This window comes from Haemaphysalis longicornis, unplaced genomic scaffold (assembly GCF_048455015.1).
Source record: "Haemaphysalis longicornis isolate Haplotype H1 unplaced genomic scaffold, Haemaphysalis longicornis Haplotype H1 scaffold_4, whole genome shotgun sequence".
Lineage (NCBI taxonomy): Eukaryota > Metazoa > Arthropoda > Arachnida > Ixodida > Ixodidae > Haemaphysalis > Haemaphysalis longicornis.
In genome coordinates, this window is record NW_027526361.1 from 90,196,239 (window position 1) to 90,340,417 (window position 144,179).

The following is a 144,179-nucleotide window of genomic DNA, read 5'->3' on the forward strand; positions in this document are numbered from 1 at the left end:
TTCGTGAAATTTCTGGAAAGGAGTTACTCGGGCCTGTCAATGTCAGCCTCCGTAAGAAATTTAATCTTCAAAACCTAATCTCCTTGGTTGACATTGGTAGTTACGAAAATGGTGTGTTCAGCCAAAGGGTAGCAAAACCGAAGATTTCGGCTGTCTACTAAATAAGAAAAAAAGCAGCCTAAGTTTCACGGACAGGTATACACGCCATGTAAAAGAAGGAATGCGTGAAAGCTATAGACAAGGCGAGACAACAGTTTTAGTCACAACAGGACCAGCTTTCCTGCTTAAAAAGGGAGGGGGGACACATGACGGCGACATGAAATTTCACGACACACACTATATTTCTACTTTTCTGAAACGTTTGCCCTTATTTCTGTCGGCCTTTTATGAGAAACTGGGTGACAATCTCCTGTACACCCAACATAAAATAGTAGTTCACAAAAGAAAATAAAAAAGCAAATTTTTGCGCATGAATGACTTGGCGATATACCGTCTGTTGTTCACGCCTATAACAAATGTCGCTGGCGAAGCGCCCAAACATTGGCAGATGCCAGAGAGTTTCCTTTCCGTGGAATACAACACACAGCTTTCCATCCTGAGCCGAAGGCGTAGGGGTCGCTATGCAGGTTCGGCGTCATGCGTGTGCGCTTAAGCGTGAAATTACCCGCACAAGGTTATACAGGCCACGTACCGCAAGCGATCGGTTCCCATCCGAAGCAAGGTTGCAGTTCAAGTGAATATATTGTCACAATGACGGGCTTTTTGGATAATAGGCGTGGCATTGTGATTGGTAAATTGGGTAAATATACGAGACTACGACAGAACCCCTCCCCTCTTCTACATTGTGCTGTCTAATAAGCGCAGCTTTGAAATTTCCGTACTGCAGTCGCGTGACTGAAAGTCTCTTCCTCGTGTCCCTTTATTTTTCTGGCATCAAGGCTAAGACAAAACATGATATTAATTGGTAACTATAGCTTTGTATCCGTGAACCTCTCGTCGAAGAAATTGCCAGGCGGCTTAAAACCGTGCTGGGAGGGCACTCACTCAGAGGCCATTTCTTTTCATGTCGTATGTTTTGGGTGAGAATCTGAAAGTCATACGTCTTATCGCAGAAGTTTGCTCGTGTGGCAGCGTAATGCGCAAATAATTGGAATTTCTTTAAGATACGGCGCCGCCAGGTCACTAACTGCCCATACCCCGCAATGTCCCGCTACGCGGATTTTTCCTCTTCGTCTGTCGTGCGCCGCATACTTATAGCATAAAGCAGTAAAATCACCCCGCTGGAAGTGTGGATAGGTTGACTTCTTCGTTGCCTACGATTAAGCGGCCCTCTCTGGCTACAGGGCATGTTTGTACGTGCCTTGTGGAGTTCGATAACTTGTGTGCTTCTCATCAAGGAACATAAATTGTAATTACTTTCTACGCATCCCGTTTCCTTGCCAAGTACATCACCACCCCGACCTGGCATGAAAGCTTTCTGTTGCAATACGTCCTCGAGGAGGGTGTCGTTGTGCAGGCATCTAGACTCCCCTGCTTTCCACCTGAGGCTCAAGCGCCATCCGCTAGAAAATAAAGTTAAATACGTCTCTCCCCGGCACGTGCCGCCGAGGAAAAAAAAATAGCGGCGTTTGTCATGGCCTAACTGCAATAACGACAGCACGGCCAAGGTGGTTGTGGGAAACTCGTTTCCAACCCCTTTACGCGCTAGTGTCGGGTACCGGGATTGGTAAACTAGCGGGGAATGCCGGGCTCCCTGGAGGAGTTTTCTAACTGCACTGACCTTTTGTAGAAAAGCGGTTTCCAGAGCTGGCACCACTCGTCCGTCGGGTCTTGAATTACGCTGTAGTTGTTGGGTTTGAGTACGAGCAGCCGCCGGGTATCCTCAGTGTATTTGGGCCACTCCACGTTCGGATGAGGAACAACCGGTTTCCTGCAAGTAATGTAGGCAGCAGTCATTCACTGTGAAACTTTGCGTGCGAGCATTACGTCGTAATTGCGCTATAAGGCCATGAAGCTAATCTTTCCTGGTGAAGTATGTAAACGCAGACGACTCGGCCGCGCCTGGCAATATGAAGCTTTCTGTAATATGAACAGTGTTACGGTAACGTAGTGTTACATGGAATGGGTAAGCAGGGGAAGGCGTGCATACGGGTGACACTACGCACAGTTAAGGAAACTAAGTCTCTGCAATAGAAAGTTCTACTAGGAACGTTCAGCCAGGCAACCAAAGTAAGTGCAGTTGTCCAGTTTTATCCAAAAATAAAAAAGAAACGATATTATGGCAGAAGCGATTACAGTTGAATTGCTCTTGATAGATTCTATTGTGCTTAAAAAGTGTTCAAATACGAATATTGAAGACATACAACAGAATGTAGCATCATTTCCGTTCCAATATTTGTTTTTAAATGCGCGCATTAAGCAAAATTTGCGTAGAAAGAACGATGGGCGCCTTGTATAGCCTGTAGGTATCCTGGAAGGTAAATTCGGTGCTCGAAATTCGATGCTAGAAATTGCGGCGGAGTTCGAATTTTTTTATAACTAAGAAAAATGTTCTGTTTACTGCAAATGTAAACATGTGCGCGCGTCTCGATTTCAGATACCACATAAAAACATTCTGTATAGTTTTATAGAGGCGTGGTCCGTTTCTTCCTTCGTCCTTGTTTTGTGGGCGCCTTCACTTCCATGGTGAAGCCTTGTGAATTTTTTAAGTATAGCGCAATATTACTACAACACGGGAGCTCGAACAACGTATCCGCCTTTTTATGTAGTTATTATGGCCACACAATGCACTGCAGAGGCGATAATATCAGAAATATACAGCATTCAAATCACTAGGCCGCGCCTGCTTGTGCCTAGGCACGTACACCTATACACAAAATGAGGTTTTTTTTGCTTGCTGTATATCACCGCCATCGATATCTAGAAGTACATTGCGTGATTTAGTCTGGATATGAGTGACAAGCAAAACTGCAAGCACCATGCACCAATAAAATAAAACGGAAGCGTGTCCTGGCGTGTTAGGGGATAATCTTACCCTGTGCGTACAAAAGAGGCCCAAGCGCTGACTACTTCTTTCATGAACCCTTCTTCTTCCGGCGTGTAGTCCAGCGTAGCGAGGAGCCTCTTGCCGAAGCTCCCGAACGGTTCGGTGTATCGACTCTTGTCCATCAGGAACGGGAGCGACCCAAGCGTGTACATAATGTCCTCCTGGTGTGCAACACCCATCCATTGGGGAAAGAAACTGTGCGAAGGCTTGTACGCGAACAGGTATCTGTACGTCTTAACTCCATTCCGAGAGATCATGTCGGCGAATAGCTTCGCCGGACAGTTAAACATAGCGTCACTCAACATCCTTGACAGGGTGTCACGGATCTCCTCGTATTCGAGCTCCTTTTCGCCATCGCCAAAGTAGGCGTTTACAATGCGACGTGCGTTCATAAGCGATGCGCCGAAGGTCTGAGAGATGACCACAGTGGCCAATGTCCGGTATTGGGTCGTCAGAAGTTCCGTATATTCTGGGAACATCATCAAGGCGACGTGGAAGAAGACGGCAGCCTCGTTCTCAGTGGTTCCGACGAGCACCTCCTTTACGTCTAACTTGTGCCACGGCTCCGGAGATGACACCGAGAACGGTATGAGCTCATCGTTGTCGACCGGGGAGAAGATTTGCTGCTGGAAGTCAAGCTTTTCGAGCTTGTGCACCATCTCCGCTGGCGTCAGCCTGCGAAGACAGCCGATCGCGTCCAGCAGCTGCTCGTCAAGAGTCATTTTCGGGTCATAACAGCCGAGTGTCCCTGCGATGTTGATTAACCTTCCCTTGCCGCCCCTGAAATATTCGCCCACCACGAGGGAAAGCGGAGCGCCACTTTGCAGGATTAGCCTCTTGAAGAGCCCCTTGCTGTGGGGCGACCCTGCGTGAATGGCTGCCGATATTGCACCGGAGCTGTGCCCGTCGACCGTGACGTCGTCTGGGTCTCCGCCGAAGGCGGCAACATTATTGCGCACCCACTTGAGAACGAGGTTTTGGTCCCAAAGTCCAGCGTTACTTGGCAGATCCGGAGTGCCAAGAGAGAGGAAGCCGTAAAGGCCTACTCTGTGGTTAAAAGTCACGAACACCACGCCCTCCAGTGCGACGAAGTTAGCCGGATCGTGGAAGAACAGCGCCGAGTCCCCCCACTGGAAACCGCCTCCGTGAATGAAGACAACAACTGGAAGTTTTCTTTCACAGTCACCGGGCGACGGGCACACAGGTTTTGGCGTCCACACATTCAGGTATAAACAGTCCTCCGACGAATCGGAGTAGTTGAGAGACAGGCTCCCGACTAAAGGCACTGAAGGCTGGCGGCATGGTTTAGGCTTTTTCGAGGCGTTGTAGATTCCTGTCCAGGGCGTCACTGGCTTGGGCTTCCTAAAACGCAAGTCACCAGTGGGAGGTTCAGCATAGGGTATTCCTAGGTAGGCGTCAAGCTCTGTGCCGCCGACACGTATCCTTTCGCCCGCGACACGTCCGGAGTCAATTTTCACGACCGGCGCCTCGCTTGCGAAGAAACTGGGGAGCAGGCAAAACAAGATTGTCAGCTGCAGGGAGCAATGCCCACCCACGTAGTACTTTCCACTGCTAACACCATAAGAAAACATCGACTTCATGCTTGCGCAGAGGCCAAGATACTACCGCTGGACCGAAGTGGCTGTGAGTGCGCGTAAGCGATTGCAATAGAGCACTAGCCGGTGTCAGCGGTCAATTTCATCGCTGCTTGAGAATGAGAGGGCGCTTCTCCTTACTCGTCAGAAAGCGCCTCCCGGTCGTTGCGTACTCCTGACGGCCCTGAGCAATCGCACAAAAACAAGCGTTTCGCTTTAACAAGGCTCAAGTGAGATCGCCGCGAGCTTTTTCCCGGTACAAGCCGGCCGTCGCGGAGACTGCCAAGAATTATTTTATGTATGCATCGACATGCGCCCGTTTGCAGATTATTTCCTCATTGTCAGGTTAACGTTGCCGTGCTCCGAAAACAGACATTTGGGAAATTTCGGCAATGTATTGTTGACGAAACCACCGAAACGCTTGAGCTGGGCAATTTCTCATAGCTCTTTTCGACTTGTTTTCGAGCAAGGATTCGTAGGGCATGGTCTACTGTTGCATTGTTATTGCAAAAACAATAAACTGCATATTGAGCGAGAAAGCCGGAGTGCGTCGATCGGCGTATGTGTCACTCGCCCTCACGTTTATGAGGACGAATGACACACAATACTTAGGGACGAAAAGGAGGACGCCCATTGGTTGCGTCGCGTTCCATAGAGCGTGTTGTTTTACAAGACAGTCGGTTAGAAGAATGGGAGGAATGAATGTAATTAGGTTATCGGTGTCACCCGCTACCTGTAAATTTATTTCTATTCAGAAGCGATATATGAAACATAGTCACTTTTGTCTAAAAGCAGTTTTTAAATATCCATTCTCCTTAATACCTCTCCTTAGCATCGGTTCTAGCAGTTCAGCATTTGCAATAAATGCAGACTTTCAAGGAACGGATACCTCACTTGATGGCATGAACAACACAGCAATGGTTTTGACCTTGTATTTAGGTCTGGGAACTGAGGTGAGGATTTCAGCACATGCTGCACCTCTCCATCCACCGTATGGTTGAGGCCTCCGCACATACCTACAACGGCTCTCTGCATAGTTTCCACGCCGAGGTGTGAAACAAGAGTTCCAGCGTAGCCAAATACTCGGAATTGCACTGCAGCCTAGTTTGTTGATAGTTCCTGTAACTTCTTATTGTCGAGAATTTGTGGAACCAGGTTACAACTGTAGTACAGCTCTAGTACGGTTTCTTGTTTATAAAAATACTAGTCGTGGAAACAAACAGCCGGAATGAAACAAACCAGCAGAAAGTTTTCCCCTTATTGCAACACATGGCGGGTTAACGCACTGAGCAGCGAACGCCACATGATAAGGGTCCGGTTTCACTGCTTTGGCGCAATATCGCTCTTGAAGAGGAATGTTAGTGCGTTCACGGACACAACAAGGAAAATAAAAGAGCCGAACATTATCGCCGCTTTTATGATCAATATGACCGCGAAAGGACGATTACCTTACGAAGGTCGTTTGTGGGAAACTTTGGATGTGGCGCTACACGAAAGGATTCAGCATACGGCTCGACTATTCGTCACGTGACACCACGTGTTAACGACCACCCCACCTCCAGTCCGCTTTGTATTTTGAAGCTCCAAAGCTACCTGCAAGGTTGCATTTCCGCGAAAGGACCACCTGAGCCCTTCGACATCACGAGTGTGTGTGTGTGTGTAATGTATGTATGTATGAATGTATGTATGTATGTATGTATGTATGTATGTATGTATGTATGTATGTATGTATGTAGGGAGTAGTAGAACTTTGAAGATGGTAGAGAACACAAGAGAAGAAAAACTTCGAACAAGGTAAAAGCACGATTGTGGCCTACGTTTCAGCAAAGAGAACTTGCTTTCCTCAGGGTAATCTCTCGCCTGGCAGGCAGGGTTTATATAGGGGTAGGACCCCAGGTGAAAGGAGAGGGAAAGATGGAAGGGAAATTGAGCAAGCTGATTGGTTTCGGAGTGAGTCGGGGGAGAGATTGAGAGGCCAAGAAGGTTGTCTAGTTTAAGCCGCGAAGTAGGTCACACGGAAGTCAGCTGGTGGTTGATATTCGTGGAATTTTTGGACAGACAGGATGAGAGGGTGGTTATTGACCCGCCGCGGGGTATAGGGAAAGGATCTCAGAACCGCCGGAAGCAGACCAAGCGGTGAGGGTGGGGTCCTTATCAGAAACTATCTGCAAGCCTCAGGTCAAAAGAAAAGATAGAGACGGGGGGAAAAACTAACTAGGTCAAGAAAAAAAGAAAAAAAAGGGGGGAAAAACAGGGGGGAGGGAAACCACATAAACCCACACACAAAAGAAAAAGCAATGACCCGGCAACTGAAATGGCACGTGTCACCCACGGCAACATTCCTGGAACAGGCCTGTCCTGAAACTCAAAAGCGAAAAGATAACGTTAGAGTGACGTACGGGGCACAAGACCACGCGGAGTAAAAAAAAAAAAAAAAAAAACAGGAGTAATAAATAAATAAAATTGAATTCCAAAAGCAAAGGTTGGAGGGATGAGGGCGAGTATTAAGCTAGACGCTAAGGAATGAAAAAAAAAAGGGAAAAGAAATTAGGTGACCAGGTACGGAGCAGAGTGAACGGTCATAGTCTTTGGATGAGGTATATGCACGAAAATGCCTAATGCTGCATTCCCGGTGAATATCGCAAGGATTCCAAGTTGCCCTTAGACGCATTAATTCCAGCAGGTTCCATGGAGTTGAATTTGTGAATTAAGTAGGATTCTCGGTATTTCCTGTCCCTAGGAGACTTAAAATTTGACTGAACTATATATAACTTAAGGTCATCAAAATTGTGGCCTGGTTGGTTGAAATGCTGCGCTACAGCTATGGAAGATTTGCTAAGAGTATCTGCCCGGTGACCATTAAGTCGTAGGCTCATAGGTTGGCTCGTTTCGCCTATATACTATTTGTGGCACATTGAGCATTCCAACATATACGCAATGTTGGATGAAGTGCACGTAAAACTTGAATTAATCTTGTGGACATAATTACTGGCTGTGCTTTTTACAACGCAGTCTGTTTGCAGGTGCCTACAAGTCTTGCATCTGGGGCGGGAGCAGCTGGCTATGACTGGCTGCTTTGAAGGCCCTGTTTTAGCATGCACTAAAATATCTTTTAGATTCCTGTTTCTCCGGTAGGTAACCCTTGGTGCTTCCGGGAAAGTCTTTTTAAGTCGCTCGTTACTGGCTAAAATGGGGTAGTACTTCCGCAGTATATTGTTTACGTTTGGGAGGGCGTTTGAAAATTTAGTTATTAGGGCAGGTGGCCTGGCGCTTTCGTTTTGCCGCTGTTTGTTGAGAACGTCATCCCTTTTGAGATTAGACACACGTTGGTACGCCTGATCGAGCGAACTTTTGGGGTGGTTCCTGTTCATAAGGGTGGCCTTGAGTTCGTCTAGGTGCTCTACGTAGTCACTGTCATCACTGCATACTCTTCTAAGTCTGGTGGCTTGTCCTACAAAGATCCCTTGTTTGCAGTGTCTGGGGTGATGGCTTTTATAATCTAGGTACTGCTGCCTGTCTGTTGGCTTTCTAAAAAGCGTGGTTTTAAGTTTACCGTTGTCTAGAATGACGGTAGTATCTAGGAAGTTCACTTCTTTTTCAGAATATTGGCAGGAGAATTTAATAGTCGGATGCGAAGAATTGAGATGGGATATAAACGTTTCTAGAGTCGCGCGACCGTGTTCCCAAATCATAAAGATGTCGTCTATGTAGCGGAGGTAAACCTGAGGTTTATGCGGAAAAGAGCTTAATAGGGTAGCTTCAAGTTGCCCCATGAAAATGTTGGCATAGGTCGGTGCGAATGGAGTACCCATGCTAGTTCCAAAAACTTGCAAAAAGTAAGAAGAGTCAAATTCAAAATAATTGAGAGTTAGAACTAGTTTTAACAAAGTTATGTACACTTCTGGTGCATGTTGATGCGGGTTCACTGATAGAGATTTTGAAATCGCTTCAATTCCTTCGGCGAACGGAATGTTTGTATACAATGCAGCAACTTCAAGAGTAACAAGGAGGGTTCCACTGGGTAGGCGCCCGCCCATATTTATCTCTTCTATTATGCGGAGGAAGTGGGGGGTGTCCTGAACGAATGAAGGAAGGAGAGCCGGAATGTCGGATAGGTGATGATTCAGAAACAGAGATAGTGCTTCGGTTGGGGTATTGTTATTCGAAACTATGGGTCTGCCAGGAATGTCGGCAGTGAACAATAATTCTACGGGGACTTTATGGACTTTCGGGAGGAGGTAAAAACGTCCTGCATGCTTATTATTCGGTTTCATGAAATTTAAGTCAGTAGTCGTTATTATCAGTCGTTAAGTCGTTAAGTCAGTAGTCGTTATTAGTCGTTGTATGTATGTATGTATGTATGTATGTATGTATGTATGTATGTATGTATGTATGTATGTATGTATGTATGTATGTATGTATGTATGTATGTATGTGTACGCGTGCGCGTGCGTGATCAGGTGCTCTGCAGACCAAAAAAAGGCAAGAAATGGCGCCAAAAATAAAAAAGTTGGAGCAAGAGATAGGGCCAATATATGAGCGTGTTTATATATAGATGCCGTAAGCATTTGACAGGACCCGGATCATGAAAAACATCGTAACCCGCAATGACTCCTGCTAAGCTCTTCCAAAAAGAACATCGTTTTATTCGGACTTCGCCTTTACACATACGTACACGCCATGAATGTACTGCGTTGGCGTATTTCCTTCCGAATTATTGGCTGTACGTACGAGCAGACTCTCCCGTGATTTGCATTAGTTTCTTAGTTGTTTCGGGCGTGGAGCTTGGGACATTTGTTTGCTGTCATGTTTCGGGAGAGTTAAGCCAAGAACTGGCAGTGTTTCTTGAAAGAATAGCACTTGTCATGTGACTGTGCTTGCCACGTTCTTTTTCCAACTGGTGCAACCATCGCATTTTCCTCCATGCGTCCTTGGTTTTATCTTACGTTGTGCGCAGCCCGGCTACTCAAGCGAATTATCATGGCGACAGCTGTGGTGATGTACAAACCCTTTTGTAGTACGTAATACATCCTCTCGTGTTTTTTTCTTCTCCTAGAGACCCTTTAGAGGCCTCAGTAGCGACGCGTCATGCGGTGACAGGATGATCGCGTTTGTGTTTTCAGAAATTTGCCTTCCCCGCGAGTACAGTATCACATAAAGGTTTAAATTTATCTGGCTCAATTTCCGCAACTCATTTAATCTTACGGAACTGAAGTTGAAAGAAATTCAGCTGCCTGCCTCGAAATTAAGCACATTCTTTACGGCAGCAGCATCTATGCAACGCAGTCAGGCGAGACGGAAATTACGGCATGTTATTCTTCCGTTTGTGAATGTACGCACAGTAGTATTACCATGGAACCCAGACGCGATTAACCTTCAAGAGTTTCGCAGGCGGACCGCGTGCCTCTTTCGTGTTTCTGACATGGCACATTTTTCCGCGTTTCGAGCCAGCCATAGGCTGGAAAGTATAGATGTCATAAGGAAACATGGTTAGGGCATGTAATTCTCTTATTAGTTTATTATCTAGAATCTCTGACGACAATGCACGCAGTGAAGAGCCGCTGCACGCTTACACGGTGGGTTTATTACCGATAGGCACACGCTGATAAAACTCGCCGATACACATGCCAAACCTCCCCTCTGGAAATTAAGAAGCTTAAGCTTTAAAGAAAAAAAATTGCATAATAACAAGAATCCAGTGAAAAGAAAACGTACATAGGATCTGAAAAAAGCTACAGCCTGTGCCCGTTTCATGTCTACATTTATGCGTAAGCTAACTCTTGCCGCACGGCAGTCCAGGGACGTGTTTAGCGAACGACTTGATCTCCTCAATTACACCCGCCAAAACTGCCTGCATTAGCTTCCACGATATCAAAACTCTTGTGTCCTACCTCTGGTTAACGGTGGTGGTACAAACGCCTGCTCGTTTCCCGATGTGGGTGGCGGATAGCGCCTTGTGAAAAGCCTGTAAAACTGAAGAACCAATTGGGCAGAGTGAGGTGTCTGCGTCCTGGGCACACCTGCCAGCTGCCGCAGATTTGGAATGTCAGGGACAGTTTGGAGAATTATCTGTTGGGTGAGATGAAAATCCTCCAACACCGCTCATGCCTGTCGACAGTCATCTCGATGAGAAATCAAAGGCCTCCCAAAATTCATAATATGGTAGCAATTCTGCCTTCCTGCTATCGAAAAATTTCCGTTCGGCACAGCAAAGTTTCTACGCAACGACATTTATCCATGGCTCGCCACAGTTTCGTGCGAAGGGAGCAAACGATCCTCTGCTACAGGCAAGTCCATGGAGAAGTGCCGTGAGTGGCAGCTATAGGCTCACGTTGTCGCTTGTACTCCGCAGGCCAGTCCGCTCTCCGGCACACGCGCCTGAAAAAAGCCCCAGAAAGCCAGCCCTTAGACGCGTTTGCGCGCACATGGAGACTGCGCCGTGCTGATTAGAAGTTTGGTAGCGGAGAGACTAAGAAATACGCAGCATGGTAAGTGATTACGGGATAAGCAGGAAAACAAATGCACGTGGGCGTGCACTATTTGACCTATTGAACGTAGGGCCGGTTTCTGCATTCGCCCCTCCAAAAACGAAGCCTCGAAGAGACACCGGTCCTGCGGCCGGGAATGAGCTTATTGCACTCGGTGTCTTCGGCGTAACCTATATTTCGTGAAAGGAGGTGATCGTATCCGCCCGTCACCGGCACGTTGTTGGTCACGAACGAGTGCATGTCTGTTGAATTATTTCGAGATTAGAAACATGTTTAGGACGACATTTTCCCCGTGTAGTGCAGCTAGTCCAAATGTAAGATAGGCGTAATCGACTAAAATTATACGGCGCGGCGGCCGCTTTTCTGGTGGAGGCGAAAAGCAAAAACGTCCGTGTTCGAGATTTCGGTGCACGTTAAAGATCCCGAGGTGGTAAAAATTAATCGGGAGCCGTCCACTACGGCGCGCCTCATCGCCTGTGTAACGTCGGTGCATTAAACCCTACAATCAATCGACCAATAAAATTATACGGGCCGTAGAACCTGTTTGCAAGCGATGTCATCGAGCTGAATTCTTTAGGGGATGCTTGCGCTTCGGAACAGCGTATGTCAGCCGCTTTCGGTGATAACCGGCGAACTTTCTAGGGATGGTGCAACACTTAATGACGCTGTCTACAACGCGTTTTCTAGTAAAAACTTCTGCTCCTTCTCCAGGCTATACGAAAATACCCAGACAACGCACTGACATCCAAAGGACATGCTAATGATATCCCATCTGGGAGGTTAGGAATGTCCCAGGGACCTCCCACTAAGTCCCAATAAAGTTCCAAAAAACATCCCAAGTGGAACAACTAAAAACGTTTTTGGGATGTCCCCAAAAGGGTGCATATGGGAGGTTTCTGGGACAAGCAAAGGACCTCATTGGGATGTCCCTTGAAGTCATTTTAGGACTTCTTTGGGATATCATATCCATTTATACCTCGACATTGCTTTGCAATGGAGCTCTTACACTGGAAACACTGCTAGAACTCCGTAGAAAAATATTTTATTTTGCAAATTTCACATCACACACTGGAAAAAAAATCAGCACCACACAGGAAAGAATATGATCCACTGATGATACAAAAAAAGTTTTCATATTTTTGCGCACAACTTATGCTACCGGCTCTGTAAGGTGTAACACTAGAGTTTCATAATTTGCTTCAAATCAATAACATAGCAATGGCAGTATGTATACAACAAAACTTGCATACTGCGACGAATAAAGCAAAAAAAAATTATTTCGTACAGTTCGACTGCGTAAGGCTCTCAACCCCTTGGAGGCTACTTTGCGGCTCGGCCCTGTGTATACACACCGTCCTCCAGCTTTCGAGTCTAACATGGCATTCCTCGCACGAACTTCTAAAACAGCACCAGCCGTTCTTTGCACTCTAGCTATTCCAGCGGCCATGTTTTCGCACTTTCAGCAGCGTCAGTGGCTGCATGTTAGTCCTTTTTTGTTACCACAATTGACACTCAGAAAAAACTATTTATTTATTTATTTATTTATTTATTTATTTATTTATTTATTTATTTATTTATTTATTTATTTATTTATTTATTTATTTATTTATTTATTTATTTATTTATTTATTTATTTATTTATTTATTTATTTATTTATTTATTTATTTATTTATTTATTTATTTATTTATTTATTTATTTATTTATTTATTTATTTATTTTTTTGATACTGCTTCGCCTTTGCATGCATTTCAGAAGGGAGATACATAACACTAAGCATGAAATCTGAGACCAAATATCAAAATAATTGTAGCGTGGTGAAAATCGTCATTACAAACAATGGATAGAAGCATACGTGGAAGATAATTACACTCTCGTATTGATATAAGATAAAATGAATCGTGCAAGGCGTCACCTTTAAAGGAAAGTAGTAATTTCCGTTAAGCTGGCGGTCCCACTTTGGTATATGTAGAATGGCGCTTGGATATACTTCTCCCTTCTATTCCAGTTTTCGAATGATAGATATTACGAAAACATTTCAACCTGAGGTTTCGTCTTTGATCTTTCCCGCCTTACGATTCAAGTTTACTTTTACCTTCCGTCATGCTAAGTTGACAGTGCGAATTATCTAATACGTATCGCACTGCCCTATTCTGTACGTTTTCGAGCGCATCAACCAGCAACTTGGTGTAGGGATCCCAGAAAACACATGCGTACTCCAACACTGAGCGCACATGAGTAAAATACGGTTGTTCTTTTAAGGTATATGCAGGTTCGCTGAAATTATATCTCAGAAAGCCTAAAACACGTGCAGCCGTAACTTTTCTGTTGTGAATGTGCCAATTGAACCTCTAACCTCTCGTTAAATAAACTCCTAGTTATTTATATTCCCCGGCCGTTCTTAAAGCAGTCTAATTTAAGGTATACGTACTAAACAGGAATGGTGTTCTTCTAAAGATGACGTTAACACACTTTTTTAAGATTTAACGACTTTTCTGGATCAGCACACCAGGATGTTAATAAATTAGAATCATGCTGCAGGTATTCGGAATCACGTTCGTTCGCTATAGTCCTGTAAACTACATAGTCATTCGCGAACATTTTGAACAAAGATTTGAGGCCAATAGTAATATAATTTATATATAACGGAAACAGTAGAACTCCCAAAACTGAAGCTTGGGGAATTCCTGAGGTCACGCGAACATATCCGGAAGAACAACCATTGAGAGCGACCGACTGCTGTCTTAGAGAGAGATACTGGGATAACCATGCAATAACCCATTGATTCAGTTTTGTAGGGACGCAGCCCCTACGTGCGCCCGCGGAGGGTGATTACACTGCAGTGAGTGCCGGTCGGACACCGACAGTGGCGTCAGTGCGTCATGTGCCCGTGCGCGCGTGTGCGATGAACAGTGAGCCGCAACGAACACGTGTAGTGCAACAGAACCCCGAGCATGCGCACAACCAACAGAGTGGCTTAAAAGCGGCGCTCACAGGAGCAGTTGGGGAGTGCGCACCGGAGGACACGCGAGAGCAGCTGCGGCCGCGGGCGGCCGCGAGCCACGACCATGACGCCCGGACAGCGAGAAGCAACCAGCGTCCGCGGCGGACGCTCTTCATCCTACGTCGGCACAAGGGACTGAGGACGTCGTCGTGAGTGTACAGCACGATGCTGTAACTTTCTGGACAAGCAGTGCTTCAACCGCCGCAAGGTTTTCTTTACGCGCTTTCCGTGCTTGCTTACTGTACTCTTTTTACATTGCCTCCTAACATACTTTGTTTGTTTTTTCCTGCCTTGGTTTTCCAGGAATAAACCGGCGATTCGTTCTCATGCGGAGCGGTGTTACTACGTCGGGCGGGTTCGGGCTCGCGAACCCTTTACGCTCGAAGGGGGATCCTTCAGTTTATAGCCCACAATGTACTAACAAGGCGATATGGAACACCATCTAATGCTTTTTTTTTTCAGTCAAAGAAAATGCAGTTAACTACTTTAGGGTTATCTATTGCTACATCCAAATCATGCGTTAGCTCAACAACCTGCGTTGAGCAAGAAAAACATGACGAAATCCGTGTTTTCTATGATGCTGGCCATTACGTTCAACCAAATAAGTCATATCCCAAGTGTACCGAAGCTGACCTTCAAGCACCCCAACTAAATTAACATCCAGGCTTCGTCATTGACAAGACTTTGTTGTTATCGCAAATTTAAAATAACACGTGTTTCTAAATAAGCAGTCATAAAATTCGATGAAGTAATATAGTGCAGGGCACGAAGTTGAGCCTACAAATGCACGAGCTTATCCTCTTCTAGGTTTATCACGAACAAAATAGTGCAACATTGTTTTTCGCAGTAATATTGTCAGAAGAGCCGAAAACTTGCGCTTTTGCGCGCCCTGGCCTTTTTTTGGAGGGGAGTCCTTGACATGGCGCCGGTTGAGCTCCTGCGTGGTGGCCGCTTGCTCGACGGCATTTAAGGGCACTTATTTTCAGTGAACCACCGCCATCTCGGGTCGGACACCTCTGCCTGGTCGATGTCTCCAATGCTCTCCATTTCTCGAGGGGGCGACTAGCCTCGAGTTGATGCGTCAATTAACGAAGCCGGCGGTCCAGGCGTGGTAGCGGCTATGACTGGCGAGGCTTAGCTCACCCGTCGGCGCCTCACAGTTTTCTTGTGGCAATAAATGGCATCCAGACGCCCTAAAAGGCTACCTAGTAATCTAAAGTGAGCATTTGCGCCTTGGCCGTTCACCTAGAAACACTCATTATTGTTTGCCAAACGAAGTTCGTTCATTTAAAACGTAGAATACCGAGCAGTTGAAAAACGCGTCAGCTTCGTTCGGCTCCCTATTGCCTTTTTCTTCACCCAGGGAAAAACCAGTCGTATACCGCCCGGTCTCCTTCCAACTAATAGCGCATGGGCTCCGGCACCCACACGCATGCCGTTATTCGGCTATACGCCGCTTAACCAAAGATTGACGTATAGCCTGAGACCTTACGTCGGCTGGTCTCCTCCTGAACACCGCTTGCCAAATATTCAGTGGCCGTTCGCTTGCCGTAATTTGGCCAAAGCCCACTAGCGGAATGATGAACGTACATTCTGGGGGCGTACGTCAGCCGGTCTTTTTTATAACCCAAGTTGCCCGAAGAAAACGAATATTCTGCCGCAGGACACGCGGTTCACCTCTGAAAGTGCGAATGCGCGGCAGCCGCGCTCCGGCCGGTCTCCTTTCGAACACCAACGGCCATAAGAATACTAATATTGAGTGGCCGGTTGCTTTCCGTGCTTATGCTGAACCACGCTTCTCGAAGGAAAAACGGATGCCCTAAGGCCGTACTTCGGCCGTTCTTTTTCTGAACATCGGCAGCCGAAACTAAACTGAATATCTGGCAGCCGGGTACCTGCCATTGTGTGTCTGAACATGGGCGGCCGGAGAAATACCGAAACACTGGTTGCCGAATGTTGGATGTTCAAGGTATGACCAGTTGCTGCCAGAACCTGAATGCTGGCAGGATATGCCAGAAATCGGCCATAAACGGGCCGGTCTTGGAACACGCTTTCTGTGTCGCTTGGGTTTGTGTGTGTGTGTGTGTGTGTGTGTGTGTGTGTGTCTGCGTGTGTGTGTGTACGTGTGTGGGAGAGAGAGAGAGAGAGAGAGTAAACTTTATTCTTGAGCATCAGTTCTGATGGCTGGGCCCTCGACCGGTGGATGGAATTCCTAGTCCGAATACCTAGACTGCGACTTGCCGTCCCTGACATTTTTGCTGAGGTTTAGTGGGATCCAGGGTCCGCGTCGGGCATTCGAGGAGGCAGCGGCTGCGCCTGCCATCACCACAGCGCCGGAAACCCGAGAACACATCACAGTGCTCACAGACTGGCAAGCAGCTAGCTCGATGTACCAAAAAGGACGAATTTCTAATGCGGCGCTTCGAATATTATTCAAGATATTCCAAGCACACCTAGACCCCCTATACATCTGCATTGTGTGGACACAGGGGCACGAATACCTACAGGGTAACGTAACGGTGACGCCGTAGCCCGAGACGTCTCACTCTGTGCTGTTGCGTTGTCAGGGACACACCTCTTCCCCGGGATGTCACATAGCCATCCCTTATCAAACGAAGTAGAGACATCTTAGAACACCAAAGGCTTAAAAAAAGGAAGTACCCGCCTCCACAACCAAAGCACACCAAAGAAGAAACAATACTACTACGAAGGCTTCAGACAAATTCATTCCCACATGTCACACAATTGCATTTGATGTACCCCACGTTATACAGCTACGAATGCAAGTTCTGAAGCAGAACGCCCAACAACCTATACCTTATAGTGTGGGAGTGTAATGGTGTTAAGGAACTCCCGGAGACCCTGGCACCATCACCGAAGCAGGGGGAGACTGTGCTGACCAGTTGCATTCCTAAAAACCCAGCGTGGCCTGGTGACCCGGGCCGTTCGTGCTGCGGCCGAGGACGCCAACTAGGGGCGCGAACTACCCAGGATGATCACCGCAAGACCATCGCACAAGATCATCCCCCCACTCCTTTCCCCATCTGTGGCACGTTTGTACTACTACCGAGCATTATGTCCCGCAACAAGATGGAAAGTTGGGCAAGTTGATACGTATTCATGATGGAAAGTAACAGCGCAATAAACGACGAGGGACGCAAAAGAAATTCGCAAGACGGGCGCTGACTCGCAACTAGTATTTTGTTCGAAATGAAGACCAATTTATAGCCGACACGTACAATCTGATGCGGTGAAAACGAACAAATATTGAAACTTCTGATAAAATCGCGTAAAGCCTTGATAACAGCTCAAAGGATTAGGTGACATCTTAAAAAGCTTTTTCCTCCTCGTACAGCGTCAGAGAAGGCTGGCTTACTCACCCTGTTCGCCTCTTGTTGATATGATACGCTTGAAAAACTTCTCGTGTCAGCTGGTCTTTATGTGTAAACAAAATTCGCATTCATCGAAACATGGCTTGCAACCAGTTGCGAGTCGGCGCCCGTCTTGTGAATTTCTTCTGTGTCCCTCGTCGTTTATTGCGCTGTTACTTTCCATCATGATTAGGTCCTGGTTGGTCCCTTATTTCAGGAATAAATGCACCGTCTTGGCTCGACCGGCCCGCTATTGACCAGTAGAAGTTAATCTTGAGGTAGGCAGCTGGAGAGCAATATCTCCCTCAGCTCAGGAGATGGAGAAAGGGGTGGAAAGGCTGGGTTATTGTCGCACTCCCAAATAGTGTGTTTGAGAGTTCCTGGCTAGTTGCAGAGTTTACATTGGGCGTCGAATTACGTTGGGAATAACAGGCGCACACTGATTGGACATGTAAATGTGTTAGTCTGTATTAATCTAAGTGTAGTTGCCTGACTCTTCATGAGTGTTGTATGTGGTGCGGGGAGCGTTGTTCTATCCAGCCTGTAGTGTTGTGGAATTTCTTGGACGGTCGTGAGCGGTGCGGGTTCCGGCATTTCCTCCGCGCCTTGGTGAGCGAGATCTCGGGCCGTGAGATGGGCGTGCTCGTTGCTTCTCATGGAGGAGTGGCCCGGGTTCCAAACATTGACACCTTCCTGTCCGGCGTCTTGCTTTTTAAGGTGCGTAAGTTCCCGGGTGCCACCCAGCCCAGCGTGCAGCTACGGCATGCCCCTTGTGAATCCGTGACTATGGTGGTACTTTTTGTTTGCGTCAGGCAGAGAGCGATGGCTCCCGTTTCTTTAGCTGTCGCTCGTGGAAGAGGCCCACTGGTCAGGTGTTCCCGTCCGTGCGTCACCACGGCCACAAGAACTGCCCTGGTTGGTTTAAGCCGCATCTGCTACCATGACCGGAGTGCGTTGCGCGTATTTGACGCACCGTATACGGTGACTATTTCCCCAAACGCATCCGGTGGCTATTTCCCCAAAATATTTTCCTTTCCAGATAGCAGTTTTCTTGTTATCAGGGATGAAGCTGGGGTCGTCTTTTTGGTGCTACGTTTGGCGGAAGCTCAGAAAATAGCTCGGAACGCTCGTCGAAACAAGCGCATTCGCTATTCAGCTGGATACAAGTTCATCTTTCCTGCCGGTACAGTGGTTGGGCTTACCTTGACACCAGTGGCGCAGCTAGAAATACTCTTCTGGCGGTGTTATACCTTTCCGGTAGAAAGAAACCTAAAAAAAATATAGACAGCTCGCAAACATAATTTTAGTTTCATTTTCTGACCTAACTTCTTATTTTTATTTTACAGGTTAACATACCTATGCGGAGTGGGTACAGCCTAAACGAAAATAAGGCCGAATGCGGAGGGGACGGAAGAAAAAATGCACCGCTCAAAAAATTTCGAAGGGTGTTCAGACCCCCAACCTCCCGCATCCCCCCCCCCCCTCCCTGGCTACGCCCCTGCTTGAGTCGATATTCAAATTTTTCATGCAGCACGAACTCTCGATTGCATTAGCGCAACACCGAGCACCTAGCTTTATTTGGTGTAAGCGTTTCTTGGCGGCTTTAGCTTCGAAACTTCTGCGGGTGCATTATTGGTTGCGTAATGCTTCCCTTGATTTCAGTTTCATTTGACATTTGGACGTTGTGAAATAAACGCTCATATTTACCTTACAAACATTTCTACTAATCGAGTCAAGCAGCGTTGACACAAGGGGTCAAGTTCATCTTGTTGTGTACCTATATGAGGTTGCCTCAGGGTTTCGCCCCTTTTGAAAATGGCCGTGTGCAAGCCCCTGAGGTGACGAAAGCTCCGCCCTTCTCCGACAAATACAGACTAATACATTACCCACTGAACATCTCACACATCGCTATCGAAATTTACCCGGCACCCCTACTTGCTCGTTGTGCGGAGGTTACCCAAGCATATTCCACAAAATATGGGCCTGTGATGGACATCCAAAGTTGACCCGCATCCCGAATCCAACTCTGGCATCCTAGAATCAAGTCTGACTGACCCCAGCGCTAGCTCATACTGACATCCATAGCGGAGGAAGCCATGGTCACAGCTTCCCAAGACTGGACTAAGAGTCTTAGAAAAATAAAGTTTGTTTCCTTCCTTTCGTCCCTTCCTCTTTCATTTCAATTCACTTTATTGATTAAGGCTTATGGGCCCGCGGGCATTACATACGTTTATAGGCTATGAGCATTTGATTTCTATGTTTATAGGCTGATAGCCCTTCAGTAACACCACCGATGAAACTACGTTATGACGAAGGTTCGTGTACTCTCGACGCTGCAGGTTGCTAGCGGTAAAACTGATGAGCTGCCAAAAAAAGCAGCTGAGTCAAGAAGCTGACTAAAATTGGTAGAGCAAGAAGAAACACAGCGCTTTGTCGTCAACTATTGGTGGACGTGCACAGCTTTAATGGACTTTCTTGCGCTGGCGCCGGCTGGCCTTGCACGTTTCCTGTCTGTAGAGAGCTGAAGCCTGTTCTGTTCCTTCACTGGGAAGGCTGTGAGGCCTCATGGTCGCAAGAGCGGCGCCTCTGGCGGTTCCTTCGTCCTACCCGGAAGTCTCGTTTTTTCCTTGTTTTCTGCGCTAGCTAGCGCTTACGTTACAGGATAGCCAGTATAGCACGTGTCACGGCTTTATTAGTTTATATTTATTTAGATATAACTTATTTTCCTACATCGTTTATATGCGATATATTCTTAGACGAGGACGACAGGTCCTCGACGGCTATTCTGCGGTTATGCGGCTTAACGACCGGCGCATATTTCGTTAACGCTAACGGGTTCATTCCGACATGCCCTTGGCTTTCATTTAGAAACATAGAAAACGTCCGCCTGCGACCTTACAAGTTTACGCAAAACCGCCGACAAGACACGCCATAAAAAACTATCATACACCAGGGCTTTCCTGTTGCATGTATACATGCAAGAGGAAAGCCCTGCCAGCAGAAGGCAATCACCCTTGTGCTGCTAAAATTTATTGCTGTAGCCACCCCGTCTCGCGCACCTTGGTGTGAACCGATGCGTTCAGTTAGAGTCTTAATGACACTGTCCGTTTCCTATTATTTCAAGCAAGAAAATGACCTCATTCCTTGATGCCTTCCCCGTTGGAGTAGTTTCTATACAGCGACGTTCCGCTCGGCCGGAAATCCTGCCCCTCTATTCTCGAAGGAGAGGCCGGCTTTCTGATGCAGGTGGAGTGAGAAAACGTCCCCTGATGGAGGTGAAAAGCAAAAACGCACGTGTCGTCTAGATTTTCGCCCACGTTAAAGATCCCCAGGTGGTCAAAATTAATCGAAGACCTCCACTACGGCGCGCCTCATACCCAGTGCAGTTTCGGCGCGTAAACCTCCATAATGTATCGAAAAAAAGGTCCATGTTTCGGGTTTTCTCCACTTGATAAAGACTTTAAACGAACCTAGACTGACCGGGGCTTTAGATGTGCATCTATGACTCATTAAAACATAAAATGTAGCAGTTATGGTTGATTTTTGTCAGTGTACATACAGCACATGAATAGTACATTCAGCTTCTGGCTGCGCAATGTTCGCCTTTGGTTTTATGCAATGTTCTGTGGTGGTAATACCACTTCTGCGCACTTGAGCTCGGTTTTTACGTCCAAGGGAGTTTTTACAATTTTGCACGTTCTTATTATGCCAGCTGTTATGCAATCGCTTGGGGGGGGGGGGGGTGGACAGAGGAATTTGTTGTGACTGAGCACCGCGGAATAAAGCCGAATCGCGGCCGTGTCCCGACCGTGATCCCTTGAAATATCGCCTACTATTTCAAGTTATCGGCTTAAGAAGTTGCGACACATAACAACAACTTTAGTTCTAGCAAAGGTGGCATGATCTTCACCTGTAAAGACGTGATGTAAATTGTTTGAGAATTGTCACCCTTACACAGTTCCCCGCACTGTACCCCACTGCTAGGATTGAAATGGGCCTCAGCTGGAATGAACCACTAGAACCAACTCAATAACAGCTACACGTTTAAGACCGAACAGTATTGTTGAAATCAAGCGTGAAGGTGGCGCCCCCTGGTAACTTGAAATGTTTTTGAAGGCTCACTCAATAGCAGTGTCGAGAAGCTCAGCTCCATGTTCAATGTAACTGCTCTTGGGATCTCCACAAAATGTAGGTTTACTCTCCAAAGCTTAACTCAAATCAAAGCTTCTGCTCTTCAACTTATGAAAAAGAAAATGACAACTTCGATTTGCGTGAACGTTTAGCGGAGAGCTGGCAGGGATATTTTACCTTTCCTCGTTGCCCAAGCTGAAGCACAGCGGTACAAAGCCTTAAAAAACAGAACCCTAAGTGTGATAAATTCTAGAGTTATTGACCCCCGGGGGAACAAAAACGCACTAGATAGCGGATTGGATCGGCGCAAGACGGCGCAAGAGTTCCGCGAACGCGAACAAATTACGGTGAACAAAAACTGAGTTGTCAGGTACCCAATGCGCTAAACAAATTCCCCTTTCCTGATGAGTTTTTTCTATCTGGAAACATGTTCAAAAAAAAAGACCAAACAGCATCTGATTGAAGGTGAAATTCTAATGTGAAAATGCAGCTTACCGTCTTTGATATATATGCGTATGTGTATGTATGTGTGTACATGGATGTAAGTGTATATATCTATTGTTCTATCTTTTTCACACAAGTACTTAAGTCGAATGATTTACTTTATTTCATCCGTATGTACGAAATTGAACTCGTACAAGTATCAATTTGTATTTGCCCATGATTGTGCACATGTTTTGTATTCTAGTAAGTGTTACTGCTTATATATTACTTTTGTATTTTGATTGCTGCCCATTCTATGTATTAAGTGTTTTTGCGTTTGCATCTGTACTACTTACAGGCTTAGGGTACCGAGGCCTCGTCAGGCTTAACCGCCTTTTGCCTCGGTCCCCTCTTTTCTATGAAAAGGAAAATAAACTTCACTTCACTTCACGAATGAAGCACATGACGAGTTCTGATCGTCATCAGTGATCGTGGTACAACTGAAAATGACGGAACCGACTCTAACGTGATAGGTAAAAACATTAGGACCGACAATAACCAAATTGTCGGGTTCAATTAAAAGGAGGGATAATACACATTGCGCGTCATTAAGCTGCTCTATGTTTATTTATTTATTTACCCTCAAGGTCAATAGACATTTCAGAGGGGAGTGGGTAGGGAGAAACAGTGAAAATAGCAACGCAACGAAAGAACAAAAAGAGAACAATAGTTATGCAGTCAGCACGTTTCTGATCATACAATGTTATCTATTGCGTTCTTGAAAATGTTGAAGTCTCGAATGGTTGCTGTCGGGTTTGGAAGGCCATTCCATTCCTTCGATGTACGTGGCATGAAAGACTGCGAAAAGAAGTTAGTTCTGCAGGAAGGAATGCCGACTTTGATGGCGTGATCCAAACGTTGTGAAATGTGATGTGGACGGATTATGAATTCATTATGTAAGAAAGCATGGTGGTAGAGCTTGTGAAAAAGACATAAGCGGGAAACTTTACGGCGTGATGCAAGGGATGGTAGACTAAGGTCTGCTTTCATGGATGATATGCTTGCGGTGCGATTGTAATTACATGTAATGAAACCAGCCGAGTTATTCTGAACCGTTTCTAGTGACTGTATTAAATTTACGTGAAAGGGATCCCATATTGCTGCTGCGTATTGTAGTTTTGTAACTCAATTGAGGAGAAACCCAAGACTTTGTTTCGACACGTCGCTGAACAGTGAAGGGCATTTTTGCTAATAACCCTGACGATTGTCTTAGCGGAGATACCGCATTCTAAGAGCTTTTATATTTTGATAAACTATCATAGCTGCTATATATAAAGCAATTGAGGATAAAATATAACTTCAGAAACTGATGATGATGATGGTTGGTGTTTAATGGCGCAAGGCCAACGAGGGCAAAGAGCGCCAGAGAAGTTATTTAATGAAAACAAGTGATTACCACAAAAGGTAGGTATAAAATGTCCAAACTGGACATAGTAAGATCAATAAAGATAATGGTGATGGCTGGTGTATAGGGCCAGATGTGATTACGCATGATAGGAAATGAGGTTTAAAAACTTAACATCTGACAAATATTTAAAAACGCGTTTCACAGAAACCATGGCATCGTCACCTAGAAACAGAGATGGGTGTAGGGGAATATGTTGTCTGTAGAGTTCTCTGAAGTGTTTGTGTCGTGTTGTGTCAAGTGCCTTGCATTGTATGAGTATGTGGACTACGGATAGGCCCTCCCCACACCTGCTACACAGGGGTCTTGGAGATCCCGTGAGCAGGTGGGAGTGCGTTACATGCGTATGGCCTATCCGTAACCTAGCTAGGGTAACTTCAATGTGCCTGTTGTGTGAGTCAGTAGTGTATTGTCCCAGGTGTGGTTTTATTACATGTAGTTTGTTGTCTGTCTGTTCGCTCCAGTCTGCTTGCCAAGTTTTACGGAGTTGTTGTCTAATGTGTGGCTTGAGGTCTGTGTAAGGTAGTGTTGACATGTCGACTGTGTTTCGGAGTGCAGCATTGGCGGCCATTTCATCCGCCACTTCATTACCGCCAATGCCAGAGTGGCCTGGCACCCAACACACAGTCACCCCAAGGTTTGAAGAATAAGCTACCATAATCGTTCTGAAGACAAGATTAATGAGATGGTTTTTTGATGACTTTCCGGATGATAATGCACGGACGACGCTCAACGAATCTGTATAAATGATGGATGTAGGAATATGATGTTCAACTATGTGACTTACAACTAGAAATATGCCATATGCCTCTGCCGTAAAAATACTTGTATTAACATTCATTGTTCTACATGCTTCAAAATTGGGCCCATGCGCAGCACAAGACACCGCAGTGGACGTTTTAGATGCATCGCTGAAAAACTCTGCAGCCCTGTATTTATTCTGCAGATGCATGAAATGCTGCAAAATCCCACTTCTTGGTGTCCTGTTCTTATTGTATTGTACGAAAGACAAGTCACATGCTACAGGACGAAGATGCCATGGTGCTACAAGATCAGTGTGAGATGATTTGAATGTGTCTAAGAGGGAGACCTCATGAATAGTCACCTCGTCCCTCACTCTCTGCGAGAAGGGAACGGAAATTGATGGGCGGTTTAAAAAGAGTTTAGTTGTGGATATATCATTAAAAACCGGTTTAAAGGGATGGTTATTCATTGATGAGATTTTGGAGGCATATAGGAGGTCAACATAAGTTCGCTGGTACGCCAAGCACCATTTGTCACACTCTGCATAAAGACTGTGGACAGGACTGGTACGGAATGCCCCACAAGACAGGCGAAGCCCCAAGTGAAGCACTGGGTCGAGCATTTTAAGTGCTGTTTTTGTGGCTGACCCATACACAACGCTTCCGTAGTCCAACCGTGACCCCACCAACGCGGCATAAAGTCGAAGCAGGAGTTGTTTGTCTGCACCGTACGATTGGTGAGACAGGACTTTTAGAATATTCATTGTTTTTAGGCATTTTTGTTTGAGTCGTTTTATGTGGGGTATGAAAGAGAGTTTCTCGTCAAACACCACACCCAAAAACTTGTGCTCTCTTTTTACTGGAATCGAGTCACCAAAGAGTTTTAAGTCGGGATCGGGCAGGATGCCCCGCCTTTTTGAGAATACAACGCAGGTACTTTTAGAAGGATTAAGTTTAAACCCATTTTCATCTGCCCAGCGAGAAAGTTTATTTACCCCAAGCTGGACCTGACGTTCACAAATGGATATGTTACATGATTTGAAAGATATTTGAACGTCATCTACATACATCAAGCAGGATATGGTTGGCGGCAGTGCCTTTCGGAGAGAGTTCATCTTAACTATAAACAAGGTGCAGCTCAATATGCCAGCTTGAGGCACGCCATTCTCCTGCACGTGAACGTTTGAAAGTGCCGAACCGACCCTGACACGAAATGTTCATTCGGACAGGTAACTTGAAAGAGTATTAAGCATGTTACCTGTCACACCATAGGATTTTAGGTCTGCAAGAATGCCATAACGCCATGCCGTATCATAAGCTTTCTCGATATCAAAAAATACGGTCATGCAGTACTGTCTGTGTATAAAGGCATCCTTTATGTAAGATTCCAGTGCAACTAATTGATCATTTGTGGATCGCCCTGCCCGGAAGCCTGCCTGGCAGCTCTCGAGAAGACCGTTGTACTCAAGGAAGTACACGAGCCTACGGTTTATCATCTTCTCGAGGAGCTTGCACAGGCAACTTGTCAAAGCAATGGGCCGGTAACTAGAAGGAGAGGAAGAGTCCTTCCCTTCTTTTAGGAAAGCCACTACTATGGCCTCCCTCCAAGAGCGAGGAATGTGCCCCGAAAGCCAAATCTTGTTATATAGGTGGAGGAGTGTTAGAAGAGTGTCTGAGTGTAGGTGCTGTATGATTGTATATGTGATGTCGTCTTGGCCTGGAGCTGAGGGTTTACAAGTGCTCAGAGCGGTCCTCAGCTCATGAAGTGAAAACTCCGAGTTATAAGAGGAGGTTGACTTATCATTATCACGTAAAGACTTCTTTTCGGCGAATTGTTTGTGTTTCATGAAAGTGCTAGTGTAGTGTGCTGAACTGGACACGTGTTGGAAGTGTTGTGCGAGTGTGTTAGCCTGGTCTTCCAGTTTGTCCCCTGTTGTACTGACCAGGGGCAGGCTGTGTGTCTGTTGTCCTTTTAGTTTGCGTATTCGTGTCCAGACTTTGCGAGAGTCAGTGTAAGAGTTTATGGATGTTACGAATGAGCGCCAACTCTCTCGTTTTGCCTCACGGCGCACACGTTTTCCCATCGCCTTAGCCCTTTTGAACAATAAAAGGTTTCCCGACGTGGGGTACCTGCGCAGGATACCCCACGCCTTGTTCTGGGCCTCTCGCGCCCGCCTACAGTCCTCATTCCACCACGGCCTCCGCTGGTTGCGCGGGGCACCAGAGGCGTGGGGAATGGACTTTTCGGCGGCGTCGAGGATGTGCGCCGTGAGGAGTTGGGTAGCTTCGTCGACGTGTAGGTGTTCTATGGATGTGTGGTGTAGTTTGGATGTCTCTGTAAATGTATTCCAGTTAGCTCGTGCTTCATTGAACCTATTATGGGAAGATAGACTGCATGGGCCTTTACCTATGTATGTGAGTGAGGTGGGGAAGTGGTCACTGCCATATGGGTCAGTGCCCACACCCCACTCGAGAAGAGGAAAGAGAACTGCGGAGCCAATCGCCAAGTCAAGACATGAGTATGTGTTGTGTCCTATGTTATGGTATGTAGGCTGTTTATTGTTGAAAAGGCATGCTCCTGAAGATGTAAGGAATTTCTCTATAAGGTGACCTCGGGCATCCGTGCGAGAAGAGCCCCAAAGAGTGTTGTGAGCATTAAGGTCGCCTGTAAGGATGTATGGTTCGGGCAGCTGGTCAACCAGCGCCTCGAAGTCGGAGCTCGTAAGTGCAACATCAGAAGGAATGTATATGGAGCATACCGTTATCAACCTATTAAATATTATTAAGCGTATTGCTACAGCCTCAAGGACGGTGTTCAAGGTGACAGGGTGGCATGCTAAGGATTTGCGGGTGATTATGGCAACACCGCCAGAAGAGTGTGTGCAGCCATCCCTGTCTTTCCTGTATACCATGTAACTATTCAAGAAATTTGTGTGTTTGGAATTCAGATGTGTTTCCTGGACACACATTATACTTGGCTGATTGGCATGCAGAATCTCATAAACGTCGTCAAGATTATTCAGAAGGCCTCTGCAGTTCCATTGAACAATATTTTCTCTTCCCATTATTATGTGTTCAGAGCTACTGGAGTGTGACTATTTATGTAGGGTCTTTCGGGGCTTGGACTCTTGGAAGGGGTTTTCTGGCCTTCTCTACTGACCTGGACGTCGCAGCCCGTTCCTTCCGCTGCGATGAAAGCCGGAAGGGCTCGACGTCCATGTCGTCATCTGAAGGCAAGGGGGTGCCCAGCGGACTGGGCCCCCTTGACGTGGTACCCTTTCGGGTGTTCTTTGCCTGTGCTGCCAGTGCCGAAGGCGTGGGGAGCACCACAGATGGCACAGGCAGTGAGGCGGGGGAGGGGGTCGCTGCGACTGCCTCCGTCTCCATCTCGTCCGGGCCCTCGCGTGTGCTTCGGGCCGGTAGAGAGGGGGAAACGGTGGGTGCAGCAGCATCCCCACCGGACGTGGATGCCACCACAGCCGCTGCTGGCTCAGCGAGCGGTGCGGAGGCGGGTTGGGCTGCCAGAGGCAACCCAGGGGGGGGCGAGGGCGGGACCAAGTCCGACTCGCGGTACTGGGTCCCCGCCGAAACCAGACGCCGCTCCGCCCCCCGGCGAGCTGCGTCGGCGTACCTCCCCAGAGGGAAAGAGGCGAACCTCTTCCGCGCCTCTGGGAAAGTGATGTTTTCAGTGACCTTGATGTTAATGATTTTCTTTTCTAATTGAAACTTTTCGCATTTTCTGGAGTAGGCCGCATGTGGACCCTGGCAGTTTACACAAAGAAGTTGTTGCACGTTGCAGTTTTCGGCCGGGTGATCGTGCTGGGCGCATTTTGCGCAGGTAAGTCGGCCGCGACAGGTGTTTGTGCCGTGCCCGAACCGTTGGCACTTGAAGCAGCGCCGTGGGTTCGGGATGTAAGGCCGGACTGAACAACGAATGTAACCTGCGTTGATAAATTCAGGAAGGGTCGCCTTGTCGAAGGTTAGGATGAGGTGCTTTGTCGGTATTTGTTTATCGTCTCTGCGGATGGTTATGCGCCTGACCGCTGTTACGCCCTGACTACGAAGGCCCTCCAGCAGGTCAGCTTCAGATTCATTGATTAGGTCATATTCGGAAATCACGCCCTGGGAGCTGTTTAGGCTGCGGTGGGGCGTGACTCGGATGGCCAGATCGGCGATGCGGGTTTGTGCAAGTAGTTTATCAGCCTGATCCTGGCTACTGACTTCAACAAGGATTTCACCGGTTCTTTGTTTTTTGGCTTTATATGATTCGCCGATGACACCTTCAAGAAATTTGGAGACGAGAAATACTGACTTTGAAGCAAGAGGGTTCAACTGGTCAACTGATTCTATTACTAAGAAGCGAGGGTAGTTGTTCGGTTTCGAAATACTCAAGTTGGGAAGTGGTGGGAACGAAGCTTCGGTGCGGCCCCTTTTCGGGGGCCGATCACGTTTGGGGGGGGGGGGTTTGGAAAATGCCATATGATACATTGGAAAGCAGGGAGACGGGGGTACTTTCTTCTTTGACCTTACCCTGGTAGCCAAAGAGGTCCCGGAGCTCCCTGCCAGGTGAACAGACAGGGAGCCCATCCGCCGGAGCTTGACCTGGGCTCCGACGGCCACCGTTCGTGGTTTCTAACCCTCCACCTATAAACACATCGCCACGGTTGGATCCAGCTTATGTTTGGGGGCTCGGGGTCCGCGGTATCGCCAGTACCGTCACCAAGATTGCTCAAGGTGCCCCGTGCGGGGTTTATCGTCAAGGGAAGGTGGAACAAAAACAAGGCGGTGAAAATACTGCTTCAATTTTTTTTTTATTTTAAACTCAGAAACCATCATTTTCAAACAAATAAAAATGGAAATAACTCTAAATCGTCCGATTTTCCAGTTAAGCTCAGATCTCACATTGCCCTATTTGAATCTTTAAGCAGGGACGACAAGCCCTGCTGCCGTCAGTCTTTATTAGAGTTCGCTGAAGTGTCCCGCAATTTTCTTAAGCAATTTTCTGAATTTCCTTCTCCCTAAAGTGCGTACCAATTATGGAAAACTAACTCTTAAATTTACAGGTGTATCCGTCTGGAATAACATACCACTTGAAATAAAGTTATGTCCCACGTTCTATTCATTTCGCAAACTTCAGAAACTGTCATAGCGGCTATATATAAAACGAGTGAGTGTAAAGTATGACAAATAAGCTAAATTTTATTGTGATTGAGCGAGATTCACCCAAGTACACGTTCAATGATTTTCCTGCATTTCCTGTATTCACAAAACTCCAAATTCAACAAAATGCAATAAATGAGTCGGCCCGCATGGACAGGTTAATCCAAGTTGCTGGGACGTAGATGTGCCGAGGTGGAAGGCACGTCGAATGGCGGCACGATTTCTTCCAGGGCCACCTCAGGGTTTACAAAGATTGGTGTAAAGTAGAGAAGTCAACTCACCTATTCTATGGAAATGTTCCATACATGACTAGCTTCGCCGGAGGAAAAATTACTCTTTTGGTAGCTGTAAAACCAAAGTTTATATATTAAGATAAAATAAATGTAGAGGTCGCTTTCTTCCAGATATTTTGTACGGGCGTAAGCATCCGTTGTCGCATGCTTCACCACCCAACGCTCCATGCCATACAGCGTCATTCCATTGTATACGGGACGCTTTCGCGCCGAAGTCCTCGTGCAAGCACTCTGTCTCAAAATTGAACGCTCAGAACTGAACACTAGTAGTAAAAGTGACTGCAAATGGAATGGAGTATTTTCGAATAGAAATATTTTTGCTATAGGGCGTTTAAACCTATAAAAAAATAGGGCGTATAAAAAATAACAGAGACAGTAGGACTTAAGACACCCGAGTTGTTTTAGCGCTTGGTGAGACAATCCTATAAAAAGCAAGACAAGATGACAAAGCAGTGAAAGAAAAAGTCACATGACGATTACTATACTTCCCAATGCGAAATTCGTGCGCAGCGAAAACTGCAGTCTTCTGGGACACGACGCATATATGCTGCGCCTCAGGAAGTGATCGCGTGATCAGCGAACGCACGCCGACGCGCGCTACTCTGCCGCTATCTCGCAGCGCTTCACTGTCGCCGAGCATGTTGTTGAAAATACTGTTTGAATCTCCCGCGCGAATATCACGTGGTTTGAATGAGCCATAACCGGAGGACGAGTGCGGGCTAAAGTAGGGCGCTGCTCAGCAGCGAGGCATACGGAGTCGCGGTGACGCGCTCCTAGATGACGCCTTGCAGCGCGTGCTACCTAAGGAGGTTAAAAAAAATTGCAATTTTTTTTTAACCTCCTTGGTGCTACCTTCCGCCTAACCAGACGCTGTTCCTTCGTGTTCTTTCTGCCTGGGTGCCTCTGTCGCTCGCTCGGTTGCGCGGAAACCACCGCCGCCGCGAACTGTACCGGGTGACAAAGAGCTGCACACTATAACTTGGCATGCACTCGCATGAAGAAATGCGGATTGCTCAACAAGCTTCGAATGCAGATATAGGTGACTGCAATGTAAAGAGGCTAGGAATTCCAGTGTCTCGTACGACCTTACTGCAAGGCAACCGGTAACAACTATTGATTATTCACGTATGCCACTATGCTGACAGGGCATTTAGGTTCGGCTAATAAATTTTACACGAGATGCGTTCCACTTCAATGCACAGAGCAGTCACCAGGCGCTTGTTCAGCCCGAAGCCTACACGGGCTGAGCTTTTAAGTGCGAATGCACTTCTTAAGCGAGCCTGAATCGTCCGCCGCCGTAGTCCGCATAGCAACAGCTGCGGGTGCGCGCGCTCCTCGTCTTCCTTAGCAACGGGGAGAGATGGGCGCGCGCTGCCTGGCCGCTGACATCCCACATACCAACGTGGGGGATCGGCCAGGAATCGGGCGTGAGAAGGGCTAATGCACCCGCTTAAAGGAGTACTGACACGAAATTTCAAAGATGGGCGCGCGCTGCCTGGCCGCTGACATGGCACATACCCACGTGGGGGATTGGCCAGGAATCGGGCGTGAGAAGGGCTAATGCACCCGCTTAAAGGAGTACTGACACGAAATTTCAAAGCTGAGATCCGCTCTAGCAATCAAGTACAACGACAACACAAATAGGTGTCTGTGAATAAATGCATCTTTCTTTCTTTGTAGTTGTGTGTGTGTGTGATCTCTCTTTCGCGAACGATACCGAACCGCGCAAATTCAACTCGTGCATTCGCACTTTCACATTCTTCCCCTCGGAGAAATGCGGGGAATTTTTTTGCAGAGCTTTTCCGTTGTGCAAAAAAGCCAGAACAAGAAGGTCGCTGTGCGGTGAAGCTTTAAGTTGATTCGTGGTGTGGCGAAGCCAACATTTACTGCTCTACTATTCGTGAATATAAAATATTCGCAAACCTCAAATACTTCGAACGATACAAGTGCTCTGCGAACCGAGTGGAATCGCAGAAATTATTTATGAAGTATTTCGAAGTTCCGGATATTCCCACCACTTAATGAAAAGCTCACCGTGCACTTCATGAAGTTGCTGTCGTCCTTAGCCTGACATTGTGTCGCTGCAGCAGGAGATAACACGAATATCGTCCTCGTGAATGGAGGCCATAATCTGCGTGCAACAGTCTACTGTCTAACACCATCTAAATAGAAGTGGTGAAGCCCTCCTTTGGGAAGGCAACAGATGTACTTAGACCTACGTTGATGCTTAACCCGTTATAACAAGTCGACAGACACGCTTTTTTATCAGGGAAGCCACTTCGGGGCTCGTGCTGTCGGCGTCTCATGTCGTCGTCGTCTTATGTCGTCGTAGTATCATGTAGTCATGGTACTAAAACACCGGGACACCCATTTTCCAACACCTCGCGCTAGAACGTAGCGCCTACTAAAAGAACACACCGGTACACTCGTTTTCCAACGCCTCGCGCTAGAGGGCTTCGTGGTTCAAAGACACAAGACTTACAGCGAAGCTATATACCTCTACCCCCCAATGGTTTATCTCCGTAAGCAAAAACGTCAAAGCGCGAATAATACAGCTATACCCGGCATTATTCACTCCTCCGCAGGTTTTACGTAAGTGGAGATGGCCCGGGATTTTTTCTTGCACTCTCGCCAGAAGCCAGCTCGAGCGCCGAGGAGTCGAACTCAGGACCTCGTGCCGTGTAGCACAGCGCCTCAGGAACTGAGCCGCCGCGGTATCCGGTGGTTCCCAAGGCATGAACAGACTCGAGACAACGAAAAAAAGACCCTTCAGAATCGCCCTGGAGCAGCCCAGATTTTTAAAAATGACAAGCAATAAATGCAATATGCCGCATTCATACACTAATTGAAAACCACAAAAATAAGGTGTCCGAATATTGTCTGTGTATACTGTCACATAAAATAAAATAAAAATATTGCCTATAATTTCGATCGCTGGCATTCACAAAACACAACCACTCTGCGATGAGTTTATCCGAGTTGAGTCAATGCACTTCAGTTTGGCTGGACTGCTTGTTTTTAGCGTGCATCGTATTAATTTTTGAAAGGGATGATTGAATTCGCATGTGCCTTTATGCGGTTCTGGCTATCGAAGCATTTCTCATCTATTTCTATAAATTGCGAAACATTGAAGTTTCGTGTGCCGGACAATGAGGACAGTAATGCAGCGATATGGCAGCACTGCTGGCAGGGGTAGTCATCAGACATTTGCGACTTCATGGACTTGAGCCGTAGTCCAACTTACAAAATACAGTATCAGCCGGGGCGCTGCCATCTTGCGTACACAGTGCCGTTTGGTGGTTGTGCGATTTGTTGGTTTGGATGTATGTTTGCTGCGCGATTTACGGGTGCAAGCTGGGACTCACTGTAATTTTACGCTGGTGTGTTCTACTTTCTGTTCAGTCAGGTACTTTTAGCGAGCAAGTTGTAGCATGTGTCACACTGAAGTGATGCACCTCAAAATTGACGAGTTTTCTACAGCGCAGGAGATTAGGTTCGTCTATCTAAAACCTGGAACAACTGACACTAACCTCTAGGCAGTATTGCGGGAAGTGTCGTAGCCAGACATATTATCGGGGGTTTTTATACGCTACGGGTAAAAAAATGAAAAACAAAGACAACCGGCACCTCAAGAATATCTTGGTCCTTTTTGGGCTTTATAAGGCCAAAGGGTTAATTGTTTCGTTCACTGCTGTACAACTGTTTCGTTACAACTGTTTCGTCACAATCGCTCCTTCAAGTGGCACTGCAAGACAGTCGATATTAAAAGATATTACACGGAGCACCTAAGCACTCCTCACGATGCAGTGATTGCGAAAGCGTGAGAGAGCTATTGCAGAACATTCCTCATTATTATCACCACTTATTATCGTCATTATTATAGTTTTGCTCGCCTGATTGCTATAGCTATGTAATTAGCATGCTCCAATTACGAGCGTAAGCCGCAGCACATGCCTATAACACACATTTATACAGTTAGAGCCACCATGCGTTCACTAGGTCCACCTTTATACTTTTCCCTCCGTTACAACGCTTCGCCGAATACCCGTGGTGGGGTTGCCAAGAAAAGCGGACGTTAAGTTGGAACGTACTTTACGACTCGCGAAATTGCGACTTCTGTAATTAGCATGATCACATTACTCACGTAGGCCTCTACACACGTCTCCAATACACGTTTCAAATAAAATCCCACAGCACATTCACTATGCCCATCTTTATTCAGTTAGATTCCCCGCGTTGTGGTGGTCCCTGGGGATGCAGGTCCGTTTTTAATTCTGTGCGCCGTCTGTGTGTCAGAGCAGTCGGATTTCCGGTCTACGAAAGCATCTAATTTTTTCTCGTTGAAAATCAGGGACCCTGAGAGCCTCGGCGTCTAAACCAGAATCAAGAAAGAGTCTGCGTGAGGACAACGGACTTGGACGCCTGTCCTTAGGGAGTGATATACGGGGTGGAGTACTCTGAGTAGGTATTTGACGAACCAAAAAGTTCTAATGAAAAGCTAATATAGGTACGACACTTTACAATCATTTTAAAGGATAAATAAATGAACAAGTTTTTATTGAACAAAAAAGGCTTCATGATTTAAGGGTCAGGCAGTGTTCGCAGTTTTCATGGGCAGATGCTTTCAGGGCCGCGTCGTGGCTCGGGAGGAGGTATAAAACTTGATTTATAAACAAGACTTTTACTCACCGGTCTTGGATGATACTTTTGCAGTGCAGTTGCTGTTTAACACATCTTCGTGTTTTGTAACCGCGGAGCAGTTTAACCCTGCCGAAAAATGTCTAACACCCACAAAAAACCTCTAATTGGAAAGACAAACACACGTCCCTTGGTGGTAATTGAACTTCGGTCCCTCGTGTTACGAAACCGGGGCCTATCTGATTCGGCTATCAAAGCACTACGGGCGCACAGCATTATTCCCTTTTGGTTATTCGTAGCATTTGCTTTGGACTTCACGTGAGCGTTCGTTCGTTCGTTCGTTCGCTCGCTCGATATCTCACGCATAGGCTTCACTGCCTCTACTGAGCTGCTTTGAGCCACTCTTAACAACACAGGCGGTTAAACTTCAGCTTGGTCCGGTGGCGTGGCGTCGTCCAGGCTTGCGCATCAGCTTGCTCCACGTGAGGAGCTCGCAAAAAAAACCCAAGAAATCAGTTCACGTGGGACCGCGCCTGAAGTGGGGAGCACAGGACAGCTCGGGCTACGGACGCCGAGTTCGGGAAGCCGGTTGCCGCAGGTTCTTGCGCGTTCTAATGCGGTCCGCTTCGGTATCGATGTGAAAGGCACATCCCATGGTGTCTCAGGGGATATGGCGCTGTGCAGCTGATCCCACGGGCGCGGGTTCGATGCCCGGCCGCGGCGGCCGCTTTTGTAGCATGAGCTACACAGGCCGAGGTGGAGCAGTTTCACGTGGACCTTGAAGGGCCGTGTTGAGCAAGCGCGAGGAGCATTGGATTGGATTGGATTAAATTGGATTGTATTAGATTGGAAATCCACTCCAATTGGAGTACGGGTGTGTAGACGGACTGCAATTGGAGTACGGGTGTGTGTAGGGTCTGCACATGCGCCGGTCTGCTCATTCCAGAGGAGTGACGTCATAGCCGCGGCAGACGCACTGGCGTCGGCGCGTTCCCAGCTGTACGCCTCCGTTGCACAGTAGCCAAGTCCGACGGTGCGCTGGAGCCGCTTGATAGCCGTTTCGGGCGGCTCCTGGACAGCCGTGCTGCGCATGCGTGAGGAGCAATGACCGGACTGGACTAGACCGGACTGGATTGGATTACAAATCGTTTTAGCAGCAGTAAGCATAATATGCTAATCCTAAACAACCAGGAAAGCCAAGAATAACCAGCTGAACCTTAGCTCACGCTACGTATATCCTGGGATAGCCGAGCTAAGCCACTGCTAATTTTTTTTTTCTGGTCGAGGTGAAAAGTGAAAGCGCCCGTGTGTTCGAGATTTCGGCGCACGTTAAAGATCCCCTGGTGGTCAAAATTAATCCGGAGCCTTCCATTATGGCGCGCCTCATCGCCTTTGGAGTGTCGGTCCGTTAAACCTCATAATCAATCAATCATGTGAAAGGTTGCGGGTAAAACGATCCGGGCCTACCAGTCATGGAGAACTTTAAGCGGCAAGCTCGTAAATCCACGTGAGGTGCAACAGCCGGGTCTCCGATAAAGGGAGAAGGGCCGCCAGCTCTGCTGTTCCTCCAGCCTTGCACCAATAGTGCAAGCTGCGGCAATTTTTGTTCAGAGGGGCAAACTAGTATATATTTTATATTTGGCTGCAAAGCACTCGTTGAATCGAATTTTATTTGCGCGTGGCTGAGACAGATGATCATAATTTGATGACGCTGCAGGACCAACTATTCGCGGTATAAGAAACTGCAACCAAGGCAGGCCGCAGCCCGGGTTGTGCTTGGAGAGTCGGCTTTCTCTAAACTACCGCTATAACGTAGCGTGATGAAAGCCGCGATAAAAATATACTAGGGAACAACTTTCTGTGGCAATGTCGACAAAGCTACGAAGGAAAGGGGGGGGGGGGAGCCAACGACTTTGTGTTACTGCGCCAAAATAGTCCCCGATCAACTGGTTTCGGTTGCAGTTTAGAGCGGAGCAAATAGACATTTGCTACAGTTCATTTCTTAGCATGACTTCCATGGTTGAGTGCGCTGAACTGGCTGAATCACGATGCCGCAAGCATGCAGGCATATTGGCACCTCTTTCCTTGCAGTTCATCTTTTTCTCAACACAAGCCAGCGCTTTGACTGGAGGACTCGGACCAACTTAATAAATGACAGTAGCCAACCGTTTTTTAGCACTCCAAAAATGCGAACTTGCTGGACTTTCGTGAGGAACTGCTGGTTGTGCCATAGGAGTAATGACTGGCGGATTTTTCGGACTTCTCTTTTATTCGGACTATTTTTCGTTCTCCTTCAGTTCCGAAAAATCGGTCGGCTACTGTATAACGTGGACGATACTGTCCAACTCTGTATCGCCTAGAAATGACGTGAATTTTTCAAGCGCTGCAGTTTTGAGGGCATCCACTGATATGTAAACTCTTCTGGCTGCTGGACACTGGGCAGCACCACGGACGTGCGTACGTGCTAACATAGCGCGGGTGCGGTATACCGAAAGAGCGGCCCGCAGACACTGCTGCGCGAAGTCAAATCTTCTCTGGATCACGTAGAGTTCGTTCAGGGGTGAAACTATCGTACCACTGCACTCTTGTCTTTCCGTAAATTCATGTAGTCTTCCAAACGCCCAATGACACCATCTAACGCTTCGGGGATTTCAGGGTACATCTCAGAACCTCAGCCTTCAGCCGTGCGACGGTACGCTCGCTTACGCCGGCAAGCTGGCTAACCGACCGAAATGCGGAAACGATGGAGAGTCCCAGTTGCGTCAGTCTCCCTTGGGAGTACATTCTACAAATCCCTTGCTTCGTTTGTTTTAACGTGTTTTGGTTCTCACGCTTCTCTAGCATCCTATGCGTTGAATGAAGGGCTTAGCTTTCCGAGGGAAAGGAAGCTGGCGTGAACGAGGACGCCGTCTTTTTTGACATGTTTATTCCCGGATTACCTTTTATTATACCTTTTCTGAACATTATGAACCAACTAGCCCAGCAATTCACTCTCTTGAACTATTATTCCCGGATACACGAAAATTTCCCTGACGTCATATGCGTCACGGAAGTGACGCAAGTTCAAAGAAGCAGCCTCTAAAGGGTGCACCTCTGCACACAGGTCTTCTTGCGGGAAAGCAACCTCTACTACTAAAGAGTACGTTATGCTTATTGTTGTTCGTTTTCGGGTTTTAAATTTTAACACGAATGTGTTTTATGCCGCGATACTCCAAGATTTCACTGACGTCATATCCATCAAGGAAATGATGCCAGTACACCTTTGCCGAAGCTACCCTCCAGCAGGACGTCGCTCGCCAAGCACAGCCACACGACAGCCGTCGACCCGGAATTCATGCTGAGCTGCAGATTTCGCTGCAAATTTCACTTTTGTGTTTTACTGATTGCTATGACAGAGGAATCAACCACAGTTTTTTTTCTGCAGAGAACCCATGCGACGCCAGTGGCAAACACCGCAACTAAAATAACCGGGAAATTAAAAAAAAATGTTCTCTGTTTTACATATTCTGGCTAGTAATTTAGTGGCATGATCAATCCAAAGCTAAAAAATAAGAACTGCATATTTTTCAATTGGCTAGGTTACATCCCGCAAATTATTTTTGAACTATTTCCAGCTGCGCAGTGACACGGCGTGGTTTGGCTCTATAGCCTGGACTACATTGCCACAGAATGTTTTCGCCGAGTATAGTACCACCTGTCACACAAAAAGAGCCAATTCAAATGTCAGTGTAGGTTTAAGGACAGAGAAAGCTCCCTTTTTTTCGTTTCTCTTTTCGTTTCTCTTCAACTCCAAAGTCAGGTCGATAAAAAGAAACAGCATTACGCAAGTTGCCATAAGCAGAAAGCGAAGGTACTAACAAAATTATAAATTGACGACACGACAGTCTATCTGCGCCATTCACTCGGAAAATGATTTCGTTTTCTGGCAGTTTGTCTTAATTCGATTGATTGTAGCGTTTAACGCGCCGATGCAACGCATGCGATGAGGCGCGCCATAGCTGTTTCATTTTTTTACTTCTTGTTACTTCTGTCTGCAACTTTTTTTGTAGTGATTACTAGCCGGATGTCGAACATGCGCTCTACATTGCTTCATTTATATCCAAACAATCTCATCCAGACCTTTTTGCTAACGTATACGGCAATTTTAGAGCCTTAATTACTGCTAGACTTCCTGCCTAGAGCGCATCCAAAGGCTTCCAATGCTACTACTAAAGAACTCGCGTTACCGACATTAGTTCTTTATCGGATCTTCGTTTAACACCCGGGTCATCATCAGCACACAACCAAAAATCAAGCTGCTGAAATGAGCACACAGCTTCATCGAAATAAAACGTTCATTCATTCACTCATTCGGGATGGCTTCGCCATGCATACATGCCCACCGGTGGGGAACAATTCGCCGGACATTCGTGTCAGAAACAGTAGCGCCAACAGACAAGGCTGATTGAAAAAACTATCCCAGATTTAGTCATTTTTCTTTGGAAATCAGCGCTGTCTTGTCACTATTGAGTAGTTCATAATTAGACAGAAGATCGAAACGAAAACACTCCCTATCCGAAGCACATTGAATAAGTGAATCGTCGGGGATGATGAAGCCGCAGCAGCGTGGTCAAAGACTGAATTCGACCCGCTTGCACCAGGCTTTGTCGCTTTCTTGGTCATCCGAGAACGGGCTTTCACGTCGTTGTTCCCGTCACTGCATGAAGTAAAAAGTAATGGGAGGGTCACATTAGCACATTATATAATTTATAGGATGAGTACCACGCCAAAGCTGCGTAATATGGACACGCTCACTGAAACACGTTTTCTAACTTTTTTTCAAAATCTTAACGCTTACAGAACGCAGTCAACCAACACACGCAGTGCTTAAATTAAGGGGTCGCAAAATACCTCAGTGAAGAATTACTGCTCTATGCCCATCACATAATTTAGAAACTTGCTCAAACGATTCTTCTCTTCTTACCGGCCTTGGCGTTCTTCGAGCGCTGGGATTACGTCTTTGCAGCTGTGTAGCGGCTATTGGCCGGTTTTCTTTCAATTGCAGCAATGAACGCATTCGACAGCCACTTTAAAAGAAAAGCCACAAATGCAAAGCAGAAACAGAAGGCGTAAGACCTTCTCTGACGAACAAATTACGCAGTGCCGCTGTGTGCTCCAGATAACTATAGCTTTCGCAGTGCTTGCAGACGCCACGGAAAGAATTAAAGCATTTATCGAAAGTGTTGCAGAGTCCCCTGAACCGACGCCGCCTGTGTAACAATGCCTATCGCGTCAGCTGATAATTGCGAAACAACCACTTCCCTGTTGCTCTCTCCAGCTCATCCTCGCTTTCTAGCCCTCCCGCGCACTACCGGCCTGAGTACTGTCTTCCGGGAAGCGCCGCTTGAAGAAAACTACACGAAACGATCAACACGGTTTGTACAGACTTCATGAGGTAGCGATCCTACTGCATGGTTTAGGACTCGAAGACGCCTATTTTCTCTGCTTATCCGTGGTGTGGCGCCCGCCAGCGGACATGCACCAGGCGTCCCTACTCCTCCCGTTGGAAAGCGGCTGACGCGACAGGCAATGTCACACAGGCGGCGTTGCTTTAACACAACAGAGTTCAAGTTGGTATCATTTGGTCGCGCGATAAATAATACGTTTGTACAACTTAGCGTACGTGTTGTGCGGGCTACGCATGTGTGAGCATGTGCTGCCATTCTCTAGTACTCGGCTGCAGGCTGAACCACGTACACTGTTTTTCGTCGAGCTCCAACACGATGCGTTCCTCCGCCTTTTCACAGTAGGTTCAAGGCTTAATAAATTTGATTTATTTCGCAGCGAAATATTTATAAGGAACACTCTAACCGCGAAAGCAGCAAAGCTAGTTGCGTGCACCCCATTCGACGTTTGTTCAAGGAAAGAAGCAGCAAATATGTAGAATCCAATAAATCCGAACCCATTGAGTAATCCGTATAAGAGTCGAACCCATTGTGATCTAACAGAATAAGTTCGATTGCTTCTAAAGCGGGCACTATTTATAACGACCTTTCCGCAATTTCTTCAAGGTAATTTAATTATGTACCACTGCAGGGTTTGTGTACACGTTTTATGGCTGTTTTAAGTTCAAGAGGCGGAAGAAGGATGCACTTTATGTATGTTTCTTCTTACGGACATAAAGAGAAACCTTGCTCAGGTGCATAGTAAATATCTTCTGTTATATGCATTTCCGAGCTCCATATACCTCTGCACATGACATGTGCACATGCGGGGAATTTTTCAAAAACAAATTGGCCCCGGGGTTGCTCAATGCAAGGTAGATGGAGAGTGTTTTCTGATTTCGGAAGGAAAGCTGCCCCTAGACGATACCCATGTGCCCACATATGGTACACACATCCGAGGCGGACGATACAAAAATGGATAGGAGCAGATCGCTGAGCCGTAAGAGTGCCGGATGTTTATCCCAATAAACGTTCTCCGAGCGTTTTAAAATTAATTGGGGGCTCACCGTCAAACTTGGTGTGATTTGCAGAACTGAATACTCAGCTGCAATGACGTCTCGCGAGTTTCGAGAACAGCGGTAGGCGAAGACACGTCCCACTGAAATGTATACTTCCCACCCAGTCCTTGTTTTAAAGGGTCCGACTACTTCTTGTTTTAGTTTTGCTTTTTTGACAATGCAATGCATAAATTACTTGCTTGCAGGATGAGCAGCGGTATTGGTGTGCACTGGAATTTACTCTGAACGCTTGTTACTAAAAACACCCCGCAAGAGGACCGAAATATGGGACTATACATTAGCTCAATGGCGAGAGGCTTCAAGAAAGGCGACTTTGCAGTGCTCTTGCAACAGATGGTACCTTGGCTTAAATAATAAAGATAGACGCCAAATAAAAAACGCATTGCGATTTCAATTAATATTAATTTGGCATCCTCAATCTGTCAGTTCCTTCGGGCATGTGCTAGTTTTAGCATTCCCAGAAGCACCGCACCATGCCTAGGAGAGAACACGCTTCACCTGCAGTCCACTTTTCTAGAAAAAACCTTGCTGCCCGTTTTCACTGCTATTCATGCAGTGCTACAGTCAATTGGCTGTTCTTCGTCTAATGTAATTAACTAGTCAGCGGCATAGTCGACTGCACACGACAGCGGTAGGATGTATAGGCTGCGTACTTCCGAATGCTAACTTACCAGTGTGACGTCATATGTAGCTTCATTACCTAAACTGTACAAAAAAGAAGGTCCCACGAAAGCGGGTGTTCCTGATTCAATGCCTTCGTGACGGAAATCAACTGGGATTAACTTGCATCAAAAGCAAAGACTTTTAGCCTTTGCAAGGAGTAATACAATACACCCAACTATACGTTTCGTCCCATTTACGTCCCGCACTCACTTCCTGTAGTACACCGGCTTCCAGAGCTCGCAGCGCTGCTTTTTCATGTCTTGCACGACGCTGTAGTTGTTCGGCTTGAGCATAAGCACCTGGGGATTCTCTGGAGTGTATTCAGGCCACTTCACACCCGGGCGGGGAATCACCGGCTTCCTGTAGTATCAAAATAAACCAGGAAAAACGGAACGTTGGTGAGCGGCGCCTATTTACGGTCCGCAAGCGATAGTATGCTGCTTAGGTAGTTCGTGTTGCTAGTTTTTTTTGTTTTGTTTGTTTGGTAGACAACACAAGGTCGCGTACAGACGTCCCATTAGTGAGGGAAGTTCCAAGGTTAAGAACTCACCTGGGTTTCAGTTTCAGTTTTAGTTTTTTTGTTTCAGTTGAAATGACACCGCGCATAAATAACTCCAGGAGGCCCCATAGTCATAGACTGGGGAGGGATTTCCTACCAATAAGTACAAACGAGAAGTAACGACGAGAACTACGAGAAGTACCAGCTGAAACAAAAGAACTCAGTTAGGAGGATTACGAAGCATTGAAAACCATGATTGCAGCTATAGCTAGGAGCTACAAAAAGCCCAGGGGGCCAGAGCCCTGAAACAGTGCGGACTCGCGGCCTCCTCGACGTCTAAACAGAGCCTCTTACGTTCACTTTATGCTCAATAAATGCTCATTGCTACTACTACGAGTATTGTTATAACAGAATGGTTAAGTAGGGTGAGGGACAGTGGGAAAATTGGGCGAACCACATTTACAAAATAGTTTGAAATAGAAGACAAATCACGGCCGCAAATACCTCTTATAGTCACAATATAACCTTTGAAAAAACGGATTAGCATCAGCAATTTTACAATAACTTTACCAAAATGAGTTTGTGGCCAAGTGTTTGCGAAGAAAATGATATCCCAAGTAAATTCTGGGAGTAATACTGCGCGCATTTAAGTGCTTGCTCTCTGGTTTTCCGGAACGAAAGTGTTTTTTGTTGGTGCATTTTCCTCTGACAGCGAAAAGTTGACCCCCGGAGCAAATGATATGGTTATTTGCATATCGACAGAAGTAAGAAGAGGACACTAACTTTTGTTCAACTTCTCACAAGTCAACTTCAAACTTAGCTCACTTGGATAACCTTGCCTCCTTTCTTTAATTTCTGGTGGGCTTTGCGATTGCTTAGCTTTAGTTTCCGTGCAAAGTAAAATACCTGGTGGTTTCCCCCCTTCCACCCATTACTCAACTTTTGGATCAATGTTCGTCAAAAACGAAGGTACCTTGTGTACCGTTTTCCTGACAAACTCCAAATAAGTAACATCGGTTAATTTCTGAGGCGCTGTGAAGATCAGTGCAGTGTTCTATTAATGCTGCTTTGATCACGGACCGAGCCACACGGTGCCCATCAGAATCGCTAGTGGACGTAGACATTCCACTGAATTTTAGGGGCGAAGCCCCTTAGGCGCTCGGGCTGTCGTCGTCTCTAGTCGTCGTTGTCTCATGTAGTCGTAGTATCATGTAGTCACGGAACTGAAACACCGGTACACTTGTTTTCCAACGCCTCGAGCTAAAACGTAATGCGTACTAACACAACACACTGGGACACTCGTTTGCCAATGCCTCGCGTTGGAACACTTCGTGATTAAAAGACACGCGACTTACAGCAAAGCTGTATACCTTTACTACCCAACGGTTTCATCTCCGTGGACAAGAACGCCAAGGCGCCAAGAAAACACATATACACTGCGTGCTTCGCCACTCCCCAGGTTTTACGTTAGTGGAGATGGCCCGAGATTTTTTTCTATGCATTGCAGAAACCTTGAATAATGTGAAAAAAAAATCTACCATGAGTAGTTTTTTATGATGGTGTAATGGAAAAAAATGTTGCTGCACACTACAACTCACACTTTGGGTAGTTACTTCCCGTATATTTGACAGGGAGCATGTTCCCTGTCACCATGTGAAAAGTACACCATGTGAAAAGTGCGAAAAGACACCATGTGAAAAGTACGAAACCCTAAGAAGGAAAACTGCCGTTTCGATGGCCATGATGATTAAACAGCGAACGCGCAGATGCTAAACTATTACACGAAACACTTTTATTCACTCTTCCTACAGGGTTTCGCTAGAAAATGCTTGAAAGCAACATTTTTCTGATTGACGAAACGCCACTCAGCACTGTCACGCGAGAAGAGTGCAGAATTTCCTGTTTCTTTCGTTTCCAAAAGCATTTTCCCCGACTTCTCTACGGCGACCTGCCACGCATTTCCTGACCTTGATGCCAAGGCTTTCTTCGCACCAAGCAGTTCTTGGCACGAAGGAGCTCCTTCCGAAGCACTGAGGTGTTTCCGCGAAATGCGTGCAAAGGGGGGGGGGGGGGGCGGATACTACATGTAACCACGGGTGGTTCTGAGTATGGCCGTGACATTTTTGGGAGCGGATAAGTGGTTCCGACTAGATCCGACGTTCCACCGAAATGTTTCGCAGCCACGAAGAAGGAACATTAAGTCAGAGGACTACACGTAAGCTTCTCCGACGAGGCAAATATTCTGATCTTTTAATCACCGACGTGGTACAAAAAATTCGCGATGAGGACCCTAACGGTTGGGTCCCCACTGGCCAGTGTCTGATTCATCCAGGGAACTCAGTCCAACGCTTCAATTTGATTGATTTTAGTGTTTAACGCGCCGACGCAACGCAGGCGATGAGGAGCGCCGTAGTGGAGGGCTCCGGATTTATTTTGACCGCCTGGGGTTCTTTGACGTGCGCCAAAATCACCCACACACGGGCGGTTTTGCTTTTCGCCTCCGTCAGAAAAGCGGCCGCCGCGGCCAACGCTTCGAGTTAGTGGTTTAAGCATCGTGTAATGCAATGTTCAGACTACCGACGCAACAGCCATATCGTGAGCTACGGACATAAAAACCCGTATTTCACGCAGTTTGGTTGGCTGAAACGTGCAATGACGTCCTTTAAACATTTCACGACAGCTGCGACAACCGTCTGAACCTGTCCTGATGCTGACCTTGCTTCTGCCCAACTACGACTCAGAAATACAGCGGATCAGGCGTCGTAAAATGTCAGGGTGTTCTGAGTTTATACGCATCTCCAACGAGAAGAATGTGGCTTCGGCGCTAATTCACATGCGGACAGGATTTAAATGTATTCACTACGGGTTGGACGGCCGCACTTGCCGGAGCTATACTCTTCAGCACCCTCACAGTCAAATACATTTTCAAGTGGCTGGCAAAAAATTATGGCCTTTTCATTCTCTATGCACGTGCGCCTTCTTATAAGCCGTAAGTCATGTCTTTCTTGATCCATTCACTTCGCCCTGACCTTTTTTTACAGTTATTTGTATACCGTTCTCTGCGGGCACCTGGAACGGGCACAGACGGGAATAAAGGTAAACATCAAACAGTAAATCTACAATATACGCGGAACGTATTTCCAAGTCGGTTTCTCGGGTTTGAACCTTTTTTCTTATGCATGCAGTGCGCAAAGAAGGTGATGTGCAGCACGCGAGCCTGAACATTCAGCTGGTACGCTGTTTGTTCGTTCACGCTCTGCTGCTCGTCCTTGGGCGCAGCCAGCACGCATGGAGACGTTCTTCTATTTTTCTCTCTTTTGCGTTGTTTATGTTCCAGACGCTTTCTGTGGGCAATTCAAACGCAGCATTTTCCGTCGCCTAGAGAGAGAACACGAAGTTGCACCGTCTTTCGAAAACAAGCCTCCGTGGGAGCCCTTTCAGACACGCGAGTAAGGTATGTACTGACAGGTTACCAGCTACCTACGGAGACAGGGAAAGTGAAGCACAGGTAGGCAGGGCGAAGATTTTAATATTGCGCGCTGTACAGAGAGATGAGGAAGGGGTGAGAAAAAGAAAGATAATTATTTAATAGGCTCGTTACGCCAGACAAGGATAAATATCGTCTTGAACCACAGCGCACGCAATCAAGACAAGGACCAAAATGCAAGGTGGAACGAGTCGTTGACTTGTAACTCATACGAAACATTATAACGAATTTTCTCACCTGTGCACACATGCTCACTCACATTCGTTAAGAAACATGGGGAGGGAGGAGGCACCGAGTATTCAGAGTATCCTGAAGAAAACATTACATCTTTTGTTGGTCGAGCTGCAATCTACGAAGAGGGGAATGCCAGTCGTCGGCGGACACATATTTTTGCTCGGCTTTTTAAAGCTGCCGCGAAGACACTTGGTTCTCGCGACTGGCGCAAATCGGGCACAGACAGGGAGCTTGCTTAGAAGGACACTAAAGGGAGTTGTAATGGTTAGCTATTCATCCTAGCGGAATAGAGTCTAGAGAGTGTTTGTTTTTGCAGCCCATTGACGCACACTTTTTAAGGACAAAATGACATTCTAAAGCGTCGGTATGCGCTCAAACCGTTCCCCGGCGCATTTGATGACGTTTTGTATGCTGACATACAGCCAAGTCCGCCTGATCAAATCTAGCGCACTGCAAGCATGTTTGACATGTACAACCGGCTTTTAAACAAACGAAGAGTCTATAAAAATCCCGTTATGGTTAAACACAGTACTTTTGAAGGGTGGGATAGCAAGAAAACACATTTAAAATCAACGTGGTGTCATTACTGTAGGTGGTGCCGCGGCCGTAAACGGCGCTTGGGGTTTTTCTCTTTTGTCGCTTGTTACAGACCCATTGAGGCTCTCGACTAGCGCTAAATAGTTAAATAATGTATTACAATGTAAATTGCAAAATTCCGCAAGAAATAAGGCCTTTATTATTGCACTTCAATGCCCCTTTAAATGCCCCTTGCACAACTTTTAAATGCTTTATAGGGACCACGAATATAGCATGGAACCTTACTTTATTCGAAAGGTGTGACTCTTCATACCTCACGGAAACGTTGGCTAGCGGGAAGCATTGATTCCGTTACGGAATAATTTGCGTTTAAAATGACAGATTTCCGTTACTCATAAGCGTCCTAACCCCTATTACAACAACATTCGCCCATGACGTACTACGTGGAGACAGCGTCTTGATTACATGCCGATTAAAGCGTGCAGACTGGCGGGAACTGAACGTATAGCGAAATATAGTGGAGCGTTGTGCATCTATGATGGCATTGCCGCGGGTACCGTTATTGCTTCAGGCGATGATCCTTAGGCTGGTGCTAATGTTGTACAACATCCAAAAAACTAAAGCGGCCAACTGAACCCTCGAAAGCGACGAGCCTAACGATTACGTTTACGTTGGACTAGAATAGTACAACTAGAGTCTCACCGAATTCTGAATGTTCGAATGAGGCAAGGGCCGACTCCAGGTACTGATACGCTTTCGATTTTTGCAGCGCACGACCACTGTAATGTGAACGACACTTTGGTGTGGCCACACGCCAGCTCCCACAGAAATGGCGCCGGGTCTCTCGACTTTTGTTTACAACGTCTGCCAACCCGTACCGCCGACGGGAAGGCAACGTCACGTGGTGACATCGTTCAATGAATGCGAGAAACACCTCTGGGCGTGTCATTCATGCCTGTCTTGTTCCTAGTTTTCTCTTACGCGCGCGTTTTGCGTTAAATAAATTGAAGCGAAATCTAAAACTGGCGTAGCGCAGCGACGTCATTGTCGATGCTGCATACCGCCTGGCTATGAAACCAAGTTTAGCCATGACTGGCCCCAGAGGTTTCATACTATTATGTGCTATCGATTACGTCTTGCAACCAGAACGTTCTGGCACATCGCCATGGTGGCCGGAGGCAGCTTCATTCCAGGGTATATGCCGTCGACTTCTAAGGAAGCAAGTGATGTTTTGACGGTCTCTCTAAGCTCCATAAGCATGCAAGGTCAAAGTACGACATCTGTGAAAGAAAACACCTTGCTTAGAACTTCAGCACATTAATTTCTGCCAGATCTGATCACCCGGAGGGTATCTTCTGTATGCACAAGGCATTTATATTTACATTGATTCATTAGTACAATTCTGATCATCAAAGCGCGGCCTATAAGCCAGAACAACCATTATGAGGCGCTGGCAAAAAGAAAACCCCGCGTCGTTGCTTGCTCCGCCGGAAACCATGTGCGTAATTTGAGCTGTGACACGTGTGGCGTGTTTTTCATTTCGTCGTACGGACAAACACTCACAATCATTCGGAAAACGGTATCCCGACGCTCTTCGGCATGTCCAAGCCGCGTCGCTTCAGTCCCTTTCTTCCATAAAGCTTGCTGCCTTATATCCTCCGTACTCGCTTGAGATATCCATGTCGTGTGAAGGCAAGGCGGTATCGCTCTCTCTTGCGCGTGCAATATTTGAATGTCAGAAACCTGTGCCAGGACGCGCATGACCGACAAGGATTGTTCTGCTCGCATTTACGAAGAAAAGTCGGCAAATACTAGTAAGTTTTTAGATGCGACGCTCAGAGCATCTCTTGTCGGCGGCCCTGTCCTTCCTGCGTGCGTCCGTTGTCCGCAGCCACTCTCCCGCTCTCCTCTCCGATAGCGAACACTCTCTCGCGAGGGGCATTGGATTGGATTCGATTGGATTCGATCGGATTGGATTGGATTCGATTGGATTCGATTGGATTGGCTTGGCTTGGCTTGGCTTGGCTTGGCTTGGCTTGGATTTGGATTTGGATTGGATTGGATTGGATTAAAGTGGATTATGTTGGATTGTGTTGCGTCATAGCCGCGGCAGACGCACTGGCGCCGGCGCGTGCCCAGGTGAGAGCGTGTGCGGCCCAGCGCTCTCTCACTCCGCCGGTGGGCGGCGCTGCGCGCGGTGCTGCGCATGTGCAGTACTCTCTCTCTCCGCGGTTTCCTCTCCTTCGGGCGCGCTGCGCATATATAGTGCCTAGAATATAACCGGTGTGCCGCTCTCCGGCGGCCTTTCGGTCGACGGTTGCTCTCCGCTTGCGCTTGAACCCCCTCAGCGTCGCATCATACTAGGGCTCCCGCGAGGGGAGGTAGGCTTAATTTTTTTTTTCAAGTAGCGGTCGTGGTAAAGTCAAGGATAGCTGCGCATCCGCATCCCGGTGACTGTCTGGTAGAAGGTGGGGCTGGATGCATGGTGGCAGCAAGAACAAGGAAGGATTCTGCCTTGAATTGCCATGACGACTAGTTACTTTGCTCTGCTGGTACGCTAGAAAATGCACAACTGGCTAAAATCATCAGTCCGGGATCGCTCGACAGTGCTGGCTGCCCAGCGTCCACGAGCATGGCGAAAAGCTGGAGCTTTCGTCAGCCCCCCCCCCCCCCCCCCCCCAAAAAAAAAAAAAAAAAAAAAATAGACAGTGGAAACACGCGCCTCTGGTTGAGGGATAGCTACACTTCGCATGGCGGTGGCGCGAAGACAAGCATTCATGCTCACATAAACCAACATGAAGGACTATATGCAACGAATCGCGTGGTCACTGCGATTGCAAAGGCGAGTGGTGTTACACGAGGCATCCGGCACACATGAATCAGCAGAAGTCCTGATCGTGCAAGGGTTAGCGATGTAGATGTCGTGGTCACGGAACACATTTGCGGCTGCTCTTGCAACTTCCATGGCCTTTTCCGCTAGGGATGCTTGTGAAGCGAGGCCCATGGAAGACTCGGTCACGGTGGCCATATGAACATGTGCTGTTCATATTGCTGTTGCAGGGGCTCTACAGTGCTACATGCTTCATTATAGCTGCATTTGGCTTTCCATTAATTTTATTTTTTTCCTCCTGAGTTCTTAAATAATTTTTCGTTCCTTTATTCACCCTCTAAAATATTAGCATCTTTTGACTCCGGGTGTTTTGCCATGATAGATTTACACTCAGTCCTTTTCCTGTTAAAATGAAATAACATGCGTGTCTCTATGCCTATGTCAGTGGTGCTGCTATTAAAAATACATTAATGCACCCCTCACAGCGCTAAAATTTAAGCCGAGGTCTGTGGCGTCATGGTAACAAATATTTATGATTATTTACGTTTTTCTCCGGTTACCTGCCAAAAGAACAACCTCGTCTGCGTGTATCATTCCCGTATGCTCGTTGTACTAGGACTTTGCCTTGCCGGTTATGCATTAAAGTCTAACCGACTTTTTCTCCATGTCTTTCCCAACGACGCCATGTAAAGCATAACATCACTAGTAAGAAAGTTGCCTTTGTCGCGAAGCGCTGGCTGTTGACAGAGATGAAACATTCCTCGCGGCCGGGGCGTATACATTTCTGTGGGTGGGGTGATGAGATTGCCGGCATTAAGTAGCCTGCCGGTGAATAATTTCCTCGGCCTCAGGCTATTCTCACCGTTATAAGGCTTGTTTCGCGCATGACGGCAATAGACGCTTTGTGGCTTTACCCAGAGACATCACGGAAGATCTCTGAGGACGGTAGACATGTGTCGCTATTTTTATGTCTCAACCGGTATGCGGCGCGTCTAAAGCACGTGCTGAAGAACGCATGTCCTCGATTAGTAAAGTGCGGGTGCGTTATACAGCAAAAGGAAAGTCTGGAAAAAGCAATGCCAAACATTGAGATGCCGTGCTGGCTAGCAGTTGTTGCTCGCAGATGTAGGAATATATCGTCAAATGATCACCGCTGCCTCTTTTTTCTATAGCAGCGCAAACACTACTGACGGCTCTGTGTTTTGTAGGAGCTCAGGCCGGCATAGCGAACCGCCCGGTGTTGCACAACCCTGCACGAGGTTCCACATTTTTCTGTACCGGTGCCTTGAGACGAAAACAAGTTACGAAGCCATCCAGGTTCAGAGCACACGCGCCTTAAGTGTCAACTGCGAATAGCCTCGTCCACAGGGCTGCTTCGCATTCTGCGTGTTGAGGAAAGAGGACGAGGAAGGACATACGATTATCACCATCATCGGTTAGAGAGGAAGAAGTGGAATAAAGGCGTTCTGAGCGGTGCCATGGCCCGGGGCCCAGTTCCTCAACATCTGGTGCCGAAACCCGGGAGACAACCAACGAGCAGACCTGACCTGATGCGGCGCAGTCTTCGAGGACGCTAGGCTGGGGTCTCCTGGCAGCTGCCCAATTCGGCGAGCCTCGTCATCGAAACCTGTCTGCCGCTCGTGCTCGTGCCTAGGACACCCGATCGGCTGCGTTCGCGCCGTCTGCCATGGAGGAGCTTCGCCGCCACCGTGACACTGTGAGGGAAGCCGTCACAAAGGGCGTAGCTACCATTCAATTGCTACTGCAGGATCCCCTCTCGTCGACCTGCCAGATCCGTTCGCACCTGCACGCTGTCAACAGCAGCTACGAGGAGTTGAAGTCCCTAGATAAGCGCATATATGAGGAGACCATTGATTTGGACGACCTTGAGGCCGATTTATTCAATAGCTACGAGTACGACGAAAAGGTCGTCACGATCCGTACACTGGTGTGCTTCGCCAGACCCTCTGCTGTTCCTTCGCCACTTGCTGCCCGGAGCACCGGAGCGCCCAGCGATTACTCCGCCGTGATCCGGCACGGCAACACCGCGGCGCCCTCCGGTGACAGCGGGATGACCGCGGAGTCTCACAAGATGGCGAACGTTCCCGTGGCGTGTGAGCCGTGCGTTCCTGACCGTCGGAACGTCCTCACAGCTGCCGATGAGTCTGGCCCGCCAGAGAGACCAGCGGAGAGCACGACCGGCTTCACTGAGGCAAAACTGGGTGTACCCAGCCGCCCGCCCAGCGGTGACTGCGCCGTGGTCCAGGATGGCCACGGAACTGACCTCTCCAAGGACCCCATGACCACGATGAGCGGTGATGCGGACCCGTCCAGCGTGATTTTCTCCGACGCTTCGGACATCGCTGCCGCTCGAGGGGGTTCCTTGCTGAGAGAGCACGTGGTCGTTAGGTGCCACAAGCGGGCGCCGTTCCCACTTGTACGACGATGGCCGTGTTGCTCCCGGCGCTGGCTTCTCCGTTGGCATCTCCACTGGCGTCAGCGCTTCCTGGTATCCCCGACTCTGACCGGCGCACCTGCCTTCCGATTTGGGCCGCGCGAACCATCACGTGACCCTGGTTGCGGAGAGCTCGTGACCGGCAACCGGGCCGCTTCAACTGCCGCGCTTGGCGGCCCCATGGGAAGCTCCTGGAAGCCGCACCATCCGCTGCCACGATCATCGTTCCTGAGGCATGGGGGAGCAGTTCGCAATCACGATCTGTGCACACGACGACTGGTCAACCGTAAGCAGCTACCAGCCGTGCCACCCGGCAAAGGCTACGCAAGTGCCTGCCACGGGCACGAGACTGAGCTCGTCAGTCTGAGGCAACAGCCCGAGCAGGGCGAATTCCCTTATGACCCTGGTGGCTACGACGGGCCAAGAGGAGACCAGGCAGGAGGCACCGGACATCGCTCTTGTTGTCTACGGTTGGTGAGCGAGTTCGTGGTTCCGGGCTACTGCGTGGTCACCTTGGCGTTTCTACTGCCGTACGAGTTCCCCTACGATCCTGGCGGCAACGGCGGACCGGAAGGCGACAAGGACGGTGAACGAAACACCTGGAGCCAGCGCGCTGCCAGTCATGACCAGGAGGTGGGAGCGGCTCATGAGCATCACAAAAGAAACGCTTCGAAGGGCTCTTGGTCATAGTCGACTGTCCCCGGAAGAGATCGAGATGGTCCTCTGCGAAGTAGAGGTGGCCGTCAACAGCCGCCCGTTGACGCCGTTAGCAGGAGATGCTGAAGAGCACTCTCCTCTGACGCCGGCTCACTTCCTAATTGGCAGGCGCACAACCTCTGTGCCACAAAGCTGGGACTGCACGAGCTGACTTCCGCCAGCGGAGATCTACAACGTCGAGCACGACATCGACGGGCAATCATGTCGCACCTGTGGCGCCGTTGGCGCCGAGAATACCTGCTTCTCTTGCGCTCTGCACACGAAGCTGCAGCGCCATCCGGACCCGAGGTGCAGATTGGCGACGTTGTGGTCATCCAGAACGACACCTCATCCCCAGTGCTGTGGCAACTAGGCCGAGTGTTGGAAACTTTTCCAGGCCGCGATGGGGTCGTACGGTCGCGTCGTCTGCGCGTCTCATCCGGACAAGAAATCAGACGTCCAGTTCAGCGCCTTTATATTCTTGAGGCTAACCCGCCAATGTCATCAGAATCGGCGGCGGGGGAGGGTGTTGAGGAATGAGGATGATAGCAATAAAGAGGCCGCTGCACGGGAATGGGGGCACGGGCCCAGCTCGCGCCTCCCGCTCGGGCAGTTCTGTGTGACGAGCCCATCGAACGGGCGACCGGCTGTCGGGCTCCTTTCTTACGTCGCGATCCGCGACACTGCGCGCGACGTTGTGCACACGAGCGTGGAACCCGCCTTGATTTCGATTCGAAGCGAAAATAGCAACTTCCTATCACTTGCACAGTGTTGTATTCATATAACACAAAAGCGCACACTACTAAAGCGTCACAAACGAAACCAAAAACAAAATTCCTGAAGTCCTTCCAGCCATAGAGTTTCATACAATAACATTGTATGAAACTCTATGCTTCCAACATCACTTCGGGCTTCTATTACGGCAAACTCTCCCTCCTCCCCCCCCCCCCCCCAAAAAAAAAAGGAAAAAGAAATTCCAGGGAAGGAATCTCACAAGCAGCAACTCAGCGTGGCGCGACTTTCATCGCCCACTGTTCCGCGTTCGCTCAAGGATTTCTCAATACTTTTCCGTGCGGTCTTGAGACACGTGTATTCGGCGTCAGAGGCGCAGCCTCACCAATTCAAGTGGCAGGAGGACGAAATCTGCGGCAGCCATCTGCATCAGTAAGATGTTTTCGTTTTTTTTTTTTTTTTGCGTCGGGGCGGGAAGGTTTTGTTTGTTTCTTACTTGGCTAATCAACAAGGCTGTACTTGTAAAAATCAGCTTCTCTCCCTTTCGATTTGATTTGATGATAACGATATTTTAACGCACGTACGCTACACAGGCAATGAGGCGGGACGTAGTGGTCGGCTCCGGATTAATTTTGACCACCTGGGGATCTTTAACTTGCACCGAAATCTCGAACACATGGGCGTTTTCTCTTTTCGCCTGCATCAAAAAAGCGGCCGCCACGGCTGGGAATCGAACCCGCATCCTTGGGCCCCTCTCATTCGAATACCCTGCCACATTTCATTGACCGACCATCAAAAACCGCGAGTAAAAACCGCAAGCTATATGATTTCGTGAGAGCAATGAAAAATTCATAGCTACATAACCACGACTGAAAAATTTGTAACGTAGTCATGGAGAACGTGGCACGCCGTTTGCAGAAAACGTAGTATGCAACGGCAGGGTGACAGGAACGAATCTTTAAGAAAAAGAAACGACAGGTACTTTTGATGGCATTATCATTCACATACATGTTTCTCTGATGAAGGTATGGAAATAAGAAGACCTTAGAAAGGCGCAGACAGAGAAAAGGCACGTCGCAGCCCTGTGCTGTAAGCAATCAGGTTACTCTCCGCACGAAATAAGAACAGAGGGTGTATCCGCCACCCCCGCCAGGTAACAACATCCCCAGGCGGAATGGGGGTGGGCAGAAGCGTATGTTAGCCTTAATGTGTATGAAAAGTGTACATTTCGTTGTTTGAACTGTCACCCCAGTTTTCGAGTTTCAGTTTTGTTGAAAGCGGGGGGGGGGGGGGGGGGAGGGTATTCTAGGGGTGCAGTGGGGAAAAGTTTAAACTCTGTAGGTTAATTCAGGCCACTTGGAGGAGGTAAAAAAAAACGAAAAAGATAATGCTGCAGTTTGTGTTGTGATCATGCAAACGTCGCACACGCTTGCTGTAATTTTACCCCCTCAGAAGCTTTCAGGAGTGCACATAAACTCACAACATCCAGGTAGGGGTCAAGAAAAAAACACGAGCTCACCCGGTCTTCGCAAACGAGTAGACAGCGCCGACAATATGCTCCATGAGCCCTTGCTCCTGCGCTGTGTAATTGTTCGATAGCTGTTTCGTCGACACGTCTCTTAGGACACCGATATGACGGCTAGTGTCGTTCATGAAGGGCAGCGATCCGAGAACGTACATAATATCGTCCGCGTGGGCAACTCCCATCCATTCCGGCCAGAAACTGTGCGAGGGTCTGTGCGCGAACAAGTACCGATATGTCGGGATTCTCTGCGCCGATGTCAACTCGCTCAAAATGTGGTTTGGGCAATCAAACACTGCGTCCCCAAGAAGCTGGCTGACCAACTGGGTCACCTGCTCCGGCGTGTGCTCAACGTCGTAATCTCCCAAGTATGCCTCGACAATACGCCGCGCCAGCGAGACGCCAATGCCGAACATAGGCTGTATGACCGTCGTTATAGCGAGCCTGTAGTCCGCTGCCAGAATCTGCTCAACCACTGGAGTCGCGTACTTGATGTTGTCTAACGCAAGGGTTCCTTCGTTCAGCACGTTTCCTAGCACGATTTCTTTGACATCGAGGTTCTTCGAAGTGCCTTCGGACAGAGGGTTCTCTGGAAGGAACTCGTCTCCCCACACTGGCGGAAACACTTGCTGCATCGCGCTCTGGCCTTCGATTGTCCTGTAGATAACACTCGCCTCGAGTTTTTTCAGACAAGATATGGCGTCTCCAAGCTGATCGTCCAGTTTTCTCGTCGCGTCATAGCAGCCCAGGGAACTCGCTAAACCTATGAACTTGCCCGGGCCCCTGTGCGACATCACCAGAATCAAGGATAGCGGAGAGCCACTCATCATAACGGCCCGCTTGAACAATCCCTGGCTTTGTGGAGATGCGGCATGGAGCGCCACGGAGGTACCGCCGGCGCTTTGGCCAATCAGGGTCACCTCGTTCGGGTCGCCACCGAAACGGGCGGCGTTTGCATGGACCCATTTGAGCGCCAAGTTCTGATCCCAGAGGCCAATGTTCCCCGGGAGCTCGGGCCGCTCTAGGGACAGGAATCCCAGTGCACTTAGCCGGTAGTTGAAGGTGACAAACACGACGTCGTGCAGAGCGACGAAATTTGCCGGGTCGTAGAGGAACAGCGCCGAATCGCCCCATAGGAACGCCCCTCCGTGGATGTAGACGAGCACAGGCCGCTTCTCTTGGTTGACACATTCTGCCGAGCAGTTCGACGGCCGCCTCCAGACGTTCAGGTAAAGGCAATCCTCGGACGCTATTGGGGAGTAATCGAGCGGCACTCCTTCGATGAACCGCAGCGTCGTCTGCCAACACGGGGCTGGCATTTCCTTGGCGCTGTAGGTTCCATTCCACGGTGTCGGCGGCCGCGGTCTTTCGAAACGCAGGTCTCCGACGGGAGGCGCAGCGTAGGGTATACCGAGAAATGCATCCACTTCTTTGTCCCCGACGGTGATGCGCCGTCCTGCTATCAGCCCCGACTCACTAGTGACCACAGGATCCGAAGTGGAGGCAAATGCCGGGCGGCCGAAGGAGGCGAAAGTGGCGAGTAATACTGTTGTCACTGCAATCCACAGTCGCCCAGCGTCGCGCGTGGTTTCCACGAGCGTCATTGCTACTTGCTTCGCTTCTCGCCGGCGTCAGGGCGAATATTAGCTGACGTTTCAGGCGTGACAACCTTTATGCTCACTGAAGCGTTTCCTCGTTTGCCCATTCGAGGTAGGCATGGGGATTCTTGTGCTTATAAGTGTTTGCACGTGTGCCGCCGAAGGGGCGCTTTTGCAGGGCTATTTGAGTAGAGTGTGAGCGTCGTTGAGAGAGGCGGCGAGCGGAGTAGCGGCCGCATTGGTCGTTTCCAGCCGCGGTGCTTGCCCTCCCGGTAGTGCCTTTCAAGGTCTACATGGGGGAAATGGCGCGATGTACTGACGCACTTTCTTGCTACGCGATATATAACGATTGCGCAATGTTGAAAATCGGGGGAAAATATTTAAAAGAAAATACGCTATAGGGCTGATACCCGTGCTGTGATTTGCAATGCTGAGAATGTTGCTTCTTGAATATTTCAAATGCAGAATTGGACTCCGTAGGAAAGCTTCGTTTTAATACGTATTATTCTCTGCCGAGTACCCCCACAGCGAGACCCGTGTAACACCCTTCATTTCCACAATTATGGATATTTCGTGAAAGTTCCAACTCTATCACAACAATAGCGTAAATAGAGATAATTGATGAAACAGAATTTTACAAACCAAACAATAAGAAAAAAATATTAAAAATAGCAAAAATGGCGAACCGTGTAGCGACCTGCATTTTCACAAAACTGCAAATTTCGCGCCTGTTCCACTTTGAATCGTTATAATAGCATAAATGGATATACTTGGTCGAACATAATTTTGAAAAGCCCCCCCAAAAAATGCGCCTGTAAACCACACACGATAGACAAGCGGCATAAAATGCTCGGCATTAGTTGACAATTCTCTGAATTTCTGCAAATTTTTTTTTTGCAAGGACAACTTCGTTGAAGGTATTGTATCGGTCTTTTACCCCGCGGTGTCTTGCTACTTTTATAGTGCATTTGAATGTCTACAGCAGCGAGGTAGCCTGGTAGCCTCGCGGCGCTTCAATACCAGCACTATGCAGGGTCCACTTCATCGGTGTCATTACTTAATTCCCTCTCTCTTTCTCTTTCTCTCATTGTACTTTGCAATTTATGTCATTTACGCAGTATCGAGAATGTCGGAGAGAAAAGGGAAGGCAAACGCGCTTTAGGGGGTTTTCGTTGCAGCACCCCCAACATAAACAAGCTAGAAAAAACGACGTGCTACTTGATTTGCAATGCTGACAATGCCGCTCCTTGCCCATTATGAAAGCATAGTTGATCTCCGCAGAAAATATTTTTGCTTGTACAAGGATAATATCAGTAGTAACAAGGCACATACCTATGTGGTTATGAGATTAACGATGCAGCTTAACATGTAATGTGCAGATTTGAAATTTAATATTCGCGTGTCATTCATGCGCCCCCTTTACGTACGTAAGTCCTGGTTTCACTCTATTTCTGACCAATTTTGGCGCCGAAACTGTCCAAGATGAAATTGAAGGGTGTTTCTAATACTTGGTAATCACCATATGCCAGGAAAGCTTGTAGGATACAGTAATATTTTTCTGCGTTCTATTTTTTTTTTCATATACCGTCAATATAGTCGTTTCTTCCTCACTGCCATCTCTTCTAAGCGCACGGGGCAGACATATTTATTACTTTCACCCCAAGTTGGGTCTACAACCACACGAGCTTTGGGAAAAGTACAAGAACAAAACGTCGATTAACATTATATAAAACTCGACACCGGAAACATTCGATTGCAGACGGTTAAATGGGCAAGATTCGGAACAATAGTTGTCGAACGAGCGATTCGGGCCTGTCGGTTCATGATTGTAGTTTATGTTTCTGCACTCTGTGATGGCTCCTTACGCTGATTTGTTTATTCAAACAATTTAGAACAAACTTATAGCAATCGTATGAGTTACAACTGTTTATCTTTCTTAGAGTGCGAACTTTTAATACACCTTCGCAGTTCATACGCCTTCGCGTTCGGCGCACCGGGCATGGTGACCGTCTCCAAACTACAAAGCGCGCACAAGCACGGAGCGGTGAACAAATAACGATGGGGCAGGCGCAGGTCTTTGTCGCCGCCCTGTCCCTGTGCGTAGTTTTTCGCATAGATATGCTACACCAACTATTTCAACAAAATGGTGTAATGGAAATTATCGTCACAATCACTCTCTTTGTCCATACTACCGGTACCGGCCAAGAAACTAAACGAGTCCAGTACTGACGAGGATCCTAACACGCACTCTCTTCGTATCACAGCTCCATCTTGAGTAATACTGCAGGGAAGAATTCTGCGGTGCTGAAATTCGCTAAGAGAAGACACCGAAGGCACGCAAGATTGCGTAACAAAATAATACGTCCAGCGGGGAGTGCGTAGGACGTGACGAACTTCAGCCTGCGTAACAACGTGACGTCAAAGCTACTGGTCCTCTGAGGGACACAGAATCCAAATGAATTCGTGATGGCTTAGTTAATCATTTCGAGCCAGTTGTGTGTACGAAAACATGTTACGAGCTGGCCGAAATCACATGTTGCGAGCTGGGCGATATCCACCTCGTGGATATATAAAAAAAAGAGTATTTTCCTTCACGAGGCCTTCAATGGCTCTTTCTGTTATTTTTTCATGAAGCCTAAAGCGGCCAGATTCATGCCTGCACGAATGACTCGCTCTTCAGTTCTGCCAGTGCGGTAATCCTACCAGCCAGGTGAATTAACAATAATTTTAAAATGAGCAACGTAAAGACTTCAACAGGTTCTATAGTCACAACTATTGGCGAGGCTCTTCTATTATAAAAAAAGAGACTTCCCCGGGGTCCTTCAGACTTCCTACGTGCTTTGAAAGCACGTGGGCAGGTAAGCAGACACGTAAACACGTAAGAAAGCACGCAAAAGCACGTGCTTTGAAGGCCGGGGGCTACTTGAAACAACTTGTTCACTGATTCGCCATATTTGCATCTCTGTCTTCGTTTTCGTCACTTGCATTATGCTTTGAATTGCTTTGAATTGCTTTGACCGACTTCTTTAACATCGCACCGTGGAGATGCCTATTGCTGTATCTGTTATTTTGAGTGTGTGTCTTCGTTTTCTTTACTTCGTCATACGGCGCGAATTACGCGTCAACAAGTAGACTGGCACATGCCCACAGATTCCCTGCAATCATGGTTCTGCGGCGCTCGTGAGCACCCATTCTACTCACGTACCATTACACTCAGGTGTTACGCGGCACGCGCTATTGTACAATTTCTGCATTTCCGATTCAGCGTTGTGAATTTTGTGAAACAGTCACATTGCCCCTCAAAGCTGCCTATTCCTGCCAGCCTCCGAAGGGTGTATGTGCCACTAAGAAAGGAATAACAACAACGGCAACAACGTTTATTTTACGCTGTCAACGTGCGGAGATAGCGCAGTGTTTTTAAAGATAGCGGAGATCGTAGAGTACTAGGCTGCTGGTGTGCAGACCCGAGTTCAAATTCGATCCAATCACGGGTGTTTTATGTGCTCTCTACAGCGGTGGCCATCTTCTTGACTCGACAGCCAAAAAAACAACGGCGCTTTTGAGCAGAATGGGGTATATCGCCTTAAAAGGGTCCTGAAATACCTTCCGCCGATGCATCGATGTACATGTAACCAAATAAAACAATGTATTAGCAATCTCCTCCTGTAAGAATTTTGTTAAAGCGATGAGTATTAGCTGAGAAATCGTAAATAAAAAACCGCTCATTATCGTCGCGCCGTATTTCCTCCTCCTTTCAACTTTTTCTTCGCTGTTGACGGCGCGGAAGCCTTCCCTCCCATCATGCTGCGCTCCTCAGCGGTGACGTACTTCCGCTATTGCGCTCCTCAGACTGCCGTCTGCTACGGGCAAGCTCTTTTGGCTTTTTCATTGTTGACGCCATGGATCCCGCACTCCGCTCAAGTCTGGAAAAGCGAACAAAAACCTGGCCGCATGTGTGCGGCCTGGCCTCGCCCTTTCGTGGTGTACGTTGCTGCAGTTGCTATCGGCGGCATGTGACTTTTCATCGGCGGCGAACTCGGAGCCACACGGGGAGGATCGCGCGCTCGTTCCCTTTGATGCACCCCGCACTGTTTATCCAAAAAGCGCTGTCTCAGATGTGGCACCGCTGGTGCCGGGTCTTATTTGCGGCGGTAGTAATTCCTACCAGCGGTCTCGTACACCGATCCAGAACCCGCGCCCAGAACAGAAACCGATACAGATCCTGTGCACAAAAGGAGCCGGACCGGATGGCTTTATCAGTGGCGATGAACAGGAAGGCACTGAGCAAACTAGCGCCGCACTCGAGCAGCGTGCACCCGTGTTCTGACAAGCTTCACCCATATGTTGTAAACGGTAGTAATAGAAAGTTTTAAAATAACGTATGCAGCCATACGCAAACAGTTAGCGAGCGCTATTTTTTGCATAGTTCACACTGCGCATGCGCGTACGTGAAGGCGCTTCTGCGTTTAGCGGACGGAAGAGTAGCGGACCCTATTTCAGCAAAATAGCGTGCGTACGTGAGGCTGCTTGCGTTTCCAACATGGCGGGAAGTAGCGGGAAGGAAGTAACGGGACAACCATCCAGGGTTGCGCTCTTCTGTGGACAGTAATTTGCTTCCGATGAACCAAGTTCTTCGCCCCTGTGTTTTTAAATACGTCGAATAGTTAGCACGTCGCCCTCACGCAGCTCTGTATCGTCGTCCTCACGCAGCTCTGTATCGTCGTAACATCACTGACTGTCCGAGCGAAGCCTGCAGCCAAGCCAATCCAGCGACCTAAGCTATGTGTGTGTGTGCGTGTGCATCACCTGTTGTATTTTTATAATGCCAAACGCGTCAGCCTGGACCGGCCAACCAAGACCTCTCCTTCGACTCTGGCCACTCTCCCCCAATCGGTAGCCTTCCCAGCGCTTCAATGATGTGACCAGTTCAGCTTGGGGCGACGCGTGGTGGAGAGCGGCAACGTTGCAAAACATGCTCCGCCGCGGCTCTGAGTTTCCTAGCGCTCGCGCCAGCGCCATTTCTTTGACAATCTGAAACATCGGTTGCCTTGGCAACAAGGCACAAACCGCTCTTGAAGTCAGTTACGGTTGCGTGATCCCTGTTCAGCTCGGGGCCCCACCTCGCGACATGTGGGCACTGCAGGCGTACCACTCACTCCCATTGGGAAGTGCGCGATGCGTTTGGCATTGAAAAAATACAGGAGGTGATGGTGTGTGTGTTGTGGACGCGTTTTTGTCGCGATGAAATGCGACGTTGTGCTTATGCAGGTGGATAGTGCTTCCCATGGTCTGGATTATCTTTGTCGAGCGACGTACGACTCAACCTCGCATGGGGTATGTGCAGTGTGCGTGGCTAAAAGCTTTGTCGGCTTCCGCGCCAGAGTTAAGTGACTTGCTGTTCGTCCCCGCAAACCACGTGCGAGGTGAGTCCCGAATTTACGACGGGCAGGAGGAGGCAACCGATCGTCTGTCATTCGCGGTTCAGACTTGCAGCGCATGTTGTGACGTTGTGTTCGTTCGAAACGCATCTCTGGATTGAATAAAAGTTGAAGTTGAATAAAATGTATGCGTGAAACCCGGACATTCGGCTGAGGGCGTTCTCTGCGATTGCACGAAAGAAGTGCCACGGGGCTTCAGCGCTTTCTTTATGGAACGTACTCGGGTAAGAGAATATCCATGTCGTAATATGGCCGTGTTGCATTCAATACAAATGGTTAAGAGTTTGTTTACACTTGTTTGGATAGTGGTAAAATGTCCAAGCACTCCGGAACTCGGCTGGCAGATCAGCCGTCGAGCCGACGCTGATCAGACCACACATCTCTTTGCCGGAAATGCGTAGAAAAGCCGCCCAATAGCACGATGCCTGCTTAAAAAAAACTGTCGCCCGTGGCAATGAATTGCCTTAACAAATGCTAACTCCGTCACTATGGCCTGACTATAATAGCCCTTCTTCTGACGTGTGTCCCAATGAAGAGACAATTAACACGCCTTGTGCAACTGTGCCCGGTTCACAGAGAGTGAGACAGCGCCTTTCAAGTTCTCAATCACGTTACGCCAACTCAACAACCACCCACGGAGAGCAGAGACTTTCTTCGGTCAAAGGCAGGGCCCGTAGCAGTCCCACAAGGCTTAAGGGCCCCTATATTGCTTTGTGAAAGCCACAGCCTTGAGTGAATGGTGGTAGGGACATTACGAGCATGTGTTGTCCTTAGCTTTGCATTTGGTCAGTTTACCTACTTTGTTGTATGCCCTCTTTTTGTACGCCATTTTGTCTTTGCACTTGCCTCTTCCTTTCGTTTTTTTCGGTGGTTACTTTGCTCTCCCTTTTATAGATCATTTTTACTGCGAAGCTTTCTTTGGCTCTTCAGCTGGGTTCGGAAGGGGCTGCTGCTGCTATTGCTGTTGCTTCTGCTGCTGCTGCCACTCCATGACATTATGGGGTGCTAGGTTTTACACCGCACAACGCTCAATAGCCTCTGCTCATTGTGCCCGCGAAGTCCCATAAGCGATTCGCAGTGGGGAGAATGGGAAGTTACACGAGATAACGCTCGCTTCCTGGGACCGCTCCCGAAGATTCAGCTGGGACAGCGACTTGGGGGTAGGGGGCGCGCCTGGGGAAACCCCAGTTCATGTGTGCATGAAGTTATCAGCGCTGAAAGCTGATAACGTCTTCACCAAGAGACTGAAACTTTAAGAATTTCTCCTTGCGTGTCGTATTTATCGACGCCCTCGCCATGGTTCACCGTACAGAACAATCTGCTACACCAAGCACAATGACACTGAAAATATGTCGCATACTAGTTGACTTCAGCCCAAGTACGGCACGATAAAATCGCTTTTCGTCGTTTCCTACCTCTGCGTGGGATCCGCCAATGCTTTATTTCCTACGCCGTTCCCCTCCCCATGTGTAGGAAAGCCGACCGGACACTTCTGTCGTTAATTTTTATTTCCTTCCTGTCATCCTTCCTTCCTTCTTTCCTTCCCTACCAGTTCATTCACGTAAGCCGCCGAAAAATTCCGTTTCTACCAGGGGCGTCAGAACAAAGGGAGCAGGGGGGGCCATGGCTCCCCCTAATGTGAAAATGGGGGAGCACGGCTCCCCCAGTCAACGTGCACCTGTAGAATTACGATGAGCCCCAGACGGCCCGGGGGGAGTTGATTTATTCACCATTTATTCTTTCATTTCTTCGTGATTTATTATTAGACGAAATTCACTTCTAATCGCGGCCATCGCGCCTTCCACCCCTATCCTTACCACCTTCGATACACGCGGCCGCCGTGCCTTAGCCACACAACATTTGGGAGATGGTCCCCCAAGTGCTGCATATTATAGTATCGTACAATAATAATCATTATTTATGTATGAAGCTCCATGGGCTACGTCACGCCACAGAGAGCGAATCACGTAACGGCGGCAAACTATGGTCACCATAGTAACGCTATGTCCGGCGACGGGAGACGCGCTGAGATCTAGCTCAAGCTGAAGTAAACTTCGGTCAAACTGGCAAAACCGAGCGACACCCTTTCTAGAAGGAATCGTGACTGATGCGGTCAAGGGGAAGCCCCCCTCTCCCGCATTCTTGCAAGAGGATCTGGTGCTCTAATCCTCCGATTTTGATATCGCCCGGCTTGCTGCACTATTGCTAATGCTGCCCTCACTTGTGAGCAGCGAATGCGACTCCATCCAAGGCGTTCATGTATTACTGTAGAATCAAGCTCACAACGTGAAGCTAATTTTTTATGAGGTTTTCAAACTTATGGTTCTTATTCTCACGGTCCCCGGGCCGCCTGCGTCATCCGAATGATCCTTCAGTGCACTGCGACGTGTGAAAACTTGATTTCGGAGCACATTGTCACAGGAAAGGTTGACTCATCTACTCCTACTGCATGTGCACGGGTCTCTGACGGCCAATTTGAGCTTAGACTCTTTAATCCAGACGTTTGTTGCACGAACCGCGGAAACAAAATCAGCGTTTGGCGCACCATGACAATATTGACCACTTGAAACGTCACTGAGTGGCATGCGTGCTCGAACTGCAGAATAAGTGTAATTGTTAAGCTCCAAGACGTTTGGTAAGTAAACAGAGTATCGTTAAAAAACTGCGCGCTAAATGTCCATATTTGCCACTCCGTTTTAATTATTTGTCGCACTTGGCAAGCCATCTTGTAGTGTGTTAATATTACGATATATTAAGGAGTAAGTCTCATATTCACCGCTTGACAGGAAAGATTTCTGTAGTTGAACTGATGATGAGAACTAATTCTTATGTGATTGGAACATATGAGTCGTCTTGCATACTTGGTACTCGAACTGATATGAAAACCGCGCTTCAGTCTCCAAATCCTGAAACAAACCGGAGAACACTACAAATTCATCTCACATGTACAGTTTACACAGCATAACTTTATTTCAACTCATCTTTGTATTTCGCTCGTTTTCGTTCTAAGTATTTGTTGTGTAAGCTTTCTTTTGCTGTCATCAATGTGCAGATGTTGTATGTTCGCGGTTAGAAGGCATGTGGAAAGATGATCTGGTAGTTTGTGCTAACCCTGTCAGTTTCCTGTTAATGTTTTCAAATATTTGTAAAGTGTGCAGTGCTTTTTTGTACATTAATAAATAAAATGTACAGAATTGTGCCTGCGACTGTTGTCTTGAAGATGGTGCACAGTTGCCATCAAGACACTTAGGCGAGGTTCAGACTGTTGTCGCAACTGTCGTAACTTCTTTAAATAATGGTGTCATTTGACGCCTCAGCCAACCGAACTGCGTGAAATGACGTTTTTAAGGTCCATAGCTCACCATATTGCTGTTACGTCAGAAGTCTCGACACATTATAAGTGGCTTTTTGAGTGCTCTCCAGCATCTGTCATGTTGGATAAACATTTGATTGTGTTTTATTTGGTTTCATATTGGTAATTGTGCTTATTTATTTCACTTGGTCATCTGCAATACCGGGCATGCATGAGTCCTTAAGAAAAATAAATGATGAGGGTGATGTCATGGTGAGAGTTTTTTGGCTCCCCCAGCAAAAAAATAGTTCCGACGCCACTGGTTTCTACCACGTTGGCCGCCAAATGTGCTCAAAGTGCACCTGGCTGGGCAAGTTGGTACAGTTTAAAGATTGAAAAAAAAAAACAGCGAAAAAAGACGGAAAAACGAAGTAAAGAAGAGACCACACAAAGCAGCGTTGGTGTGTGTTGTTTGCTTTTTCTACTTCGTGTTTGCGTCTTTTTTCGCTGGGTTTCCCCACCTTCAAAGTGTTCGGAACACATTGAATGTGTTTTTTAGCACCTGGCAGCAGAATAATACTGAGACAAGCAAAACAATGGCGTTGAAACTTTACAGACAGTCATCAGCGCTGCGCCAATGATATAATAATAATCGGTGCCCGTCATCACGCGTGAGAAGCCCTAAGGTGAGCTGCTTCGTCTTCTTTTCCTGGTCACATTGTATACAAGGCCATCGCCGTATCACCGGGACATCGCGGCCCTTGGTCTCTCCTCTTATATAACGTTTTGGTGATAAAAAGCGCGGTATGAAGGTCCTCCTGCTATCCGGAATCTTCCGAACTTCGGCCTTTTCGAACTTCTACCCCTGCGATGCCGACGATGGTTCCACGGTGGTGCTACCCAAAGACCACCGACAACGATGGGCAGACGAGACGGCGATGACTCCTCACCTGCGACGATTTTCCTCTGTGGAGCTAAGCAGCGATTTTCGAAACGTTGAGATGAACGCCGCACCTCATCGCGCAATGGAAGGTGCAGTGCCTATGCAGCACGAACAGTGTTTCTCAGTTTACGATGCGCCTTCATGAACTGAAGATGAAAATACAAAAAGGAGTTGTTAATCGATCGAAGGCTATGCATAGACGCTAAAGCAGCCTTAGAAAGAGTTTTCTACGTAAGCTGCAGAAAACTGAACTTGTATTAAGGTTTTTCAACAAGAAAATTGAGCCGTTTGTCGATATCGAAGACTTAGACCAAGAATTTGCTGCCAACATCAAGCACGAAGACGAAATTTTTCGCGTTATGTGCCGTTTTTACTATCGACTAAAAAACCCAGAATGTGACGCCATTAAAACAGTGTCTGATCACAGAAACATTTATACCATATACAAAATTCAGGGAGTTCATAACATTAACACAACAATTATATCACCTACATGATTTGGAAAACTTCGAAGAAGAAACTTCTATGACAAACTTCGCATGCATCTCAGTTCCTACCGCAGGCAGAATGTGAGAACGCGACACCTTCTTTGGCTGCGCTTTATCTTCAAAGTGAAGATGTCTAACTCGCCGGTAGATTTGAAGAGTTTTCCAAAGTGACCACGGGAAAGGCAGGTCGCACATCGAGTCCCATACCGTCGATACAATACACGCGTCGTGAATGTCTCGGGCATGTGATCACGAATGTACCACCTGGAGATCTGAAAGTTCAAGATGAGGCACAAGTATTCGCAACTAAAAGACAAGCGATGGATGGACGACACTGAACAGCGTGAGCGGAACTTTTTTGAGATACGTCCCAAGATATTTCCCAAAACGACACACAAACACGAAGAAAAGAGATGCTAGTTCATTTACGATACCGATAATACTGCTTCTCCTCCATCATGAAAGTCGCATTGGTTTCCACGGAAAAGAGTTCTTTTTGTACAAGTAAACCGGTATGGTGCAGCTGTCAATACACTTTCTCTCAGGAACAGTGGTAGGCTGCCATTCATTACCTGAGAATCCCTGCCAAATGCATTCGGCAGGCATTAAAAAATATACAATTTCCTGAACTGGTACTCATAGCCATGAAGGGCAAACAGCCAGTATTTTTAGCTGTTGGTGAAAAGAATGAAATAATACCGCTAGTGTTGCAACGGAACGAGTAGATGGCGCTATGTGCTTGGAGAAACAGCCAATGCTGTGCTTTCAGGAAACGGAATGTGGTACGCAGTGGTTTAAATGCCAGCCGCTTTACCTGGTTGTGCAGAGGGCCATCGTGTGCCATGTCCCCCGCACTGACCGCTCAGCGACTCAGAAAGGATGAGTGAAAGCTACCATGTCGGCTGCAAAACAAGTAACCTAAGGAGATGCAAAGTGTCTGCTCCCAACACTGACAGAACGAAAGAAGAAGACAGGGGGTTTCCTAGGAAGCCAGATGGTGGCTCTACAAGAAAATTCTGGTGGACAACAGAATAAGTGACGGACAAGCAATGCCGATGTAGAAATGAGCAAACGAGCCCATTCAGATGATTCGAACGCGAAGCACAGTTGGCTCCGTGGCCGAGCGGAGTGCGAGAACCGCTGCGTTGAAGGCTTCTGGAACCAGAGCACGAAGTTCGCATTGGGTTGAGCCAAGTATTCGCGTTGGAGAGTGATTAGGTGCTGACAGATCCACCGAAACCCATTCCATTTATTTTTTCTCTAAGGCACAATTTGAGTACGCGTGGGGATTCCTTGACATCTGAACGTATGCTCACGTTGTGATAGAGCGGCGCTTTTGTGAGGTAATTGCGTAGATCACGAGTGCGTTTGGCAGAGGCTAAAAACATAGTAATACAGGCCGTATTGATTATTTCCGCCTGGGGAGCTTCCCATTCTGATAGTGACTCTCAAGGTGTGCTGGCACGAAGTGGCGTGATGCTCTGGCGATGCTCTGTGCTTTGCAATCCCTGCTGGTTGCGTAAGACTGAATATGAGGAAAAAACGTAAACGAGAACTGGATGTAAGGCGGTCTTCAGTGTAACACACACAAACAGAAAGAAAAGACATGCTAGTTCATTTGCAATTTCGATAATGCCGCTTCTCTTCCATCATGAAAGATGCATTGGTCTCTACGGAAAATACTTCTTTTTGTAGAATTAGGGCATCGACAGGCCCACACCACGGTTATATATTTATATAACCCTGAAGATTATATATTTCTTTTTTCAGCCGGATATTTGATGTATCAATACAACCTTTCCAAGTCCAAATGAATACATGTTACAGCATGTATCACTCTGTATCCCTAACAATGTGAATGTTTCCAAGAATTCTGACTATTAAATTATCTAAACCTACGCTCAAGTTTATTTTAAATTCTTCGAGTAAAGAGAAAGATACCTACGATGGTGTCGTTTCGCGCTCGTCATCGTATTTTTTAAGCCCACGGATATAAATTTTAAGCTGTGTTTTACCTGCCGCTGGATGAGCGTGATGAAAAGCACCAGATTCAAATGCCGGTGAACTTGATACAATGCCATAGGCACCTGAAATTATCCAGTTTTAGTCTGTTCAATAAACCAAATTCGGAACAAACTGATTACAGTTGTGTTGCAAAATTTTTGTCTTTAACGTAGAAGCCTTCACAAAGTGAGCGTATAAATGCAGTACTCCTTCTCATCCTGCGCCGCTGGCATGATAATCATCATGGCCACCATCACATTTGTCGATGGGGGCGGGGCTTAGAAAACTAAAAATGTCCAATCTGGACGAAAAGCCCTAGGCGTGCTCTTTTCTTATCACAGCGCCATCTTTGAGTGAGGATTCAGGAGAGTACTCTGGGGAGCTGTGAGTCGTAAACGGAAAACGCTACGGGCACACGACTTTGCGCAATGACATCTGCCTACAAACGTGATATGAAGCGCTTGTTAACGACACGGTTCGGGCCAGCCGAAGGACACAGAATACAAATGAATACGTGATCCCTTAGTCACTCATATGCTACCAGTGGCATGTTAGGGATGTATGGATCAGGCAGAAACCGCCTGAGCCTCGCTTAGAACTGGTCAATGGCTCATCACACAGCGATACCGCATGATGAGGCTTAGCTTGCGCCGCGTTCCCGAATAAGACGGTGAGAATGCGTGCAGCTACGCTCTCTGTGGGCCGTATTTGAAAGATGGTGAATGTCGTTTTCGCCTAATGCTCGCGAAGTTCTTCCTGTGGAGGGATATTAACAGTGCAAATAGCATAAATATATTGAGTTTTCTTTCATCTTCTCGACAACAGTAGTAGAATAATAGCCTCTATTCCAAGGCCGTAACGGCGAAGTCATAGTCACCAGAATATAACGTAAATCATTTCAACCGAAATTTAAAACTAAATCTATGTCAACGCCGGTCCCACCACAGTTTGCTTGAGTGGTCGTCCTCAAACGGTTCTATCTTCAATTGTACGTGTACAAATTTAGAGAGAGGCAAATTTAAAATTTGCCTCTCTCGATTTTCTATGCAGTTTCGCTTGTATTTGGATGTGAAAGACTGGATTAAAAGTTGTACAGGAATTTTCTAAAATTTTCGCTTTTGCGATTGCCTTGGCAATCGTTCGTTACTTAGGCTGCGTTGACTATCTGGGGCCCCTTGATACACGCATATTTTTTGTGAGAACAAAATAAAAATAACACAAGCCACATCACTGTGTCTTTCTGCAAATTTTAATTTGTCTCTTTCATAAAAGCGCGGTAGTAATTAGTCACACACTTATAATTTGCTTAAGCTGGCAAATTGACTTCATTCGGATTAAGCCTCCACCATCTGTAGCGCTAATTGCACTGCAAATTTGTGGCAAGCGTATCTGAAAAGGCGTATATTTTTTCTGTTCCTAAGTGTTCCTTTCTGGAGACTAAAAATAAAACCCGGAGCATGACCAATATACCAATTACATGAGGATAACAGCTTAGTACCGAGGGAGATTTTGGAGATTCTGCAAGCATTTTCTCCTCTCACCCGCATAAACTAACAGCCTCTCAGCTACTCCTTGGGCATCAAGTCGCAGTAAATTTTGGAATACCGCAGAGTTCTGAACTTAAGTAAGTGATTTAAAATTTAGAGGGCGAAGAACACAGTCACGAAATGAGTCAGGACAAGAGCTAATTTTAATAACAATATGCGCTCGCTTGGTCAGCAATTTGCTTTACCTCAGTGTATTCATCCGTACCCCACCTAGACAATGGTTGTCACGCCAGGGAGAAAAAAGCAAAAGGTTGATCACGTTATGACCCGAGGAGAAGCACTTGCTTTGTCCGAAGCCCTCCCCTAGAATACCAGGAGGTCTCTGCCCAAATAATCCACCAAGTCAAATTCCGAGCGTTGACAAATAGGAATACTGCCAGTGGGGGGAACCTTAGAAACCCCAGATAGAACCAACCACGACATGGCATTAAAATGGCAGTTCGCATTGCAGCGAGTAACATTTATTGTGACTCTTCGCATCTCAAGGCACACGGACAGTCATGTCATTGCCAGAAACGGGTACGGATCCGGTTCACACTCAGGGGATACGCAACAGCAGGTTCGAAAGCAGGGAGAGCTACCCTAATTCAAGAAAAGCAAGCACCTGTATCACATTGTCTTCCAAATTTATTTGTTACGCACTCGTTCAAATCATCCCGACCAAGAGGAAACAAGCAAACCTCTTATTTCCAGACGCCTGCTGTACTCCAAATTGAAGCGCTCGGAGAGATCGACCGCCTCCTCTAGGCAGTTGCTCAACGAGCGAAGTCTTCCTCTGGCAACACTCAGGTACTTCAAAGGATAAGAATGGGGTGGAGTGCATTCAGCAGGCATTCTCAGATAACGAATGGCCGCCTACCATTGTCTCTGAAGAGGGAAATGTTTAACAGCTACATCTTACCGGTAGTCACCTACGGGCAGAAACTTGGAGGCTCGCTAAAAGGTTTCAACTCAAATTGTGGACGACTCAGCGAGCAATGGAACGGAAGATGGTAGGTGTAACATTGATGCACAAAAAGAGAGTGGAGTGGGTCAGGGAACAAGTGCGTGTTAAGGACCTATTAATAGAAATTAAGAAGACGAAATGGGCGTGGGCAGGCCATGTAATGCGAAAGCAAGATAAAAATTGGTCATTAAGGGTAACAGAGTGGATCCCTAGAGACGACAATTGTGGCAAGGGCGGCAGAATGTTAGATGAGCAGATGGGATCAAAGAGTTTGCGGGGATGAATTGGTCGCAGTTAGCACAGGACTTGAATAATTGCAGATCTATGAGAGATGCTTTTGCGCTGCAGTGGGCGTAGACAGGGTGATGATGATGATGATGATGATGATGACTTCAATGTACTGAGTACAACATAAGGATATCAAAAAGCAGACAATAAGGGTAGAATCTATATGAGGCTTCCAAAACAATAACCTAATTTGTGCAATACCCGAAGAGGAAATAGAGCCTACTGAGACTGCAGCAGACCAGACATAGACATTCGAGGTGAAGAAACCCGTCTGTGAAGGCCTAGGAAACGCTCGATAGCGACCGTTATGTTATAGAGCTGCTGCCGCCACATAACAAAGGTCAACCGCCAAGAGTAGTTGCAGCCCTGTTACCAAACGGTGGAAACTCCGAGAGGTGACACCAACAAGACCCATCGAAGAAATTGACGAATGGACTCAACATAAGCTGGAATTAGCAAAACGAAAAAGCACACTAGAGTGCCACGAGCATACGACTGCCCGGACATGGATGCCCATTTTGTACACATTGGGAAAGTACGATGATGGCTCACCAAACTGTGAAAAAAACGAACAACAAATTCGGGAGCTCCGAATTAGCATCGTGTACCTAACGCAGAAAGCCACCAGTTATGCAGTACAGCTTTAGCGCCGTTCTGCATGACGCGAATTTCCCTTACAAATTCGTAGCTGCTTGCGTTCGTGCTTGCGGCAAAACGATCTATTCTCGCTGCAGTCGAACTTGTCCTGTGAACGATGCTCGGAATTTGGCAATTCGTTGCGTCAGTAAAAATGCGAAAATATATCGTTTTGCTGCACGAGCTCGCCGTAGCTGCAAATTTTCAAAAGAAATGCGATTTATTTATTTATTTATTTATTTATTTATTTATTTATTTATTTATTTATTTATTTATTTATTTATTTATTTATTTATTCATTCATTTATTTATTTATTTATTTATTTATTTTTATTTATTTATTCATTGATTGTAGGGTATAACACGCTGATGCTACGCAGACGATGGGGTGCGCTGTAGTGGAGGTCTCCGGATTAATTTTGACCACCTGGAGATCTTTCTCGAGCGCCGAAATCTCGTACACACGGACGTTTTTGCTTTTCGCCTCCATCAGAAAAATGGCCGCTGCGGCCCGGAATCGAACCCGCGACCTCGTGCACAGCAGCAGTACGCCTTAGCCATTGAGTCGCCGCGGCGGGTGCAAAAGAAATTCGCGAAAGTTCCAGAACACCTAACAACTTATTATGGGTTGTGAATGAAGAAGTGCAATTGAGCGCCTGAGACGTTTTGCTTCCGTTTCACGTTGTCGAAGGGATTCGTAACCTCACCACTTGAGACACTTTACTACGCGATCCGCCTCAACGCGGTGCTACGCTGCTTGTTCCTGCCACCGTGTAATGGCAGAGTTGATGATGACGATGGTGAATTTCGTTCCTGCCTGTTCGCGCGCTTAGATAGTTCTACTACTCCCTGACTTCATCTGTGTTGTGGCGTTGTAGTAAACTCCTTTCTCTACTGACATCGCGCTATGGAAGGCCTCACTCTGCGGGACGCTTTCCAAGGAGCTGTTTCACGGCTTACAACGTCGACACTGCTTTTTGGCTCTATGGGTTATTTATTGCTTTCCGCTTGAAACATTGGTCCTAATATTTGCCCAAACTTCAGGGCACCTTTGGAACCCCTCGGATTGAGCATATCCTTCTCTCCCTTACAGCTAGCGATGAATCCAGGTCAGCCACATCGCATCCTCTAAATACCTTATGCGCAACTAGGCACAGAAGAAAACCTTCTAGACGATTTTAAAAAAGCATGGCAAGAAACAAGGGGTGAGACCCCGCTGCCCCTTCAAGCATAGACGGGTGCCCCAATCCGGAAGTGTATGCTCCATTCACGATAGCCGAAATTGAAACAGCGATGCGAAACATATTCCGGTGTACAATACTGGATAATACGAGACCCCTGACAGGCTACTACGAAATCCAGAGACCTATGCATTGAGGATTCGACGACAAAATAACAACATACATTAGATCAATGTAGAAGCCTTATCAAACTAAAACAGCGGACATTGCTGTGATCCTAAAAGCCACCGAGTTACTAGCACTAGCGAATCTGCAACAAAACAATATGTACCTTGACGACAGCACGGCTCGCCGTATCGCAGAAGCTAAGACCATGAACGCCAAGTATGAAAATGAACTAACAACCAGATACAAAAACGCAGCCTTACGCCACAATCAACACGTACACGACGTCTGCAATGTTAACAAGGAAGGGGAAGTAATGAGTGAACTGACAGCGCCTAGAACCTCAACATAATCGGCTAAAGAGGTCGTCATCGCCTTGGCCTCCCCAACTAGTCAGGACGTCATCATAATGGTGATCAACCAGTACGCCAAATTATCAACGAGGACGCACCACTGCATCAACACTGAACATCGTTCAAGCTGTTTGAAGAAGAAGCATATCATCTCGAACCTATTACGTACGAACTGCTGTCTCCGTTGTCTTTCCCCGGCAAGAACGCAAGAGAGAAATGAAGTGGCGCCGCTATTCGCCATCTTTCTACAATTAAGGAGCCCGCAAAATCGCAGACCTAATGCAAGCTTTTGCACTAACTGGAGAAAAGGGCACAACTGCCTAATGTGTGCTAAAACCTTGGCCCACAGACCTAAGATGATCACACTCTCCAGTAGCTGTAACAGGGCGGGGACCTGGGCACCGAACAGGTAAACCATATATCGAAATTAAGGTGCTGATTAAAAAATTACTACGAGCCATTTTGTTCTGCGAAAGTTTGTGACACGCGTAAATGTACAAAGAGTTTCTCAAACATGATTACAGAATGAACTTGTATTTTTTTGTGAGGATTATGACGTTCGTGTAAAGCTAAGCTAATTTATATTCTAAATTTTGCAGAGCAGTTTTTAACGCCAATTCTGTGGAGGGGGTAATTCAGGGATAATGTATAAGTATCCTACTGCAGGTTTGTCGGTAAGTTCGAGCCGCTTGGAAGATCGGAAGACTTTGGTCGCAGCAAGAACTCCACGGCAATTTTTAATCCTTGTTTATTTTTGTTTTGTGTATTTATTGATACTGTGAGGCTCTGTAAGGCCCATACATGGGTAGGCATTAGAAGAAAATGCAAGAGTAGCGTACAAAGATCGCAATAGCGTATACAGAAACGCTGTTGAGCAACTAAACGCAAAAAAAGAAGAAAAACACGCCGAATGCCGAGTTTATACATGACTAACATGAAGCCAACCTACAATGCAGACACAAAAAGAAACAAAAAAAGAGACATGGTGCATATTTATGTATCGCTGTGCAACCAAAGTTTCTTAACTTTGTCAGAAAAACCGTAGACACAATTCATACTTATAACCTCACGCGGTAACCCATTCCACATTTCGATAGCCCTTGGAAAGAATGTTTAAAAGTGTCACAGTTGCTAATGAATGGCCTCACACGTTTACTGTGGTTTGTAGGACTAGAATGATAATAAGGCGGTTTGAGGTTCTCCTCTTTGTAATTTGAAATCGCTGCGATAAAGCAGGAAAATAAACCTTAAATCGGCAACCCCACGCCTGCATTCCAAAGCTGCAATGCGTGCTTGCATGCTCAAATCACTTACACTTTCGTGCCTCGATTATTTGGAATAAATAAACCGGAGAGTCATGTTCTGGATTTCTTCAAGTTTGTAAGAGACGTTTGCCTGAGAAAGGCTCCAGGCAATGCTGCAGTACTCGATTATCGGACGTACGAGTCTCTTCTATGCAGTGAGTTTCACATTGAGTGGTGCTCTGGAAAGTTTCCGGCGTAAAAAAAATCCAGTTGTCTATATGCCTTTGAGCAGACGTTATCAATATGGTCGGTACATCTTAAGTCAGATGTCAGCGTAACGCCAAGATATCTCGCGTTATTAGTTCGACTTAAATTATTTCCCCTAAACTGTAAGTAAAATACCGAGGTGTCTTTTTTCGAGTTATTGTAATGAATGCCGTTTTATTTGCGTTGACTTTCATCCCCCACTTGTCGAAGCAGGCAACGATGTTCGACAGAGAAGAATTTAATCGGAATTGGTCATCTGTTTCATGCACAGTGGTATAAATTACACAATGTCGGCAAAAAGCCGAAAAGTAACTCCACTTTCTTTACATGAATAGATGTCATTTATATAAATAAGAAAAAATGTCACCCCAAGGACTGATCTCTGCGGCACCCCTGAATATACGGTTAAGGGATTCGACGTAGAAGTATTTGTTGCCACAAATTGGGTGCGATGCGAACGATAAGCTTGTACCCATGATAACATTTTGGTATTTATGTTAATAATTCGCTGTGTTGTGTTATGTTAATAATTATGTTAACAATTCGCTGTGTGGAACCCGCTCGAGGGCTTCAAGCTTCAAACGTGAACGCAATACGATGATGTATGTACCAAGAAACGAATGCGAACTCACCCAGTCTTGGCGAACGAGTGGACAGCACCGACAATGTCCTCCATGAGCCCTCGTTCCCCTGCTGTGTAGTTATTCTTCAATTGCTTTGCTGACACGCCTCTTAGAACCCCGGTGTGACGGCTACTGTCGTTCATGAACGGCAGCGATCCGAGAACGTACATAATGTCATCGGCATGGGCAACTCCCATCGGCTCCGGCCAGAAGCTGTGCGAGGGTCTGTGGGCGAACAGGTACCGGTACGTCGGGATTCCCTTCCCGGACGCCAACTCGCTCATAAGTTGGACTGGGCAATCAAACACTGCGTCCCCAAGAATCTGGCTGACCAACTGGGTCACCTGCTCGGGCGAGTGCTCAACATCGTGATTTCCCAAGTATGCCTCCACTATTCGCCGCGCCAGCGAGACGCCAATACCGAACATAGGCTGTATGACCGTCGTTATTGCGAGCCTGTAGTCTACGGCCAGAATTTGTTTCAGCACTGGAGTCGTGTATTTCATGTTGTCCAACAGAAGGGTCCCTTCATTGAGTACGCTTCCTAGCACAATTTCCTTCGCGTCGATATTCTTCAAAGTGTCTTCGGACATGGGGTTCTCGGGAAGGAACTCGTCTCCCCACACTGGCGGAAACACTTGCTGCAAAGCGCTCTGGCCTTCGATTGTCCTGTAGATAACACTCGCCTCGAGTTTTTTCAGACAAGTTAGGGCGTCTCCAAGCTGATCGTCCAGTTTTCTCTTGGCGTCGTAGCAGCCCAGGGAGCCTGCCAAACCAACGAACTTGCCCTGGCCCCTGTGCGAGGTGCCCAGAATCAAAGACAGCGGAGAGCCACTCATCATAACGGCGCGCTTGAACAAGCCCCGGCTGTGTGGAGATGCCGCGTGGAGCCCAACGGAAGTAGCGCCAGCACTTTGGCCGATCAAGGTCACCTGGTCAGGGTCACCACCGAGACGGGCGGCGTTTGCTCGGATCCATTTCAGTGCCAAGTTTTGGTCCCAGAGGCCAATGTTTCCCGGGAGCTCGGGCCTATCCAGAGAAAGGAAGCCTAGGGCACTTAGACGGTAATTGAAGGTGATGAACACGACGTCGCGCAGAGCGACGAAATTTGCCGGGTCGTAGAGGAACAGCGCCGAATCGCCCCATAGGAACGCACCTCCGTGGATGTAGACGAGCACAGGCCGCTTCTCTTGGTTGACACATTCTGCCGAGCAGGTGGACGGCCGCCTCCAGACGTTCAGGTAAAGGCAATCCTCGGACGCTATTGGGGAGTAATCGAGCGGCACTCCTTCGATGAACCGCAGCGTCGTCTGCCAACACGGGGGTGGCATTTCCTTGGCGCTGTAGGTTCCATTCCACGGTGTCGGCGGCCGCGGTCTTTCGAAACGCAGGTCTCCGACGGGAGGCGCAGCATAGGGTATGCCGAGAAATGCATCCACTTCTTTGTCCCCGACGGTGATACGCCGTCCTGCTATCAGCCCCGACTCACTATTGACCACAGGATCAGACGTGGAGGCAAATGCCGGGCGGCCGAAGGAGGCGAAAGTGAGCAGTACTGTCAATGCCATCCAGAGGCGCCGAGCGCTGCGCGTGCCTTCCTCGAGCGTCATTTGTCCCTGCTTCACTTCGCGCCTTTTTCTGCGTGAATATTCAGAGGCGGAGCAGGCATGCCAGTTTCCTTGACCGGCTTTGATTTTGCCTTACTGCTTGTTTGATAGGGTTCCTTCGTTTATAACTGTCTGCATGCGTGCCGCCAGAGGGACGCTTTAGCAGGGTAATTTGGGAGAGGCCGAAAACAGGGTACCGGCCGTATTTGCCCTTTCCCTCTGCAGTGCTTGCCATTTTGATAGCGGCTATCAAGGTCTACTGGTCAGAAGTAACGTGGTGCTCTTGCGACGTACCGTGCTTTTCAATCACTGCCAATTATGCAGTATTGAAAACAGGGGGAGCAGGAGCTACAGGAAAACGCGCCATATAGGAGTCTGCGTTGCGACACACCTTCACACGCAGAAATACAAAGAAAAAATAAGTACTACTTGCTTTGCTATGCTAAGAATGCTGCCCCTTGCGGTCTCATGGTTCGCTGTGCGGTGCCGTCGTTCGTAAACAGACGACGCCAAGGGCACATACCTTTTGCATAACGCTACTCTCAAAGCTGAAAGCATGACCAACGGGAAGCGAGTAGTCTGCCTGATAACATGGCGAGAAATCCTCGTAACCTTGGCCAGCTGAGGAATACAGTACGTAAAGCATTACGTGATCGCTTAGTCAATCATATCGTTCCAGATATCTGTGGGAGCGCCGGTTGCGCGAAGGGCATGCCGCAATCGCTCTCAACTGCGTCTTGCGGAGGACAGATGAATAGGAGCGCGTTAGCGCGAATGCGTGGTATAATGGTCATCTCGCTCCACGTTTCCGAATCAGCAAACGGCTCCAGGAAAAAATTCCGCATAATATCACGAAAGAAAGCTAGGATGGCCGCAGCAATATGTTTCCCCATGGGATGTATTTCAAATGTAGCTGTGAATGCTTTCGTCTACAGGTCACAGTGTGTTCCCCCGCTGGAGTTAATCAAGATTGTGCACTAGTGTTTCTTTGAATCCGCCTCGTAGCAATAGTAACAGAATAGTACCTATTGTAAAACAGCAATGGGGAGGTGATAGTAAAAGTGGTAATCAGATAAATAAGTTCATCGAATAACTTTAATAAATGATTCAACTCGGGCTGACGCACAAATTCCTAGCACGCCTTTGGGTTCGTCTTTATTGGCTTTGCCTTCACTTTAGTGAACTCCAACGTCTACGTTAGCAAACCGGGATAGTGCTAAAGGTTCATCTATCTTAATTTACTACGCCGTTTGCAACCTTTATAATGGTCAGACAGGCTTCGAATTTGTTCGGCCGAAATCTAAATTTGCGTTTTCACAATATTGCCTTGGTCACGTCAGCGTTGAAACTCTGTAATACATATTTCGTGAGGAAGATGTATTTTAGCTTAATGAAGTCAATCACATGGGGAAGGGAACCAACGGTGGCTGAAGTTTACATGTGCGAAAGACTAGGTGCCATATTGCTAGTTAATGCTGTAAACTAATGGGTTGGGAAACTTATCGTTTTAGGAAGTGAATCACATGGTGAAAGGAGCCAATGGTAGCTGAAGTTCATATGTGGCAAAGACTTCCTACGGTGTTCCCATTTAATTGTGTTAACTACTCGGTCCACAAAATTATTGTTTTCGATTGCAATGAGCTACTTTGTTTCGTAGTCACCGCGAATGACAAAAGAGAATTGATCTGAAGCAAGTACCTGCAATTTATATATTTACACTACTGAGCAACTAGACACGATTTCAGTGGTGAACAACGTCCAGCTTGTGTCTAACGGGAACAAGCCAGCGACCAAGCGGTAGACGAAAGTCTGCGCTCGCAGACAAATGATAAATTTTTACAGCTGCTGAGGCAAGGGAAAAAAATTATTGTCATAGCAAGGCAGCTTTCGTGATATTCCTGAAAAATCTTATCATGTCTCTGTTCAGTGCTCGCTTCACCACAAAAATTCGCCACGCTGCCCAGAACTGCGTGTGATGAAAACAATACCCCTTCTTAAGCGAAGCTCTACTGTTCTCCCTTTTGGCGGCTGTCACGCAAATACGCCCCGCAGTAAAGCAAACTTTCTCTGACAACGATAATGATTGTGGGTGAAGTGTAGCAAAATTAAAACGCATTCCTGCGAAGCATGGCGACAGCTCCGTTATGCGCCCTCCCTTAAAGCTCGGTGTGCAGGGAGGGAGTGACGCAGGCATGCGACAGCTCGACGTAAATAGGCCTAACGTCATGTTTTGAGGTGAATATCGACAGCCGTTACCCGCAGGCGGGCGTAAGATGAGAATGGCGTTGCTCTGCGTTAGGCCAAACGTTAGGCCTAACGCCCCCCGCTGGGCTATAGTCACTTCCATCCAGAGATCTTCTCGGATAAGTGCAAGCACTGCGGCCACAGCGCAGACCTCACGCACATTATGTGGAAATGCCAAAGAAAACCACGGAGGAAGACCCCTCTACCCCCATAGATATCAACCACCTAGAGCACTGGGAAACCCTGCTGCGCAGCTGTGATCCTCTAACGCAGCTACTCCTTGTCCAAATGGCCGAAGAAGCCGCCAGGGACCAAGATCTTTTGGCTGACTAACGCGGCAAAGAGAGTCCAAGCTCTCTACTTCTGGGCAAATAAAGTTCTTTCTCTCTCTCTCACCTGAACTCCAAGCAGCAGGTACAGATTCGCGCCGTACACCCAAAACCGAAACGTTAAGCCTATGGAGTGCACACCCGAGAGTGGCTGTGGGTATTGTAAAAAAGTGGTGCGTACCTCCAGGGTAGCACATACTCGCAGTGGGGGATATCCCAACCAAAGAATCCATCACGAGAAAGCTTCGCGTTTAACCGCGACGCGTCGTTGTTAGACGGAGGGGCACATGATTTGTTTAAATTGCGTTTTCTGCTGACAAAATTGCACAACCCAAATATGCCGCAAATATGCCGTCTCGGGGTCCCGTGAATAAGGGCCAAGCTGGTTTAATTGTGGTATGAGCCTAAATAGCGCATCCACAGACCACTCGCCGCAACAGGGCTATTAACCTAGAGGCCCCTTAATTTGCATATATGCACCGAAGTTTCTGGAATAAGATGGAGAATGTCTGCAAGTAAGTGTCAGCATTCTTGGCAGCCTTACTTATATCTGTTTAATAATTTTAGCAACTGTCTTTCATGCCATCCATGTAGTAATAAGCCAAATGCCTGCAAATTCATATACAGTTAAGATTACAGGGCCTTCCGTTTTTCGGATGAAGGCCGCTTTTCGGATGAAGGCGAAAAGCAAAAACGCCTGTGTGTTTGGGATTTCGGCAAACGTTAAACATCCACAGGTGGTCGAAATTAATCCGGAACCCTCCACCACGGCGCGCCATATCGCAGGTGTAGCGTCGGCACGTTAAACCTCATTAATGAATCAAGTTTACAAACCATATATGGCTGGTATTCATGTATGGACCTCACCCTTATATACCCATGCCAGGAATGGGGCATATAAGGCTACGCACGGCAAATATTTATATAAGGAGATTATTATATGGCCCATGGTCGAATGGCCCAACACTAGATGTGGCATATATGGTAATTATAATTTAAGTCCATATATGCATTCGCGTAAGAGTGGCAGGACAATGGGTGAATTCCCGGACAAGGTTGCGCTCGCCGTTTTTTCTTCTTCCCTCTCCCCGCTAAAATAAAAGAAAGGGAAAGGCACCAGCGCGGTTCTACAATGCTATACACAGTGATACAGCAACGTAGTGGTACCCAAAGCTACGCCTTCCGTCAGAGATTTGTTAGCCAACATATATTTGAAGAAACAAAAAAAGAAAACTTCCGCGCAGCGGTCATTAAAAAGTGATAATCCGAGAATCTAGTGTCAGCCACAGATAACTTAAGCCACAACAAAATATTCGTGTATACGCACTGGGCGTTTAGTTCACAGATGCCTGTCCTCTACACCAGGGGTCGGCAACCTTTTTAGGCGGACGGCCGAGTTGCATCAAGCCAGCTGGGCGGGGGTCCAGACGGCAAATCGGGAGGGGTGCATGGAGGAGGCTTTGTAAGAAAAGAAATCAAATTAGACGATCTAGCACTAATGTACAAAACTAGAATATAAATCATGTCTATTGTAAGCATGAATGCACAATGATACAATTTACGAACATAGATTACAAGCGAAGAAAGGTTACGAGGTCGCAGAAACAAAAACAAGGGGATTGACAGCATCCAATAACACTGTAGCGTAGATACCAGGACAGTCCCCCTTCGGAGAAATGTATAAGAATACTGCGCCCGTGCATCGTGCTAGAGTGAGCCCACCATCTTCGCTGAGACCCGCCGTCCGAACGCCCTTATTGCCTGGCCTTTAATAGTTGAGCGCCACGCCTAATAAATAGGTGCATCGCCACCGTATCTACACGTCTACGCTGCCTACACCTGCGTCTACTAGGACGCAACAGTACTGCCCCGCGGGCCGCATGCGGCCCGCTTGCCGCAGGTTGCCGACCCCTGCTCTACACAAATGCTTTGTACTACAAAGCAGTAATGTGCATTGTGCCATCTGGGCATCGTACGACGGAACACCAATTCTGCAGTACTTGCTGTGCTTCGTGCCGCCGTTGCAGTTGCCTGAACAAAGCTTACACATTTAAGACGTTGCATTTCGCTTCGCTGTAGTCAATATTTTTCCTCGCAAATACTGTTAAATTCTTGCAATGCCGGTTTTAGAACGAGCGGGCAAGATGAGCGGCAAGTGGTTGAACATTTCCGAAACCTTGTTACCGGAGAGCTGGACCGTCAATGTCTTCATGTGCACTCAGAATGTCTTGCGTAAGAGGGAGATTAGCCGTGTATAGCAGAACCTGACCCCTAGCCTCACGCGCGAACTTTTCAGCCAGGTTTTCGCGTGCCACTTTACTCACTAGCGGTGCACTCTTCTAAAAGACGATAGTCTTTCTTGGGCCACTTGAACGGGAAAATTTTGGTCTGTCTGTCTGTCACTCCATTCAGCCAGCACGCCAAAGTAAACCAGATGCTGCACAATAGTCTTATATACTCACAGCCAAGTCTAAACGTTCAAATCCGGTTTAAAAGTTCATACTTGTCAACATTGTTGAACAAGAACATGACATTACACAAGCATAAGTAGAACATCAATACATAAGTTATATTTGCAGTGTTCCTTTATTAAAAAATTTATGGATGCTTGGTTTTTGTGATAGCAAATGAAATACTACAACGGCAGAAAACCGTCGCCTGCTGTTGCCCGCGCTACCTACTGGCGGCATTTAAGAAATCAAACGCTAACAGTAACGAAAGTTCCACTACATAGGTTCCACGTTCCTCTGGGAACGCTCGTGCAGTAGGGCAACGTGGTTCTATGAACGTTGTAGTCGGGTGCCTCGATTCACGCGCGTCTCCGCCGTACGGCAGCGCTGGCATCAAGGCACCCGACTTGGAGCAGTGGAACGCGGTAAATTTAAATTGACCTCTGGCGTGTTCTCTTGGAAGGAATGAGACGGGAGAGGAACAGCATGAAAGGTGAGCGTGAAAGAGCAAGGGTGCATTTACTTGCCAGGGGCGAAAGTCGACTATCGTCTTGCGTTGACATTTGCAACGAAAGCAGCAGATACGCGGCCAATTTGTTCTAGCAGCACACGTCGCCTTCAACGCGGGAATGCAAATTCTCGTGCAGAAAAGTCATATTTACCTTGAATGCTGGCTCGCCCAATCAATTCTGCATTGAGGCTCCGCGAAGACCAGTGGCGATACTCCCTCAGCGTCATGTTGTGAGGGTTAATTTTTTTTTTGGATGCAAGGGGATCAGCTGAGCGTCAGGTTATTCTATGCCTGCGGCCTGACGAACGAAACCTGGCTTTATTACGCAGCCGGCGTTTGGAAGACACTAGTGGTATTTCGCCTCTGGGTTGATAAGCCTGGAGCAGTCGAATGTTGCGGCGACGAAGGGCGAACGCGGCGGTTGTTGCACTGGTTGCGCATGCTGTGTTTCCACATAAAACAAAATTAAGCGCACATTACTGTAAGCGGATTCTAGCACGCATGCAAGCTGGTGAAATATGAGCGGTGAATAAACTGTCCTTAACCCTTCGAGGCCTGCTGTTTTTCAAATCACGTATATATCTTTTGTGTGCTACAATTTATGGATCCCATAGGACCCACAAACGCGAAATAGAGTTGACAGTGCGAGTATTTGGTGATTTAATAATGAGGCAATCAATTAGGACATCTGACAGTTAAAAACACTATGCTCAGCAGAATAAAATTTTGTGCTGGTTTTCCTAAATTTAAGGACCACAAAAGGCTTCAAACAATAAATAGACTATAAATAAACAATAAATGAGCTTTGTAGTTCACATATATGCAGATATACAGGCGTGGCAATGAAACTAGGACCGGCGTTTTTTTCAGCCTCGACGACAAAATTTCATATTCACCCTAGCTTCTTTTTATTTGTACCGTCCAGCTCCGCTAAAACGCAACAATGGCGGTGTTTATCGTAACAGTCATCTATGAAAGACAATTCCCCAAGAAATTAGCAGTTTTGATTGTGTTTCCTATGCGCTGGGGGGGACTTTTATGTGGTGGCGTCGATTTACAACACCAGGGCCGCAAGGGTTCATGCAGCGTTTAGGGACCACATCATTTAGTAAGACAAGGGCTAGTTCATGGCCCTTGACAAGTGCATATTTTTATGAGGACAAAAAAGAAAAAGACACACAAACCACATCACTGTGGCCTAAGCGCTGTTTTCATTTTGCTCTCGTCAAGGATATGCGCTGTGCCCCCTTAGCCACCTCATTAAGCTTCGATCTGCTTACGCTGGCAAGTTTGATGCGTCCAGAAAGAGTATTTTTCTGTTTTCTATCTACGCCGTACGGGTTTGTGTCGGCCTAAACAGCTCTTCCGTTAAAAATTAATGAACTCTCGGTCAGAACGATAACGATAGGGAAACGCGAAGCTTTCCAAAATCAAGTCCAACACCGAGCGAACCAACCCAGAAGCGATTGTTCCCTCTCGTGCTATACCGATACTAGAATTCATGGCATTCCATTTGTGTTGAATTATATCGCGCCGCTGTTAAAACACGGCAATTCCGCTTTCGTGCCACTGGTTATAACTGACATGCACGAGATGACTGCTCAGAGCTCCACTGCCCCCAAGGAATTAGATTGCTCTGATTTGCCCCCCATACAGCAAGAGGTAGGTGGCTCGCTATTGGGCATGCAGTCGCTCTTGATGTGCTCTTGCTGCAGGAGCGTCTGCCCGGAGCGATAACAGTGACGTCGGGAGCGCTCTCCGATTATGTTTTCACAAGTAGACGGAAGCACAAGCCACCGCCTTTCCACAGGTCAAAAAGCAAAAAAAAAAAAAAAGCTGTGCCTTAGCTCGGCAATGCCAGGATATACGTAATGTGAGCTAAGGTTCAGCTGGTTATTCTTAGGTTTCCTGGTTGTCTAGGATTAGCTGATTATCATGCTTTCTGCTGCTAAAACGATTTCCAATCTAATCCAATCTAGTCCAATCGCGGCGGCGGCGGAGGCGGCGGCGGCTCCGGCGCGCCAACTGTTCGCCCTGTGACGTCACTGCTCCTCGCGCATGCGCAGCACGGCTTTACAGAAGCCACGCGAAACTGCTCAACGTCGGCCAGTGTAGCTCACGCTACGAAAATCAGCAGAAATTCGGAAAATTCTGAATTAAGAGAATTCAAAGAAATGCGTAGCATTGTTATGCCGCTTGTCCAGAGTGCGAGTTCTTTACAGCCAAATTTCTTGGCTTCGCAAAATTCTGTCCGACCAGTTAGCTCCATATGCGCTATTATAATGATTAAAGGTGTTACCTCGACCAAATCTGCATTTTGTGTGGAAATGAATGGCGTTACACGGTCCTGACTGTGGTGGTACTGGGCGAAGAAATGGGAAGAATCATATGCAATAATATCGCATGGTTCATTGCAACCTTTGCTCTAACTGAAAAACAGAGAACAGCTGCTCAATGTGTGCTGAAATCTTGGTACACTGGCCTAATGAGATAATCCCGGACTCAGCAGTAGTTAGCCGTAGCTTAATGTGAGCAAGTCGGCTAGACATATCTCACTGATGGGGAACTTCAGCCTTCCTATGCGTGCAGTTGATGTGCTAGAACGAGTGACGCCATAGCACAGTAGACATGCTTTTTGCAATTAAAGCCCACCGATGGCTTTCATTCATGCTTTCAAGGAGGCGCGATAGACACAGCCTTCTCCGTCGTGGTTGTATCTTCTGCCGCTCAGATTTCTTTCCATCTTAATTTTTCTCAGCAGTAGCTGTAGGAGGGTACCTGGGTACCAAACTGGTAAATTATATACGAAAATGAAGGAGATGATTGGAAAAGCAGGAATATGAAAGAACCGAACATTTAGAGTTTAAAAATTAACAGAACCAGAGCAGTGACATTCATGCCTACAACATGGGAGGATTGAAGAAACATCCACCAGATGCGGGAGATTAAGGGAAACGAAGAAGAAGCTGGCCATTGGAAGACATAGAATGCATGCACTATGAGACGGAACTGGTAATGTAATAAACAACATGGACAGGACCATGAAAGCAGCGGAAAAGTTATATGCAGATTTGTGATACCACGACGTTATACGAGGAAACGCTACTGAACGCGCTAGCTAGGCTCGCGGGGCTCCATTAGTAAGAAGAGACGCGGTGGGACAGGCGCTCAAGGAATAAAGAGAGGAAACGCTGCATTATACGAAGGAATAACCTGGGCCGTCTGAGAGGTTGTGGTGATATATTAGGAAATGTACATAAAAATATCGCAGATTGACTTAAGTTCGCGAAGGCCGATGCTAACATCGAAGCTGCCTGGCGTTGTCTAATCGCAAGGCAAGGCATAGAAGTTCTCAAATCCAGCGGATCGACTCCTGTTTGCGCCAATACATTTTTGCCGTGTTCTACTGCTTGCGCCATCTACTGGAACCTTTTGTTACTTTTGAACTTGGAACACCGCCACGTGGGGGCGCCGCGAGCGCTTTTTAACACGCAAGTGTTTTATGCCCGGGTTCACAAAGATCTCACTCACCTCATATCCGTCACGGAAGTGACGTCGCCAGAAAAAGTGCAATTGACGCTGCGACGCCGGGATTCGAGCCCATGCCCTCTCGAGCCCTCTCACCGCAACGGGAGGTACGTGGGACTCTACCGACTGCGCTATGAGCAGAGACGTGAGCATGTCTACAAACGCGCCCTATGACTCATTCAGATGGTGCTGCCGTCTAGGAGAGGCAAAACGAAGTAGCGCATCATGACGCTAAGGAGCGCCGATAGTTGGCGTCTCGATGCAAGCGCCTTCATGTACGGGGGACGCGCGTGAATTGAGGCACCCTCCGCTGTGGCGTTGTTCGCATGACCGTTGTGGTTCAAGCTGGTGTTTCTGTGCATGTCATTTTTGGTTTTGTTGTCCCGAGATAAACCTGTTATTTTTTTTTTGTTTCTTGCGTGTGGGCGTCACTTCGTCTGGTGGGGTCAGGCTCGCGAACACTTCGCACATGAAAGGAGGTTCCTTTAACATTCAACTGCTCATGTGGAAGGACCTTACACTTTCGTGTTTTGCCGAATCCTATGAAAGAGGGATCAACCACAATTTTATGTATTTTTTGTCTTTATCACGGCATATTTTTTTGTCTGCTTTCGCAACTATCACTTATGTATTGGTGCCTTACTTTCAATATGTTTATTATTTTCTTTTTGCTCAGCAATGTTTATTTAGTAGTAGTATAGAGAAGCTTTGTCTATATAATCGTCTCGTTCGAGCATTTTTTAACTTGCAGCATGTGTGCTGGGTGCTTGCTCTCCATGCTAGGCTGTGCCCTCTACACATCACTGCGACAGCGTTGTCCCACAAAAGCCTCGACCAAGAAGAGCTTCGCCGTAAAAATTATTCTCAGTCGGGCTCGGGACATTAAGGGCACCACAGGAAAGCAATGCCAGGACGTTTCTCATTCATTCTAAGGGTGATGCCAGAGAGCTTACGAAATGCTGCCCTATCAGCCTACTCTCTGTTGCATTCAAGGCGCTTACCAAGAGTTTAGTGAAACGCAAATGTTACACCTTATATTTCGAGCAACCAGTGAACCGGCGGGATTTGAAAAATGCTACTCAAAGATGAATCGCATTCTTTCATCAACATGGATATGGAGGAATCAGAGGAGCCCAATCTTTGAAATAGCACCGATTAAATTGCGTTTTCATGCTGCATTTCCTCTTATTTTTCGAACAAAGCCCGGAAAATGAGCTTTATATATACTGTACGAACTTGTTTCCCCACAATTACACCAGGTACACCGACTGCAAATTAAGAGGGCGTGGCCGACATCTTAAGAGATAGTCAGGCATGTCATCTCAAGCCACAATATATACCCGCTGGTCAGATATCCTGCCAACATAAAACTCAAGCTAAACATTGTATGTGGCGCGTTTACTCCCTAGCGATACCAGCAATACTTTCGTAAGGAGTACAACAACCAACTTTTAAAGCTGCCACCTTCGATCTCGTTTGTATAGCTTCGCCGTCACACCTTAAGAGATGTCGTAACCGGCTACATATATGTTGGACGGTTACATCTCCGGTTACCATGGTTACGACATGATCGTTATGACATAACGGTTCGAGCCAGAGTGAAAGAGATAGATAGCTGATACCCGTACATGGTGGCTGAAGTTTTCTTGGTCTATCTTTTTTGGCATCCAGCGCTGCAGTGAAAGGCGATAAGTTGCGTGCAAATTTATCAGTGCGAGATAAGCAGAGCTCAGCTGACGTTGAAGGCAGGATGTTGCTACTTTAGAGGAAACCTCGACTACGTTTGGGCCGCTCGAAGCGTTATAAGGGAATGAATCCTTTTAGTTTGGTCTAACGCAAGAAATTGCGCCTGTGTCTACATGAGCAAATGGCTCTTCTTTGCTTACCAACATATGAGGCGTTTTTTTTTTTTAATGAGCCAGATCCACGTAACGCGAATTTGAGAAACAAGCGGAAGTTTGATACCGCACCTAAATTCAACGCCGTCAGAACTATTATATGATATATTTTACTTGTCAGCAAGGAAAGGTTTATAGCCACAAGTAATTAAAAATTATGCCATGAATTTGAGCACTATTGGGGTGATAAGTTTGGATTTGGCTCATATTGAATTGAAACATTCGACTTGATGAGGCATTCTTTGAAAATTTCATTTAAATTAACTTTTAAGCATGGTGCGTTTGAGTTGTTGCGAAAAATGCATTAACATATGCAGCAGGACTTCAAGAATAGTAGAATTATACATAGAGAGCAGGTGAGTCCTCTTGGCACCATTAGCAACTGTTTTTTAATTCTTCCCTAGGATAATTTTCTTAGGCACGCCTAAAGGCACTCGCGAAGTAAGCATGCTCTTCATTGCTTCGCCATGAATTTCCAAAACGCTTAAGAAGGCCGCGCATATCTTCTTCTTCGTCACCTTAATGAAGTGGTTCGTATTCTCAAAGGGGGGGGTGGGGAGATTTCCCAGGGCTTGTAATGTAAGCGGCGGCTGTTGAGTTAAGTACTAAAATGGTAAAAATGGGAGTCAGAAAATTACAATTTCGTGAGGACGGGTGAGCATTAATGAAAGCATTCTTTCTCATCTCTCAGTTTTATTTCGTTCACGTCTTCCGTTAACTTTGTCGTCGATGTGTGGGGGACGGATATTTCGCTGATATAATAATTTCCGTCTGAATTCATGATGAGCCAGCTTCCAAAAGCACAAAAAAGAACTTCTGGAAACTCGCACAAAACAGTCCGAACAGTCAAGACTAACGCAAACTCCCATTGGTCAAATGGATTTGGCTCATTTTGATCCGTGAAACAGCAGGATCTGGCTCATTAGATACGAACTACGATCTGCGTACACGTTTTGAGGGCGTTATGTCAACTATTTTCTTGCCACCCCCGTTTTTAGGGGAAAGTTGCCGAGTTTTTCTTGCTACTGCAGTTTTATCCGACCTAGTTTCGGTTTCTGGATCTGGCTCGTTTCGAAAAAAAAGTGCCTCATATGTGGACACTCAAAATTGTCATCCAGAATATCATTCTTATTTAAACAACTGAATACATAAAAGAGAAAGCATTATCTATTCATTAAGTAACAATGAAGTCCCGATTGTCGATGCCGCCATACAAAATAGTTTAAGGTACAACACTAGAACACAAGACCACACTAAAAAGTCTCGAAGCAAAGACGCGCTAGTTTTGCATCTAAAAGTCACAGTTACTTCTCACTGAAGCAATGCGGAATCGCTGTCACAAAGCTTTTTTCGCCATACTGAATTTTTCGCTGCTATAATGAGTCCATTAAGGGCAAACCAGGAAGCACATTGCGGAGCGCAAGATGACTTTGCGGATGAAACTACACTTCTGTAGGCACTCAAGAACCAGCAAATCGACAACATGACGTGGTTTTCGAAGGCCTTATATTGAGTTAAACACGCTTATATTTAAAATCTCTGAGCACACAAATCCCTCAAGAAACATAACGCAGGCAGGATGAGGAGTTCTTTCCTTCGAGCTGCTACTCATAAATTACCTGCTTTCCGCCAAAAAGTTGCACTGAGGGCAGGCTTGTAGCTTTTCTAGCCCGGTTAACCTAGAATAAACTATAGGCAGCTTATATTAATTTCTTGCTTTATTATTTAAGAACATTTCCAGTTTCATCACAGATTTTATTTGAAAGGACATGTTACATAAAATATTAAAGGGGGAATGCAGAGACAATTCGCATTACATGATATTTAAGAAAAAAATTCCTAATACAAACACAGCCATTTTAAATTTACCGTATATTATGTCCCAGCGTCGTTCTTGTTTCGTTGTCCTTTTTTCCTCCCCTGTTACGAACTTGCACACCAAAACCAAACAGCGACCTATGATCAAAGAAAGCACAGACTCACCCGTTCGTCGCAAACAAGTAGAAAGCACCCATAATTTCCTTCATGAAGCCTTCTTCCTCGGCTGTGTAGTTATTCTTCAAAATGTTCGGCAACTGGCCTTTTAGGACTCCGGTATAGCGGCTGCTGTCGTTCAAGAACCGCAGCGATCCGAGAACATACATAATATCATCCCCGTGGGCAACTCCCACCCGCTCCTTCCAGTAAGTGTGCGACGGTCGGTGGACGAACACGTACCGGTACGTCGGGATACTCTGAGCCGACGTCACCTGGCTCATCAGGTGTACTGGGCAGTCGAACACTGCGTCTCCAATGAGCTGGCTGATCAATTGGGTCACCTGCTCCGGCGTGTGCTCTACGTCATAACTTCCCAAATACGCCTCCACTATACGCCGCGCCGGCGAAATGCCCATGCCAAACATAGGCTGCATGACCGTCGTGATTGCGAGCCTATAATCTCCGCCCAGCATCTGCTTGAGCACTGGAGTCATGTATTTGATGTAGTCCAGCAAAAGGGTTCCTTCATTCAGCACGTTTCCGAGCACGATTTCTTTCACATCAAGACTCTTCAAAGCGTCTTCCGAAAAGTGGTTCTTAGGGCTGAACTCGTCTCCCCACACAGGTGGAAACGCTTGCTGCGCAGGGCTCTGACTTTCGATTGTTTTGTAGATAAAACTCGCCTCCAGGTTTTTCAAACAGGATAGGACGTCTCCAATCTGATCGTCCAGGTTCCTCTTGGCGTCGTAGCAGCCCAGGGAACTCGCCACGAACGTGCCCTGGCTTCTGTGCGACGTGCCCATAATCAGCGAGAGTGGAGAGCCACTCATCAGGACGACGCGCTGGAACAAGCCCCGGCTTTGTGGAGACGCCATGTGAAGACACGCGGAGATAGCGCCGGCGCTCTGGCCAATCAGGGTCACCTCGCTGGAGTCGCCCCCGAAACGCGCGACGTTTGCTCGGACCCACTTAAGCGCCAAGTTTTGGTCCCACAGGCCCATGTTTCCCGGGAGCTCTGGCCGCTCCAGAGACATGAAGCCCAGCAGGCTCACCCGGTAGTTAAAGGTGACATACACGACGTCGTGCAGAGCGACGAAATTCGCCGGGTCGTAGAAAAACACTGATGAATCGCCCCAGATGAACGCCCCTCCGTGGATGAAGACAATGACGGGCCGCCTTTTTTGGTCATTGCATCCTGCTGCACAGTTCGGCGGGCGCCTCCAGACGTTCAAGTAAAGGCAGTCTTCGGATGCTACCGTGGAGTAATTAAGCGGAAGTCCTGCGATGAAGCGCGCCGTAGTCTGCCAACAAGGGGCTCGTATTTCCTTGGCGTTGTAGGTTCCGTTCCAAGGTGTCACCGGGCGAGGTCTTTCAAAACGCAGGTCTCCGATCGGGGGTGCGGCGTAGGGTATGCCAAGGAACGCATCCACTTCTTTGTTCCCAACATTGATTCGTTTCCCTTCAATAACCCCGGAGTCACTAGCAATTACAGGATCCGTATTTCGGGAGCATGCCGAACGGCAGAAGATGGCCGCTAATGTTACCAGTATTGTGAAGAAAACCGATAGCCGTCGCCCTGCACTAGCTTCTTCCAAAATTCTTCCTGCGACTGTCATCACCGCTATGTACTCGTCACGCACGCGTCTGTGTGAACGTCCTCAGTCGACGGTGTCGTAGCTACCTTCCCTCCTAGCTGGGCACTTCCTTGAGTGCTCGTCTTAAATCTCCGTGTCTTCGCTTATCCTTGGGGATAAAAGCGTAGCGTTCGAAGAGGGTCTTTCCGTAACGCCATTTACATACAGCCACACCACTTTTGGTTAAAGCCGAAAGCCGGGTATCGAGTGTTGTTAAGGCGGTGATCAGGTGCATATTTTTTTTGTGTGTTCCCTCACACGTTGAGCAGGCCTTTGAAGGCCTAGGTCAAAAGCGGAATGCGCCATGCCCTCCCCCCCCCCCCTCCTTCCCTTGGTCCACGGTTCCATCAATAGGGGATTGCGTAAAAGTTTAAGAGGAAATTACGAAAGAGAAATAAAGACACGCTGATAACAGTTTTTCACTGTGCCTGGCAAGAAACTGAAGTAAGATTACTCAGTGACCACACTAAGCCTTATAACGTAACAAATACGAATGAATTGCTGTCTAATTTCCGAGCGTATTCACTAATTATCCCCATAATGATTTACCTTTTGCGCTTTTTGCTATCTTCCCATGTACACCACACTCTCCCTCTTTTTATGCTTCCACTTGGGCCATAACCAATCCGTTGTTTAGTGAAGTTTATTCAATTCAATTTTCCCTTGTTGGCACTGTTCGCGAGCCATTTCTTGGTGGAACGGGCCCTTTTCTTTTTCTTTTTTTTTACGTTGTGCTTAGAGTAGCTTGATCCGGCATGACTTGCTGTACTGTTTGCTTTCAGGCCAGCTCTCTTCAACGCCGTTTTTAACGTGTCGTTTGTTTTCCATTTGCAATCTTCAAACCCAAATCCAGCGGTATTAATTACAAAACGCCGGTACTCGCAGTTATATACCTATGTTTTGTCTAAAATATTCGCAAGGTTTTATTTGTGCTTAACAATTTCCCCATGTGTAAGCCGTAGCTATAGCTTTGCAGTTTTGCCTATGTATACTTGGTCTTCAAGCATTCTTTCACCTGTTTTACTCTTTGAGCCGTAGGCCATTTTGAGTGCCGTCTTTCGGCCATTTAATGTACCGTCTCCCGTCTGTCAGTCATTTTGTGGGCCATCTCGAGGTGATGACGCCTTAATTTCTACTTACTGTCGCCACTGGCCTTCCCAGCGCAGTCACCGGTGTAGCGTCGCTGCCTTGCTCCGTCCACTATCGGCGCGGCGCAGAGCAGAGCGATGAAGTTCTCGAGCCGACGAAAAGTTGAAGCAGCATTTATATACAGTATGTACAAGGGTAACAACAGCGTTACATGGCTCGCACAAAGGCGCCAGTGCCTCTCCACTCGGTGCCGCCGAAGAATGCCGACGGTAAGTGCCTCCGGGTGGGTTTTTATACCCCCGTAAGTCCGTTGTGGCCCCGAGAAGTTCGAATCGCTCCAATCAGGACCCTCGCTGGCCGAAGTTTGAAATCGACGAATGGAGGCGAAGGGGTTGCGTCAGCCGAGCCGCCACGATGTGGAAAGGGAGGGCGACACACACGCCGTCTCCACGACGCCGCCTCCAGGCGGGTGGCGGCCTGTCGAATTCTGGTCGCTCAACCGATGCAAAGTTCGTCCGAGCCGCCGCGGCGCAAAAAGAGAGGCGACTCTGCGGTGCTCCAAGTCTAGGCCCGTCAGCTGCGGGTGGTTTGGTCCGGTTTGGACGAGGCGTGAATCGGCCCCACTGTTGGCGCGTTGCCCCGTGCAACGAATTTGGGGCCGGGCGCTTTGGCGCAACAATACCCGATTACCTGCTCTTTTCGCGTTAATATTGTGTTTATTGAGGGTAAAAACTGCTGCTTCTTGTTCAAAAGATGGCGCTCGAGGCACGTACAAAATGAATACGAAAGAAGAAAACGTGCACTTGCGGTAAAGACTGCGCGCTCACAACTGTATTATAAATGAGGTGCCAACAGTAAACGCAAGGAAAACGAAATTCTGATAGGAGGTGATGTATATGTAGCCGCTGATACGTCTGATACATTTGAAAGGCCATGCCGGCTGCAGGTGTCCAATTCGCAACACTTCTTCTAAAGCCGCATCTCCTATCTGGGTAGCGCGATAGAAGGGGAGCTAGCACACTCTCCTTCGCGCCCCAACAACATGACAAATGCTTCAAATATCTCCGAAGTAACTTTATCTTTTTACCGTTAAAAATAGTTTTTTTTTTTCAAAAGCGGCTTTATATTTGCTTCTTGTACATTGCGCAGCAAGATTCCCTTCTCATTATTACTCATCTCATTTTTGGTGAAAACAACGACTTTTGTGGCAAGCAACGAATTGAGCTGGCTCAACAAAAACTTAGTTCATAAAAAAAAAGCATAGCTCTATTTTGTATAATTGTTTCTGTAAACTTGGCTCCAATTCCATTTGCTGTATAAGTTTTATAATTAGTGCGCAAGCTAATTTTCTTAAATTCTCGGTCGCCGGCATTTGGAGAACAAGATTTGGACGTTGGTTAGAAGTCAGCGCCCCACACAATATTTATTTTCCGCTCGACGTGCGACGAATTACATACATTACGTTTAAATGGCTTGCGTGGTTCCGTGAAAACTGTTATTTTACACATAAATGTCTTCCCCGTGGAACGTTAGGTGGAACCGAGGCACGGCTGTATGGTAAGCAGGTCGCCTGTGTCAATTAAGTAAATGTCGTAATGCGAAAAATGAAGGGTGACTCAATTTTATAATGCGCGTGCGTCGAAGGTTACCAATCGTATTCTTTTAATAGGGGTTATTTATTTATTAGAACTAAAGCTTTTCTGTCAAATCTTCTTACTACGAATCGCACAATAATGAATTTCTCAAATTTTCGAATATTTTAAAAATCCCCGCCAGATTGCGTAGATTTTCAATGTGAAAATATTTCAGAACAACGAATTTCAATATAGCGCCTATTTTACAATGACGCGCGTAATTTCTTTTCCACACGCAGTCAGATTGGGCTTCAATAAATGTTTATTCCTCCTCCTCCTTTATTATCAGAAAATCAATATTACGAATTCGGCTGCAAGTATGACTACGCCGCAACTTTCGCGTGGCACAGAAACTGACGTTTTTGTGCGTATTCACCGAGTGCAGTAGCTATCATCATAACCATGTCCAGTGTCAGTTCTAGCACCATCACGGGTTTAACGTGTTGTAGCCTAGTTGCCTTTAACTCCTTTCTCCCTCGTTGTGATGGGTGTCAGAGGCTTGCCGGTCGTTCGTCGTGCTATTCACGAGTGTGGGCAGGTATTTCTTTGTTGTATGTGATCTTGCTGCGACGTTTGTGCGAGATCCAATGATGAATCCCGCTAGCGATGGAGCCATGACTCGGAAGCAGTCGTAGTAACGAGGACGACGCCAAGGAAGACGACACAGAACACAGAAGATGTCTAATACTGGTGTTTTAGTGCACATGTACAGCCATGATGAAAAGTTTACGGACCAGGAAAATGGCAATTTTAGGTTGTTTTTCTTCCGGTAGCAGCCCGACAAATTGCCGTGTGCATGTGAGAGGTCGTATAGTTATTGAAGTGATGACAAATACGGCACATAATACCCCGGGCTGCCGCGCGGCAGAGAAATAGCCCAAAATTGCTGCTTTCGTGGTCCGTAAACTTTTGATCGTGGGTGTACAAAGTCCTCACTTTTATTGCTCGGTGCCGTGACGTACTCGTTAGGCACTGCAAAAAGTTGAAGATGTAGAATCATTCCTAATTTTTCGTATTTGCTGCACGCGCCTGCTGAAAATCACCGATTTTTTCAAGTAAAGCAGCTTTGAAGTGAGCGCAAAATTTTTATTTGAGAGTTCGTGTGTCTGCACAGGCCAAGCTACGTCATTTTCATATCTACGTTTGAGCACTGGCTTAGAAACGCAAATTTGTCAGTAACAACGATATTTCAATATAAGGAACAATTGTCGGCATCCCGGGGGATTCTTTATATCGAGATTTGACTGCATTACGCTACATCTTTCAAGTTCATTCATCACGTCGCGAGTGACCGTCAGCTACCGGCGGGCAAGCCGGCGCGCGAGCTGCGTTTTTCTTAAAGGTTCGCTCACTCGGAGCCATGCCGATGCGTTACCACGTGACTAGACGATGGTGAAACGGCTGCTTCGCCTCCGCTTGGTCCCTCCCTCTCACCATCGATGACGAACCGGCTGGGCTGTCTAGCTGTGTGGGCCCTTCGGCGTAAGCGAGGCTGAATCCAGTCATCCAGTAGATGTAGCGAGACAGTAGGCCCCAAAATCTCAACCAAAGGCTAACGTTCACGAAACTCGCGAAGAAATTTTTAGAAATAATACAAGTCAGCCAATGAAAACAAAAATCTCTGCCTTATACACTGCCCTCAGAAAACGGAAACAAAAGTAAAGAATCCCCAACAAAAGAAATCTATGCTAAGACAACAAAATTGCGGAAAAGCACTAACCGATAACACTTTCCGTCTGCGCGCAAACCCACAATTAGAAAAGTTAATAGATTTTGTAGTTGCAATAGTTAAATAAACTTTTCAATAACAAAACATTTATGCACCTTGCACTAGTGGTGCAAATCTGGAGAAACCGTAGAACTAGCGACCCCTCTACCTTCTTCGGGGATCCGGCTCTTGCGCCTGACATGGATTTTCGAACTCTGCTGAAAGTTCGAATTTTTATTTCTAATATTTTTATTATTTTTTTTTATTGTTTATTTCTTTATTTTTTATTATTATTAATAGTTTTATTGTTTAATTTTTATTCAAAAGAAAGAGAAAAAAAGAGGGAGGAAAGAAGGTTACTATCCCGATTCCGGCATTCCACTGGCCTCCAACGCCGCTATGGCTCTCTCTACCAGCCATCGCTGGCAGGCAGAGTCATCGCTGCGCAGGGTGGCCTCCCACTGCGCCCTTGACGTGTTTGGGAGTGGGTGTACTGTTGGTGTGTACTGGTATACCCACACTGGGTGGTACGTGTCCGCCCTCTCCCGGCAGTGCGGGCAAAAAGGAGAATATAGCGTGGGGCCCCAGCAGTGTAGTCTAGCCAGTGTGGGTAGTGTGTCTCTCTGAAATCTCCTGAGAGTGTGCTCTTCTTCTTTCGTAAGGATTTTGTCCGGTGGTGGAAATGTTCTTTTGTTGAGTCTCAGTATGCTTAAATATTCGGTGAAGGTTACCCTCACCATGTTCACAAGGGGGCCGGGATAAGAAGACCTCGAGCTGTGGCATCGGCGGCCTCGTTCACCGCGTGAACTCGGCGTCTGTGCTCCCCGCTTCGAGCGCCAACGCACGTGAACTGGCGAGGAGAACAGCATGCGATAGGTCACGCCAAGAAACGCTGGGCAGAGTGTTCTCGAAGGTCGAGCTGGCAGACGCCCGGCCCGCCTCGCCAGGCGCACGCTCAAGTGCGCTCGGTATTTTTAAAGCAAAGCTTCACTGACCTCATCGAGCGGTCTCTCCGTCGCGGTAAATTTGGCCTTCATTTGACCGCAGTCAACGCATCACGTGACTCCCCGGGCCGAGCTCATCCGACAACCGCGTTGGCTATCCGCTGCCGCCGCCGCTGCCGGCTTGGCGCATGCCCTCTCCGCAGTAGGTTCGGGCCTGATTACGTAACTCTCTGCGTGCATTCGAACTTGGACATGGATGAGAGCGAGCCCGGACCGTCTTCTCTGAGCGTTGCGTGGGAGCTGGAGGCTTTGAGCCTCTGTCGCCAAGAAGAGTCTGACCACACCGCAGATGTCATCCGGCGAGCTGTTCGGCTTAGAAAACGTCCGAAGTGACACTACAAGTGCAGACAAAGGCACGGAGCAAGAATTATTGAAGAGGCGCAACAGGGCTTGCTCCGGCGGTGCGATAAAGTCACGGCGCCGGGCACGGCACCGACGCGCCCTCTGTCGCGAGGCGACAAAGGGAAAACGCGCACGGCTTTATTTCCGAACAGGCTTGCCGGTTCAAGGTCAGTCAGTGCATAGCCGGCTGCCGGCCATGCCGGCTTTCTCCTTTTGTGAAGAGAAGTAGCTAGGACAACTCAAAAATATTGACGGCACGGCGTCTGGTAAAAGGACAGGCCGTTTAGGTTTGTCTGGAAGGACTTCGCCACTAAGCTTGCCGTAATACCACCGCCTACGTAATTCTTCGAGAAGGGATTTACGCAAATATAGTCACGAGACGTCAGCTCCCGATCTTTCAAACCGTACCGGGTCACTGGGTACATTAAAGGTAAGCAATGCTAAAATGGGGGCAAGTTGGTTCGGCATCTTCTTGAAGCGCGCTAATTTCTTGAACTGCGCTAGCACACAGGACGAGACGAAGCGCTTCGTCTCGTCCTGTGTGCTCTTTCCTTGTCCTGCTTTAAATCAGCGCGGTTCAAGAAGACAAAGGTAATTACCTCTTCTTTGCAGGATGCGTACCCACTGTTGCAGTCGGCACGACACATTTCCGCCCAATCCTCAAGAAGCAAATATGGAAAACACTTGCGTTTGTGCAACATGAAAAGCAAGCGCAAATCTGAGAAGCCGGCGAGAAACGAGAACGGTGAGCGAACCGCTCGTGGCGAGAAGGCGGCGTCGGTAGACGCCGTCTGGTCGAGGATTCCTTTTAGTACTTTGTTTAAAGCACGGTATGGCATGTAACTAGGGCAGTATTTATTAATAACTGCTGCTAGAATGTCCAGCACTTCTGTTTATTTATTTTACGGGAAGAAGTCTGGCAATTGTTACAATATATTCTACGATATTACGAATTTTATGCGTCGCGTCCTCAGAAGAACATGTAAACTATAGATATGGCAACGCGCTCGACGCGTCATCTGCTGTGCTGCTCCGCAAGCTGCATTTCCTCCTCGCCAGACAGTGACATCTACGTGCCGCCTACCCGCGCTGTCCCTGCCCAGCAGATTCCCCTCCTCAAATACTTCTTTCTCTGTGGACAAAGGTGTGATTTGAACAAATGGTATAATAATTATAGCTAAATCAAAGGTTAACCAAGTGAAACCAAAACTTGACCACGATAAGTCAAGCTTTCGCTTTGCCTGTCCATGGTTAGCTGAGCTAAGCTGCAGTCATTTTTTGGGGTATTTTTTTGTAATACTGGACGACGGAACTAAACGCTTAGTCAGCTTTGCTGTTAAAAAGTGAAAATTAAAAAGAAGACGCTAACAAACGAAATCACTATTGCTATCTCGGAAAACTCCCTCCCATGACGAGGACAAAATAAAAAAAGTACGTAAAGAATAAACTCAAACACGAACAAAGGCTCGTGAAAAAGCGCCAAACATGTAACGCTCTGTATATGCACATAAAGGCATAAGTGGCGAAGTTAAAAAAATTAATCGCTACAATGGTGTAAATGTATATTATTTGTTGAGATAAAAATTGGCTGACGATTACGATACTCCCTAATGCGATATTTGGGCGCAGCAGCACTGCGCTGAGGCAGCACTCCCTCGTGGATTCTCTCGACGGCAGCGATGATGAGCATCTGCGTCGGTTGCGCGAAGTGCGTCTCAGGAAGGCACCACGAACTGCGTCTTAAGCGAACGCACATCATAGTCACGTGCATGCCCCCCTCAGGTTTTCGCCAATCTTCGCGCCGTCGAGCGCCTCCTTCGGACACAACTTACTGCCCCCTCCGCTTCTCCCAGCACACTTTTTGAGAGCGCTGGCTCGCGCCGCAACGGCGAACCACCCTCCCTTCTCAATTTTGCGACACTCTCCTCCTTCTGTGCTTTCTTTCATCGTTCGCTTTTTCTCTCACTCGTCACTCTTGCAATCGTTCACTCGGTTACGCCGACAACGCGGCTCAGCCCAGAGACGGCCGCCAAAGGGCTGAGCCCTAAAACAACTCCACATAAATAGATGTTGAATGGCATGCTTCTGAATTGGCCTAGAAATCTTAAAATTTCTATTTCTTTCCTACACAGAGGGCCTCGATGGGCAAATAGCTCCATAGTTATGAAGCTACTTATTTGAAATGATATTTAATGTATAGTGATACTGCCCCTAAAGTGCAAATAAAAAGCATGTTTTGTCAGTGCGCGGGCCCTCTCAAATGTCGTAAATCTATATGGCAATTAATGCCCTAACAAATTTGAGTAGAAAACGAACTACGGAGACCATGAAGAAGGTTTGGAATGCATTCTCATGCAAGCTAAGCTTACTACATGCGGGTATTTCTTTCTGCACATTATTTTCAGCGAGAAAGATGCCTTCCATAGCTTCGTTATTTTGAAACGCAATCTCTTGTAGGCGTATGGGGCAACGCGTGTATACATTTAGAATTTACACCGAGTTGTACTGATTTGCCCCATCATATGCCCTGTGAAGCGCACATAATGTAATGGCGGTAAACATAGTAGAAAAATAAAACCTGACATTTTTAGGTGTATGGGCGCTCCAATGCACCATGCTTGCAACCAACTGATAACTATCCATGCGTTATAAGAGTTGTGTCTTGACAGTGAAAGTGTTTACAACTTCAGCTGCATGTACGAAGAAACTTGTTATGCTTTCGCATCCTTTGTTGACACGGGATTCCAATCTTGGGAAAATGCCAAAGGCACTTTTTTTTTTGCAGTGCTGTTGTTGAGTGAGATTTCTTGTGTTTTAACGAGGGGTGGTCCAAGTGTTATTGGGTTGCATATGCACTTACAATGAAGCTGGCGTTTCTCATTCTGCACAAAAGCCTGGTGAGCATGACCATATTGGCCAGCTATAGGAGATAGTATGCAAATCATTACCTGCATGATCCCAATTGAAATATATCGCGCCATTTGCATGTCGGGCATACCGGGAACGTCGCCAACGGCGTCTTGCTGAGGTGAGGTCTGACCAAAAGAAGCGCCTAAGCGGTATCGCGTGATAATGGTCCACTCATACCACGTGCTCGAGTAGGATCCAAATTTATGCATACCAGCAGGATACCACCTACTCAAAAAGATAAGGGCCAAGTTGTGCTAAAACGGATAATCAGATTATTCATTTGTGAGAGAGAAAGAGGGCACCGACCAAGTAACGAAAAAGAAAAACTTAAAAGACGTTTCGGCTCCCGCACGGGAGCCTTGTTCACAAATAGCTCCCGTGCGGGAGCCGAAACGTCTTTAAGTTTTTCTTTTTCGTTACTTGGTCGGTGCCCTCTTTCTCTCTCTCAAATGTACCCTCCCGACCAGACGGTTGTCCGTCGAACCCTTGACTTCAGATTATTCATTTCAAATAATATAAATCAACAAAGACACCCGCTAACGCATAAACTGGCGCGCAAGTTTGTGTGGTCGTCCCCAAGTGATTTCGTATTTAGTTTGGTGACTCGAGACTGTGCTAAAAATTGATCTCTATCAATTCACTTTGCTAATTTCTACGCTTACGAGTAGTAAGCTGGTTAAAAATATGTTCAGAGGTTTTCTGAGTTATCTCGTTAATGTTACGCTATTTTTCTTAAAAATATGTTCAGAGGGTTTCTGCGTTATCTCGTTTAATGTGACATTATTTTATATATACCCCGGAAAACAGGAGCTTTAAGAGCAGGAGGAATAAACGACGCTATGGAGCAGTTAGACTAGGGGAAGAGACCTTATTCTAGAACCCCTTTTCCCACCCCACCCCACCCCACCCGACATTCTGGACACCCTCCTACATTCGTCACAATGCCGCTTCTGCGAGGATCTGGGCACCCTCTACATATTATGTGGAGTTTTAAGAGCTTGATCACTACCCATCACTGATATTCTCTATACGCGATTTACTCAGCCACAGGCGAGCACTGCGAGGACGCTGACATAACACTGATCCCACAACCCGGAAAGCCACTTAACCCCAAGAACCTCCGACCTATTTCCCTCACATCTTGCGTAGGAAAACTCTTCGAACATATGGTCCACAATCGCCTCTCACCCCACATCGAAGACAACAATTACTTTCCTCGCACAATGTTCGGTTTTTGGCCGCACCTCTCCGCTCAAGATATTTTACTCCAGCTGAAAGAAGACATACTGAGCAAGTTGTCAAATCAGCACAAATATTACATTCTTGCATTAGACATCAAAGGTGTTTTTGACAACGTAACACATCAGGCCATCCTGCGAGGACTCAACTGAATCAATTGTGGACAACGTCTTTACAACTATGTCACCGCATTCTTCACCAACCGTACCGCCACAGTGGGCATTGGGCACCTCCGCTCGGACACCTTCACAACCATACCGCAGGAGACCCCGCAAGGCTCCGTTATTTCACCACTACTCTTCAACATCGAAATGAAGGACCTCCCACCACTTCTGGAAGCGGTCCCCAACCTCCGACATGGAATTTATGCAGATGATCTGACACTATGGACCCCTACAGGATCCATCGGTGCCCAAGCAGAGTCCCTCCAAACTGCAATACATGTGACACAACAATACCTCCAAGCCCGTGGTCTTGAATCTGCTCCGAAAAAATCGGCCCTTTTAACACTCAGCAAAAGAACAACCAGGAAAAATTCTCAATTCTACAACACGCTAAACCACTCCCAGCACTGTAAATAATTTGTACTCCAGGTCTAGAATCCCTCGGGGGTAACGAAGCGGCACACACCGCTGCCCGCGTTCATTCACACCGGGCCGTTTCCCACAAGGGCCACAAACCCCCATCTGAAGCAACAGTTAAGCCCACCCCACTGCAAACATACGCCGAAATACTCGCCCACTACAGGAACGAGCGTCGCAAATACCCATTCCCCCACTCGAACCTCTCTCGTGATGAAGCTACTACCTCCCGGCGACTACGCACTAACTCTTACCCGCATAACACCCTCCTACATGCCATGTATCGCACCCTATACCCTGCCACAAGCAAATCCTGCCCCCAACCAGGCACCCTGTACCACTGTATGGGAGTGCCAGCAATCCCCTTCCCTCTCCCCTAAACCCAACCCTACCTATGAGCAGTGGGTGGAACTGCTGCCAGCTCCGACCTCCCACACCAGCGCCGATTGCTGGAGAGGTCATGGATGGCCAGCATAGCCCAAGGCATCCCGAACTAAGGAAGCCTCCCACCGGGCGGGTGCCCTAATATCAGCACCTGGTCTCAAATAAAGTTTATTCATCATCATCATCACGGCGGTTTGGGAGGAAAAGAGGGGGCAGTGGGTGAGGAGAGATCGGGATGAGGATGAGGCGGGGTGGGGGTGGAGAGATCGGAATGGAGCAGCCTCTTGCAGAGTTGGGTGAAATGCATTCAACTTAAAGTATCCGGATTGTTCACATGAATGTCAAAAAAAATTGCGCCCACCTCCCCGCGAGGGGAACCCTGTGTAGATGCGACGCATCGTGGGGTTCACTTGGTGTTTCCGTTGGATTGATTCTGAAATCGCGTGAAACGTGTCGGGAACGCGTATGATTATTATGTTTTATGATTATTATTGTTTAATTGGCCAATCTTGGTCAATCTCTCTAAGTGGTATGCTTGGGGCTTCGCTGTCGCAACGACCTTTACTCCATCATTATTGCTGTAAGTGGGAGCTTCTTTTCTTTTATTGCAAGTGTTAATCATTGCCCCATCATGCGTTGTATCAGTAGCTTCTTGACGTAGTTTGAATGAGTCAAGGATATACGGCGCGTTCGTAGCATTTGTTTCTGTCTCGGTTTTGTGGCGCAGTGCGAAGAGCACCATGTACCTCGCGTCCCGCCCACAGGGTCGTGGGATTGAAACCGGGTGCCGCTAACTATTATTTCTTTTTATAGTGTGGGGGAGGGGTGTGGACGGACAACAACGCCGTATGGAGGGACAAGGCGAGTGAATGAGATGCAGTCGCATCTAATAAAGCAAAAGGTTGAACGGAAGTAAGTTAACAACGTTAATGTATTGCCGAAGTTGGGTTTTACGCGCTGATGCTCCGCACCAGTTTAGCGTTCGTTTCCGCGCATGGCTGCGCAAACAGAACTCTCGAACGTAAAATCATATCAGCTGACAATATCACAATATTACAATATCAAAGCTGAAATGTTCTTAAAAGGATGCCTGCGACATCCCGTACACCGAAATGCCCGCACCGAGATGTCCTGAATCCGAAAGTCCACGCACCAAAACGTCCGTACACCGAAAAATCCGTACACCGAAATGTCCGTGCACCGGAATGTCTGCGCCAAAACCTCCTGCACCGAGATGTCCTACACCGAAATGTCTGGATCCCGGCAGTAACAAATATTGACACCAACGAAAAATAATCACGTACACTGTGCGACAATACCCTAGTTCAGCTTCACCGATATGCACTCGATTTATCAATCGCCACATGGAACAATAAAACCAGCCAATGATGATATCGACTATATGATTTGAATCCAAAATTTGGTCTGAGCTGTTGCATCATGCAATGTAAACATGACGTTTTTCTTTGTGCAATTCCCGAGTGCCTATCACATTTTTGAGCCATAAAGCTATGCGTCTTGCTGTCATTCTCAGAAGTTACTTTGGCCACTACAGCGCATTGTGGTAAAGCTGGAAAATGGGATTGCCGGCGACTGCATGTACCAGGACAAAAACACGGACTCACCCTGTCTTGGCGAACGAGTAGAAAGCCCCAACAAGTTCTTCCATGTGCCGTTCTTCTTGCGCTGTGTAGGTATGATTTAAAAGGTCCGACGACACGCCTCTCAGGACTCCGCCATGGCGGTTGGTGTCGTTTATGAACGGAAGCGATCCGAGGACGTACATAATTTCATCCGCGTGTGCAACTCCCATCCACTCAGGCCAGTAACTGTGCGAAGGTCGGTGTGCGAACACATACCGATACGTCGGAACTCTCTTCCGGGACGTCAACTCGCTCATGAGTTGGACTGGACAATCGAACACTGCGTCTCCCAGAAGTTCACTTATCACTTGCGTCACCTGATCCGGCGTGTGCTCAACGTCGTGATTTCCCAAGTATGCCTCGACAATGCGTCGCGCCAGCGATACCCCAATGCCGAACATAGGCTGTATGACCGTCGTTATTGCGAGCCTGTAGTCTACTGCCAGAATATGTTGCAGCACTGGAGTCGCGTACTTTATGTTGTCTAACGTAAGTGTTCCTTCATTCAGGACGTTTCCGAGCACGATTTCTTTCAGATCGAGGTTCCTCAAAGTATCTTCCGAAAGGGGGTCCTCGGGGATCAATTCGTCTCCCCACACAGGTAGAAACACTTGCTGCATAGGGCCCTGACTTTCGATTGTTTTGTAGATAAAGCTCGCCTCAAGTTTTTTCAGACAAGAAATGACATCTCCAAGCTGATCGTCCAGTTTTCTCTTGGCGTCGTAGCAGCCCAGGGAGCCCGCCAGGCCTATAAACTTTCCCTGACCCTTGTGAGACGTGCCCAGAATCAATGACAGTGGAGAGCCGCTCATCATAACGCCCCGCTTGAACAAGCCCCGGCTTAGTGGAGATGCCGCGTGGAGCCCGACGGAGATACCTCCGGCGCTGTGGCCAATCAGGGTCACCTCGTTGGGGTCACCACCGATACGGGCGGCGTTTGCATGGACCCACTTGAGCGCCAAATTCTGGTCCCAGAGGCCCATGTTCCCGGGGAGCTCGGGCCGATCCAGAGACAGGAATCCCAGTGCACTGAGGCGGTAGTTAAAGGTGACAAACACGACGTCGTGCAGAGCGACGAAATTCGCCGGGTCGTAGAGGAACAGAGCCGCATCGCCCCACAGGAATGCACCTCCGTGGATGTAGACTACCACAGGCCGCTTCTTTTTGTTGTCGCATCCTGCCTCACAGTTCGACGGACGCCTCCAGACGTTCAAGTAAAGGCAATCCTCGGACGCTATAGAGGAATAATCGAGCGGTGCTCCTTCGATGAAGCGCAGCGTCGTCTGCCAGCATGGAGCTCGTATTCCCTTGGCGGTGAAGGTTCCGTTCCATGGTGCCACCGGCCGCGGTCTTTCAAAACGCAGGTCCCCGACTGGGGGCACAGCGAAAGGTATGCCGAGGAACGCATCCACTTCTTTGTTTCCGACTTTGATTCGTTTCCCTGCTATCATCCCGGAGCCAATAGTGATTACAGGATCCGACGCTGAAGTGCATGATGGAAGGAAGCAGGTAGCCAATAACACCACCAGTGTTGTGAAAAAAAACGACGGTCGATCCGCTCCGTGTGCGCTTCTCGGGGCTCCACCGACGAGCTTCATGGCCTGTTTGCTTCGCTTCACGAACGCCGTGAGCGAATGACCGCCGACGGAGGAGTTGTGGCAAGTGGCAACCTCTCTCCCTCCGAGGGCACTTCCTCGCGGGCTCGTTTTAGACTCGCATGAGTCTCTCTTCAGTTATCATTGGCTCGACACGAGGCACCCGATGTGTACTTTCGCGGAATTATTTACCACCAGCAGTACCACTTTTGGGAGAGGCCGAAGGCCGAGTATGGGCTGTTGTAAGACGGCGGTCGGGTGGGTAGCTATTCATATTTGAGTCCTTGGCATTTTGCACGGACCTGTCAAGGTCTGGTTCAGAAAGGGCATGCGGCACATGGTCATACTTTGTGATCTACAACTTCATTAGAATCTGGTTAAATAAAAATTAAAGAAGGCATCACAAAAGAAAATGATAAACGAGCTACAAAGGGCTTTTCGTTACGGTGAAAACAAACTGACCATTTATGTTTATAAGGCAAGTGAGCTTTGCTTCCTTTAGGTTTTAAAGACACACGTGCTTTCACAGAGAGCATACCCTTTTCTGGCGTACAACGGGAATAATATACACGTATAGCGTATTGGGAATCACGTACAGTATAACGTAAACGGTTTCCTTCTTTTTGAAGGCCAGATACGCCATTCGAGACCAAGCAGCAACCTATTATTCCTGAGCGTTGACACTAATTGACAGAGAGTCATTAGATGAAGAAACGAAGGGGGATATTCTCGCAGGAAACTACATGCGGCGCAAAATCAAACGTAAAAACGCAATACAAGGAAGCTTAAGGTTGCGTGTGATACCTGATGGCTAGCGGTCTGCTTGAATTCTTCTTAAAGGGGATTCTTCGCATATCGAGTAACCTTATTTACACATCGCTTGATTTTTTTTAGATATCGCTTGATAATTGCAGTGGTAGCTGCTTTTCTGATGGAGGCGAAAAGAGAAAACGGCCGCGTGTCGAGATTTTTGCGCCCGTTAAAGATGCCCCGCTGGTAAAAATTAAAACGGAGCCCTCTATGACGGCGCACCACATGGCCCAGGTGTTGCTTAGGTGCGTTAAACCCCGCACCCACAAAAAATTACCGCTTGATAACGTCGTCTTAAAGATTTTATCGAAAGCTTGTGAAGGATTTTATAAGCAAGGCTACATTTATCTAATGTCTATAAGCAGAAAATGTCTCCAAAAGTTTTGTTACCACAGAGGTGACGCACTTGTGAAATATTTCGGGCGCCTAATATTCCGGGAGGAAAGGATCGGTTGGCGAAAGGCGCGAAAATTACGTGCTCCCACTAATGGAATCGCTTTACTGCCGCTAAGTCGTGAAATATGCAAATAACGACAGTTAACTTGCACCACACAGCCACAGACCAACTACAAATGCAACTGAGCCTCGGTTACAATAAAGTGAATCCCTAATCTTTTGTGTCTTATTTGAGTATTCTTGCCTTTTCCGCCTTAAATAAAGTTGTCTTTTATCCCCATACAATAGCCAGAAATCTGCCTAATTTGAAACGCCGTGTTGTCTTTGCCTTTATTTCAATCTAGGTGTACCGTGCCGTCTATGGGGACCCTTGAGTGATGATTGCGATCTGTTTCACCGGTGACCGCGGTGTTGCTAGGTAAGAGGAGCGGGAGCGGCCGGTGTGCGAAGTTCTGTGCGTGCTGAAATGTGCACTGCAAAGACGTTGCCTTCAACCCAGGCGGAGTGTCTTTTCCTTGTGTTTTATGGGGAATGCGACTTGTTGGTAGTTGGAACTTGTCGGCCATATTTTTTGGACGGCAGCTTCTCGCTCAAGGACCTACGCTAAGCTTCACCATTTATAAATGCTTTGGGAAGTTTCACACACTGTTCGTTTGAATAGCCCGGGACACGCGCGTTAGTCTTTACAGGATGGGAAGTGCTTACGAGCGTAAATTTGTGAATTTAAAAACAATGCATGTCTGAAATTCTGTACCACCTTTTTACGTGAGCTTTGTAAAATCTAGGCATATCCGCAGCTAACCCACCGCGGTGGCTCAGTGGCTAAGGCGTTGTGCTGCTGTGCGCGAGGTCGCTGGTTCGGTTCCCGGTCGCGGCGGCCGCTTTTCTGATGGAGGCGAAAAGCAAAAAGGCCCGTGTGCACGAGATATCGGCGTACGTTGAAATCCCAAGGTGGTCAAAAGTAATCCTTTCATTAAATTTTGTTAAAGGTGTGCAATACTCGCCCGTTGAACTGTGTTAGTTTTTGTCTCTCTTGGCATAAATTGTTTACAGATTTCGCTTAAATGCGCTGTTTCGTCTATTCGTTTTTCCTGCACATTCTAAGTTTTTGTTTTGCTTAAAATTGTGACTTGACATATAAAATACAGTATAGTGTAGTCTGTCCATTTTTTCGATTTTTATTTTTTTTTCATTCCTTCCCTCTTTCTTTTCTTCTTATTCCTTTCTTTTAATTGAGTCTGCCTAGTAATGTTACGACATGAGTTCTTGTTTTTTATTGCTCTGTTGTTACTTTATCTCTATAAGTGTAATTCTGAAACTTGTGACTAGTTAAATTGACTTTAGCTGCTTTCACTGTATTTTTTTCTACTGAATTATATATCGAGAGTCCCTGTGCAGTATCAACTATGCGACCCTCGTCTGGATATATCTTCACATGTAACCTTCCTATTTTACAAAAGTCAATAAACTTCTTCTTCTTCTTCTTCTTCTTCTTCTTCTTCTTCTTCTTCTTCTTCTTCTTCTTCTTCACTACGGCGCGCCTCATCGCCTGCATTGCGTCGGCGCCTTAAGCCCTACAATCAAATCAAAATCAGTTCCACAGCTAACGGTTAAAACAGGCTACGATTGCAAACGTTGTTTGTTTGTATGCTTAGTGTTGAAGGTCTTTGTGCTGTGTTTAGTGAACTTCAACATTCACGAGCTAAAACCACAACGGCGAAATTACTATAACTCCTGACGTGCGACAAAGTTCATTCAAATTGCGGTTTAATAAAGATTCTGATTTTACGCTCAAACGTCTTCCCCGTGGCATGTTAGTTGTAGCCGCGTTAAAGTTTTCCGGTTAGGAATTCGTCTGTCTCAAAGAAAGAAGAAAGAAGTGTTGCAGAGTGAAAAAGGGACTCGTGCCTCCAATTTATAGTTATCGTCGATGACTTCTAGCCATTTTATTCTTTCATATTATTTCGTTAATTAATTTATCTAGTCTTTTATTTATTCTGAAGCGACCTCTCGCCAGGTGGTACAAAAAGGAAAAAAATAAAAACAATTTTACAAGAAAACTACTCATTAAGCAGGTTAGCGAAATGAGCAAGGAAAAGCTAAACAATTTTTCAGGCGAACGGAAAATACTTAGTGCATTTTCTTAGGCCGTGCTTTTATGTGAAGATTTAAAAGAACGTGTCAGGGCGTTTATACCTCATCCTTGTATTTTATGGCACAAGAACGTTTTGACAATTTCGTACTGTTCAACTAACCAAGCACACCCACTTTGGAGCAGTAGCGTTAAATGTCTAATTATCAGAACGACGTTTAATAGGAAGAGCAGCCGTCATTTACTGTCGCAGTAATCCGGAAAACGACACACATTCAAGCCTAGATGTTTGGCTTCGAATGCTCGCCTTCTGATGATGAAACCCATTAACATCGGCAGGCAACACGTACTAAAAAAAAGAGGTTTTCATTAAAACTCGATGAATTTCATTATTTGAGGGGATCAAGTTTTGCGACAAAATAAATATCCGCTTTGATGTCAGTTTGAAGATCTTCGGATGAAAAAATAATTGGCGTACTTAAGTCTGCTTACCTGCTTTGAAGTCCTAAGCCTGGCAATACTTAGAACAAATGTCTTTACTGCAGTATGGTGTTTCCGTCTTTTTCTGTACTTTCGTTTATTCGTCTTTCGGTGCGAATTATTTGAACAGGAAGACCGGTACTCAATTCACGGCCCAGATTCTTGAAAATCAGAGTTCGCGGCTGCGGTGCACCTTTCCTACTCACGCGCCGTCGCGTTTACCTGTCACACCGCACGCAATAGGTTAATTTTTGTTCCTCCACTGGCAACGAGCGGAGCTACCATGATAGTAACTCACTGGCCGGACTGGAAATATGGCGAACTGAGTTTAATTCCCATGAGAAAAAATCGTCACTTCGACTTACTCTTCAGAGTGGTGGTCATTTTCGGTGCCGCACAACAGCAACAACAACAAGAAAACAAAACGTTTTTTTTTTGTACAGTGGGCACTTACGACTGCCTTAAAAATGACTGGATTAATATACTGCATGTACGAATAGGCTTTATAAATCAGGATCACGTCGAAGGATCGTGGATATTCTCAAAATGTGTGAATTACAAATAAATTTTGGTAATTTTGTTTCAGTGTTTAGAATGTTACTGATATTTGCTGTGAATGTGCTTGTGCCCTATCCGAAGGCAGCGTATCCCAATAATCCCAACCTGTAATCCCAATAATCCCAGCATATCCCAACATGTTTATTAAGTGAGTAGTTTGACTTTATGTTTCGACCTTAGCAACTTTCTTCCCGAACGGCCAACTTTGCTGTCTTTTTTTCTTGGGTTCCGTGCAATGAACTCATAGCAGTTCGCATCTTATTTTTGACCTGTCACGTAGATCACCATATTTCCATTATATGCAGGAGGGGGTGGCTCCAGTTTACAGACGCTAGAGAGAACGTGTGAGGGAACTCGTGAACTCATGAACTGAGGAATTTGGCAAGTGGGACGAAGCTGGGAACCTCATGACGGCTACGCTTTTAAGATGAACGACCAAGCAGATTTTGCGTGCATATATCTCGTAAAGTAGGAAGTTGTTTAACGCTAAAATGCCTGCGAGCGTGACGTGGGTATTGATGTGATATGTTAAGTTGGCCTCCCTTGAACGCTGGCTTCCACGTGGACAGAGAACATCAGCATGCACTGGGTCGACGGCAAGCTATCGATATAACCCGCTTTTCCGCATTTTCTGAAACACCCCTTTTTTTTTTGCACCACCGTATATACCAACCCACGTGCGACAGCTGGGGTCATGACCTCGTGCTGTCAATATATAGTGTCCCTTAACGTTTTAAGGGGGTCATTAAGACGAAATGTTGATCGGTTCATTAAAAGGACGGTTTTGTCCCGATAGCAATGATACCAATTTCATCTCAAACTCCAAACAAGCAATCGAGATATTTAGGTAAACGTACGAAGCAGCGGCATCTCCCAGGCCATTTTCCGGAGGTTTCTCTGTGAAGTCACAGAAACCTGTTCGTGCGATGGGCGGCCACCGACCTGGAGCCACCGCAAAAAAAAAAAAAAAAAAAAAAAAAAAAAAACATGACGAGACAATTTAAGTGGGGCCTCTAGTTCTCTTTTAAGCTACTCAGAAGGGTCAGTGCGTCCGGCAATTTGAGGGCGATGGCTGGTTCAACCTTGCCTTTTTTACAGCGACAGCCACCCATAATCTACTGCGTGCATCTCAGAAAAAAAAAATGTTTCTTTTGTGCCCTTCAGAACATCTGGGGACCGAACCCGCGCCGCACTACTACTTTTGGTACAATCGTGGCCATTCCCTCTCAAGACTCCGCTTACAACAAGGCATACTTGTTTGTCGGGTACCCAGGTATTGTGGTCTTATTTATTGAGACCTCTAGGCGAAGCAAATGCTCATCGAGTTTGGTAGATTTGTCCGAAATTTATAACGGCAGCGCCAGAAATGCATGTATTTGTTACTGCCGACCTATGAACACTCACACATCACCCTTACCGGCAAAACACTCACTCGGGGGAGCGTGGAGGGGCGTTGAACTCCACATGCACGTTACTAGATACCCATTTAGGGTTATCAACAACCAGGCACGTATCCAGATATGCATACGGTGTGTATGTCCTTGACCTGGAGTTTTTCTCGTCTTAAAGCGACGATCTGAGGGCATGTAGTGCAGAATTTCGTCCTTGGCGAATCATTTTAACGACACATCCGCACGCATTGAGGTCATCTTCACGTCGGATCTTGTGGGAGTGATCGAGCCTGGGGGCCTCTTTTGTTAGCTTTTAGCTGCGCACATTTCTTTCATTAGTGGAGCTTTGTTACTGCATGCTGCAGCTACCCAGTTTATTAGATGAGAATATGCGGTTGATGCGGATGATAGCGCCAGCATTCAACTATATTTTAAGAGGAACACTCAACGTTCAAGAGTGCCGGCTTTGAGGCTTATGGTTAAAACCGGCCGCAGATAAACGGATACGGATACAGAAGCGTAGAAAAATGCACATAAACAAATTAACGTAGCTAGTTCGGGGCTTCTAGTACGTGCAAGGCATGATGTCGCCGAATGACCCTGAATATTTTTAGTCCCCGGTTGACCCAAAAGGCGTGGTCTGACATACGACATGCAACTTACTCGTCCGTCACCGCTGCGAAAGGCCGTCGGCCAGCTCTCATCGCAGCGACGCTGACCTTCGGAGACGTTTCAAGGTCGTAAAATATGCAGGCTGGCGGTGCCCGCGAACTGTCAGTCGACTCACCTTCAGACAAGGGCTGCCATTTCTCCTCCTTCTCCCCACCGACAGGCCATGTACCCTTTCCGGCCCATAACTTGTCTGCACGGCGCACTTTGCTTGCATTTGTTTCAGTGACTACTCCTCTAATGTTTGTTTGTGAAGCATCGCAGTATATATCACTTGCACTGACGCCAGCGTAGCTGCCATCTTTGTGACCCTGATGCAGGTTGCCCATTTAACCAGTGGTCATATTATGGGGAGTTCTGGGAGACCTGTAAGTTGTTTACAAGAAAGGGCTTTGGTGACGTCGCGTGCAAACTGTCTTTGGGCAGTTGCTTTTTTTATTCAGAGTAAATGGTCAATTATGTGTTAAAAGTAACTTATGTCGAGCGATACATTCAATATTAGTGGCGACGCTGACAGCGTGGAGAAAATGGCGGAATGAAGCAATGCTTTTAGCAAATTAGCGACCGCACTTGTCGCAGTTAACGGGCAACGGCCAATTGAGCGTAGTGCCTCGGCGTTTACGTAAAAAAAGTGAATGCGAACCATTTGAATCGCAGTAGCGATAAGTTTTAAACTTCATTAAATCAGAAAATTGGGACCAGTCCTTCAGTGTCTACGGTGGATAATTCAGGGTTTCTATGCGTAAACACTAAAAGCGAAATTTTCAACACAGCCGCCAGATATGCTCCGAAACCTACATTGAATTTTACGGAAATGTTTCGCATCCTGACGCAATTTACCGGTGGAGGTTGCTTTTCAGGGGAGTTTAAACCGGTTATAAATGTTCTCATCTAAATTATACGCATGCGCACAGTTTACATGCATGCCTACATTCATATGAAAACATGACGCTAATGCCAAAATCCATCATGATAATGAATCAGCCAAGAATGATATTCCATTTGTATCCTTATTTGCGAATTGGCACAAAAAGCTAATTATCTTGCTTTTTGTTTAGAGCAATTAGTCGTTGGCCCAATTATGGCGCATGTAGCGAAGAGAGTGACCCTGATTTTGTGTGGCAGAACAGTGCCGCCTAATTTTTCGTGAACTCGAACTTTCGCAGGTGATAGCTCAAGCTATGACAAGTACACCCAGAAAAAAAATTGAGAATAAATGGTTAGAAATACTCTGAGCACAAAGAGGGCAGTTTGAATGACATAACAAACTTCGAGTTTGCCAAACGTCACTTGAATATTATCTGCAGTATTAGGGTTAGAATGAGGGCAAGTTTGAGGAGAGTGTAAGGAATAAGTACAGTCGTGGGAAGGTCAAGTTTTCAGATGATGTTAAAGGCTATCTTTGTAAGTAGAAGTCACCCTTAGTAGTGAGGTTCACCTTAATTAGAGGAAGCGAGTTTGGGCTTCTTTCGACATTACAGATAGTGAGGCCGTATTGAATTCCTTAATTCAGCAATTCAGCAGAATTACGTTCTATTCCCGAGCAAAATAATGCTGCTAAGAAAGGCTTAGCAGTAAGAGTAAAAATTATTCTTACAGACGATTTTAGGGAGGCTTAACAAAGCAACAAGCAACATTAATTCAAAATTGTTCCGGCGTAAAATGACGTTAGCATTGTTTAAAAAACCTAATGGAAAGGCGTAGCAAGCAAAGGATACCGCACTGGGGGTGAGGTAAGGGGTGGGCTCGAGTTCCCCCTCCCTGTAGTTAAAAAGAAGAGGCTGAGCCCCTCTCGTCTTGGCAATACGATATGAGACATGGTTCCCCAAAAATATTGGTTGCAGTGGTCCACACACGAGAACATAGGTCCTGTGTGCAAATCCGATACTTATTTGATTCCGCATTCCCCTTGTTTCTTTTTTTATACCTTGTTACTGACGTATTGTTGCTGACGTATGTAAATGACCGAGGAATAAATAATTCTCTTCTCATAATTGTATCGCGGATCTCGATTGTACCATGCGTTAAGGCTCTCCGGAGTGAATTTCGAGTTGCGCGCAGACGTATGATAGCTCTTCCCTAATTAAAATAACAACAGCCTTAATAATGAAAATGTGTAGGATATGGGAAATGTTGTCTGCATTAGTCGCAGATACTTAAAAAATATTTTTTGCTGGGCCATGTGGCTGAGGTAAAAATTTTTAGCTGTCAATGCACAAATATTCTAAGGTGAAATATTTATAGGAAGAAGTCTGAATAACGACAGCACTGAATGAGAAAAAATCATTTCTAGATCCACTGTTCACAGTACAGCTGCTGCACGTACTTTTGGAAGCAACACAGTTTTGTTGTGATAAATTATGATGACCTGAACTTTTGAAAAACGTGGGTTCTTGGTGCGGTGTACTGGAAGTGTTATGCGTGCGTGAGCTATACCTTACTCAATTTAGAGATATGGGATCACGTTAAAGATTACCAAAAAATTGAATTTAATCCGGAGCCCTTCACTACGATGCCCCTCGTAGCCCAAGTGTAGCTTGTGTTCCTAAAGCCCCATTTTTTTTAAATTTACACATTACTCAGGGATGTTTATCTTCATTTCAGTTCTTCAAAACATACCTGCATTTGGTTAGCCCTACACAGTCAAACCTCGTTAATACGCACCCGCTTAATGTATAACAGCGGTTGTAGTTGCGAAGATTCCCATGACCATGGTGTATTTATTCTCATACAGTTGTTGTCGATTGCAGCGCACAGAAGCATGCCCTTAGAGATTAGCTTCCTCAGACGCGAAGAAGCTGCCAGTTTGGGTTGGAATTTGCTGTCGCCATCGAATCCAATCCAACCCAGTTCAAGTAGTAACGGCGCCGAAGCGCGGTTACTCCTTGCCATTCCTCCAGTGTGTTTTCCAGTGTGTTACTTTTCATCATTCCCCCAGCCTCATTGCGGTCGTGGTATGGTGTAGCGTTCAATGGTCTGGTGGTAGTGTAGCGTTCAATAAACTGGCTCGAGGCATTACCGACTTCGAAGATGCCGTCATCGCGGCAAGGCCACCATGGCGGCAAAAGAAGATGACAGATTTTGGCTGCCTACCCGCAAATAAAGCCTGTCTGAGTGTGTGTGTTTAGAGAGCAATGTGTCGCAGTTCTTTTCCGGCCGGTAGATAGCGGCAAAAGTGGCATTGGCGGTTAATGCGTACATAGTTTAGTGCGTACCTAAACGTCGTTCTCGGCCTACTACGTATTAACGGGGTTTGACCGTGACTTGTTCATTCAAAGGCGCCAGCGATTTGGAGATTACTTGTGACTTCGCAGTTTTCGAAACACCGCGTACTTCGCATTATTTCCCGCATACAAAACACTGAAAAAACCCTCTCACGTGCCACTTGTTGAGCGTCCAGTTGTGACAAATAATGTTTACGTATGACAAAGTGCGACAAATCAACATGTTTACGTCTGTCCTTCGGAATACTTAATTGTTTGCGTTTAATGCCTCCAGCAGTTCTTCCGCCGTCGTTTCGAAGTGCGGGCGAGAGTTAAGATAACACACGAGAATTCTCGTGAAAACGAGTCTTCCTTCTTCTTTATCATTCCACTTCACGGCGACCCCGTAGCTCGTGAGCCAACACTTCCTCCTTTGAATCTGCTCAATGGAAAGCACGCTGTTTAGTTGGCGCTTTTTTTTTTTTTGTCAATGGCAACTGTGTGACTTTCCTAGGAAAAAAGTCGAGCAGGTATCTCATGGTCCCTACAGCTTTGCATGGAAAGTTTCCTTTATGGTTTTTGATCTAAAATAAGCTCAACCCGCCGCGGTGGCTCAGTGGCTAAGGCGTTGCGCTGCTGAGCACGAGGTTGCGGGTTCGATTCCCGGCCGCGGCGGCCGCTTTTCTGATGGAGGCGAAAAGCAAAAACGCCCGTGTGTACGAGATTTCGGCGCACGATAAAGATCCCCAGGTGGTCAAAATTAATCCGGAGCCCTCCACTACGGCGCGCCTCATCGCCTGCGTTGCGTCGGCGCGTTAAACCCCACAATCAATCAATCAAAATAAGCTCAATCGCTACTGTTTGGTACCCAAGCACACAAGCGTAGCTGAGATGCCAAACTGTTTACGCCTAGGTCAAAGGAAATTACACCTCGTTTGCCCGCTGTAATGAATATGTGGACGGTTCCATCGGGTAAGAAGAAACCTATCCTGGCCATGAATGGTGGTGCAGAGTGCTTGCGGCCTTTCCTCTCCTCGTGTGCGTGTGAGGGAACAGTGCGCGGGTGCGGCCTTGCCTTCACTGAAGACGAGTTTGCAATATTCTGTTCGTTTCCTTAGCACCTCCCCAATAAAAATATTGCTAATAAATGAATCAGTTTGGGATTTTCTCCCTTGCACGTGCATTTTGGAGCATAACAAGTTTTGTCAGTTTCGTCCCGCTGAACTCTCATCGCGCTCATGATCTGCTCATGATCTGCTCCAAACAAGCTTTTGAAGCTGTGCAGAATGAACGACCCAGAGGTCATCCGGAAAGAAAGCTGCGGCACGAAGCACAGGACGGCCTACGTTGATTGCGTAGAAGGGGTTGCCTATAAAATTCCACTTCGTTGCAAAAAGTTTGAGTTTGGCAGACCGGAAGATGTTTAAATGATAGGTTAAGGGAACATGCCAACAAAGTTAATAACACACTCGAAAGAAACGTGAGCGACGAGTTTCCCAGCACTGCTCTCCGTGCGGATGTGTGCCTTTCTTCGACAAAACAGTTGTGGCGAAATAGTAAAAAAAAGGATCTGACCGTATCGCACGAGAGATCATAGAAGCTGAACTTATTAACAGGTTTGGACTGGCATGTGTCAGCTCACCGTCCGTAGCACTGTCAAAGAAGGAATTAAACTTCCTACGCATGCACCGCTGATAAACAAGCACTATAGTGTGGTGACTGCGCATAAATATGTGTGCGTATTTCTGTCAATAAAGTGTTGGTCCCACCGCTCGTGTGTGTCTAGTTCTGCTCCCTTCTGTCCGTGTGGAAGCTGCGCTGTAGTCCCCTAATCATGTTCAACCAACAAATAGCCACTTTAGTGCACTTCATCTCCTTGTCCACCTGCTTTGGAGTAGTACGAAAGAATGTATTCCATAAAGACAACAGAATGTAGTTGGGCGCGTGCTTCGCAGAGCAGCAGTCCCTAACTGCAAGTTGGCATCGCATTGCAGGCGAAGAGAGAATAAAAATTTAACCCATAGATGCCTGCGGTGTCATGGTTGAGTGCGACTTTTGCTGTAACGGACCTGGATTTCGTCACCATGCTTCAAGCTTCGGAGCAAGCTCTCTTCTCGCAGGTTGCATGCCTCATCAGTGAGATTTCGAAAACTGGCGTATAAAGTCAACATTTTAAAATTTGTTTTCAGATATTCTTCTCCACTTGGTAACACCGCTCCTGAGCTCGTCGCGGTTGGCATCTGCCGTACGGTCGATGACTTGTCCCGTGTCGCTGGGGTATAGTCTCATAGAAACCATTTCTGCGCTGCAGGAAACCGGCCTGTGACATCCTCCACCCAATGTACTACTTTTGCTGACCACAGCAATTTTCACGGTGATTTGATTGATTGTGGGGTTTAACGCGCCGACGCAACGCAGACGATGAGGCGCGCCGTAGGGGAGGGCTCCGGATTAATTTCGACCACCTGGGGATCTTTGACGTGCGCCGAAATCTCGTACCCACGGGCGTTTTTGCTTTCTGCCTCCATCAGAAAACCGTCCGCCGCAGCTGGGAATCGAACCCGCGACCTCGTGCTCAGCAGCGCAACGTCTTGGCCACTGAGCCACCGCGGCGGGTGATTTTCATGGTGTTTACCACGTCGGTAGATTATATTTGCTTCCGCGGAGACTTGGGCCAGTCCCCAAAGGTTTCCGGACTGAAACGTTCAAAATAAGACGCAAAGTGACAGCGACCAATTGACTTCCAGCCAAACCCGACTTATTTGTTTTTTCAGTTGAAATTTCCGCATTATTTTTACGCAAATGTTTTCTTGTTTTTATTTCTCTGCTTTGTATAGTCTCTTGTATTCCTGGAATATTCTTGTTCTTCATAAATTGCCTTTCTTTATCTCATTCAGCTGCGGTTGTGCCTCGAACTGCACATTTTGTAGTATGTACTAAACGTGGTCACAGGTGATGTTTGTGTACTCTCTGCTTGGGCCTTTTGTGTACAGTACTTATCAAGTAAATACAAATTGTTTCATCCCTATACAAAAGCGAGGCATGAAGTGTTTTGTTTGCTGCTGCACTGTTAAATATCGCAATACGGTGCAGCTTGGACGATTGCTAAGTCTTGTATATGCACTGCGATGGCCTGCCGTGGGGGTGAGCGCGCCTATATGAGGGTGTTATCAAACCACACAGTGCGCCTTACCCATGTGCACACTGAGCTTTCTGACACCTCAATCCTCCAAAACAGGTGTAAAATGTTTGGGGTGAGTTTTCCTAGGAGATAACATTTTCTTCTAGTGCCAACATACATTTACACCCCCCTTCGATGGAGAAAAGGTGGCAACACACTTCATACCTCAAATATTTTGTAGAGTGTTGGAATGGTGTGAAATAGGTGGCTCGTGGCTTGTATTTAGGACTTATCAAATTCACAAAATAAAGCAATTTTAAAACTTCGCGCGTCAGGAAGGTTGTTGTAAGCACAAATGCTGTTCATGTATGCGGAAAGTTTTGTTTATTGTATCGAAATTAGCAATAAATGCAGTTTTTTTCGACGAGTTTTTCCACCGTAACAACACATTCCTTTCGACTCGCTTTAAAGAAAAGGATAGCAGAGACATGTGGAAGGTCTCTTACAAATATTCTCGCTCCTCCGAAATCATATATTAATTTCCTTCTCACCAGCTCATATGTGCATAAGTTGTGACTGTTTTGTGTGTGTTGAATGTGTATGTGAACAGGTGTACGAATGTACATGTGCTCTCGAGAAAGATGAATAAACGGTTAATTTACTGCAAAGACTAGTTAGGACTGGGTCCTTGCCATTCAGAGGTGGTAGGTCTCTTCAGTCCACGAAACCTCCGGTGGTGGCTGCCAAATTCCCCCGGTTCATCAGCGCCCCCCCCCCCTAATTAATGGCTCGTGCAACACCGTAAATTGTTTCCTTGAACACCCTTGAACACCCTTTTCTGAACAAACACCTTTAAAATGTGCTCTATTTAGTACACAACATTTAGACACTTACTGGTCAATGAGCTTGTTAGCAAGTTGAGTGCGTACCTGCACAGTTTATCGGTAAAAACACGCATTACACTCTGCGTTAATTCATAGTCCACGGTGTGTTACACTCACTTGCTCATCTTTTTGGCTCCTATGTGTTCTGAGGCTTTCACTCTCGCTAATGTTTTTCCAGAAGTTTTCGTTGTTGCTGTAAAACTTAACTGCACAATAGAACTTCTCGACCCTATCTCGCTGCGTGGTGGCTGTAGTGGTGCGCTAGCGACATTCCATTCCCATGTAGCTACAAGACTGCCGGCGCGAGGCCTGAAGCAGGGTCAAAGGCCTTTGACAGAATCGTCCCATCTGAGTAATTCGAAGCAGTTTTGGGTTGCCAGAACTAAAGTCAATGAAGCAGCCCCATATGTGGTGCTTAATTTATATCGAATGACTGACGACCGCCAGAGAATGTTGAATAGTTTTTCTGGCAACCCATTCGGTATCCTCCTTTTTTTAGGCGTCCGTAGCTGGTACCTCCAGCTGGTACCGTAGCTGGTACCTCTGGTACCTCCAGGTACCAGAAATGATGTAAAAAAGCACAATGGCAGCTGGTTTGTATTCGAAAGTAAGATATCAAGAAGAATGAGAACAGGAGAGAGAGAGAGAGAGAGAGAGAGAGAGAGAGAGAGAGAGAGAGAGAGAGAGAGAGAGACAGAGAAAGTAAGAGTGGGAAAATGTTTAGATTTGGTTTAGATTCGGCTACTGGCAGTTCCCAACGTTCAGGGCCCCAGTCCATTCCACTCCGCTCCAGGCTCAAAGAACCAAGTACCTCCGAACCCCGGGGTCGAAGCGGGTCAGAGCTGCCTCCCATAGCTAAATATTGTTTGTGGTTTTGAGCGCTGAGGGCGAAATGACGGGCAGTCTCAGGTTGCGTGGAATAAGTTGGGTGGTTCTGAACAAAGAAAAGGTTTGTGGGTGCGGGATTTCAGTGTGTTCAGTATAACTGCCAGGTTGAAGCGATAACTTTACAGAAACCTATAGCGGCAGCTATTACCGGGGGCCGGCCTTTGCGGAAACAAAGGGGGTGTCGAACAAATGTGTCTTATGTGTACGCAGCCACTGCCCAAGTATTTTGAATATCTTTGTGCTTCAAGCCGTGTATAGCAAAGTTTAGAAGCATACAGTCACCGTCAAAGCTGAGAGTCAAAGCCACCACCTATAAAACCAAATTGGGAACATCTGTCTGCACGCAAAGCATAATAATAGTGTAAGGCCCTTGAGTAACGGGTGAACCGGGACGTTTATTCGGCGTTCCAGTGGGTTCCAAACACCGTACCGAAAGCGACGATTATGATGCAGGAGGGAAGAAGATTGGGTAATGTTAATTGTATTGATAATGTTACGGCGAGGAGGGAATGCGGGAGATTGCCAAGAGTATATGAACAAGTCCCTGGAAGTGTCGTAGATGTCCAGGCCATGGTGACGCGACATACGCGCTCACAATAATTTCGCCTCCGAGTGAAGGCGGACGCCTGACCGCCAATGTTCATGAAGTACGGCGCACAAAAGGCTTCAGCCGTGACACGTGCACGATTTCTGTGCCATGGTAGCGACGGTCCAACGGAGCTTGAATAGGCGTGACATGATAGTTGACAGGGGATGTTTCCTCAAGGAATGTGTACGGGCCTGTGAAATTTTTCACATACTCCTGGTCTTCGACTGGGCGTCCAAAGTAAGACCTCGTCACCAGGGCAGAACCGAACAGTACGGTGGCTGGCGTCGTAGCGGTCCTTGCGGTCGTGCTGGCTAGCTCCAGTCTGCACACGAGCCACTCGACGGCAATAGTTGACACGGGAGAGGAAATGTTCTAAGAAGGGGCTTGAGGTCGACACGGGAGCCGATAAAAATGTGGTGTCCAGTATGAACGATGGGTCGCGCCCACATACGAGGAAATATGGAGAGTAGCCGGCAGTCCGTTGAACTGCAGTATTATAACCAAACGTGACAAACGAAAGAATTGTGTCCCAGTTGGTGTGATCAGGTCGAATGCACAAAGAAAGCATATACGAAAGTGTCCGGTGCAATCTTTCAGTGAGGCCGTTCGTTTGCTGGTGGTAGGAGGAAGTGGTTTTGTGGACTGTGTTCGAAGCACGAAGAACATCTTCAACAATATTGGACAGAAAAACTGTGCCGCGATCACTCAAAAGAACTCCAGGGGCCCCATGGCGCAAGAGTATCGCGCGCAGAAGTCTGCGACCTCTGCTGCGCAGCCAGAGCGAATTGGCGCTGTTTATGCATAACGTGGTAGGTAGTCAACTGCTGTCACAATCCACCGATATCCTGCAGCCGTGCAAGGAAGAGGCCCGTAGAGTCCACCTCCACCACCTCTACCACTTGTAAGGCCCTTGAGCAACGGGCGAACCGGGACGTTTATTCGGCGTTCCAGTGGATTCCGAACACCGTACCGAGAGTGATGATGATGATGCACGAGGGAAGAGGATTGGGTAACGTTAATGAGAATGATAATGTTACGGCGAGGAGGGAATGCTGGAGATTGCCCAGAGCGTAGGAACAAGTCCCTGGAAGTGTCGTAGAGTCCAGGCCGTGGTGACGCGACATACGCGCTCACAATAGTCATACAGAAAAGCTGGATGACTTTGCAAGCCGCGCAAATGAAAAAGAGAGCAGAGCAACATCCTGTCGTAGGACGCACAGGCATGGTGGCTATATATCCAAGTCTACTGAATTGACCCGCCGCGGTGGCTCAGTGGCTAAGGCGTTGCGCTGCTGAGCATGAGGTCGCGGGTTCGATTCCCGGCCGCGGCGACCGCTTTTCTGATGGAGGCGAAAAGCAAAAACGCCCGTGTGTGCGAGATTTCGGCGCACGTTAAAGATCCCCAGGTGGTCAAAATTAATCCGGAGCCCTCCACTACGGCGCGCCTCATCGCCTGCGTTGCGTCGGCGCGTTAAACCCCACAATCAATCAATCAATCAAGTCTACTGAATTTACGTCTAGAAAATTGGCAAAGGGAGCCAGCCTCGTGCATACTCTATTCACCGCGCTGCTTTTGATGCGCTGAAGCCAAAGCATTTTCTCTCTACACAACATTCTTCACATACTTCCTTTATGTGAATTGAGAAAATAATTTTTATCTCTGTACTTGTTATTGTTTTGTGGACATTGCTTTCCTACTGGTCAGTGAAATCTGCACGGGCCGGGCGACCATGTACTAGTATGCGTGTTTAATCTAAGTGCTAAGTGTTTATACTAGCTACTTCCATATTGCAAGTAGTAAAGAATGTGCAGTTGCAATGTGCAAATAGAGAGAGAGAGATAGAGAGAGAGAGATACGACTTTACTTAATACCCAAGATGGGTTTTGAAGGTAAGGCGATTTGAACGACCTTCCTCATTATCCGTCAGCCAAGACTCCTTGTATCCTTGCGGCGTCGTCGGACATCCGGATTGCCGTGAGTCGGGGCTCCTTTGTGGGGATAAGAAGAACAGTCTCCTATTGTTCTGCAAACTTAAAATTGTATCTTTTAGGTGTATTGATATCTGCATTGCAAATATTGCCGATAGTATGTTTTGCAGCTCCTGGCAGGACCATTTTGCGGGCACGGCGGTACCGCCACGATGAAGACGTCCATCCCATTTCACTTCTTCATTTTCAGACCCTGCTTGGATCGCTGTTCATATCAAGAGAATCACCGGCGCTACATGCGCAATGCTAGCTGGCTGCGGCCCCATTCCACACAGCAACGGATCCTGAAGGAATTTCAGCAAGGACTATGCTCACGGATCATTGCTGCTCCCCTCTGGCGGAGCTACCCTGTCACGGGTCAGTGGTTCAACGCATGGGCAGTACCACTGTGGGATTCCAGTTTAAAAGAACATCTCCAGCGACCACATGGAACTGGGCACGGCGGCAACGCCAAGATGAAGTCGTCCAACCTATTTTTATACTTCATTTAGGTGAGGAAGAGTCACGGAAAGTGTTTCAGAAGTAGCAACCTTTTTCTTGTTATGCTGCCGTGCCCACGGTCACTGTATTAAATACTTCATTGTGTGATTTCTTCCTTGAGGTTTCTTTTACTATTAGGAGGCGATGTGGAAACAAACCCTGGAACTGACTTGGAGACACTCGCCGAGCAACTTAGAGATATCACTGCTGGTATTCTATATATCGGTAAATAAAAGGAAAAGCACCAAACATCCAAAGGCTGAGCGCGATAGAGAGGAAAATGGAAAAAAATTAGCGGTTTTGAAAAACAGGTTTCAGACTGCGTGAAAAAGATAGCTGTTCTAGAAGACAACCTTCAAGCCGTCGCAGAAAAACTTTACGAACTGGAACACAGGAGCGGTAGGTCTAACTTCATCATTTAAGGCGTACGGGAGCAGCACAACGAGCCTCCCGAAACATTGCTAAGTGTAGTATTGAAGGATATCTTTGAGGGTATACTAAAGGGAAGACCTGGGATACATTCAGAAGAGATTCACCGCTTACGGAAACAATCCACTGAAGATGCTAATAAGGTGAGGCCCATTGGTTGTAATGATCGAATTACCCGGACCAAACAACAATTTTTAAAAACTGATCTAAACTAGAAGGTTCCCGGCACTCAATTAGTGACGACTTCTCCCGTACCATACGAGACGTTAGGAGAAACAATTGATTGAACCAAAAAATTCAGACAAAGGTGAAAACGTGATGCTAGTTCATGATAGGGTGAGCGTTAATGGGAAAATCAGCGGCTGAGGCAACAATCGCTGTGATCTTGTTGCTTTATCAAAAAACGAGAACCGTAAGTCTACGGAAGGTTGAGTCACCAAAAGCTGACGTCAGTAACGTCACATTATGTCGATGCGCGAAGTTGTGTGAACAAAGCTGTCCAGTTTGAGGCCATTCTGGTCACCTATCAACCGGACATCGTCACTGTCACCGAACCGTGGTTACACGAAAAAATATTTGACTGCGAAATTGTTCCGTCGAACTACGTCATTCTTCGTAAAGATAGAAAGCGCAGAGATGGCGGCGTTGCAATTGTCCTACGTCAATGCTTAAGCTCTACATGCATGCCAGATGTCCCTGCTGTCGTAGCGGTCTGGTGTAATATTTGCCTAAATTGTATCATTATCCATCGGTATGGTTTATAGACCCCTTCATGCGGAAATAACCCAGGATATCTGGGATCTTTATATGACTACATCCATAATCATGTTACCAATGGAGCAGTAATCCTGACTGGGGAGTTCAATCTACACGACGTAAACTGGGAATGTCTGAGTACATGAACAGCTATGACAGAACTTTCAAGCAATTACCTATTGTCCTTTAACCTCACACAAGTAATTCCCACGCCAACCCGTGAACCACGGGCATCTAGTTAGTTACCAGATCTTATTTTTGTTAGTGATCATTTTTCAGTAAACAGAATTACTACAGGCACCCTGGAAGGGCTATCTGATCAAAAACTGGTGTCATGCTGCCTGCCAGTAGCGAACTCCCCTCCCATGCGAGGCCCGCTTAATTAAGCATGTCCCAGCGTTTCACAGGGCGGTTGGAGCTACAGTTTTGACGTATTTAGAGCATGAATACCCCGATGGTTCATTCTCGATAGGCGAGATTTGGGCTAAATTTAAAGGTATTATTGCTAATTGCATGACCAATTTTGTTTTCAGGTTGAAAAAGTAACAAAACAACACAACCCTTGTATCACACGCGACATTATTCATATCAAAGAGAAAATAAAAAGGCCAAGAAATCTAACAAATCAAGTCTAGTCCACGCGTACCATGAAAACACAAATTACTCGTCAAGCTTATTGAACGTAAAGCTCTGTAGTGTTAAAAAAGTTTGTCAGAGAGCCTCCCCATAGGTTCTGGTAATATCTTGGTTCAAGAAACATACCCGCCGCGGTTGCTCAGTGGCTAATGCGTTGTGCTGCTGAGCACGAGGACGCGGGTTTGATTCCCGGCCGCGGCGACCGCTTTTCTGATGGTGGCATAAAGAAAAAAGGCCGTGTGTATAATATTTCGGAACACGTTAAATATCCCCAGGTGGTCAAAATTAATCCGTAGCCCTCCACTATGGCGCGCCTCATCGCCTTCGTTTCGTCGGCGCGTTAACCTCTACAATTGATCAATCAAATCAATAATTTAAGAAACAGCCCCTCTTCTGCCGCTCCACCTGAGGAGGAATTAATGAAAGCGTACTTATTTTCCACTTATTCCCAGTCTGTCTTCACTATTGTCATTGGTGTAAAAATACCCTTTACGTTCCAGAATGACGGTGTAGGTACTTTAGGCACGCCTAAATTGTCTGCGTCGAGTTTGCTTTCACATTTATTGAACATCGATGAAAAAAATGCAGCGGACACAATAGAATTCATGAATTAGTAACTCCTTTCTAAAACGTTACGCTGAACCAGTTTGTAAATATCTTTTCTGTATATTTTCCAAAATGCTTAAAGATTGCCAGGTTTCGCAGGAATGGAAAATTTCCATAATCCTTCCCATGCGCAAAAGTGGTGACTCGTCTCGTCCATCAAATTGCAGACCAATTTCCATTACGTGTACTTCCTGTAAAATTATCGAGCGCATTTTTCTGAAGTTCCTTACCGAATTCGTGGAAGAAAATGCAATTCTCCGTTCTAAGCAATATGGTTTTCGTCGCAGCCTATAACTGTTTGAAACCTTGCGTCAACTTGCCAATGGCATTAACGATCAATTTTAGGTCACCGTCAACGTATCAGGTCACCGTCAACGTATCACCATGATGACGACGGCCCGACATCGCACCTCGCTACGAATCTGGCACTGGAACGCGAACGGCTTTCGGTGCCGGAAAGCGGTCCTACAACAGCACCTCCGCACCCTGGCGCCGACGGAGCAACCCGACGTCATCATGGTGCAGGAAACTCACGCGGAAGACGCCGGCGCAGTGTCCCTGCCGGGCTACAGGACGCACGCCAGCCCGCCGAGCGCTCGCACCTGCGGGCGCGGACCGGCGCAGGGCGTGTGCACCTTCGTCCGAAAGGGCATCGCGTTCGTCAAGCACGACGCACTCATGGGAAGCCGCGGCAGCGCGATCGAGCTATGCGCGACCGAGCTGACGGTGGCCACCGGCAGACGCAAAGGGAAGACGAGCACGACCGTGATGGCGGTCAACGTGTACAGCAACCCGCAGCACCGGCAGCAAAAGTTCAAGTCACTACTGCCCAAAGCACGCGGAGCGGTCTCCGCATGCGACGGCGCCGTCGTCGTCGCGTGCGGGGACTTCAACGCACGACACAAAGAGCTCGGCCACGCCGATACTTCGGTCAAGGGCCGGGACCTGCTGGAGGACGCCGCGGAAGCGGACTACGTTCTCCTCACGGACCCATCGCACCCCACGCGCATCGGCACGTCCACAGTCAGAGACACTACCCCGGACCTGGCGTTCCTGCACTTGCCCGACGACCGGACGGCGAGCTGGAGAAACACGGGAGTGAACCTGGGGAGCGATCATTACATAATCGAAGTCGTCGTCCCGCTCCGACCCAACGGCAGAGGCGGTGACGACACCGGAGACGGGAGCATCAAGCACCGACTCACAAACTGGCACGACTTTCGTACCGAGGATTTGGGCGAGATCAAAGACATCGAAGAGTGGTCGAGAAGCATAGTCGCGGCCGCGGAGAAGGCGACGACCGTCACGGAAACGTCCGAGGAGACCGCGCGCATGGACCCCCGGCTCGCGCACATGCTGGAGGCGCGACGCTCGCTACAACAACGATGGAAGCGGCAGCGGCACAACAGTGCCCTTCGCAAGAGAATCGCAACGCTCGGCCGAGAAATCGAAAAGTACAGTCGCCAGCTATGCGCGCAGCAGTGGTTCGAGCTGTGCAGCGAGGCCGACGGCCAGCTCCACCGGGGCGGCACGTGGAAACTCCTCCGCCACCTGATGGACGAAAGCCAGAGTAAAGAGTACCAACGACACCGGCTCGCGCAGATCATGTACGCGGCGACGAAGGAGCTCGGGGAGCGGGAGGTTCACAAGCGTCTCAACGAGCGCTACCTTCCCGAGACCGCGAGAGAACGGCACGGAGAATATGCCGGCCCGCCCAACCCCTCGCTTGACAGAGACATCGAGGTGTGGGAAGTCCGGCGCGCGACCCAGGCCCTGAACTGCCGGTCGGCGGCGGGCCCGGACCGAGTCACGAACAAGGCGCTGCGCAACCTGAGCGACGCGGCCGTAACCTCACTCACGAAGTACTTTAACGAGCGCTGGCGAGCCGGCAGCCTCCCGCGACAGTGGAAGACGGCCAAGACGATACTCATTCCCAAGCCCAACAAGCCGCCGGGTATAGAGAGCTTGCGCCCCATCTCCCTCACGTCGTGCGTGGGGAAGGTGCTGGAGCACGTTCTCAACGACCGGTGGCAGCGGTACCTGGAGACGAACGACCTGTACCCCGACTCGATGCTGGGATTCCGCTCGCGTCTGGGGACGCAGGACGCGATGCTACTGCTGCAGCGCGAGGTGCTGGCCCCGCCAACGAGGCCGACCTCGGACAACCGCGCCATCCTGGGCCTGGACCTGAAGAGCGCCTTCGACAAGGTGAAGCACTCGGCGATCCTGGCCCAAGTGTCCCGGCTCGGCCTGGGACAGCGTTCCTACAACTACATCCGGACTTTCCTAACCGGCCGCACGGCCCGACTGGAGGTGGGCCGAACGCAACTAGAAGAGCGAGAGCTCGCGTCGGCACGCCGCAGGGCTCGGTGATCTCGCCGCTGTTGTTCAACTTGGTCATGATCGGCGTGGCCCGTCGCCTGGATGAGCTCCCCGACGTAAAGTATACGATCTACGCCGACGACATCACGCTGTGGGTTTCGGGCGGCAGCGACGGCCACATCGAGTCGGCGCTGCAAGAGGCGGTGGACGGCATCGAGGAGAGTCTGCGCGGCACGGGTCTCCGGTGCGCCCCGCAAAAGTCGCAGCTGCTGATCGTGCCCCCGTCGGGCCGGTATCACAAGAAGGCTTCGGCCGAAGCGGAGCGCAGCATCGTGGTGCGAGCGAGCGACGGCACGGCCATACCCAAGGCGACGAGCATACGCGTTCTCGGCATGCACGTGGACGCGAGCCGCCGCTACAACAACACCACCGTGGAACGGTTGATCACGAAGATGGGCATCGCCACGCGCCTCGTCAAGCGACTGGCGACGCGAGCGCGCGGCATGAGAGAAGCGAGCCTGCTGCGGTTGCTGCAGGCGTTCGTCGTGAGCCAGGTGGCTTACGTGGGAGCGTTTCACGAATGGAGGACCCAGGAACGAGCCAAGATCGACGCGGCGATCCGCAAGTCATACCGGGCGGCCCTGGGCCTACTCAACGGCACGAGCAACGCGGCCCTCGCGTCTCTGGGAGTGCACAACCCGCTCGCGGAGATCAGCGAGGCGCAGAGAGTGGCGCAGCTGGAACGCCTGGGGTCGACCCGGACGGGCCGGAGACTGCTGCAACGCGTAGGACTGGGCTGCCCCTTCGAGGAGGAGGACGAGCTGATCCCGCTACGAGACGACATAGCCAACAGCGTGGTGGTGCCCCCGCTCCCGAAGAACGTCGCGCCGGGACGGAACTCGGAACGGAGAATGGCGCGGGCGTGCGCGCTCGCCAAGGAGTACAACGAGAGAGGCGATGCGGTGTTCGTGGACGCCTCCAAACATCGGGACCGAGACGACGCCTACGCGGTGGTGGCGGTGCGAGCCGCCACGGGAGAACTACTGAGCGCCGGCAGCGTGCGCGCCAAGTCCGCCAGACAAGCGGAGGAGGCGGCGATCGCGCTGGCCCTGCTCCACCCGGGGACGAAGACGGTGTTCAGCGACTCCAAGTCCGCGATAGCCAACTTCGCCAGGGGCACGGTGTGCAAGACGACGATGCGCGTCCTTTCCGGCATCGGAGAGGGAGCGCGCAGGAACACCAGCACGACCATCCGGTGGTTTCCGGCTCACATGGGCCGGGAGCTCCGCAACGGCCACCGAAACGTCAACGAGGTAGCCGACGCCGCGGCCCGTGATCTCGCCACGTGCCGAGCCGCGCCAGCGACGGACGCCGACGTCGACGAGGAATCGAGCGAAGAAGAAGACTACGACGCGGAACCCCTGACCACGTACGGCGCGACGCTGCGCTGGTACAGGGAAGAGAGGCGGGCATACCCTCCGCCCCATCCGGGGCTCGCGAGGAGGGAGGCCGTGCTTCTGCGGCAACTACAGACTCGGACGGTGCTGACGCCGGCGCTCGCGCGCCACGTGTGCCCGGACCTGTATGAAGACTGTGTGTGCAGTGTTTGTGCGCGAGTGACCGCGGACCTGACCCACCTGATGTGGGGTTGTGAAAGACACGACGCGAGTGACGGGAGGCCGACCCTCCCTCCGGACGTTACGGACTCGATCGGCTCTTCGGAGCGCGAACACCAGATAAGGGCTATCCAGCGGCTCGAGGCTGCACTGGGCAAGCAATGGCGAAAGGAGAACCCGCACTCCTCTCGGCCTCCTTCTGCGGGAACGAGGGCTAGGGGAGACAGCGGCGGCACTCCAAGTAGCCCGCGCCGACCAGACGCAGGCCTCGGGGTCGGCCCGACGCCGCAGTGAGCGGCGAAGACTACGGGACGGTGAAGCCCTGCGAGCAGTAGTATTAACTCTATGCCTGCGAGGCCTGACCCGTCCCCGACTGCAGGAGATCCAATAAAGTCCTTTCTCTCTCTCTGGTCAGCTGATTTCATGTTGCTATCAAACAGCAAGCACTACTAACTACTCACAATGCAAATCACAGGCAACCGTTCAGAGCCTCTAGATATGGACAACGCAAGACGTCATCTCTTTTGTTTAACGGCTTTCTCTTGCGCGTTGCCGGGTTTGTACTTTCCAGCGTATTCCCCCTATAATTTTATTCCACTTGAAATCACCACGGCAAACGTAAAATCAAAAGTAAAATGTGTATCGATGTATGTTAAAATTTTCGACCACAGCCTGAGATTTTTCATTAAATAAAGTGTTGACTACACAGTGAGGCGAATATTGGGTCCATACCCTGCCGCCTAACGACGACGATGGTTGAAAACGAAGCTTTCTCGTGATGGATGCTTTGGTTGGCCAATCGCACACTGAGAGTATGTGCTACTTTGGTGGTACTCACCTCCAGAGAGAGAGAGAATAAACTTTATTGGAGCACTAGTCGGACTAACGACGAGTGATGACCAGCGCTTGGAGGGTGCCGGTGACCTGAGCTGCTCATTCAGCAAGTCCTCGCTAGACATGATGGTTCGAGCTGCCTAACGCCGCCTCCCAGTGCTCCTCAGAAGAGATGAGAGAGAGAGAAAGAGAGAGAACGATCTTTAATGAAGTCTGGCGATGTTAGCTGTGCAAAAATGCCCAACTTGCTACGCCAGTTGATGACGTGATGAAAATGATGGCGATGATGTTCAAGAAGTTGATGCGTACAGATACGGCGAGTTATTCACAGCGACTGGTCTAGACCTGTGGGTTGCACGTACTCTATCAGAGCTTTGGTAGCCCGTAAAGCACGTTTGGGACAACGCCATGTTCCTAAAACGTCATTTAGCTGCATGTAGACGGAAAGCGGCAGTCCCAAAGCCACTGCGAGGGATACTCTTTGAGCACTGAATCGTTCACATTCACAGAGCAGGTGCTGCAGGGTTTCTCGCACATCACACTGTGGGCAGAGTGGCGACGTGAGAGAATGAATTGTGGGGAAGGCATTGCCAAATGATATGAGAGACTGTTTCGGGGGCTCCGCAGTGGGGGCATTAGGGAGAAGGAAATATTGAGGGATAAATTGCGTATAGTCTGTCGCGACATGGGAAGGGTATTGGTTTGGAGAAGTCGCCAGTATCGTTCCTCTGTGATAGACAGTGACCAGTGGGGGAGACGGTAGCACCCGTGAGAGAGGCGGTAGTGACAGGTAATTTCTTGGAAAGTTAAAAGGCTGTCGTTGGTTGATTTGGCTCCATGGGAAGGGGTACGACTTGACCCAGCTCGGGCGGTTAGCTCTCGAGATGGAAGGTTAGCCGCTTCATTTCCTTCCAGCCCTGCATGGGCTAGAGTCCAAATCAGATCTGTGTCGGAGGTAGAAGTAGAGCACTGCACGGGCCCGGGCCGGCCCGAAAGCCCGGGCCCGACCCGGCCCGCGGGCCGGGCCGGGCCGCCCGAAGTCGATTATCGGCGGGCCCGGGCCGGGCCCGGGCTCAGTGCCGCGGGCCCGGGCTGGGCTCGGGCTCAGTGCCGCGGGCCCGGGCCGGGCTCGGGCTCGACGCCACGGGCCCGGGCCGGGCTCGGGCTTGAATTCTTAGGCCCGGCCGTTAATAGTTCCGACGTGAAGTGTAGAAAATAGCATAAAATTTAATATTGTGAGTATACTTTTAAGCGCTTCTTGGTGTTAGTTGTACACATTGTTTTAAAAACGTGTTTTCCTAGGGCTGATAGTCAGTATACTGTAACTTTAATGACATTTCATGTACTGCATCAAGATTTTATATTTTGGTGTATAACATATCAAAGATACGGTTACAAGGAATGCCCTAGCGGGGAAGGAATTAATTAAGCCACCCTGGAGCTGTGCACCTATGTCTACGTACGTGTATTTTAAATGTAGAACCAATCTAAATGCGGCTGGCGTGGCTGGAAATCAAACTCGCGTGCTAGAGAAGCGCCACCGCTTAACAACCACTCCAGGGAAAATATTTCAATGCACGCACATATTCGTGGATTCAAATGGAGAGCAAAAAATTTCATTAACACCAACTTGTGACCGAAAAAACCACATGAAGTTGCCAAGAGTCTGGTCATCAAAGGTTATGGTGTCTCTCGTGTAAGAATACGAGCTATTACGCCCATGTGGCGTGAACTGCAGATGGGGTGAGCTAAACTACGTGTACTTTTAAACCCTTATTTTTTGCGTTACAATTCAGGGCTTGCTTGTACGGATTAGATGCTCCGTCTGATTTCCCACTACGAAGACACTCGACCAAATATAATAAACAAATTTTCTTCAACGTCTAAGACCAGGCCTGGCCACACACATGCGGGCCCTCCCTAGGCTCAGAAAAAAAAGACCGTGCCCGGGCTGGGCGTGGGCTTGAGATGACGGGCCCGGGCCGGGCTTGGGATTGAGACGATGGGCCCGGGCCGGGCCTGGGCTGGAGATGACGGGCCCGGGCCGGGCCCGGGCTAGGCTCACTTATGAATTCCCGGGCCCGGGCCGGGCCCGGGCTCGGTGTTACGGGCCCGGGTCGGGCTCGGGCTTCACAAAGCGGGCTTGGGCCGGGCTCGGGCCTTAAAATCAGGCCCGTGCAGTGCTCTAGGTAGAAGGATTTCGAAGAAGAATTTTGAGTGCCTGCAGGGAAATGTTACCCCGGGCAAAATTTGGAATGGCCGTTTTGCTGGGGTACACCGGTGACGCCTCTTCCGCAGTGGCAAGGGAGCGCGTTATGGTAGCTAGTGATTGGTGACGGGGTGCTTTAGGATCGAAGGGTGCGGTGACTGCATAAGCGTTGTGGTGGCGATAACTAGCGGCGTCCACATATGCGGCGGTCGGGCCCATGGGGTATTTACGGGAATAGGGCCCTCGACCGCACAAATTGCCGGCTATTCGCCGTGTTTTTTTTTTTTGCGTAAACACGACGTAAGCAATCAGTGACGTGCTGCACCTATAGCTATGACGACATGCAGTGTAATTTGATGAGTCACTCATAAAGATCGCTACCAAGGTATCAAATATTGTGCAAGAAAGATATAAAAACACTTGGCATGTACTATAAAAATTAAGACTGTAGCTGAGGCTGGCAAGAAAAACACATTTCTGGAGGTCCAATTTGGCGTCAACACCACAAGGCGATCGAATAACGTTGATCCAAAAGCGAGCGACAGGCGGATGTAGAGCTAAAGAACATCACACCATTTTTTACCGTATCTATTTATTTCTTTCAATCGCTTTTGGTAACATAGCTGGGCTCTCTGCTTCAATGCAAGCTTTGTTGCGTTATCACCTTCCCTGCCGCCACCGCCGCCACGCCATCGTCTGCTGCTATCTTACAAGTTACGGGGCCGCGACCATCGCTTCTATGACACATAAGAGCAGCGAAGCGTTACGCCTGATAACCGCGGAGCGCACCGTTGTCGCCGATTCACTCATTCGTCAAGCTCGACTGCAATCAGCGCTGTAATGAACCAAAGAGTCACTTTTCTTTGTTATTTTTCTCTTGAGTTCGATCATGTGACCCAATGGCTTAATAGGACGAGTATGGACAAATGCCATGTATTGGGTTCTCTTTGTCATGGAGAGGCTTGCACTGCCCTCTTATGTTGCGGTTACGCCAAACAAGTAATTTTTATTTTATTTCCAAACATAAAAGCAAAATACTGCACGTTATTTGTATGCTCCATGATCGCTGACTTGGAAGCAGTTGAACTTGTAATTTGTTTCGGTAGGAAACATGCTTTAAACAGCGTGCATACGAAACTGCTTATGCTGCAAATTGACGGACATTTCGCGGCGCCGAAAGCCGCGGCAATTTCTTGCCCTATTTTTTTTGTATTTTGTGACAAAAACAGCCGCCATTTTCAAGCTTTTACGTAGCATGACGTCACTTTTACGCAGGCTGAAGTCGCCAATGGATGACGTAATCGTTCCCGCCAACAGTTTAAATTACGTCAAGCCTTCTCAGCCATCACAGAGAGGGCGTGTATTACAGGCATTATTGTTGTTGAATAGCAAAGAGAGGCCTACGTTGTCATGTCTAGTGCTTTTAGTCTGGATTTCATTGCCGGCCAAGAATTATGCTTGAATTAATACTGGTCAGCCTAAATGTAATTGAAGAGTGCGCCGACGATTGTATCAGTACTGCGTCGGTTTCGCTGACCGATAAAGAAAAACTATTTCTGCGCAATGTTGCTCCGGGACCACGTGGCTAGAGGGTATAAATGTACAAGGGGAGGCGTAATAAAATTCAGTTGGTAGTGTCAGCGCTAGTGCTTCGTTTCTTGTCATTGTCTGCGTACCCAGTTAAATTTAGGCTGACCAGTATTAATTCAAGTATGATCCAACTAGCTCAGATTCTGCCTATTCTAACAATTATGCGCTTTCAGTAAAGAGAAATAAGGCAAACTTTAGAACTGGTGCCCGTAAACGTCTTAAAGCGTCAAAATGACGACAGCACACACAACCGCTTTGTCAACCGGAAGCACGTTACCAAAATTGAAAGCCAATCAGAAAAGACTTTCGGCGAATTGCCGGCAAACATGGCGAATTGATGGCATTTTGTGCAGTCGAGAATAGGGACGCTGATTTTCGAAGAAGGAATGAATAAAACTTTATAGCAGGAAAAATTGTGGGAGGGAGTATGGGGTGGAGAAGAGAGTCGGCACAGGTGGAATCGTGGGTCGAGTAACGATGGCTCTTGACTTGGTTCTCTAGTAGGTCAGTTTCAGGGATGGCTGCGACATCTACCATCGCGTGTCAGAATGCGGTGTTTTAGTTTACCACAAGCAGCGACAGGTGGCGCTAGTGAATGTCGACCCTGAAGCCAACGAGCGCCTCTGTTTCTTGATCCACCGCCCTGATTAGGAACTCGAAAATAACGGCATCAAACGTGGCCTTCGCGGGTGTGTGTTGTTTACAACGGATTAAAAGAATTAAAGAAGCCGCAGCATGAGAACAGCGGAATTCTTTAAAAACAGATATTATGATGCTGTTCCCTATCGGTTATGTTTCATGGTTCTTATTCCTGTTCCAAAACCACGATAGATCCGATTGTGTTCAGTGTACACAGTTCTCTTGAGCCTTTCCCCTCATGGAAGCTTCAGTATGGCGTCCAATACTTTTGAAACTGTTTGTTCTCCAAGTCCCCAACATATTTATAACAGCGTCTGAAGCAAGTAAAAAAAACATGGCATCGTTACCAATGCAATAAATTCATAGCGGATCCTTCCTTATTGTCATTTCTGGAAGATGCCAACTGCAAATTACAAAAGAAGAAAAAATGTCTGCTCATTGTTTCTTGAAGAAGAAGTTGAGTGCACGTAATGCGAAAATGGACCTTTCGACTGAGTGTGGCCATAAGCAAGGTAACGAGCAGCGCAGAGAGCGAGCATGCTAACATGCTGTCATCATTAGCAATACTCAGCTTTTTGCATTCTTGGCTAATCGTTCCTCCCACCCATTAGGCATTTTCTATGTAAGTGGGCAAGGATATGATGATGTTTTAATTTCTTGGCCTGGCGAAACTGCTTTCATGATATGCCTGGCAAAGCTTAATTTTCCTGAAATTCTCGCCCTACACCAGGTGGAATGGGGTGTATGAGGTCGAGCACCAAAAGTGGGTATGTTGCTGCAACCATTTTTTTCCCTTTAAAACAAGTGGCCTTCTACATTTTCCCGACACTGAATTCTATATCTACCCAAGCCGTGGTCCTAGTTGAGGCGGACTGTACAAGTCTTGGGGAAATTATTTTCTGTATATTGTATTTCCCTACTGTTAGTAAAGCTCGTCTGTGAAACATTGCAATTGTGCTTACATAAAAAAAAAATAGGTCATGGCAGAGAGAAGGCGATTCCAGCTTCAGATGAACCTTTATTTGATCACCAGTGCAAGCCCATTTTATTTTTCAAATCTGGGCTCAAACCACGCGTGGGATACAGGCGTGTCATCTCATGGAGACGGAAGACGCAAACGGCCGTGCGTATATTTAAGGCCACGTTAAAGATTGATTGATTGTAGAGTTTAACGCGCCTGACGCAACGCAGGCGATGAGGCGCGCGGTAGTGGTGGGCTCCGGATTAATTTCGACCACCTGGGGAGCTTTAACGTGCGCCGAAATCTCGTATCCACGCCCGTTTTTCCCTTTCGCCTCCATCAGAAAAGCGGCCACCGCGGCTGGCAATCAAACCCGCGACCTCGTGCTCAGCAGCGCAACGCCATAGCCACTGAGGCACGGCGGCGGGTCACGTGAAATATTCCCAAGTGATCTCAATTAACCTCTAGGACTTCCTAACTACGTGCCTCATAGCCCAGCTGTGGTTTCAGCGCGTAAAAGACCTCAGAAGTTTAAAAATTCGAATGCCTGGGCTTTTAATATTTTTATTCAAGGAACACTTCAATACGCGCACGTATTCTGCTCGTGTGATTTCGATGTGTGCCTCTTAACATCTTTTCTGGTGCAATTTCTTTTACGGTTACCGTAGCTCGTGTTTGCTTGAAAAAAGTTTTAGCTGAAAATTTTACCCCGTTATCTCCTGTTTTACAATATATGTGTGCAGCAGGAAACATTGGCCGCGTATCTGCTCATTTCCTTGCAAATGTCGACAAAAGACGATAGTCTTTGCCGACATTTTCCCAGTAAATGCCTCTCTTCGCTTTCCCGCTCACCTCTCATCTTGTTCCTCTTGCGTCGCGCTCCTCACGCTAAACGTTCGCTCAAGTCAATTTAAATTTACCGCGTTCCACTGCTCCACGCCGGGTGCCTCGATGCCAGCACTGCCGTACAGCGGAGACGCGCGTGAATCGAGGCGCTCCACTTCAACGTTTATAGAACCACGTCGCCCTAGTCCACGTGCGTTCGAAGCAGAACGTGGAACTTATACCCCTGCTACACTAGGGTCCAAATGTCATTTGAACCAAATGTCATTTGACTCAAATGCCAAGTTGTGCTGCTACACTAGGTTTTCAAATGGCATTTGGCTCAAATGACATTCGAGCCAAATGAGCACCGAGAGAGACATTTAAGATTTCAAACTTATTTCCAGCACTCTCGGCAATAAAAAATATAATGCTTCCGTACGTAAAACAAACAAAATATTGTTGTTTGTGGAACTTTCTTCACTGTTTATTTATTTAAAATACGAAATCAACATATTTAATTTTCATACTCTCAAAATCAGTGGGTCGGTGTAGTGGGCTACACAAACCAGTGTAGCCAGACAGCACAAAACATGCGGTTAAAGGAATGAAAAAACATACATTTCAATTCGAAATTACGCAAACAGCCACCGCGTTAAAGTAAAAACTGGTGTCTCTTCTAATTTGATATCATTTTACTGCCTCGGACTGCTCCTAAGTTTGATTGTTGTATTAGTGTACGAAAACCGAACGGGGCAACTACAGCACAGCGAACAGTTGTGAAAGCTTTCAAATGCCATCGAAATTGTAGTGTAGCACGGCGGATTCTGAATGGCATTCGAAGTAACCCATTTGAGTCAAATGACATTTGGTTCAAATGACATTTGGACCCTAGTGTAGCAGGGGTATTACACAGTGTAAGCTTTCGTAACTGTTGCCGCTTGATTTCTTAAAATGCCGTTAGAAGTTTTAGTGGCGCGAGCGACAGCAGGCGACAGTGTGATTTTTTTTTCTGCAGTGGATGTAGTATTTTATTTCGCAAAAATCAAGCATCTATGACTTTTTTTATAAAGGAACACTGTAAACATCCCTTGTGTATTAATTTTCTGTCATATTTCCGTAATGACTTGTTCGTGTTCAACAATGTTGACAAGTATGAACACATGATCCGGACTTAGCTGGTTGGATTTGGCTGTGAGTATATAAGACTATTGCGCAGACTCCGCTTCAGTTTGGCCGGGTGGCTGAATCGAGTCATAGACAGGCAGACTAACCCAAGTGTATTCTGGAGTGCGCGCATGGCCTGGCTCCATGGCGACGCGTACGCTCGCCCGGCGCGGCAGTTCTGTGAGAAAGCGTTGCACAATTTGTTGAGGGGCAAAGAACGCGACAGCGATTTCCCGAGTGGTTGGATTTTGTTGAATCACTGACTGCTATTATGTAATTAATCAATGACAAAGCCAAGCCGGAGTCACGACTGGCTGCTTTTTGTGTGTGCCTGTTGTATGTGCTGTGTTGAATGACTTGCTTATGTCGAAGACCGGCAATAACGAAAAAAAGACAGACATACAGACAGACCAAATGTTTTGGATTTTAATTAGCCCAAGAAAGGGTATTGTCTTCAATAAGATGTGAACCCGTCGCGATGAGAACTGACCGCGGAAAGCATCTCACAGCGAAAGCTTATGACGACTTCTGACTCATCACCATTTTATCGCGTTAGAATGGCAGCTGACTTGCGAAACCCTAAGCCCACACTGGAGGTTTCCATTTTTTCTTTAGCACAGTAGAGGGTATGCCTTGGTCTACGAATATTTCCTGCTTCATCCGCAGAACATGTAAGTGGAGCAAAAGTTTCCCCAGTGACAGCCATTTCTTCTCTCCTATCATCGGCATAGCAAAGGTTATGGTGGTTTATAAGCGCAATTTCAAAGTACGTTTAGGCAGTTTTCTGCAACTTCGCGGCCCAGCTGAATGTCTTCTTGTTTATTTGTGCGGCCAACTTTTTTTTCCCCAATTAACCTGGCTACTGCAGTAGTAACTTGTGTCTCGCTGCTTCGGAAAACTTCAGTGCACGTTCTAGCACGAAAAGGGCGGATACGTTAGCAATAAACCAGCCGATGTAAAGCCTTCGTCGGGCGCTCGGAGTTCGTTTAAAGCATGTAACACCTTTCACGCGTGTGCAAGCACGTCTCGACGAATACGGGGTGAAACCACAGCGAAACCTTTTGAAACCGGTGTTTGCCTGCTGGCGTGACGACTGAGGGATAATTTCTACACGGGGATCTGTCGTCAGAGAACAGAACTGAAGCTTCTGTCAAGGTAACGAAGATTGCAGCCCAACCTCGCCCATGCTTCCATGCTCCCTGGATGGCCGGCTGGTAGGGCCCGTGTGCAGCCTTCAAGTTTGCAGAGAGCGGTATAACCAATGAGATCGCTAGTGCACTTTTAGGGATGTATGTGTGGTAGAAAGAGACATCATCTGCGTTACAACCCGCACAACGGGAGGGTACATACCGATATTGCCGAAGAAGTAAGCGCTTTTTCGCTGAGAGCTTAGCAAACTAGTGTGCATATCATGCAGAATATGCGGATGTTACCATGCCGGTGGTGGTAGCGGGCGATTTCAACGCAAACGTGAAGCCCCGCCAACCGCAATAGCTCGTGGACTTCGTGAACACGTTGTTCATCCTGCAGCGGGTACACGACTCTGATTCTTATCAGGCGCTACAGCATGGTCAGCGATGCCGTTTTTGAGAAAAACTTGCTCCGCATCAGTTGTGTAAAGTACGTGTCGTACATCTGGAACCACAAGCTACGGATAATTACTATCAACGTTCAGAAATTTATCCACTACTCCATGTAGGATTACGCACTTAAGCAAACCCAAATTATCCTCACCGAAAAGCTCAGGGCAACAGTCTTGCGCAAAAAATACCTCCTCCAGAATATTTGTGCCACAATTCTGACAGGCCTTCGACATTCGTCGCAGAGGGAGAAAGGGCTGCCATTTTTTTATTTCCTGGTTGCACACTAGCCACTTTTACAACCTTTTTGGCCGAAAGGGGTGTAAAAATATTGTACCGTGGCACACACCGTTAGATGGTGTTTTGGCTAAAGGAAGGGTGTAAGGATAAAAAAGAGCGTGCTTGTGAACAACCCTAAATAAAAAAGCGGTGTCAGGTTGCTTGACACCCTAAAACAAGGGTATCAACAGCGAAGCTACGTGTGACAATATGAATCGGCTGAGCCCGCTGCATGACGTACACATTCAAAATGAACAAGTCACAGTTGGACTGCAAATGACTGAGCATGTAAGCCAACGGGATGCATGGGCAGAGCGAGTACATATTTACTTACCTTCGAAATGCAACTTCTGTTTTTCCTTTTAATAGCCAGCACAGGAAAGTCCTCTGATAGAGTCAGTGAGCTTGTCGCAAAAACGTGATATTTTAGCGCTACTTTTTGAATTATGCATTTTAATATAAGCATATACAAGTCGGCACGCCTATTTGCAAAAACTTTTCAATCGTGAGAGGTTATTATAGTGAGAACATCAAATTTTATTAAATACTAAACACATATTCTGCACCGTTTCAACACCCAATAAGAAGGGTGTTTATTATTTCAACACCTCTTTTTCCACATGGGTGTAAAGCTACGAATTAGGGCAGTGGTCCTCAAATGGGAATTCGCGGACCCCAAGGGATCCGCGAAGGTTTTTTAGGGGTCCTCGAAGGCCTACCCGCCGCTGTTTCAACCCTCCTCCCGCTCATTTATTTCTCGTTCTTGCTAAACCCTGGCGGAAATGCAAAATAGGTGGCCTTGTAAAATCCTGTTAAAATTGTTCTAGCAAGAACATTGCAAAACGAAACGAAGCTTACCAAAGCCTAACAAAACGCAGCAAAACTTAGCAACACCTGAATACGCTTTGTCGACCTCCAGCTCCGCTGTGTTTTATTTTTTGCAACAGAACGAACATCCTACAGAAAACAAAGGGTGTTGCGGTGGGTCAGCACTCTTTTTGCTGCACAAAACGGGCGTAAAGCTACACATTAGGGTGTTGGAACCCAAGAAAAGGGGCGTAATGACTTCCCAACACCCTTATTGCAGTTATATTACACTTTTTTTAGGCGCTTAGGATGTAAAAAGTTTAGTGTGTAACGTATGGCCTGCGCTTGCGGCCTCACAAACTGGGCATTTTCAGCTGTGACTGTGCTTGCCATTTTTCTGTAGTTTCCCTTGCATGCGATTCTGCGAAAACTATGCATACCGTCCACTTCAGGAAAGCCGGTCGTCATGGAGGTTATTCTGATAAATAGGCGCGGCAAGGGTCTTCCCTCAAGGCTGACTATGTTTAGACTCAAGTGAGTGTGTCTTTTGAGGCGGTGTCCGAGTGCAATCGGTATTTATGCTTCAACTGCCCGGAAATATAAAGAACTCGAAAACTACCTGTTATAATTATTATTATTTATGCACGTTCCCATCCCCCCCTCCAGCAAAAACTAAAATTTATTAAGTTATACCTGCTGCGGCGGTGAAAAAAAAATCCAGATATGCTTCACACGAGGCTCTATGAGAAACGTGAACAATTTAAGAGAAGGCCGCTGCTACAACACCCCGATAGCAGATGTTCGTCACTTCGTGGCAATTACGTTAAACTGGTATTTACACCCCGCTTTTCTCCATATCCCTCTAAAGATGCATGAACCGACTTTACTACAGCTATCAAATAGTGGGTCACCCCTTCCGTTGTCACCTGGTCTCTGGTAAACTTGTCTTTTGAGAGCTTTTCTTCTGAAGCCGCCGCAGTAAGTCGCCTCGTTATGCACCGATCTCTATTTTCTTCATCCATTTCTTTCGTGATATAAATGCTTTCAGTGCGGTGACGGGACTTCTTGTCGCCGTTCGGACATGTCACTTGCATTAATGGGACGCTCATCACTTACAGACGCCTTCAGGATCCTACGAGTGGAACCGATAATGAAACTCTGAATGCGGCAGAACTTCCTCTTCTCCTTTGAACAGATTTGTAAGAATGCAACTGACACAAGGTTAGTAACAAATCCTGTCTACAAAGACCCGTCCCTCGCAGCAACTTCATTTTAACTGCCACGACTTTATGCATCACGCGGCGCTACTCGTATATATAGTGGAGTGTTTTTTTTGTTGTTTAAATTATGAGGCTGGCTGATTCGCGCTGCATATCTGTAAGTAACCGCAGAAGCAAATGTACCACGAAGCATCTCCGCAGATGGGCTTCACCACATTGCTTCAGGACAACCAATCAGCGTGACACCAAATGTGCTAAGTTGGCGGATGAGAAGGGCCCCCTTGCGATTAGAGGCGAAATAAAATCCGCGCTGGGACAGCAGCGCAAATGTACACCTTGCGCTGTTGTCACTGCGCAGATATTTTTTACACTGATCGCATGCTGGACGTCGTCATTCGCCAACTCAGCACGTTTGATTTTATTTTTATTTTATATTATTATTTATTATTTTCTTACGCAAAAAAGATGCTCTATGTTCAGTTATAATCTATGTTCTATGTTCACTTATAATCTTTGCAGTATCCATTATTTTTATTGTTTTTTGTTACGGTAAAGGTGTGCGTGCATTTTTATGTTTTTTTGTGCGTGTGTATGTGTTGAGGCATGTATCGTTGCTTCTTTTCCTGTCGATTGTGCTGTCTGGTGCTAGGGCCTAGTAAGGCGGCCATTACAGTCACCTTTTGCCTCCGCATCATGTGAATTTCTCATTGTCAAAACTTCAATAAGAAAAGGTCCGGTCAAGCTGAATGGTCGTTCTGAAGCGACCTGGTTAAGCCCACCTGAAGAGATTTCATGGAGCGCAGGGCAGCTAGGCCACTCATTACTTTGGACCAGCTGGTGTCTGTAAGGACGGAGGTCAATGAAGCGTGTACACACGCGGTTTTACTTTCCGATTTGAGGGTCTGGAATCGAATTCGCGCCCTCAGGCTGGACCTGTGACCTCTTGCCTGTAGTTAATGGACAGATGTCCACAGGTGGCACCCACATCTTCAAAAGAGCGCCAAAGGTTAATAAAGGTTTTTTTTTCTTCGAAAACAAGAACGTTTGGTGTCTGATTATAAAATCATATATAGTATGCCGCTAAAACCGGCAAAGAACACGAAACGAATGTCTATACGATATTTTTTTATGAACTGCGGTAAACGAAGCAAGCAAGAAGCAAACAAAGGATAACTCAAAATGATTGGATTTATTAACAAAGCGTAAAGGACTAGACAGTGCGGCACAAGATCAGGAGGATACTGTTGAATCCTTTTACGTCCAAACTGGCACATGCGAAGGGCGTTCTCGGTCCGTTTTTTTTTTCTATTCACCCGGCGTCCAAACCAATTCAAGGACACAATGCCGCCCTTGCAGTTGAGATCATGCCAGCTGTCTACCATTTTCACTGAATATCGACGCAAACAAATCTGAATTTGTGTTGCGCTACAAACCACACCCCGAGTAAACGTTTCTATTCCTTGCTTTGAAAACAAAATAAAATTCGAGGACACTCCAGCATTTTTTTACAAGTTGTGAGTGAGACAACATTATTACAGCGAAAGCTCTATTACTTCAAGCACAAAGCCAGAAAGGGCTCGCTCCTCGTAGCATCAATTTCACCTTCAAGTTAAGCCAAGGTGAGCCTAACGCCTAGTGTGGTTGGGTAGTGGAAGCGTCGAATCGCTCGTTAATGCCACGCGGGGGAGGGGTGTGGTGGGGGACTGCTGAGGGAGGAACACAGGCAAAGGGAAGGCCGCGTGCAATTAGAAATTGGCAAAAGGAGGTGGTGTGTGCATCCAGTTTACTGCGTGCTCATTCCCAGAGCAGCGACTGCGCTGAGCAGCGTAGGTGTTTTGCCTTACAATGCAAGTGTGTGCTCTCAGCCGGAAAAACCAACTATCACTCGACAAACTTGGTTTAAGCGTCCAACCACGGCAATTTTTTGGGGGGAACGAACGTCACTGAGTGCTCCCTCGAATTTATGCCGTGAGTAAGTTTCGCGAGGTTCGCAGTTTAATTGGCATGGACTATTTTTAGTTCTACGTTAGTATATTGGCCATACAGAGGAATTATATGGGCGATATTGCTGAAAATATTCCTGCCGCGCGGAGTAGTGGCCTGGGCAACTGGGGTCTGTTGCGCCGCAGGGGTAGGCCAGTGCTGCTTGTTGGACGTGTTGCTGCCGGCGGACGCTGAAAGGCGGCCACCATCGCACTCTCCGCATTCCGTGTGTCTCTGAGCATGCACAAGCGTTGCCTAGCAGCGCGGTTTCTTGTTTCTGTTATACGGAACACGTGGAATGGAAACCGCCGCAGTCATGTGTGTTTAGGAGCCGTTTCAC

The 144,179-nt window shown here is 47.5% G+C and overlaps 5 protein-coding genes across 5 annotated transcripts in view; all 5 read right to left on the reverse strand.

Annotated features, from left to right (window-relative positions):
• Window positions 1-4,771, reverse strand: part of LOC144179039 (acetylcholinesterase-like) — a 14,798-nt gene extending 10,027 nt beyond the window's left edge. Inside the window, exons 1-2 of the mRNA XM_077707213.1 lie at window positions 3,035-4,771; window positions 1,781-1,930 (exon numbers count right to left, since the gene is read on the reverse strand). Of these exons, the coding sequence (XP_077563339.1) occupies window positions 1,781-1,930; window positions 3,035-4,647 (1,763 nt within the window). The 5' untranslated portion in view covers window positions 4,648-4,771. The remainder of the gene's footprint in view (window positions 1-1,780; window positions 1,931-3,034) is intronic.
• Window positions 4,772-38,676: 33,905 nt separating this feature from the next.
• On the reverse strand, window positions 38,677-77,299 carry LOC144179836 (uncharacterized). Its single transcript, XM_077708266.1, has 5 exons — window positions 75,536-77,299; window positions 58,106-58,128; window positions 54,511-56,131; window positions 41,732-41,881; window positions 38,677-39,052 (listed from the first exon to the last, which is right to left on the reverse strand). Exons 1-5 carry the CDS (start codon window positions 77,134-77,136, stop codon window positions 38,842-38,844), a joined length of 3,606 nt encoding a protein of 1,201 aa, XP_077564392.1. The 5' UTR covers window positions 77,137-77,299; the 3' UTR covers window positions 38,677-38,841.
• A 12,773-nt stretch (window positions 77,300-90,072) lies between these two features.
• On the reverse strand, window positions 90,073-91,686 carry LOC144179837 (acetylcholinesterase-like). The gene has a single exon (XM_077708267.1). It carries the CDS (start codon window positions 91,684-91,686, stop codon window positions 90,073-90,075), a length of 1,614 nt encoding a protein of 537 aa, XP_077564393.1.
• Window positions 91,687-104,216: 12,530 nt separating this feature from the next.
• On the reverse strand, window positions 104,217-105,689 carry LOC144179838 (acetylcholinesterase-like). The gene has a single exon (XM_077708268.1). It carries the CDS (start codon window positions 105,687-105,689, stop codon window positions 104,217-104,219), a length of 1,473 nt encoding a protein of 490 aa, XP_077564394.1.
• Window positions 105,690-143,026: 37,337 nt separating this feature from the next.
• Window positions 143,027-144,179, reverse strand: part of LOC144179042 (acetylcholinesterase-1-like) — a 16,928-nt gene continuing 15,775 nt past the window's right edge. The window contains exon 3 of the mRNA XM_077707218.1: window positions 143,027-144,179. This exon is cut by the window's right edge and continues 1,483 nt beyond it. The gene's annotated coding sequence lies outside the window, so the exon portion shown is untranslated.

Coding starts and splice junctions, on each gene's coding strand:
- LOC144179836 (XM_077708266.1), bottom strand. CDS start 77,136: ATGACGCTCGAGGAAGGCACGCGCAGCGCTCGGCGCCTCTGGATGGCA. Junction 58,129..75,535: donor CACTCGTTCGCCAAGACTGG/GTGAGTTCGCAT, acceptor CGCGCTTTGTAG/TTTGGAGACGGTCACCATGC. Junction 41,882..54,510: donor TACTCGTTTGCGAAGACCGG/GTGAGCTCGTGT, acceptor TTGATACTACAG/GAAGCCGGTGATTCCCCGCC.
- LOC144179837 (XM_077708267.1), bottom strand. CDS start 91,686: ATGACAGTCGCAGGAAGAATTTTGGAAGAAGCTAGTGCAGGGCGACGG.
- LOC144179838 (XM_077708268.1), bottom strand. CDS start 105,689: ATGATAGCAGGGAAACGAATCAAAGTCGGAAACAAAGAAGTGGATGCG.